The following is a 126,944-nucleotide window of genomic DNA, read 5'->3' on the forward strand; positions in this document are numbered from 1 at the left end:
AAGAGACCCCAGGAGGACGGTGGGGACTAAGGGGAGATGGTGGGGACTTAGAGGGTGCTTTTTCTCAGAGTTGTTCCTCATGTGAGACCGAGAAATCTCAGCAGCAATTCTCTGATGAGATGATAGAACCACTGATCACTTATGATCACTAAAAATCTACAGCCAGCTTTCAGAAGACTGCAGCTGGCAAAGAGATTTAGGATTTCAGTATAGTTAAGTACATTCTACCTGCTTAGATCACACTGCATTTTCAGTATTTTTGAGCATTATATTTCTGTAATTTACTGGGCATTAATTTTAGGAACAATATGGAGAGCTACGCAGTGACAGATGACCATCAGTTGTCCCTTGCAAGTCACAGATAATGTTTGTACCTACAGCTGGGCAAATACTGCAGGATATATTAAAAATTATATTTTGATTGACCATTGTAGGAGCAATTGTCAGTTCTTAGACAGAAAGAAAGAAACAAATATATATTTGTTCAGATATATGTTAGATGGCTGCTCATATTGTTCTTTTGAAACTCACAAAAGTTTTCATTGTCCAATCAGGCAAATTAAGTGCCCTGTTGCACAATGGAAAAAAAGACAACACCAAACCCTTAGATGTAGTTTTAAATATAGAATTTGCTGACAAGTAGATGAATAAAAAAAAAGATCTCAGTGTATTTATTGAACAATTATGAGCAAAAAAGAGAACCATAAGTCGCCACAAGATTTGCAAACTTCTTTCCAAGCATGATCTTGCTCTGCTTGTACAGACTGTAGGGATCCTATGGGATCAAAAATATTACGTAAGTCTGAGGATTTGAATTAGAATTAAAATCCTATGTCTTTTTGCTTCAAGTGCTGTAATGTCTCAGTGACAGCACTAAGTAGAAAATCCGCCTCACACAAAGACTCCAAGGGCCCTCCCACAACAATGTCACATAGAAACACAGCATTATTTCTCACCCCTGTGTTTGCTGTCTGGAATCTTGCCACAGGGAACTGGGTAGACTTGTCATTGCCTTAGTTGTGACCTTGGTAACGAAAGTCGTTGCTATCACATATATGCTCAGTCCTACCAATCAATCAACTGAACTGGCAGCATGCAGGCTACTAGACCAGTTTGGAGTTCCAAGCCTACACAGCTGCTTCACTGGATTTTTTTTCACTCTGTTCATGAAATGATCATAAAATTCACCTCATTCAGAGCTTTCCTGTGCTGGATACTTGGTTAAGCAGTTTAAGCTAAGTCGTGTCATTACATTACACTTTGTGCTCAATGAACCAGGAACAAACGTGAGCAGCTGCGTGTAGGTCTACCTCGGGGCTGATCATTCTCTAGAAGATTTGTAAAGTCAGATGAAGAACTGTGGCATGAACTATTTTCTTCTTTTGTAGACCTCTGGTTTTATGTAATCTACAGTGGAACACCAAGCAAAGTGTCGCCGTTTAGAGCAGGGTGCCTCGTCTGGGATTAGCATGTGGCCAGCGGCTGCCAGGCACCAAAACAAGGACACAAAAATGAGTCCTGGATGGAATCCCTACCAGCAGAAACAGGAAAATGGTGCCTTTGAGCCAAATACAACTTTGCATTCAAAACCTACACATGGGTCAGTGTTTCACTTGGGACTCCTCTGCTTTGGAGAAATGGAAGCAAAGTCCCAAGTCTACATACTCTGGAGTGCTGCCTTTTTCCAACTTACATTATTTTTTAGCTTTGGCTTGTATCTTCAAGGCTGTTATGTACAGCATCATGGACTGTTCCCTCTGGATATTTGAAAGCGAAGTAGTTAACTGTGTACGTAGGTTGGTAGTAGATAGGCAGATAAGTCGACACAGTAATCAAGATGTGCTTGAGAAAATAGGGAAGGAGAAGAATAAAAACAGCCAAGGACACGACTCAGAGACAGGTGAGCAAACCACTCAGTTTCCAGAGAATGTAGATCTCTGCCAAGTGTCTGCTTAAATGCTTGGTCCCATAATCTAGTCCTGCCTTTATAAGAGTTTGCCGTAAGGAAAACTTTCTATCATCCAACTGCCTTATTCCTTCTAGTGTTTTATTTTGCTGCTCCAGTCAAAATCATTATTTATTTAAACGTGGTAAAGCTAACAAGCCTTTTCATGAAATGTTAGAGGTCAAGTACACTCCCCATTTTATTTAGTATAGATTTCTTTATTTCATTTAAAAGAACAATAGCAAAACCGCAAAATGAAACCAAATATTACCAAGCACTGAAAACAAAAGGATGCTTATGGGATTGAAATGCTGGAAAAAAACCCTACATTTTATTTCCCAAAGCATTCAGAAAAGCACATTTGATCTTCTTTCATTCTTTGGTGTCTGATATTTCAGCCATCTGTCCTGGGCGTAATTCTGTGTGGTTCTACCAGCAAATCTGGGGTCTGTTCCTGATTGTACTGCTTACCTACTGTGTGACGTGGATTAAAGCACATATCCTTGTTGTGCTTAAAGACACCTGAATTTAAATGGTAGCAGAGTTGTACTTAAGCATATAGCTTGATGCCAAAAGTCTTACAGATAAGCAGTCTCCTTCTACACATAGTACCCAGATGGGAGATTCAGTCGATCCACTTTGTCCCAGTTGCAATTTTTGGGGGGTGGTGAAAATGCGAGATATGCTCTGGGATTGTCCAATGCAAGTTACTCTGCGACCACTCTTAGATGTTGGAGCAAGAGCTTCCTGGACTATGAGCATCACTTCTGTGGATTCTCCATCAGAGAAGTTCCCACTCCTCCTGTGCATGTAAGGCAGAAGGCAGCCCCAGTGACACCAAGCTCCTTACAGTATCAAAGTTACTCTGAGATATTCTGCTCACTAATTCTTGCTTCCTCCATCCTCAATGCCTAAGCTCAGACCTGCACTTGAAGTGCTTTTTCAGGAGTTGCTTTGCCTTAACCTTCCTCATTTCCAGATTGTAAATATTATTCTTGGGTGTCTCCTTAATATTTCTAATTCCAGATTTATCATCTTACACTTTCAAGGATTTGTTTTAAACAATAATTCTAAATAAAATAAAAAATACAGACCCCATAAGAAGGAAATAAAGAGAAATCCAACCTCTCACACCACTAATTCTTGCCCTTTTCTAGTTTTGTGCTTTGTAAGATCTCTCTCATGTCTGGACTCTGTGTCCTGTCTTGTATTTTGTCCACTCTAAGTCTAAATATGGCATATTTGTTTGCTTGAATTTTGTCATGCTAATATTTTTAGTAATGCTTTTTAATTTAATTTTTATCTTTTTACAGCCCCCAGTTCTGGAATGTCCTTTGGAACTATTTCCATGGGAAGGACTGCTGGACTGTGTTCTCTCGCATCACAAACCTCTAGCAGACATAGCTACTCCATAAATCAATAAAACATATAAACAAGATGAAATATCTTTTGCTATTTACTGTTAATTAGCATGATTTACCTTGTTTGATGTTCTATAGTTTTAATTTGTAATGACTTATATGCATTCCTATACCTGATGTATTCAAGGCAGGGACATTTATCAGTTTTCCATTTTGTAATTTTTAATAAAAAGACAGCAATTCATAAACTTCCATATTTCAAATGTTAAAATACCTTTATTTAGAAAAACATACTTTTATGCTTTTTAACAGAGTATATCTTTAAGAAATAGAAGCATTTTATTTATCCAGCATGTTCCTTTATAGTTAGCCCTAGAGGCAATGGGAACATTAAATGGAAGGTGTTAAATCTAAGTCAATTTCAGTAGTTTGCTGGGTGAACATTTATCTTATATACACAGAATCAAGAATCATCCAAACTTTTTGGAGTTACTAATAAGGTGGAATTATTCAGCATTTTGAGAGTCAGAACTGTGAACTGAACTGTTTCTACATCCTTGCTTGGGTCCTGTTTGGCATGCACCATTGGAGGAAGCAGGTTTAAATTTCCCTTGGAGGGGTAAGCTTAAATAATCAGGAAAGATGAACTGTGTGTGGATAAATCACAGTGGAGAGATACTAGAGAACATCAGGGAGAACAAGCCATAGAGAGAAGAATAATAGAGAAGGGTTTGTCTGGGCCAGTAAAACAAAGACAAAGAGAGATTGTAATTACTGCCTAGAAATATAAGAGGAGGTAGAAGGCCTGTAGGGAGAGAAGAGGTATCTGAGCAAAGGGACAGAAGAATAAATGAAATTTAAGAGGCACTGAGGGTACTGAAACTGTATTGTTAAAGTATGTTTTTAACTATTTAAGCACTTAAGCTTTTAATCCTATTTCCAGTAAAGAAAAGTAGCTATGAAAAGTGAATAATTTTTGGACTGGACCATGGACAATTTACGTAGAGTATTATATGTAACACAGTTGCTCATGATAGCAGAGGACTGGGCTGTTGGGCCAACATTTCTACAGACTCAGTGTCTCAAAAAGCTCATAGATAATGATGAGATTAGATGGGGAGCTGAGTGAAGAAACACCTGAGGAGTCAGATCAGAAGTTAACAGCCTGCTCCTTCTCTCTTGTGTGCAAGAGTTTCCCATTTAGACATTTCTGCGAAAAAAAGGAGGAAAAAGATCTCTCAGTCAGCCTAGTAATCATAAATTTAGACCCAGAGGACAAATAGCTTCACCTTAGTATTCTACTCTAAAAATATCTTAGTGTGCCACTGCTATTTTCCAGTACCCTCAGTGCCACGTTCATGGTCAAACAGTGTTTGTTTAATTTTTGCTTGCCAGTTCTGCTGTGTGTCAACTCTGAGTGTGCATACGGTCAGGACGAGAAAGACCCTAGGGCTGGAGTAGCCAATAGCAAAAGAAAGTCAAAATTATCAAGCAAGGGGGTATCAACTACTGACCTAGGATACTGGCGCACACCAGGAGTTATCTTGTAATAAGTACCGAGTCTGGAAACAAGCTTTCTTATGGGAAAGGAGTTGCCTGCAAAGGAATGTTGACAATAGCGACGGAGGCAGTTGTCAGATTATTTCCAGGAAGAAGGATAAAAGGCACACAAAGATAGCAGGTCCATAGGCAAAGATGAGGAGAAAAAGGACATTAACACATTTTGTTAATGCTCTAAGAAGTTATATTATAATTTTTGATAACCCAATTTCCTAAGGAAAAGAAATGTAATAGTATATGTTAGGAGCTCCTGAATCTGGCAGCCCAGAAAAGGCAAAGCTGTCACAACTCTGTGTCTCCAAGTCCAGGCAGTAATAAGGCTAAGCATGTATTTCCATTAGACACATGTATGCATATATATGCATGATACATATACATGCACATACACACACATACACATGCACACATATACGTGTACACACATATACTGATGGCTGACCACACAGATCAACACAGATGACATCCATGCAAGTATAAACAGCATCAATGGCTTTATGAACTCATCACCTTACCAGAAGTCTGCTGGAAATACAAAGGAGACAAATCAGTCTCTGAGGTTCCTGGAGTGTGTGGAAGATAACTTGCTGACACAGCTGGTGAGTAACTGAACTAGGGAAGATGCCCTGCTGGACCTGCTGCTTGTGAACAGAGAAGGACTTGTCGGTGATGTAACGGTTAGCGGCCGTCTTGGGCAAGGTAGTCATGAAATGATAGAGTTTTCAATTCTCAGAGAAGTAGGGAGCGGGGTTAGCAGAACTGCCACCTCAGACATCTGGAGGGCAGACTTGGACCTGTTTAGGGGCCTGGTTGACATAATCCCTTTAGAGGCAGTCCTGAAGGGCAAAGAAGTCCAGGAAGGCTGGACATTCTTCAAGAAGGAAATCTTAAAGGCACTAGAGGAGTCTGTCCCCATGTGCTGAAAGAAGAGCTGGTGGGGAAGAAGACTGGCCTGGCTGAACAGAGAGTTTTAGCTGGAACTCAGGAAAAAAATGAGAGTTTATGACCTTTGGAAGAAGGGGCAGGCAGCTCAGGAGGGCTACACAGATGTCGTGAGGTTATGCAGGGAGAAAATTGGAAGGGCCAAAATCCGACTAGAACTTAGTCTGGCTACTGTGATAAAATATATTTCTATAAATACGTTAACATTAAAAGGAGGGCTCAGGAGAATCTCAATGCTTTGTCAGATGTGAAGGGAAACATAGTGACAAAAGGTGAGGAAAACTGAGGTACTTAATGCCATCTTTACCTCAGTCTTCAATGGCAAGACCAATTGTTCTTTGGGTACCTACCCCGCTGAGCTGGAAGACAGAAATGGGGAGCAGGATCAAGCACTGGAACACGCTGGTCAGGGAAGTGGTTGAGTCATCATCCCTGGAGAGATTTAGAAGACATGTAGACATGGTGTTTAGGGACATGGTTTAGTGGTGGATTTGGCAGTCTGAGGTTAATGGTTGGACCCAATGATCTTAAAGCTCTCTTCCAGCCTGAATGACTCTATGATTCTATGGTCCTGCTCACTTCTCTGGCTGACCAGGATGAAAGCCTATTAGTGGAAAGTATATACATGTATCCCTATGGTAGCTGGCCCTAGACACCCAGTCTACCCTGTAGCTGGCCCCTGGATCCCCAGCTTTTCCCACTTACTAGCATCTGGGCAAGCAAAGCCCCAAGACCTGCAGCCCCGCTCCAGCTGTTGGTACTCAGACCTAGACACACATATACGCACATGCAGGCACACTACATGCTGCTCCAGTAACTGGCCGCAGATAATCTGTATGTCCAGTAGCTGGCCCTTGGATCCCCGTGTCTTCCAGCTGCATCATGTACAGGCACACACACACACACAACATGTCTCTCTGTGAGCTTATCCAGACCTAGTAGCTGGCCTCCCCTGGAGCCATCTCTCAGACTCTCTGGTCTCTTCAGTACCCTGCCCAGACTTGTGATCACTCCAATACGTGCCCTGACATACACTCACAAAATAGGTACACTCTTCACTTTCTCCAGTTACCAGCACCAGAGACAAATGAGACCCTGTGTCTTGTGGTGTCCTCTCCAGTGGCTGGCACTTAGCCCTCCACACACACATGTGCACACAAAATAGAGAGCCCCTTACTCAGGAAAATAGTCAGGAACAGACTTTACTAAGAAGACAGGACAGAGTGTGGTGACCAGGGACAGGGCACGGCCAGACAAGTGTGTTCACCAGCAACTTGTTTACATGTGACAGCTGCTTTTATAAGCTTTTCTATCAGTCTTCCCACATTAGTGACCAAAGATCCCAAACTACCTTGATCCTTCCTTTTCTAAGACCTTGATTTCTACCCATCCCAAAAATGCTCTTCCTGGCATCTCATGATGAGTCCCATACCGCTCTAATCCCCTCAGTCTATAAGGTGACCAGAAAGAAGATCAACATTTACTCATCTGGTGGGTCCCACCTCCAGATAATGTGGCTGATTGTCCCCCTGCAACAGCTCTGGGAGAAGCTGGGTCAGGGTGCACCACTGGCTCTGCTCAGGTTTTGGGGGTTCTCCACACATTGTTCTTCATCTGTGGCCTGCGTGTCTATGACTCTAAGTCATTCTTTGTTCATCCGCTTTTCCTTTCTGCCCTTTCACCTTCCCCTCCAAACACAAATCTTTTAAACCGAAGATTAAATCTCAACCATATTTTTCAGACGACCAGAGATCTCAAAAGTGCCAAGTGCTGAAACATTTTGTAAAAAAGAGCTGTTGGAGAGCAGGAAGAGACCTTGTTAGTTCTTCACTCAGGGGAAGGGTGGAGCATGAGTCCAGACTTTGTTAGCTACAAGAAAATCCACAGCAGGGATCAACCTTCAGATACAAACTGATGGGAAAGTGGACTGGGTTAATGTCACTAAAAATAGAGTGATTTTGAGCAACAGTTAGAGGATACTTGACAGACTGGAACATTGCGTGCTGTATGTATCAAGTTAGGAGCTCTGGAGTCAATATTGCCACAGTAAGAAGCTTTTTTCCTTACAACTAGAAATAAGAAACATGAACATATATAATGTGATGAATAGCTCAGTGACTGGGAGTCTCATTGGTTGGGAAGCCCGTGATTGCAGCAAGAAAAGCAAAAAAAGCTGTAACTATAAATGAGATAAACAAATTTTTTTGTGTGTGTAATAATATTAAAGTCAACCTAGGTAGATCTGATAAAAATATTGGACCCTGAAAGCAAACTAGTAACTTAGTCTGACAACACGTTGCATGTGGGCTTCAATATCACATGATAAGAGACCCAACAGCATAGCTTTTACTTTATTTGAATCCGTATAAAACAAGTATTGCTTTTAGATCTTAAATTATGAAATAGTCAGTCTAGTACTTCAGTCTCCCTTTCACTTTGTGTAAAATTATACCTATGTGTATTTCTGTATTAATTGATAAGTATTAAAATGTACTCTTTTAACTTATGTACCATCTATGCACTTCCTTATTTGTTCCATTCACACTTGTTTGGAAAGTTTGATGGGCCTAGTACAGAATGGTAAGGTATTGGGTTCTTGTTATGCTGTGATTCTTCCTGCAGAAGCAAGATTTGCACAGCAAGAAGGATTACAGTTAACAGAGGCATTTAAAATTGAATTCAGGAAGGGTGTGTACAGGTATGCTTTTATGAATTTGATTTCAACGGGACAAGTTTATGTGCAGGATTATATAGGATTCAAAGCAGTACTTGTATATCCCCGTATTTCAGTGTTACAAAACTCCCGCAGATCACTTCCTACCACTCAGCTCTGATAAAAACAGCAAAATATGGTTGGAATGTAGCAGAAGAGAAGAGTTCTTTTTAAAAGCTGCTTGCTATAGGTTAAGTGGTAGAACAGTGGCTTTTCATTTATTTCTTTGTAGATCTGCAGTGAAGAAATCCAGAGAAGGATATAGATATAGCAACAAACAGAATAAATAGATGAGACTTCTTGGTCTAATGATACTTTGCATTAATTAAAAAAAAAAATACGGAGTAGTTTGTCCAGATCCTTATCCAAAAATTTTTTTGTTTAAGTAGTTTCCACAGTAATTGGCTATTGCAAACACCCTGAGTCTTATAGGGCTGGCATGATGGGCCTGCCCTTAATTTATAAAAATAAATCACAACTTAGATGTTGTTTTGCAGTTCCGTGTAGGGAACTGATAACCAGCTGGAGAATGTTAACACTATGGTAGTTTACTCTTTTTTCTCATACAGTGTCAATGAAATCTGTTTTCAAGGTTGACCAAAACCCCAAGACAACATCACAACATCAAGACTGGTTAGCACAAGCTAATACTTTAGGCCTTCATTGTTTCCAGTGTGGAAAACGGCTTTTGGTGAATGGTACATCACAGAACTCATCAGATTACATACACACACAGATGCCATATAGTTGGATATCTTTCCAATGTAAGGTTCTTCCCTGCGGTTTATTTTCTGAAGCTGTATGAGCATCTTTGCCAAAACCGGCAACAGGCACCAACTAGAGCTGCCTGGAAGACAGGAATTTTCATTTTTATTAGCATCTTAGAGGCTTCAGCATTTGTTTGCGAGAAAAAGTACATTGGAACAAAGTTTGTACTGGAATAAAATCTTCCTTTCTTAGGAGAAATAAGAAAGAACAACCCTACCATTGCAATCTGTATTGAGAGACAGATAGCACAGCTGTGCCGTTGAGCGACCCTAAGGTTCAGACCTCTGTTTTGTGTCCTTTGACGACCTGGATGACTGCTGTGGCCTCTGGCCTACAAAATCAGCCTGTTGCTCTCATTAATAGACTTTAAATGATTTACATTCCAGGGAAACCAATGCCAACAAAAGCAAACAGCCTTTCTTGAAGTAGTAATTTCCAAACCTACTGAAATACCTCCACAACCACAATAATTAGTAGTTACTCACAATAGAACCACAGGATCCATGAACTATATATTTGTGCATGTAAAACAAGACAAACTTTATCCAATGCACTAGAAGCTAGCTAAAAAAGTAAACAACTCTTTTGCACCAGGACAAACTGTTCAACAGATAAAGGATGGGAACATCCAGTATTGACAGATCCTTTTTCACTAAATAATAGTTCTATTTCTGAGCTGACAGAGAAGGTTTTGTAGGGAAGCACATCTTAAAATGTACATCTGGATAACTGACATTTGTTATTCTATTAGATACTAAACCACTGATCTGATGCAGATACTAGTTTTGTAGCTCATTACAATCTTGTCGCTCACATGCTGACATATTTGTGTCAGAGACATAGCAAAATAAAACCTCCTACTCCAAAAAATTTAACTACTCTTTTTTATCTCAATTCAGCTAAATTATCAGTACAAATGGAATAATTTAAGACCTTTTAAAACCTGTATTTAGCATAAAGTTTAATGCTTTGACAGACCAAATTGTATGAATTTTTTTTCAATAATTTGTTTCTCTTTTCCACCTATGCCTGCTGGGCTAAGAAGGTACTATATTTCCCGGTTTCTCCTCAGAGTATTAGTTACAACTTGGCTACTCTTAGGTTGTAATCTTCAAGTTTCAATTCAATTTCTGATTGTTAGCAACAAAGGTGAAATCTAGAGTTTGAAGCAGGTTATGCTGTATCACCCTCCTGGAAGAGTCTCGCAAAGCTTTTCCGTCACTGTTAGCAGTTGCTGTCATGTTTAAGATACCAGAAGATGCCACGTAACTGTTTTCTGTGTAATTGTTGTGTATATGGCTAAGTAAAATGGTCCAAAAAATCAAATTAAAGCCATCTGCTGATTCTGCTTCTGCTGAAAAGATGCTATTCTCAGCTGTATCTCCTCCTCTTGCTGCATGTGACATGCTATTGCTCAGAAGGCACCCAGTCAACACCCTATTTTGACACTTACTAAAACAAAGGGCAATCTGCAAGACAGACTGGAAATGGTCTGTGGATTTTAGAGAGGTGAATGAGAAGGGATGCACCAGAAAGGACTGGCAAAAGGAATGCAAACCATGCAGTTTTTCTTGACCTATAATTCAGGAGCAGAGGGAAAGAAGTAGAATTAGAAGTCAGTAAATTGAAAACTGATAAAAGGGAAGGGATATTTCAGCCAAAGTCCAATGCAGCTTTTATCTGTATCTATTTTGCACAGCTAGAAAGAGTAAAAATCAATAACAGAATACAACATTTGTTTAATGTTATAAAGTATAACTGAATATACCCCGGAAATAGTTATCTTGAGTGAAATGTATCAGACTTAGAAAGCTACTTTAAAGCTTACTAAAGCTTGCTATGTCAGTTATTAATAGAATCATTCCTTTTTTAAGATACTAATGAATACGTATATAAAGATATATATTGCACAGTTTATAGTTACTATGAAGGGAGAACTCTAAGTGTAATGCAACATTTAAAGTCACTTTTTTCTGGACATAAAACATTCAGAATAATGAACAGTCAAGATAATGATGGTTTGCATGCACTGATGTGCGTGTAAGTGTGAATAGTGTGCGTGAGGAAACAGGATTAGACCCCATTCACTTTAAAAATGTTTTAAAATATTAAAAATTGTGATTTTAAATAATGGTAAAAAAAAATCACTTGCTCTCTGGTGTAACTGAGATGAAAAAATATCAGCTGCCATAGACTTGAAGAGATCATCCAGTCCATTCTCCTACCCTAGTCAGGGTTACATACGAGCAAACTGCAGTCTCATAACTAACTCACCTGGCAAATGTTTGTCTCAGTTGCTCTTTAAATTTCCAGTGAAAGACTCCACAGCTTCCTGAAGCAAGCTAATCCAGCACTTCACTATCTTGTCATTAAATACCTTTTTTGGCTAATGCCCACCCTAAATGTGTTGAGGCAATTCAAACACATCATGTCTTTTCCTGTTCATAGTGGTTATCACCATGTCTCTCCACATTCTTCCCTTCCCTAGACTAAACAAACCCAACTCTTTTGGTCTTTTCTTACAAGACATGTTTTCTGGACCTCTAATAATTCTTGTTGTTCACCTCTGGATTCTTGCCAATAGGTACAGACGTTTCTTGAACTGTTATCTGCCCTAAGCTGGACATAATATCTCAGACAAGGCTTTATTCATACGGAGAAGAAGCATTACTTCCCCCACCTTACATAGCGCACCCCCATTTGTAAAGCCTGTAAGAGGATTCAGGTTTTGCAGCAAGATGAATCTGCTGACTCATATTCAAATTTCCTTTTGTAGGTTCGCCGCCTGCTCAATTGTTCCACACCTTGTATTTGTCCCCTTGTCCTATCAAGGAATCCCAATATTTTTCTTGTCTTTGGGGCATTTCTTGGAACTCTTGAGCTAAAAACATAAAGCAATTTCTAAGTTCAAAAGATGAGATGCTCCAATCCAAAAGAGAAATTACAATTTATGATGGTGGAAAGACAGGGAAAAAAAAATGTTGCCGTATAAAACTAGATACAGTTTCACTACTCCACTGTTATCATTAACACAGTGTCTAATCTCTTATTATAAATGGTGACAGTAAGGTGACCTCTGGTACAAATGACTTCATTCTGGCAACATTTGAATTTAGATTTAATCAAAGGAATCCGTAACTTCTTACTTCTCATTGATAATTAAAAAAAAGTATGTGATAATTAAGCAAATTAATCGATCAAAGGACATCGGAGAAAGGTGAATGAATGTGTGGGATTTCCAGTCTTGTCTAGAAAATTTAGGAAAAGAACTGCATTTTCTTCACTTCCTGTTAAGCTTTTAGAGTATAAGTTTTCATTCTCTTCAAATGAAATAATGAGAAAAAAATCCATTTTCTCTCAGTAAAGACTGCTTTGGATCTTCTACTGGCCCAGCTACCAATTTTTTGAAATTTGCAGTCCAGTGTCTCTGAAAACTGAAGTTATCTGTCAGATCTAGCTGAAATTGGGAAGGCGTTTCGAGATTATGAATACAGACAATAACTGACATCAAAACTGGTTGTTAACATCAATCTTATTTCCATAGGAAATCCAGCCAGAAAGCCTGCTGCTGTCTATGTACTATCACATATCTTCCTACAAAATACAAACTGCTTCGCTCAGGCATTCTAGAAATAAATGGAACCAAAAAGAAGGTCTTGCTCTAAAAGAAACTTTTTGAGGATGTGGGTGGGAGACGAAACCAAAGAAAAAGCTCTTGTTGGCCAGTGAGACTTTCGGTAAAACTTGTATGAACTTTGAGACAAGTTGTAAAATGAAAACTGAAATTTCATGCTTAATTGCAGCTGGCATCAGCGAAATCCCCTCTCCTAATTCACTCTGCAGCAACAGAAGAGACATTACAATGACACTATCATTTAAATAGCAATGATAATAACACAAAAGAACGGACACAGAATTTGAGCTGGTCAAAGCTTTTAGGTTTTCCATTACAAATAAGTCACACATTTCTCTTATTTTCCCCTCTTCCTTTAGAGCTATTGGGAAATCTCAGGTGTGAAAAGCAAATTGTGGAAAAACTGTGGAAAACACCAGGAAAATTTCTGAGATCTCAGCCTAGTTGTTTTCTATGGTTCTGTATCTGAAAAGGAAAGCAATAGCCTGCTTGTCAGTTTCCAGTTCTGATTTTTTTCTTTTACAAACAGTAAAAAGAATCCATTCCTCCTCTCTTCCCTTCCAAACCCAAGAACTGACAAGGTCGTCATTACATATACTTCCACTGAAACAATTATTTCTGCAGAAAAGGGTTTTAAAAAAAGAGAGAAGAAATAAACTAGTAAAAGTATCTCTGATATGTTTTGAACTTGATCATTAAACTGGTATTTTTTCCTACCTTCTTGCTTTTCCAAGGTCCTCTCTGTCTTTCCTTTGGAAATTCCTTGCATTGTTTTAACAGCAGTTCCTAGTTCATTAATTCAGGCTTAGGCTTCCAGTTCTTTTAAAATGGGCTTCCCTCAATCATTTTCTGGTCATGCAAGTAACGTTCTTCTCAAGTAGTATTTTTTTTCTCTCAAAAGCAAATCCATCAGTATTATATTTCCCTATCAGAGAACAAATACACGAATTACAAATTCTTCCCTCTTCCCCCCTACAACAGCCCATTGATTTCATGCACTCCTTCCCAGAAAATCCAGCAGCTTCACATTCTCCCTGCCCCCAAATCCATCAGGTTTCCCATTCCCACAGTCTGCTCCGGCCCCTCTGAACACACCATGCTTCTTATTCCCAAGGACTCAATAAACAGCCCAGAAGCGAGGTGTCTTCTCTGGCAGCTCTTCCGTGTGACAGCACCAGCATGACAGTGGCAGCAGATGGGCTGCCTTGCAAGCCTCTGCTAACAGCTCGACGTGTCGAACAGGTCTTCCCGTGGGGCTCTAATTTTTGGCTCATTGGCAGGCTAGGAAGTGGGAGAATCAGACCTCCCTCGATTCTGCACATTAGACAGGAAACAAAAGCCATCCCCTCCCTCGCTGATTTCGGAGGGAGATAGGTTTAAGACCTTCACATTGTATAGATAACACTGACTGCCCAATCCTCCTTTAATGAGCTGGAAAAGTTAAATGCTTCCCACTGCTGCATCATGTGCCTTCCCATGGTGTGTCAGAGAGAAGATTCTTACCACATATACCTGCCTCGCTTGCTTCCAAGCCACAGAAAAAGGACAGATTTCTATTCCCTTACCTCAGTGATGAGCAAAGTAGTGTGTGTGTGTGGAGGGGGTGGGGTAAATCTCGTCAAGCCTTTTGGAGATGCTCTGCTTGAAAATAGTAGTCATTTCTGTAATGATACCTTGACTGGAAGTAATTTGTGAATTTCCAGGTGTTCTATTTCTTTAAGTTGCTTGCTTGTTGGATTTACTAGGTTCAGCCCTCTGAACCTCTATGAATGTTCTTATGTTAATAATGTTATTATAGGGAAATCAGTTCAGGCAAGTTCACACAAGTCAAAGAGAACAGGTGTTAGGAAATTTGACGGCACAAATCAAGGTTATTATAATGAAAGTGCAGCTCTTTAATATCAGAAACAAAATTAAGATAATTTTTTCCAATGTTGTTTTGGGGAACAACTCCCAAAAGCTGCTCTTTCAAAGCAATTAATTCACACATTATTTGATCATCCATACATAACATATGGGGCTTCATAATAAACTCAGGCTGCTACATTCTGTTAATAAATATAGCTTAATTATCATTTACATCACAGTAACACTAAATACTTCAATATGAAAAATTATTTTACTTAGAGTAACACCCTAAAATAAAAATAACTGATTTGTCACAATAGCTGATTTATTACAAATACCAATTAACTCTCTTCTTTCTCTGCTTTGGGAATATAGTCCAGTTCTGATAAGCTGACAAACCATAAAATAGTTACCAGCTAATCCTTGTGGACTAAAAGTTCCCAAGATTTCTTGTTCTCCTCTTCCTTTGCAAGAATTAGACTTCCTCTTTCACATGGCAAATCTCTGTTTCCACATATTTTTAGTCAGAACTGTTTCAACAGGCCTTTAACCTTACAAATCCAAATTCTTTCTGTTCTTTTTTTTTGACTAAAATTCTTATGTACAGGCAATAGGAGTAGTAAGAATAGACGTACTTTTCCTCCTCCTGTCCTACTCTTTCAAGGCACCTAGTTCTCCAATGTCCAAAGGTCGTTGATTCCTTTCCTTGCATCCAGTACCATACAGAAGAGAACTAAAAGCCTTATGTTTCTAAGTTTCTACATACCTTGCATGTTTATAGGAAAAATGCATCGATTCCTGTCAGATTGCTCATCCATGTCACCTCTTCCTCCACGGACCATTTTAGCTCTGTGCACATTGGAGTTGCTTGCTTGCTGCTATCCCAAGGGAGAACAAACAGCAAAGAGATAAGTTGCGGAGGCAGCACAGATGTGGAAAAATGTGGGGTGGGGGGTGTTCTGCTTCAATGGAGGAAGTACATGAAAATCAGCATTAACCCTAGTTTTACATTACTTCGTAGCTGCTGGAAACCACCTTGGTTCCTCGGTCGACACCTCCTTGCGTCAGTGAGGCTTAAAACTGTAACAGTCCACCTTCTACATGAAATCCATCTGCAGACACTAGTGTTTCTCCATGAACATAGCTCAACAGTTTACTTACAATAGTTCCCATCCTTTTCCTTTGGAAAAATACACTCATGTGTCACCAGTTCCACAGCACATTCATAATTCTCCAATTACAACCTTTAAGAATCTGATTAAGTACAGATCTATATACTGCATTATACATGGATTCAAAACTCCCCTCTAAAAGTGATCACAGTGTTATAATGGGCTTGCAAAAGTTTCTGTCAAATTAGTCATATCCTGACTTTTATGGCGTGAAACGTACAGTAATTATTTGTGCCAATATCCATCTCTGTTTTCTTTGGTGATATGAAGCCAGATGGAAGTTGAAAGCTTGCACCTTCTGTAGCTAAGAATCCTTCCAAAGCAGCTTTCTGAAAGGGAGTCAGTAGACAGGTTAGAAGCGGTATCAAAGGTGACCTCTCAGGTAGATGTTACCCTAGCTGGTTCTAAATCCCAGTCCTGATGTGGAACCAGCCTTGCCTTGATGCTTTTTTTTCCAGGCTGCCACTCACCTCTTCAGTAACACTTTTGAAGAGGCTTGATGTGGTGTTGAGACCATCCTTCATTCAGGATGGGTTGTCCTGTCCAAGTCGACAATGGATTTTGCTATAAGAAATTGCCTTGTGTCCCGCCTTCTGCATTAAGAGCCTCACAGCCAGCAACTTTAGGGCACCGCAAACCTCCACCTGGCTGCTCTTCCACACCAGAGCTGCTATATGGATGTGTCCTACTACGTGCAAAACATGCTCTACAAACTGTGAGTTAACTCACTCGCTGTGACACAAAGATGTTGTCAGGGAAAATCTCCAGTTGCTCTTTTTAAAGTGCTGTGGCTGTGCCAGAGCAGGAGCCTTGAGATGGACGACAGTTTAATCTGTCTTTGAAATGTTTTCTTTTAGCCTAGTTGTTTCTTCTTAGAAAGTACTTTCCTTTCTTATCGTTCATCAGCAATTTTGTTTGAATTCAGTGTTTAGTAGTACACTATGACAACTTAAACATCAGCTTTCCCTCTATTAAAAAAAAACTCCTTCTGTGTTGAAATAGTGTGATGTCTGAATCTTGAGAATACATTTTTAAAAGAAACATTTTGTTCTATGCATTTTTATATGCCAAAAATGCATGCACTCTGATTTACAACATATATATTTATACATTTGTATAAGTAAACATACTCAAACATTAACTCACAAATCTCTACAGTGAGTGTTTAATGGTAAGTGTACTCCTCAGCAGGCTTTCGGCGCAGGCCAGCTATCCCTGGTGTGGTTCAGGGAAGGTCATAGCCCCAAAAATGTGCCTGATAGGCACTTCAGATGCAGCCACCCTGTTTCAGGGAGGAAGAAAGTTTAGGCACATGGACACTGTGCCAGGCCATGGCACTTGGCCTGTGAGCCATGTCTGGGGCACCAGTGTCTGAATGTTTTGTTTAGTAGCACAGATGAAATCTACATCTTGTGCAATGCATATTTTGTATTTCTCCTCCAAAAAATAGCATATTGGAAGAGGTAACTTTGATTAAAAGACCAATTTAAATCATGTAAATTATTCATGCTTTCCTGCTCTGTTCTTCTGGCAAACCGGACATTAGAAAGGAGCAAGAAATTATGAAAATAGCATTTTTCCATTTTTGAGTGGGCAGCTGGCAAGGGAAACCCTCGCTAAAATCAAAAACAGAAAAGTTTTTTTTTAACATTAGTACTATAAAACAAAAATGGTCTAAATCAAAATATAAATCTAAAAGTAATCTAAATCTAATTATTCAAATATTATTTTTTCCAATTAAAAAAAATCCCTTAATAACAGCATTCAAATCGGAATCAGAACAGATCCCCATGTTAATTATTGATGATATTTTCCCCATTACTTTTTTGACTCCAGTTATTCCAGTACTGAAAGGAATCCAGGATTGTGCAGTTAATGTTCAATTGGCTACATTTTTTCTCTGCTGTCTTTCAGAGAATTCTTTTTGCAAAAGGGCTTAGCAATGTCATCAAACCACTGCCTTTTGGGAGAATGGGGACCAAATTCTGCGCTGATTTGCACACTGCAGAACATGCAGTCCATTGGTATCGGTCAGGTTACGCAAGACTGCATGGAACAGAATTTAGAACCAGTGTATTTTTATTGCACTTTATCTATTAGTCTGCTTAATGTCCAGAGAAACATATTTTTTTGCTCTAGAACAGTTTTATCTAACTGGATAAGTAGGTTTAATGTTCCTTTTTTTTTTATAATGATTTTTTTCTCTTGTATACTGTATAAATATGCTAGAGAATCAATAGTAGTACTGAATAATTTTTTTTAAAGCACTTCATACAAAACCTTTTGAACACAAGGCATGACCATATGTGCAGCATCTTCTGCTAGAAAGAACTTTGGAGAAAGAATGCACCTGAGTCAAATTGCTTGGGTGGCAGGAAAGTCCTCTGGAAATGTGGTCATGACAACTTATGAGTACCAAGCTTTCTTGTTTCTCCAGATTTGTTGCTTGGTCTAATAAAAATACTATCTGTCCCTGCAAGGTTTGCATCACTTTGGGTACTGATGTTACTATAAAAGCAGAGCCAATACACACTGCATACTTTAGTTACAGACTGTCATTGGCGAATAGATGTGAAGGCTGAGATAAGAATAATTTTGACTTAACTGTACAGTGTCTAAGATTTTGAACCACTAATGGCTTTTAAGTAAAAGATTCAGCTAGTTCTACAAATATGTCTGGCATTGGCCAGAATCCGGCACCATTCGAGGGGATGCAGAATGCAGCTTAATCATCAATAGAAACCAGGTATTCAAGTGATAATGAAATAACCATAAACACATCAAGAAAGCATTAAGGACTGAGACAGCTTTTGATGTTCCTGTGTATGCTTTTCTGGCTTTGCTTGAATGTTTCTGATGATACCTAATTATACATTAAGATGTATGCCGAGTTTAAGTGAAGGAGCTTTACCTTTGGGCTTCATCTGGAAAGCCAACTTAAAAAGAACAACATTCTAGGATGTCAGATAAAATTCTCTAGTGACACTGATGTTTTGAACTCCTCTGAGCGTGGTTTGTGTGTCATCAAAACTTGTATCAACCTAAATCAGTGCATCAGTGTATAAATATAGGCACATCTGGGGACCTCTTGGTGTCACTAGAACCAAGAAAAAGCTTTCAGATTTTTATCCCCTGCTGCATAAAGAGGAATATATGTGCTTTCTAGATTGAAGTGTTACTTATTTATTACTCAGTTTAACTAACACTCCAGGTAAAAGCACTTTGCTAAATGATTTATCAATTAGCCAGGATGCTTATTGCCTCAGAAAACCCCACAGTATTAGGACAAAGCAAGTAGTTCAAGACTTTTGACCAGATAGGTGGGGCCTGATGAAATAAGCTTGAATTTCAGTAGGCATGTTTCTGGGATAACAATGTTTGGGTGTTCTTCAGATTCTGCTTCTCATTTAGTTTTGGACGTTTCCCCTTTTTTAAAGAAAGGTGGAGCATACCCCGGCCTGTTCTTATCCCTCTGCTAGATCTTTTTTCCTTCACAGACACACACATTGCAGCATAGGAGTTCTCAGATCAGTTGTTATATCTGCATTCACTGTGTCTTTGTCCTCAACCTGTCTCAGTGCTTCATATGTAAATCAAAGTGTCATCTTCACATACAATGACGGCTACCTTCTGCTGGCTGGTCCGTAGGCGATCAGAGCACTGACTCTATCACATTTCCCTCTCTTCTTTTCCAATACAAATTCAAAGAGAAATAAAGCAAATAGTGCATGCGCTCCTATAACTTACCACTTGGACTTTTATTTGGGCTGCCTGTTCTGTGGGATCTCCTCACTCACTGCACATCCGCATGAAAACCAAGAAACATTTAGCACAGTGAAAGCAAACTTTTTGGCTGCTGCTGTCTCTCCTTCATCATTTCCCTACCTCCTGCTTGCCTGTGCACAGGTCTTCCATTTACTGTTTTGTTGGGATTATACTTTCTCAACCATGTATCTCAAGCATCAGTTTCACACACTATATCCGTAAAGGTGCTGGATCAGATAGTGTCTATCCAATTCATGCATTGCTCTACAAGAAATACACATCTCCACTAATTCAGGTCTCAAAAGTGAATCAGGAATCTGATAGAAATACAGGCCTTATTCCAACAGTTGTCAAATTAGTAAGGATTTATGTGGGTGAGGATCAGGGCACTTTTGCAAACTGGTACACAGATTGAGAAGATTATAATCTAAAGATACAATTCATAAAAGATTTAAAGCTGTGCTTCATTTTATGTGAGTAGGCAGTCTCAAGGAAATCAATGGGATTATTCATGTACATAAAGTTAAAAGCACCTGTAAATCTCTGTGAAGCTATGACCCAAGGGTCCAGTCTTACATTTATCTTCAATATGGATTTTAGTACTGGAGGCAATTTCATTGATGACTTTGATATGCTCATACATAGTAGTATCTCATATTCATAGCTGCATGTACCTGGTCAATCTGGTCCTTAAATAACATGTGGAGTGACACAAAAGAGAGAATTTTTTTTCAGTCTACTAATTTTTAGTGTTATAACCCCAACCATCTTTAAATACTTCTCTTTCCTTGCATTTTAACTCTGCAAAGACAGAAAATATTCCTTGATATTAAGTTAATCCATTCCTTTGGTCTTTCATCAGGAGTCCTGATTCCACCACCCATGGTTCTTAACTTCATTTTATAATAGATTATTCATGATCAATTGCTCTCTCCCTTACCTATATTTGGACTAGATCATATTTGATTCTTTTATTATATCTGCTTTAGTGTTCCTTTCCCTGCAGGAATTTTCCTTTACCTTGGCATATATGATCTACTCTCACATAACTGCTTTATTTTTGACCCATTGACACTCACTGATGTATATGCAAGCATGTTCAATTAAATATAACTGGGTTAAACAGAGGGCTGACCTCATATTTTTACAGCTGTGTCACAATTTCTTCTCCCCAAGGATTTCAAATTGTATTTGTTACTATTCCTCACTTCTCATTAAAGATATATCAGAAAAAAATTTTATACTTATTGAGGGTGTCCAGAATTTTACACTCATGTTCCCTAAAATTCTAAAATTTCCACTATGTTTACTTTACCTATCATCAAAGAATTAACTGATTTTGATCATCCTCCTTTCAAGGACTCGTCTGAACATTTTCTGTCAACACGCTAATTCTGTAAACCTGAAAGATAATTCTTCCTAATGAGCTTCTTCATTAATATTTATTCTCCACTCTGCCATTGAGTCTTAAAACAGTATAGTTCTACAGACTTCAGTAAAATAGCACTGTTACAGAAACATCATAAAAGTAGAGGATGAGAGTGCATCAGTTTGAATCTTATGGTGTGGAATTGTGATTCTGGATTTCCTTCTTCAGTTTCACAAAAAATGACATTTATTAACTAACAGCAGTAGGATTATATAGGTCCAATACTTGTATAAGAACAAAATCAATTCTTACCTAATATGGTCAGACAGATAGAAGTTGGAAAAATTGCAGTTCAAATTTGCAATTATCCACCAATCACTGTATATTTCTTTGAAAAACAAGTAGCAGCTGTAACCTGAATTTAATCAACTAACAGACCCCCGTATGTGTTTGGGCATATGGTGTCCACAATGCTTTAGTACAATGACATGTTCTCTTCGAAGTTAGCTAAGTTTGACTTTGGTAAAATTATTTAACACTTCTAGCTAATTCTTCCACCCACCAGATTTACTCCAGCAAGAAGGCTGCTAGCTATTGTCTCCTGGGAAGGCTATTGCTTGCAGTGCATATACTGTGTTGCAGCAACTTGGGGTTGTTGCACTTTCAGGTTGGTTTAATGTGGTTTAACATCTGCCCATAGGCTTGAGTTTTCCTGATACCTCCTATCTATATGCATGTAGATGAAAACTGGGCTACCCAGCAATGGTTTCCTGAGGCACAGACTCCAATATAAACCAAAAACTCTCCCGATGGTCTACTGCCTTCCCTGCTGCTTGTTTGGGCTCACCTGGGGCTCAGCCAAGGATCCTTGTCATGCCTGGTCTGTTTCAGCTCTTCAGCATTCATTTCAGTTAACTATGCAGTCCACATCATTCAGGAGAAGCCGTGATAAAAAGTTTGCTAAAGGGCAACTTTGGATGATAAATGTCCAGAATAAACAGGCTAGTAACAACACTTACAGCAAGTCTGTGTGAGGGTGTTCCCAGAGAGACCGCTGTCTTGGTATTGGGATGGCTCCAGGTTCACTGGCTGTGGGCCATAATCAAAATCCTCAGAGTGAACATACCACATGGAGAAGTGACCTACACCCACCGTGGAATTTATGCAGACTCATTGCTAGAGGTTTTGCCTTTAGACTCTAAACCTGTATGGACAATGAGTGACCCCAACCACCTTGCTCTGCAGGACAGCAAGACCCCCTCCCTGTGCAGTCAGTGACAGCAACGGTCACAGCACCTGGGTTAGGAAGGGGCTGTGGGCTTCATCAACGACCTGGATGAAGAGTTAGAATGTACCCTCAGCAAGTTTGCTGACGACACCAAACTGGGAGGTGTGGTAGATACACCAGAAGGCTGTGCTGCCATTCAGCGTGACCTGGATAGGCTGGAAAGCTGGGCAGAGAGGAACCTGATGAGGTTCAACAAGGGCAAGTGCAGGGTCCTGCACCTGGGGAGGAACAACTTCATGCACCAGTACAGGCTTGGGGTGGACCTGCTGGAGAGCAGCTCTGCGGAGAGGGACCTGGGTGTCCTGGTGGACGACAGTTTAACCATGAGCCAGCAGTGTGCCCTGGCTGCCAAGAAAACCAATGGGATCCTGGGGTGCATCAAGAAGAGTGTGGCCAGCAGGAAAAGGGAGGTTCTCCTTCCCCTCTACACTGCCCTGGTGAGGCCTCATCTGGAGTACTGTGTCCAGTTCTGGGCTCCCCAGTTCAAGAAGGATGAAGAGCTACTGGAGAGAGTCCAGCGGAGGGCTACAAGGATGGTGAGGGGACTGGAGCATCTCCACTACGAGGAGAGGTTGAGGGAACTGGGCTTGTTCAGCCTGAAGAAGAGAAGGCTGCGAGGGGACCTTATAAATGCCTACAAATATCTGAAGGGTGGGTGTCAGGAGGATGGGGCCAAGCTCTTTTCAGTGGTGCCCAGTGACAGGACAAGGGGCAATGGGCACAAACTGAAGCAGAGGAAGTTCCATCTTAACATGAGGAAGAACTTCTTCCCTCTGAGGGTAACGGAGCACTGGAACAGGCTGCCCAGGGAGGTTGTGGAGTCTCCTTCTCTGGAGATATTCAAGACCCGCCTGGACAAGATCCTGTGCAGCCTGGTGTAGGTGACCCTGCTTGGGCAGGGGGGTTGGACTAGATGACCCACAGAGGTCCCTTCCAACCCCTACTATTCTGTGATTCTGTGATTCTGTGGGCAAGCAGGACGCAGTGCCTATGTATTTTCACTGGTGATACCCAGACATGAGCTAGTTCATGGCCTCCTTCCACACAGGCCACCCCTGCAACACCCCAGTACAGAAACCCTGACAGTGCAGGACATGATGCCCACCTAATACACATTTCAGGGTGGCTTTGTTTCAGTGAGCTCTAGCCTGCTCCCAGGAGCTGAACTGGTGGCTGGCATGTATTAGGCGCGCTCCTAGACTTCTTCCAAGCTAATTTCACCAAAGGGAATGCACTTCATGTGCTCGGAGAAAACCCTGTGATACAAACCTCAGCATGGCATTAAACTTACTGAGAAGAAGATTCTCTGGAACTACTGGCCATTATATGACGAAGAGAGGGAAAAGGCAGGTGCACCTAGAAATCAGAAAATGCTCATCTTCTTAATGAACGTTTCAGATGCCCAAATTATTGCTAGAAGTTTTATACTTTCAGATTTAAAGAAAAAAAAAAAAGAAAAATAAAGAGAGAGACAGAGAAAAATTAAAGAAATTCATCAGTGACAAAACCCCCAACCCTTTATAAATGCACAATTAAGTCTGTTTGGCAGTTCAAATCACATAGTTCAGCAAAATTCAATCTCACAAAGCCTAGGATACTAAGACTGATGGTACATAGCTGCAATTTTGCTGTTTCTAGATAATCTCCTAAAATGCCCCAAATGCATGTAGTCTCTTTCACTCTAAGTATTGCCCAGACAGCTGGGCATACAAATAGTATGCAGCACCTTCACCATGCTAAAGCAAAGGTGGTATTTGAAAGCAATGCAAAAAGCTGCATTTGCTGTACAATTTGAGCATATGCTCAAATAAAAGCTCCTTACCTACTCCATTTTAACACACTTTCATGCAGGCTTCCATCTTTACTTGTTCTTTAGATCCTGCTACCTCACTGCCGACAGTCTCCCTGGTAAAATAACCCCAGGCATCATTTCTGAAACGGACACCAACACAACATCAAAATGCAGTAAGCTGAACCTCTTGAAGTACTCATGCACCTGTTTCTTTTCATTCAGCAGCAGTAAACGGCTGCTAGACATGACCCCAAATAACCTTCCATCACAGTCCAAGCACTGTTAAGGTTTTGCAACCAATGCCTCCCTTTGCCATCACTCCATTTACGCTTAGCTCAGTGAATGCAGCTGGGTTATAGTAGGAAGATTTGAGTAGGAATTGATAGCTTCTAGGTTAGAAGAACAGTGTTATGGTTCATGGAATGCTTCATGGATATAATATTGCACTAGCCTGTATTGAGAAACCTAATTTGAATTACTTTAGCTGTCAAGTCCTTAAATTAGTACAAAAGGAAGGAGGGAGAGAAGGAGTTTATTTACTTCTTAGGAGAAAGGAAGAGTGTGGATAAGAAATTAGAATTTAGGAGAAGACACCATGTTTTAGGAGAAGTTAGTTTAATGCTTGGTTTTTCTGTAGTTTTTTTGTAGCTTGCATCCTTTACCTTCATCAAACCACCCAGACCTTCAGGGTCACCATGATCTATCTTCTACCTGTTTGTTATGCTTGCTGCTGGCAAGAAAGTGTAATTTCCCTCCCTCACAGTTAGTTCATGGTTCAAAATTTGTTTTAGAATCTCAGTTTTAATCTCACCAAACAAAAATTCTGAAAACTGTCAAGTAAGAAACAGTCCAATGTTTCACCTGGTTAATGTCAAATGCTCGTTTCCAAAATAATCAGTAAAATCACATTAAGAGCTGTGTTCATCTTACATAATTTCAGACATATAGGTATGGCATTTAAGGCACACTGGCTGCCAGGACTTGTTCTGCAGATGATGGAACGAATACCTGAAGAGGCAGCTCATACCATTTTCTTGGGATGAATGAGTGCATTCCTGGAGGTGCTGCTTCTTTAACCATAAGAGGTGTTTAGACATCTAGTATTGGATGGATATCTGTAAGACATTAATGTGAAATAACATCCAATCTACACCAAAAGACCTTAAAAAAACTCATGAAATGAAACATGACTAGAAAATGAAACCCCCAAATTTTGATGTTATGTAAAAGAACAGGAAAAATTGAAGAGTATTATCTAGGTTTGAAATGCCATGGACGTGCTTAGTTTCTGAGAAATAAATGCTTCTTCCTCTTCAGTCAGGCTACCAGAAAAGGGTTTCACAGCATTTTCTGGCCAGTTCTAGTTATAGCCATGTGCGCTGGTTTGGCAAAGGTCTCTGGTCTTTTCATACTCAGTGTTTGAAGACTGCCTAGTCCCAGGAGGGCTGGTGTTCAATACGGTTTGTAGGGCACTGATCAGCCAGACAATGCCAACTAATTTACAAGCTGTGAACTTTAAAATTTTGTAAGTTCCATGAGAACAAGGTTTACAGCATGGAGAAGCTTACAAGCCCTGAAGAAACCACTTTCTATGCTCTGTACAGACTCCATGTGATTTTTTTTTACCGCTAAAATGTTAAGCACTTAAGGACACACATAATTATATCCATATTGTTTTCACCTCCTCTTTCTCTCCAAGTGTCTAACAATATTTAGTGTTCCATAGTGGGATGCAAATTTTACTTTTAAATTTTTAATAAATTTCAGAAAATGTCTTCCATTTGTCAGAGACAATTTCTGTAGTTTTAAAATAATCCTAAAGTTCGATGTCATTGCTTCTTTAAGCCATTTTTGGATGCAGTAATGAGCCAAGGAGGCAGGGACAGGACCTGGAGTACCTGTGGACTTTATTCAGCTACTGATTCTGTAGTGACGTGATCCTGCCAGAAGCACAGACAATAAAAACTCTATAGATCACCACTTTTCACGGATACTTCTTTACAGCTTCAAAACATGAGCAATAATGTGAGTAAATCTCCATGCAGCACAGTGGAACAAAACTGGGAGAGGGGCATAACAGGAACAGAGGAGTCTGTGGCCATATAGGAAATGATCCACTGAATGACTGAATTACTGGTTCTGAGGTGGCCACATTTGTGTTTTACGGATACTTAGGCTGCCAGCCATGAGTGGTGGCTATGCATGAACCGAACGTAGAGTAAGCTATGACTGTGGGCTTTTCGTGTAAAACTTTGTCCAATGGCTGAAGATACAGCCATAGCAGATAGCTGCTATTGTGTTTTGGCCTCCATTGTTTGTGCTGTCTTTTGCCTGAATCATACCATCCTTTCATTTTACCCTACCGACTGGATTGAAACAAAACACCCATCTTCAACAAGCCCGGTAAAGGCTGAGTGCTCCCATTCTTAAACCCTGAAGAAACATTCTGACATTGAAGGGAAGCAATGATGAGAAGAGAAATTAGATATGGCAAGTAAGGCAAACTGTGTTGAGGTCACAGCAATTCTATATTTTTGAAATGCTAGCATGTCTTAACAGAGCACAAAGGATAACATAATGGCAGGTAGCTTAAAGCAATGCTGGAGCTTTGCAATAATTTTCCAGGCATTTCTTCAGTTTAAAAATTGAAAGGGATCCCTTTCCAAAGCAATAATAATAAAAAAAGACATAAAATTGTAGAAAGAAAATTATGAATTTAAAATATTTCTAAAAGTCTCTTAAAACTTCTACACAGAAAGGTCTGTGTCTGTCAAAACTTTGATTTGAGATGCACTTTTCAGTCAGGCACATTTGTATTCATATAAATTCTGTGTGTCCTATGCTGAGTTATATGTAACCTGAAGGACAGGGTGTCAGGTTTAGCTTTAACATTCAAACAAACTCTGTGTAATGTAATATAGCTTGCCCAGGCTCCTTCTTATAGATATAATCCAGAAAGAATAATAACTGTAAAAAACAAAAATTCAGATAAACCTGTAGGAAGGAATGAATTCTTTAACTTATGTTAAGATTTAGCATTGATCATTCTCTCTAGGCTAGGATAGGCATTGGATTAACTTCAGCAGCACTACTTTTAATTTAAAACAGTGGGAAAACAGTCAGGTCTCTGTGTGCAATGATTCACCACAGGTATTATAATGAACTATCCTGATATCTGCCTGTTAGGTCAACAGAATGGTTATTGACTTCAGTTGAACAACAGTCAAAGAGGTCCTTACTGAGTTAAAAGTTGTTGAATGCTTTTAAGAAAAATGTGTGATATTATTTAATATTACGGGATACATCATGTTAATAAGAGAGATGAAGAAGCACCCAAAACTTGTCACATTACAAGTTTCTTTCACTCATTCATTCATTTGTTCATTTTTCTTTTAATAAAGTCCTCCTGGTTCTAGTTATTACTTGGTTTAAAGGCAACAAAACCAGAATAATCTGCATCTGAAGACTACTATATTTAGTAGCTACGTTTAACCTGGAAATTTGTGTGAATTTGGTCATGAAGCATAATTTAGTATTATTTAACTGTCTTTGCAAATCACCAACTATAACCAATGAGATTACTGTCCTTTCACTAACTAACTTGTGGTATGACTATAATCTGATTCTACTGTGAATGTCCTGTGGCTTTGCCCTGAAATAAATTTTGTTCACTGCCATAGACAGCAAGCCAGAGTCTTCCTGATTCTTTTTTCCCCAAGAAAATTAGAAAAAAATAGAACCTGTTGGTGTTTTTTTTTTTTTTATTTCTCTGGAGTTTCTTATGGCTTGCAGTTAGATTTGCTGTCAATATTTGAACAGGGGAAAATTGTACTTTAAAACCTAGCGCTGAAACTTTTGTGCACTTGAGTAGACTAATGATCATGCAAAAACGAGCCCTGAGCCTGGCTTAGTCTGAATATTGGGCAGGAGGTAGTTAAATGGAGAGAATGTGATACTGACTGTACGCATACAGAAACATCTTCAATAAACCTCATTTACCTGGTGAAGGGCAGAAGGAGCACTTACATGAGTATACACTGCAGTACATAGACTATAAATTATTTACAATACATAGGAAAGAAAATAAGAAGAACCTGTTAGACAGTAAGACCTGAAAAACTGGGTTTTTAATCTATGCAGAGACCCCACTTGGATATTTCTTCTAACTCTTCTAAAACCAGCTTCAAGCACGAAAAAAGCTACGTGAAGACATGTGTGAGTAAAGGAAGCTCTGCTTCTCTGTGAAGACAAATGTGTCCAGGACGACGATAAAGCAGGGACTGAGTCAGCTCGCAGTGCGCAGCAGCAAGAAAGGGGACTGCTTTGCAGGATTCCCAGACGTATCACGGGATGGTGTCCTCAGCCTCCAGGCATCTAGACTGGCCTCAGCGGATTGTAGTCTACATATAGGATCACTGCACTGTTAGCTTGAATACTTTAACGTAATATTATGAGATTAAAATGTTTCCTTGACTACAAGGTGTATGCTTCAATTTGCACAATTGCCCAGATTAAAATTCTTTTGTTACAAACTCTGGTTTTCATGTTTTCACTTCTTCCTGGGGGAAACCTCTTTAGGATTAACTCTTCTTGGAAAATCTCTGTATGTAGCTTAAGCGTAACCAATTTTGAGTTTATTGTGTGAAAAGAAATACTTTGGCTGCAATACTGTATGTAGCCTGACAGATTTCTACTCTGATTACTACAGGCACATTGAATGTGGAAATATGGAAATGAGCTTGTTTGTAGTTCTCAGAGGGGTGGTCTGTATTCATAATGAAACTGGAAAAAACACTGGCTAGGGATTATAAAATCCTGACTGTTTAAGAGCTAGGTAGTTTAAGCAGGAAATGTGAAGTTTGAGGAATTGCATTGGGAAGGCCATTAAGAAGAGGCATTTCCATTCATCTGTGCGAAGGATGTGGGGATGTTCTGAGGAGGACCTTCTTGAGAATGCATATATGAGGATCTAGGAGCTGAAGGCAGAGTTTGGGGGCCGGAGTGTTTATCCAGAGAATAAAACATGACACTCATAAAGCAGCACACACATTATAACCAACAAAAAACAAGACTATTTCCCGTGGCAGAATAATGTAATGGGGGGCAGGGAGGGGAGAGAGGAGGAAACCAGATGCTCACTGAAAGATCCCAAAGAAGAGTTTTTCAATCTTGAAAGCTTGTATTGCTCCAGAAATCACCCAAGGCACCAGAGAAGGAAAACAGTTTCTTGATCCACTTTGGGAGGTGAAACTGGGCATTCAACAAAGGATGAGGCCTAAGCTGCCAGAGCTTTGAGATAAAGGACATACTAGTCTGAAGTGTCGAAGTGTAGGTTGTGAGCTGGCATACTCCACAACAGGTTGACTGGTCCATTCTTTCTTGTCCAGCCAGGCTGGAACCCCTTGGTGTTTCCCCTGGCTGCTCCAGTGCTTGTTCATGTTCAGAATGACCCTGAGGACACGCCAAGGTCAGGCAATCTGGAGAGGGTGCTTCTGTGAACCAGTACCCTTGTCTTTCTGTAAAAGTAGCTACAACCTTTGCTTGCACCTGAAATCCAACTGCCAGCATATAAGCAAGGGCAAAAGCCAATTACACACCATAAAAGTATAAAGTACAGCAGCGTCACATTACTTCTGAATTAGAACCACTTAGAGCTGCTAGTAGAGTAGCCCTTTTCCATGTTCCCTAGGCACAGTGATGTTGGAGCTGCTTTTTGAACTTTTAGGTAAATGTTTTCTTTCTTTTGTTGGTCAAAATAAAACAGGGCAAGAGTGCAGCCAAAGCTGACAACAAGGTCTTTGTGAGCTCAGTTTACCCTGTACTTGCTTTTCACAATTGAGAAGAGCTGTAAACCTTACCTAAAAAGCCTGCCTAGGAAAAACCTTTCTAAGAATACTGTTCCCTCACAGCTTCCTCAGACAAGGCTGGCTGCAGTTTTCCCTGTGGGATGTAAAATAAGATTAGGCATTGCCAAACAAACAGGACTAACAGTGTTGTGCGTTGCATCGTGCGTCTAGTAAAATTGCTTTTCTGCAAAGTTCAGAGACTGTATTCCGATTCAGAAGTTAATGGAAAAATGCAGTTGATGTCCACAAATGAATGCATATTCTATCCGAAGAGAAAGTGAGTTGCGCTAGTTGTGCAAGAAAAATTCCAGTCAGCAATATCACAGAATCATAGAATCACAGAATATTCGGGGTTGGAAGGGACCTCTGTGGGTCACCTAGTCCAACCCCCCTGCCAAAGCAGGGTCACCTACAGCAGGCTGAACAGGACGTTGTCCAGGCGGGTCTTGAATATCTCCAGAGAAGGAGACTCCACAGCCTCCCTGGGCAGCCTGTTCCAGTGCTCCGTTACCCTCAGAGGGAAGAAGTTCTTCCTCATGTTCAGATGGAACTTCCTCTGCTTCAGTCTGTGCCCGTTGCCCCTTGTCCTGTCGCTGGGCATCACTGAAAAGAGTTTGGCCCCATCCTCCTGACACCCACCCTTGAGATATTTATAAGCATTTATGAGGTCCCCTCGCAGCCTTCTCTTCTTCAGGCTGAACAAGCCCAGCTCCCTCAGCCTCTCCTCGTAGGAGTGATGTTCCAGTCCCCTCATCATCCTTGCAGCCCTCCACTGGACTCTCTCCAGTAGCTCCTCATCTTTCTTGAACTGGGGAGCCCAGAACTGGACACAGTGCTCCAGGTGGGGCCTCACCAGGACAGAGTAGAGGGGAAGGAGAACCTCCCTCGACCTGCTGACCACACTCTTCTTAATGCACCCCAGAATACCATTGGCCTTCTTGGCAACCAGGGCACACTGCTGCCTCAGTGCTTTAATATGCTTTAATCACTTCTCTCATTCTTTATTTTGTCATTTCAATTTTGATTGGGTGTATAAGTAAAGTTTCTAGTATTGACGGCTTTATAAACTCACTTGATATAAATCAGCATGGTCTTACTAATTTCCGAGCAACAGACTTGATTTACATGAACCAAGGTGCCAGCCTAGACTTTTTTAATGCATTCCCATAACTTTATTCCTGTACATCTCCAATTTTTGACTGCCTGTTTGTGTTACATACACAATAGCTTTCAAGTTCCCAAATAAAGGTTTATGGAGAGTACCATGGAAAGGTTATTAACTTAGAGCATGAATTTGAAAACGCTAACCACAGACTACCCAAACAAAATCAATGGAACTACGTCAATGTAGAGCAGTGAAAAATCTGGCAAGCAGTGATCTCTTTCTTAAAAGTGTTCCAAATCTTTTTCCATTGAGAGATCTCTTTGGTTTCTGTTTCTACTTCTTCCTTTATATATAAACTCTCTGAGGACTGCACAGTAGAGAACACCGTTATGTTACAGAGATTGAACTGCTTTTTCTTTTCTTCTTTTTTTTTTTTTTATTCAGAGTACAAAGGCTGAAATGCTAAACTTTACAAGGCCTGTAATAGGTCCTTGGCCTGAAAAATAGTAAGGAATAAAAATAATTAATAATCATCTAATACCAAGCACTTATGTCATGCCTTTCATCTGAGGAAGTCGAACCACTTTATAAACAGCAATGAATTAATAAAGGAATGTTTTGCCACAGGCAAAAAAGCGAAAAAAGAAACCATCCCTCTACTCTCTGCCGCCTCCTGAACTCCACAAAGGCAATAATTCTGCGAGTAAAAATTACACTGCTTTTTATTGCTTATTGCTTAGCACTTCTGGAAACTTGGGTTGTGCTGTTCCTCTGCACAAAGTCTCTCAGTATGCAAGGAGCCACACGGCGGGACAGGTTCAAGTAAATGTCCAGCCTTGTAATTTTCTTTCCCTAGTTTTTCTGCTGTGCCATCAAATAACAGGGAAGGAGATACATACAAATCACTGATACATTGATTTGTTACTGGTTTGGTCTTTTTATGCTCTTAGTTGCACATATGTAAAAATTATCATTTCACGTTAATGAAAGAATGGGGGCAATTGGAGAAAGCTCAGAGCAGAGCAGTGAGAACAACTGGATGCCTAAAAGACATGACCTGTGAGCAAAGATGAAACACCTGGGGGTGTTCATCCGAGTGAGGAGTAAGGGCAATCATGGCAGCAGCCTTCAGGTGTAAAAAGGTTACTGTGAAGAAGAAAGACGTAACCTGTTCTCCCTGAGTGTTGTAACTAGAATGAAAAATAATGGACTTGAAATACAGCAAAGGTGGACAAAAAAATGCTATCGAAACTATGATGAGCTGTACGGAAGCTCAGCCCTGGAATGGACTGTATTTGCTGTGGAGTCTCCTTTATGGGACGTTCTTCAAATTTGACAAATATGTCTTGTGTGGTATTACTGGCATTGCTGATCTGGCCTGTGAGTAGGGGAATAGCTCGGGCGGCCTCTTCAAGATTCATCCAGGCCCTGCTTTCCTTGAATTGGCTTTTAGGACAACAGTGAGTTTTTCTTCCAAGCTCAGATTCAACACAAGAACTTTAGAGGATGTAACCCTCCAGTTTCACAGTGCTGTAGTAGAGTGGATGAGAATTAGATGCGAAGTTATTAGGCAGGCGTTTGGGGAGACCCGCACATTTTTCTTATGAAAGTGCTTAAAACCACCAGAACACTTTTTAAAATGTTGAACAAGGTTATGTTTCATTATAAAGCAGAACAGTGCTGAAATTTTTTGACACAAAGTTTTTGATTAATAGTTTAACAGATAGGCTCTGAACATATTGTGTCTATGCACTTTCCAAGAAGCAGTCAGTCAATAGAGTATTCAGCAGATTTTTGTCCAGTATCCTGGCAAAGACAAATGAATCAAACAAAGGGAGATGTACCAGTCTCTTGTAACGATACTACCTTCTTGCAGTCATGAAAACTAATCCACCAGTTTCACAGAAGTGTGACCATATTGCACTTCATTCAGTGAAAATCAAGTGAGTTTTGCGTACTTACACCCTTTATATCTAGTGAGGCTCAGTAGACAATGATAATCTTGGTAATGTTGGATAGTGACATTTTAGATGTAGTTTTTTCTTGATGCAATATACACCTAAAGTATTGCAAGCAGCTAATCACACTGTTAAGAGTTTTCTCAGGTGGTTCTCTTGAAAATAAATATCTAAATTATTCCTAATAAGCAATTCAAACTCTTCTGAAGCTGGGGGGTGAAGGATATACTGTCTCCTCATTGTATCTGATCTGTGTTAGATGAGACACACAATTTAGAGAAGAACAAAGGAAACAGTACAGGGAAGGAGAATAGGGAGAGAGATGCTGGACACAGCAAAAAAGCTGTTATTGTTTAGCTAAATGGGAAAGAATTAGGACATGATATTATGCTACTTGGGTAGGATTCAATCTCCTGACGTACTCCAGCTATTTTCCTCCAGCCTACTTACAGAAGGGCAATGTGGCAAGAGTTTAACTGAAATTTTTCCTTGCAGAGTTTGTGTATGCTTAACCTGTCAGAGACCAAGGAGTCAAATGCCTTGTGTTCCCTGCATCGAGTGAGGTGTTTATTTAAGTACCACTGATTTCCCCCTAAGCTCTCTGCCTAACTAGGAGACAGAATAACACTTTTCCAAAGAACAGTTTGGAGAATGTAAGACAGACAGTTGATCATCCTATGGGGGAGTCTTTTTCTTTTTAGTAATTAGTAAATAATTTTGTACATTTAGTAATGACAGAAGAAGTTTGAGGTGGCTAGCTTCCTATTTTAAACACCTGAATGAGGGAAATGCCTTAAGTATAAAAACTTCATCTTTGGGCTGTAAGCATGAGATATCACAAAAAAACTTTTTACCATATGGTTAAAAGAATTAGCTAGGTAGAAACACGAGTTTTTGCTCCCAGATCTGATGAGAAACTTTTTGCCTCCACAAGCTTGGGACACCAAATTGCTCGCAATGCGTGGAACATGGACTACAATAATGTGCTTGTGTTGTAGGGGTTTTCCAGTCCTTAAATCAGACCTGCTCCTTTTGGAGCCTTTTATCAGCTCGTAAAAGCAAGAGGAAATTAAAGTTGCATTTTCAAATATTTTACCCTGTTCAGAAACCTAAATGTGCTTTCTTATTGGAACTTTGTGCTATGCTGCTTGCCATACACAGACATTTTGGAAGCTCTAGATGCAAACCTCAGTGGTATAGAACTTTTTCTGCTCTTATATGAGGAGTAAGGCCCTGATCCTCTCACTCAAGTACTCTAACTCCTGACATATCAGCTAAAGAAGAACCTGTTTAGACACTGACAGCCCATAGACTGCAAAATGCTAATGAAATATTCCCTTTCCATAACAGATTGCACATATTTTACCTAAATAATTTCCATCTTACATAGTTTCTCAGCACAGAAATTAATTAATGCTGGGTGGGGGGAAGTTTAGGCACTTCTTTGAACGTAAAACTCAATGCAATTGTATTTGTTCAAAAGCCAGGATGGAGAATTAGTTTGCTTTATGAGTAATATCGGCTATTTCCAAAGGATGGAGTGTGCAGAGCTGGATATTTTGTCTCTGTTTGTGGTGAGAAAGGATCCTGAGAAGGGCAGTGAAAAAACCCTCAGACTTAATGGGAACTAAATGGAACTAAACAAGTCAACACAGGATTATAGCCATGTGTCTGAAACGTCACCCACTACCCAAAGGTCGACACACCTGAACAAGACCTGTCCATCAGTACTGTAAATAGCCTGTATCAAAGTTTTTCCTGGTGCTGTTTTCTTCCAGATGAGCAGAACGATGTTTGTTCTGTTCAACATTCAGCTACATGGGGGCCCATCTTTCACTGACATTAAAGCAGTTCTCCGCAAAGTATGGGAGTGGAGTTCTCTGCTTTCAATTTGTACTTCTCACAAGTGCTTCTCAGTCATCAGTTTAAAGGGGCATTCTGTCCCATTTTCAGAATTATCTTTGTCTTTTACTAAATGTGTGTTCAGTGTGGATAGAAACCATCCATTAGCCAGACACATGCATGGCCAGGAATCTCTAGATCTTGTTCCCTCCTGTAGGTGCGTATCCCAAACCCTATAAATCTCTGTACATTTACAGAGCTTTAAAAGAACAGGAAGAACACGTTCCTGCCATTGCTTATAAGCTAAATGACGCCCTTTTCTGAGCTTGTGCGGGTTTAAATCTCTTCTGCTGAGACAGATCTTGAAGAAAAGTCCTTGACTTCCTGGGTCAATGTGCTACGCACTCGTCCATAAGAAGTGAACCCCATACCATTGCCTTTGGCTGACATAACATTTTCAGAAGGGGACATTCACAACTGTCAATGTTTGGAAATGTGGGGTGTTGGATCCACACCACATGTTAATCTGACCTTATCAGTGCTCTGATAGGGGCCCACTTCAAGTTGTGGCAACTCCAGCTCCGTGCAGACCAGCCACATGTTTTGGGTGTGTTCGGGAGATTCACACAGTTTGGCGTCTGGGCACCTGCACCCTCAGCTTAGGGTAGTTGTGTTTCACCACAGACAGATGAGGTTAGACAAGCACACAAAGGTATAACTGTTGATTTCACTTTTGTAAGCACAGAATATTTGGCATTTTCTAGCAGTTTTGTTTCTCCTTCTGGTTCATGTCATAGAAAGATAATTTTATTCTGCCATCTTTCTGTGTTTTTGGTTTTTTTTCTTCTAAGAGTACCAAAGCCTACTGTTCAAGAATCTTTGTTGATCTATCACTCAAGCAGTGAACAGAGGTCAGATTTGAAGTAGAACATGTTGAGCACAAGATACCTGTCATGGAAAGACAGCCTTAACATCACCCAGATAGCCAGGATCTTGAATTGACTGAAGATAAAAAGACATTTTACCTCCCCTCTAAATCTCTAAGGCTCTTACTCAGCAAAGCACTGAAGCACACCAGCAAACAGGGTTATGCTTTGTCCCATTGACTTCACTGGGATTACTGAGGTGTTTAATGTTATGCACATGATTAAGTACTTTGCTGGATTGACAATTCCTCTTAAGCGTTTCAGGATCTTGCAAAATGGTTTTCTGAACTGGTGGGGAATAGAGTTTACCAATATCTTCTTTTCCATGATAGCAAAAGTAAAAACTACATAAATAAATCATCATACCTGAATAATTTCTCCAGGTTAGGTTCATGAGTTATGAATGGTCCCATACAACTAGCTGACTTCCAGGTTTTGTGCTGAGGAAAAAAAAAAAAATTAAATTTTATTTTCCTTAACCTCAAACTTTTTTTTATTATTAGTATTTTATCCCTCCTCCCTGAAAGCTCTGAAATTATTTTACTTTAGTTAACCTAAGCTGGTCTATTAATCCTGAAATAAATGATTTGGCTTCCAGTTTCAGTATTTAACCATTTTAAACACTCACTTAAATTCAAATTTGAATGAAAAAGCCTCTCAGAAAGCCAAAATATTTTCTTTAAAAAAAAAAGTCAACAACAAGCATTTTTAAAAATGTATTTAATTTTCTTCACTGGAAACTAATTATTACATATTATATTGTTTATGTGTTGCTATGTACAATATTTCAAGAAAAAAAATAACTTCTTTGCCCTCTTTTTGTGTGTAGTCCTCATTCTAAGAACTAATAATTACTTTAATGTTTTTTAAATTCTGTATAAACAAATATTTTTCCCCATATGTGTAGATGTTTACAGACACAGAGGCTGTCTTTTTACAATTTTCCTTTTGTGACTATTTGGATGGCTTTTAATATTCTATCTGCCACTTCAATCTCTGCAATAGAATTAAAACCTTTTCTTGTTTATTATAAGGTTATTACTTGTCATTCATGGACATTGATTAGAATTGTTTTCTTATGAATCTACAATGACCTTTTTGAAAACTATAGAATTACTCAGTCTGTAAATTGCCATTAGGATATAGGACGTGTTCTATCAGTTTTTTGCTCACTCAGGTGATCTTATCAAAGGTAGAAGGTACTGCTCATACAAGTAAAATTTCACAGCACCTGGCTTTTATGTGCAAGACCCGTATAAAATGGTATATTAATGCAAAGACCTAAGGAGATTGTTGGGGAAGGAAGGGGATGACTAGTAATAAGAGTTATATTACTATTTATTACTATTAGAGTTTTAGGCAATGCCTAGCCATGCAATGGTGAGCATGGCTTTCACAGTTTTCCTCTAGTGGCACTGAATTAGACCACTTCAATGAAATGAACAGATACAGAATTTCTTGTACAGTTACCTTGATAGGAGAAGGGGTTAAAGAAGGTCTAAAAGATAAAGAATTGTTCAATGTCTTGACCATATTTGCTAGAGTTTTTAAAACCACTGGCTTTCATTTTAAGTTGAACAAATACTAGTACATGCTTTAGGAAGTCTAATTTGTCCAGTGTTTAAGTACATTTTGATCTTTGATATTTAAAATGCAGTTTTCTTTTAGAGAGATGAAAAAACAAAGCTTGTGAAAATTTCTTAAAATTTTGGCTGGCTCTGTTTTTCTAGTTCTGTCATATTCACTGAAAACAAAGTTCTGAATAAAATAGACTTATAGAACCATAGAATCCTTTGAGTTGGAGGGGACCTTTAAAGATCTGCCGTGGGCAGGGACACCTTCCACTAGACCAGGTTGCTCAAAGCCCCATCCAGCCTGGCCTTGAACACTTCCAGTGATGGGGCATACAAAAGTTCTCTGGGTAACCTATTCCAGCGTCTCACCACCCTCATTGTAAAAAATTTCTTCCTTATGTCCAATCTAAATCTAGCCTCTTTCAGTGTAAAATTTTTGCCCCTGGTCCTGTCTTTCTTACAAGCCCCATTTAAGGACTAAAAAGCTGTAATAAGGCCTCCCCAAGAGCCTACTCTTCTCTGGGCTGAAAAAGTCCAACTCTATCAGCTGTTCTTCTAGAAGAGGTGTTCCACCTCTCTGATCATTTTTATGGCCCTCCTCTGCACCCACTCTAACAGGTCTGCATCTTTCCTGCACTGAGGACCCCAGAACTGGACACAGTACTCCATGTGGGTTCTCACAAGAGCAGAGCAGACCAGGAGAATCACCTCCTTGACCTGCTGACCACACTTCTGTTGATGTAGCCCAGGATACGGTTGGCTTTCTGGGCTGCAAGTTTACGTTGCCAACTCTTGTCCATTTTTTCATTCACCAGTGTCCCCAAGTCCTTCTTGGCAGGGCTGCTCTCAATCGCTTCACCCCCCAGCCTGTATTGATATTAGGGATTGCCCTGATCAAGGTTCAGGACCTTGTACTTGGCCTTGTCAAATTTTATGAGGTTCACATGGGCCCACTCCTCAAGCCTGTCTAGGAGCCTCTGCATGATATCTCTTCCCTCAAGTTTATCAACTGCACCGTTCAGCTTGGTGTCATCTGTAAACTTGCTGAGGGTTCACTTGATTCCACTGTCTCTGTCAATGATGAAGATATTGAATGTATGCATTGTTTTCCTTCAGATCATTCCCCATAGTCAAAGAGTTACACGAATCCTTACTGTATTGTATAAACCTTCTGTCTTTATCTTGTTCTGTCTCATGTGCATGCGTACACGCACGCATGCGCACACAGATGCAATAAACAGGGGAATATGCGGAGAGATAAATAGAAACACACTCTGTTTGTCAGACAGTTTTTAGATTTTATATCAAGTCCTGTAGATGCATTGCATACTTCAACAGCATGTAATGTCTTACAGACCTTTTATAGTTTCATTAAAGAGTCAAGAGGCATGTGGGTACAGGAAGTTATCAGCAAGGTCCCTAACAGCTGTGTTGTGCCATAGATTCACAAATGATCCAGAAGTGAGAAGGCTGACTAGAAGAAAAGTTGAAATGAAATTTTGATAAATGCAAAACTATCTACATTGGAAAAATTATATTTAGGATTCATAAATCCAGGTAGGTTCTTACTCAGTGTGACCGGTATCCCCTCCACCTGACCCGTGGTAAGACACCTGGGTGACACTGAGGGCATTATCTTGAAAGCATCAGGGAGCACTGAGAAGGAAAGAGAAATCTTTATTATGCCACTGTGTTCTTATCTGATATACTGTGCACAGTTCAGGTCACTGCACCTCAGGTGGAACGACACAAGGACTAGGACAGAACTGGAGAAGGCTGACAAGGGTGGTCAGAGAAATGAAATGGCATCCATATGTCTAAAGACTGAACAGACTACAACTCTTCAGCTTCGAAAATAGAGGGTAACAGTGACTGAGATCTATAAAGTTACATATGACGTGAATAAGGTGACTTGGGAATGATCACTCATTATTTCTTATAGAACAAGAACTCGGGAATACCAGAGGTAGGATTCAAATGAAAAATAAGAAATACTTTTGTACACAATACACAATCAAATCACAGAATTCATTATTGCAGAAAATTATGTACACAAAATATTGAGACACACTTAGAAAGGTACAAGAGAAATTCCTGGAGGCTAGCCAGATCTTAAACACCATCTGATAGATACAACCTCCAAAACTGGAAGTTTTTGTTTATGATTGTAAAATAATACAGTATTTAAGAGTACAGATTACTGTACACATCCCTGTACTTAAACAGTTTTCCTGTATATTGGGCCAGATGGACCTTTGCTTTCCCCTAGCACATCATATCTCATGTTTCTTTAATATCTATCATTGAATGTCCATTAGCCAAAATACAATTTCTGGGTTTAACTGATACTTGAAAAGTAATTATCTAGTCTAGGAGACAGTATATTTAATTTATACAGAAATAATCTATATATTTTTATAAATTTAATTTAATATTTTATAAATTCTAGGAAACCTTGTATGAAAATATCTTATCAGATAAATCCTCCTTTCTGATCATGTGTCTGTCATCAGAGGATTTTTAAAGTATGTTAAATCATCATGCAATAGAAGGACCACTAATATACTTTTATTACAAGAGAAAGTTGTGATTCAGGAAATTGCTTCCTCAGTAGATAAAGTTAATATTAAGAGCGATACTCAAGAAACTAGGTCTACCATATTATGGGCTATACCTCAAACAGTTAGCAAAATAAAAGTAATTGCCATGGCAAATCATTAAAAAAAATGAAAATAGCCAGGAATATCTCAAACAATTAGATTGCAAACTGAAGGACCTGAAGGCAGTTCAGAAGAAATTGCCTAGTATTATCATCTGAAAAAAAACTCAAAATAATCATGTCCCAGACTGAACAGTAACTTGATTTTCTGCATGATTGTACTTCAATAAGTGACGTGGCTGATTCTCAGCATCACTTTCATTTAAAAGACCCAAGATAGGTGTAAAAGTAAGGAATCTAGTAAGAGTATTGCAACTTCTGATCTCAAGGTACATGAGCTGATATTTTCTGTAGCATTGTACAGAAACAGGGCCACCACACAGTTGAAGATAATAAATCTGTCTGGGAAAACAAACAGTTTGGGCTAGCCTAAACAGAGCTAGAACTAGGTTTCCTGACAAATGGGGATCTAAGGAAGATCTTCAGCAGGTTCATTATGTGTCTGCAAAAATGATGCTCTAAACAGCTGCAGGTACAAAACTGCATGTACAAAAATGAAAGAAGCATTTAAAAATAAAGATGCTGAGACTAGCTCAGTTCTTTTGATGTTCCTAGCATTGTACAAATCATTTTGAACAAGACCTATATTAATACTGTGAACCTTTGCTGGTATAAAACCAATATCTTGCAGCTATGCCAGAAAGAAAAGAGATGTTTGAGGGAGAGGACAGGCATAGGAAGAATTTGGTTGTATGTCACTTTCTAGGCTATATAACACGGTGTGGCAAATATTCCCCAGATAACCTCTGAAGTCAGGGCGAGTTACAGCTGGCCAAATGCGTTAGGAATAAGAAATAAGGCAACAGAAGAAGCTTACGTAAAAACGGATTCAGATTTCAAGCCAAGCCAAGCCCCTTTATAAAGCACTCAAAATATGATTGGAAGTCACAAGAAAATAAAAAAAGCCCAAGAAGCAATACACAAAAAGAAAAAGGAATTTAAAATTTTTTAATTATTTGAATATAATTAGTGCTGTAAACTATTTCCCAGGCTACAGTAATTATTCAGGGAATATCATCTTCCTTAACATTTATTCCTTTAGTTTGTGAAAGACACGTCAAAAGATAGTATGTCAGATCTAACAGATATTTTCATTTCACGCATGCAAAATGTACAAAGCCTTGTGAGTACTTGACAATGATTTATCTTTACTCATACAAGTAATCCTAAGGAGTTTGAGGCAATTACTTTAGGCAGTAAAGTTAAGCCCTGTGTGTTTGGATGGGAGAGGAAAGTTCTAAACTTCCTGCACATAAGGTAACATACCACTGCTTATAGCAATCCTTAGGAAAATTCGTCATTTCAACCTTTTTTCTTAATGTATTCCAGCTGCACAGCATTTAGATATATTTACAAAACTTCAGTTAGGTTTCTTTGTTGGTTGCTGGAATCTCAGTATACAAATGTACTGGAGACAAACTGGATGGATTTCAGAGGGAAAAAATTATGATGATCAAGGGTCTGGAAGAACTGACACATAGTGAAGACATAAATAGTTAAGTAAAAGCTGGCTAAGGGAGGGGGAATGGCTGTCTGAAAACACAAAACTTATCAAACAGAGAATGAAGCATAATTTAGGATGTTACAGTGGGGGGACTGTTTCACAGAAACAGAAGTCAGTTAGGTTTTCCATTGCTTTGACTGTATAACAGCAGGTTATCCAGAGATATCCAAGGTCTTCCAGAGGTACGTGTTGGATAAATGCTTCTTTCCCAGTTTTTGGTGAAATTTCCTTACAAAAAGTTTTGCAATGATATATCATTTAATTGAGAATCAAAGTCTGTTATTTTCTTTGTGACTATTGAAAATCCTGTTTTAACAACTGACGTTCAGAAATTTAATGTTTTTTCTCTCAGTTTTACATTTTTCCACTTTCAGTCTGCATCAAAAAATTGCATTTGGGGAGACAAAAATTAAAACAAGTAGAACATTCAAACTGTTGTTTCTTCAAGTTAAACAGAAATTAGCAAAAATGTCACACACAAAACTCGGAAGAAATGTATAGAAAAGCACCAGAAATTGTATAACAAAATCAATTTTGTACTCCTTTCAGTATAATACTGTTGATTACAATGAGATTTGCTCTTCCCAGTTTTTGTGGATCCAAATTTTTGCCTTGCCTCTGAGCTGATACACAGAATTTCATAGCTGTGATGCTACTGGAGCAGACTGAGAGCAGATTCTGGTTTTCTAGTCGTAATCTGCTCTCAGGTCTTCATTAGCTGAGATGGGAAACGGACTCAGCACATCGTTGATTATCCTGCATGCTGAGCTATATATAACTCCTTCCCAACATGTTAGGGAAAGAGAAGCAAAGCTTTGCTTGTACCACTTTCCACATGATGTTCAATATCAAGGAAGGGATAAGATAGCTCAGCTGGATCCATTTTCCTTCCCACACCACACTGTCCAGCAAGTAGTGAAGAAAGAAAAAAATACAAGAAGACTGTAGTTATCTCATCCAGTGAGTGTCTGGTATCAATATCTGACCTCATTTTTTCAGACCAGTGCTGTATCTGCAGCAGAAGCTGCAACAACAGCAAGCAGAGGTACTCGAATTGCCACAGGAAACCATGACTTGGTTCTGTCACAAGGCATAGGCCATAAGATCAATTCACTGACCAATATTTTTGAAAAAGGGTTTGTTTCCTGAAAAACATGTGGTCCAGTAATAACTCAGGCAACAGCAAGCCCAGCAAAATTAAAAGCAGAAAAGGCAAATTAAGTCTAAAAGGCAAAAACATTTTATTAACAGAGATGCCTTTTGTTTAGAATGGGGGTTTTCAAGCAATGATTTTTATTGTTTTGAAGCACGCAAAGCCTCTTCCCTAAAATGCAGTTTATAGGGAGTATCCCAGTGTATTCCAACACAGTTTTCTCAGCCTCTCTCCCACCTCAACCCTCCCTCCCCATGGCTAAGTGGATCTTTACAGCTCTAGAAGAACTTTGGCTGTTATGTGGTAAGTGATAAGGTTAATGGAAAAATCAGAGCCTAACACATGCCCAGAGGGTACAGTAGTGACGCCGGCCAGAAGGTTCCTCCAGGTGCGGACAAGCCGTTCAAGCCAGTAGGAATTCCTCCCTGTGACTGAACATCAGGGTTGAACTCTTCCCTGGGTAGCACTTTACACAAGCCACTAGCTCGATGGTATGGCAATTTCATTATGGCTTTGCAGCGTTTATGGAGTATTTCATTACTTTCCTACACCCTGTCCCTGTTTAAGACTTGTTTAATCATTTGTATCTGTATTTCTAATGGGGATTTTGGTTTCAAAATGGGCTTGAAGCCAGAGATGTAAATGGAGGGCACAATATATTACTTCCTGAAGGATGACATGGGGTAGAGGGGAGAAGAAGAGGAGAGCGCAGAAGGAGAAAGGAGGAGGGGTAGCATGTAGGAAAAAATGTATTCCTAAGATTCAGGCTAATTGAGCACATGAACAGAAGAAGACAGATGATCCTTCTGGGCAATTAGCAAACTAAGCAATATTAATAAAAGAGTCTTTTAGAGGAGACCTTCAACAGAGATAAAATGGCTCAAATGGAGGAGCTCAAAAGAAGAGCTCTGGAGAGTGATGGGAGAGGCGAGATGCACAGAGCGGCCATTAAATCAAAACAGCTAGATTTGCAACATTAAAGCCAAGTAAAGAGTAAGGTGATATTTGACAGGCAGGGTGGCCCTTCTGAGCATTACCAGGATGCAGTTCAGAAGGGCTCAGCCTTCCTACAGATGAACAGTTTCCAACATGCTGCGCCAAGATATGGTGGTAAAGGTAGATTCAGAGTCAGCAAGGTACTTGGGTCTCTTTACTAAGCAGTTCTTCAGCAGCACGTATGCCTGCCTGCAGCCCATCAGCTACTGGCACATATGACCCATATTACAAGAAAAAAGAGGTCAGAGCTTGACAGCTAACTTCTGGACTAGTTTTTTTTCTGGTCTTTTTTTAAAAAAAAAACTCTGAATTCCTTCTCTTTAGAACCATAGGACAGAGGATTGGATTTTCCAAGGTCATTGTACCATAACTACTGCAGTTCCAGGGAACATCGTACAGTCTTAGTAACAAACCCATGGAATTCTACCTTAAGAACAGCTTGAATTATTGCCTCACTTCCCCTTTGCTCCTGCTGAACGACTGTTGCAAGAACCTCCGTCCTCGAAAACTTAGGAATGCTTATCAAATTTCCAGCCTAGATGTATTCCTGTCTAGGTTATATCCATTTGTTCTTGTGCCAATGTTTTCCTTTAGTATAATCACTCTTCTTATTTCCTGGTGTTTACCTAATTGCTTTTATCTGCTTGATTTAAGAGCTTGTTATGAAGTGGTTTTAACTGTCTTTTAGTTTGTTTCTAACTAGACTGTACAATGCCCCAAGGGGTTTGGCAGGGGCTTTCTGTTATAGTTCTGTGATTATTCTTAATCCCATGAGCCACTCCTCTATCAGGGATGGTTTTGAGGAGATTAGAAATGGCACTTTCATGGTATCACTGCTTGGACCAGGATAATAAACCCAGAATATTCTGTTCATCAAAACCCAGTCCCAACTGGAGCTGTGAAAATTCAGAATGCAGACTCATTCGGGTCTATGGGGTCCCATCAGAATGATGTTGAGACATTTTTCAGTTTAGAGCAATTGAACTGCTTCTTGCTCCAAGGAAGAGTTGGACACCATTCAAATGGCTAGGGATATTATTTAAATATGACTGGGGTCTAAGTAAAGTGTTAGCTTTCAACAGATACTGTCAGAAATAAAAATAATATTATTGATAATATTCCTGCTACTGTTCAAACACTTACATAAATAAATATACACATAGACTTCTTAGTGTGTACAAGATGTTTCTCTCATTATCTCTCTACAATATATTGCCATTTCTTTACCAAGCAGGCTTTGTACCGGAAGATAAATACCACCCTTCCCATCCACTCACATTTTGAAATGCGATTCCTACAGCTAGATGGAGATGACTATGTATTTTACACTGTGAGTATCTAAACCAAGAGCAGCTCAGTGGAAATGTTTTACATGTGGAAAGCATCATGCCAGTAATGTGTCTGCGAGACTGATGTCTTGCACTGAAGTGTTAGAGCAGTTCCCCCCACACAGTGAGTCCCTGGTTGCCTCCCCTTTGATGGGACCCTGCAGCCCGACTGCGCTCAGCTAGGCAGTGAGAGCAGGCAAGAGAGCTGTAAGCTTTCCATGTACCTGTTCTGCTGCTTCTGAGCCAGAAGACAACATGTGTGTTTGATTTATTTAGTGAATGGATGTCTAATTATAAAGCAGAGGGAATCACCAAAGCATGAATTTATGGGTTCCCTCAGATCACCTCAGATGTCGACAGGAATTTGCTGTGGGAATTAGTGTTATGGCAGCAACAAAGATATAAGGAAGAAGGTGTATACCTGGAAGTTTTCTGTGACTCGTAGGTGGAGGAGGGACAGGGCTGAGGATGTGCCAGCAACAGAAAAGGCTCAGCTGGCAGTGGCTTGCAAGCATCTCTTTCAGTCCAAGATGTTATGACAAGTGAAATACGGAGACTTGGATAAAAAGTCCAGCATGTTCTGACAGCAGCCTGTCCCACTGTTTGGATATAACATGAAAAACGGAGTCATAAAGGACTGAAGCTATACAATGCAGCTTTGTGCCCATTTTTGGCTACATCTTGAATTACAAAAATTACAATGACTTCTTAGAAAGGAAAGCCTTTCCTTTCTACTAATATGCTGTAATATTCCTGGAAGGGAGCCAATGTGACAATTTAAGTACTCTTTCAAAGTGCGAGGGACTGTGATATTTCCAAGTCACAATGTCAGCTCAAGCCCTGATGGAATGTGTGCCAAAGTCTTTCCACCGAGAAGAATGCCTCGCATTAAGCGTGTCATCCCTGGGCTGGCCCTTCACTCCCCTCCCCAGCCCTGGAGTTTCAGCTTTAACCTTCATTCCTGTATCCCGTTTCTCAGTCCCATGGAAAAAATTGCTATGGAAACACCCCCCATCCTCCTTTTACACGTTAAAGCGAAATGAACAATTCTCATGGCTGGCTGTTGAACAAGAACAAAGCAATCCTGCATGGGGAATTTTAATGCCACATTTTTTCCATACCCCGGATGCTGTTAAGTCTATGCAGATTGTACTCATCAGTATAGCTTATAATTTGCAGGTGTCTAAGGACCCAGCCCTGCAGAGGTGTTCATGACTATGCAAAGGTCCGCATTTGAGCTGCACCGATGGAAAGCAGAAGTTTTGCCTGGGTGCAACTTGTTTTGAGCAAGACTTTGCGAGACAGGGTATCTCTGTCCACAAGAGTATCTCCAGACTTGTGTTACTTCCATTGATGTATCAGGTATTCAGAATTCCAGCTAGCCATCCTGTGCTTACAGTTTAATGGAAATAAAAGGACAACCCATTTTAAGCCCTGATTGATTAAAACTCAAGCCCTTAGAAGAACACAATTAGACATATTTTCAAACTGAAATTTTTATCAGGTCAAACTCCCAACAATGGATGATTCCTGATTTGGACATGAGGAAATTTAGTCTGCTTTGTAGGATTTTTTAAATACAGCAGGATACTAGTCTGCGTCTTGACTTCTTTGGACCTCAAATATTTTCAATTTTTTCAAGAAAGTTGGAACCAAGTAGGCGATTGTCAGAATAAAAGGAAAGAAAGCACAATAGAAACATCTCCTTGCAAGTACATAGCAAGGAGATTTTACACTTTTTCTCTAAAAAGGGGAATAGTAATTGCCCTTCCAAATCACAGACAAGTAAAGATGCGAAGGCACAAAGAAAAGAAGCAAAAGCAACAAAATCAAACCCCTGTCACAAGTGATTTTTCTACAGTTTCCCAGTACCTAAGCTGATCCTTGGCCACTGTCATTACAGCCACTACCAACTTTCTTAATTTCAGTTTTAGTTTCCTTGGCATTCTGGATGTCTGTTATAGTAGGAAGGCGATTTCGAAAATGCCTTCATTCACAATAAATTCTAAGTAACTTTCTATAGTACTAGAGTGGGAAAAAATCCAAACCAGTCTAAAGAATTAAAAGACAACTAAAACAAACAAGATCTTAAAATTATACTTTTTAACTCAGTTTACACTTTAGGGAGGAAGATTTTTATTATTTTTCTTTGACAGTGCTGCAAGATCATTAATTATAGAAGGGAAGAAAACCCTAATCGTTTTTTATCTAGATCTTTCTTTTTAAAAGATATTTGGGCAGGAAATTATTTTTCCATCCCTACGCATCAGAGTGAAAAAATAACTAAACAAACAAACAAAAATCTCCAACCCTTATATGGTATTAGGGGTGAAGAAGTTCAGATTTTTCTTGATTAAGGTGAGCTGCATTACCCATTAACTTCAACTTAGCATACTCACCTGAAGAACAGGAGACCTTGATATGAACTCCGTGCATCTCCTACTGTCCAGGAGGGTCCCTTAACTAATGGGCTATGGGCTGTATTGCATATTTTGATTGCATTCCTGTTATAGCCTTAAAGATAGTCACCAATAAACTACTTTTTTTGAACTATAGAAATTGAAATGTTCATCGCGTCTCACCATTGTAGGTTTTGGCAACTGTACTGTAAAGAACTCCTGTCTGAAAGTAGAGTATACAATTGTAGGATCAAGGTTTCTAGTGTGTATAGAGAAATAACAGCTGTTTCGTTAGGCAGTTTCAGCAGTCTTGCTGCCAGAACATCATAGATTTAAAAGAAACACAGGATATCACAACTTAGTAGCAAAGGCAAATTCACAGTAACTTCACGCTGGTGTGAAATTATTAGGTAGGCAGAAATCTTCTAAGAAAAAGGGGCTAATAATCCTAATCTTGTAAAAAGTAACAGTTTAATGACCCATTTCCCCCCCAGGAGGCCCACATACACATTATGACATAGAGTGCTTATTTTCAGCTGGAGTGTATATGTTCTGAGGTCTGAAAGATGAGACCCACCATAGTCAACATTGTGATATTTCACTCCATACTTGGCCATGATTTTAGCATCATTCGCAAGGGATATTATCACTTACATCTGATATGCCCTGTTCATTAGTGGTTTGGGTTTTTTGCTTTTGCTTAAAAAAAATAAAAGTTTGGAAAGAAAGAATTAAATCCCCTGGAGCCACGATACCATTATAAACGGACATCATAAAGGTAGAGTTTATTTAGATAAGATGAGGAAAGATGCAGTTCTTGCTTAGCTCCCAAGTTCCAAACATTGAATCCTGGTCAGTCAAGTTCCACCTAAAAATGCTCTGCTACGGACAGGGGTCTTTATAGACTGAATCAATCATTTTTCTCCTCAGCTCTTCTTTCTATAATATGGGGGAAAAATGTATTTCTCCCGTGGGTTTTAAACATACAGCCCAGAAGAAGTGATTTTAGGTGTTACGTAAAAGATTAACGTTTCTAAATCTCATTTAAACACACACCATATACATGCATTCACAGAACACACAGTCACAAAACTCACAGCATTTTTACTACCTCTGTTGAAAGAGCTGTGAAATCCAGACAATTTGCATTGGGTTTTTCTGTTTGGTTTTGTTATTCATTCCATCACTTTTCTTTTACTATTAACTTGGAAATACCAACATTTCCCCCTAGTTAGTTCTTTAGACGTTGCTCTTCATTTGCTTGTTTTTAGTTAAGAGATACAGTAAAGGAGATTCTCCAGCATTGTAAATCAGGACAGTGCCAGTGATTTAAACAGTCTTTTGAGACTGACGTAGGATCTAGTGTTTAGGGTATGCATTCTTTTTTAGCTGGATTAACAGAACTAGATTATTAGGTAGGCAGATAGATAAACAGAACTAGATTTCTGCAATTGCTTAACCTCACAGAAAAATAATGGATTAGGCTGACTAAGACTATGTAGGTATATCTGAGAAAGATTACATATAAATAACTGTATAATTTAAATGTAGTATACATGTAATAAATGTATTTTTAAATAAAATAATAAATAATATAAATGCACTATTAATACTTGTAAGTTGATTAATATGTGATTTTACTTATTAATAATATTTAAGTTCATTAATATGCATATTTAATATGTTTACAACAAGAAAGTTCCTTATTTTCTAGGGTTTTTAGGACAGAAAAAGAACGGAATTTAGGCTGACTTTGTAGCTGGGAGAAGTTAGCCAGAGTAAGACAGATCAAAACTCAGAAAGCCACATGGGCACAGCAGACTGACCATGAACAACCTTGGATTGTCTTTTGTCAAACTTCCTTCAGGCAGAATTTCTGACCTAGTAAAAAAACTGAAAAAAAGGCGTGTGCTGTCAATTAGCAGTCTTTGCTTAGAGAGAAAAAAAAATTCCCTAACGGCTAACTTGGCTTCTGCTTCTTCCTAAGGATAACAGCTCTGAAAAACTGCTGGGGACTCACCTCACAAACATAACGCGGCCTCAGCATTAGGGCCCCTACAGAGGAGGGGCTGGGACAGTCTTTTTTCCTGGCAATTGAGAGGAGCAAGTTGCTTGGAGCACCCATGGAGAAACTCTGAGTTTATTTCTCAAACATTTTCTTTGTTCCTACAATATCATTAACCTTAGGCTGACACAGTCATCTTGTAGTCCCTCCAGAGAGGGTCAAGCTCTCTTCTCAGTTATGCTGATGAAAATCCAGACACTGTTTTGGAAGTATCCTGGGTTTTAATCTTTGTTTGGCTTTGGCTACGATGGGAGCTTATCCTGTAAGACTCTGAGTCCTGCTATTAAAATCGAAGGTCTTGGCTGTGATTTTCTGTATGTTACTTTTTCACTACCACAAACCCATTGGTTCATCTGGGCTTGTTACTGATTTACACCTGTGAGGAACCTCTACCTAGCCAGAGCAGCGGCTGAATGAAGTGACCTCCATGGAGGACTGGGCTGTGGTTTGTTTATGAGAAACTGATAGGGAGCTGAAAAGCTGGAGTGGTGATTACACAAACCACTCGCCTGCTTCAGCTCCTTCCCCTGTGCCAATAACAACAGTATAATGTGCTTTTGGATCAAACCTGCACGTGAAAACTGGGGATGAACGGAGGCAGCAGTCAATGAGCAGGACTCCTGCCAGCTTCCAGCCTGCACAGGCATTTTGTTCCTTTTTAATTCGCTCAGTAGCCAGATTACACTTGTCTCTGGCATTGGGTGCAATCCAGAGGTGCCACAGGAAACCAGCGGGAATGTTTAGAGAGCCTTGGCACTGTCCCCACCAGCAGCAGAAACCATCCACTTGGGTTAACTCCTTCCTTAGTTCGTTTCCATGATGTTTCCTAGCTCCTCCCACCTCCTAATTTTATTTTACCACTGAATTACATACTGCACCTTATTTGACTAAGTCTTCACTTTTAAAATTGGAATGCTTGCATTTGCTTACCTGTATCTATTAATGAACTTGAGACACAGTTACTGTGGGGGGAAGAGTCAGGAAGACTAGTACAGATAGATAGAATTAAGCATAGCTACCTTTACTAACTATATATATTTTCTTTATTAAGGAGAGAGAGATCTATGGATATATAAAGTGTCTATAAGTACTGTCTAGAGAGATGAACATTCTAAAATACATAAATGCTTGTTGAGGACCATAAAACACGTCATTCTTCATCACTGGAAGTAGCGATAGAAATGGAAATGAACCTTTGAAAATCACAGGGTAATTTATATGCTATATTGCTCACTGCTGCAAGAAGACAGAAGTCATTACAGTCACAATGAAAAGGAGTTCAGAGGCCAGCATGTTGGAAAAGCAAAGATGATAAAGTCTGGATCCTCACCTGCAATAGATCAATATGCCTTTGATTGAATCAACAGACCTTTAATTCCATGCTCTTCCTGTGAAGTAATTGTTTCTTTGTAAAAATTTTCCAATGCATTTAGGGAGTGAAAAAGTTAGACAGTGTTTTATTTAGAGAACACAAACAAAAAGGTGTAAATTTTCATGTTATAAATTCTTGTAGCTCCGCTGAGGCAAAAGAAACAGCTGCTTACACCTGCTGTTGATCTAACACAGCTTAGCACCTTTCTAAAGCATCTTCTAATGTCTCCAAGCACTTGCTTGAGCTTTTATTGTTTTGTTTTAATAAGGTAGGGGCAAAAACCCTCCAGAAATATAAAGTGAAAGGCTTAAAGGAGTGGAATGCAAAGATCTATGTGTTAAGAGGAAAAAAAAAATAAGTTAAATTAAGGTTCAGGCAAAGACAAAAAAAGGCAAATTTAACTTGTGAATATATTAAAACTATTCAGAAATTGCCAAATGCTTTAAGTATAAAACTCCCTAAGTTTTGGAAAGGATCCTAAAAAGGGAAAAAAAATATATATGTACAGAGAAATGCAACAGAATTATTAATATTTGTAATATTTTAGTATATGATTTTATAAATGTGTTATTAATAAGATTTGCTTTACATTTTTGCAAAGAGGCAAAACACTACTCATCTCTTACACGTAACCAGAAACTAGAGGCAGATAAATAGCTTTTGTTATGCTTTAAAGACTTTTCAAAACTGAAATTCGTGTGTTAATATTGCAAAAAATGTTTGTCCTACATTGAGATACAAATCCATTTGTCATTTAACTTTCTGACTAAGTAGAAATAGTCCCAAGCTAACCATCTGGGAACATATTTCTTTTCAGCTTTGTCGAATGCAACCTCCTTTCACTCATGATCTCCTTAGGATTCATTGGAACTGTATTTTAAAGTCTTCCTATTGCCATTCTTCTGCAGTTTTGGGTGGAACACTATTTCCTGAGATGCACTTCGATCCTCTGATGTCTGTGACTGACATTCTTCAGACCTGGGGGTTAAATACGACCCATTATGCAAGGAGTTTGGCCTGCATAGGAAACTAGTCTTATGAGATAACCCGAACTGCAGCTCTCAGGAATATTGTAGAAGAAAGGGAGAGCCTGATTAAAGTGAAGCTGTCCCAGAAGGATAATTCTGCTTGAATAATATTTTAGTATAACTAATATCAACCCAAAAAGGAGTTTGTTACATTTTTCCCTCCCCTCCAGTGAACAAACAAAAAGTTTAGGGAAAACTCTTACTTCCTTCTTAAAAAGAAATCCAGTGGTTTTCATAAAAACTCAGACAATTCAGAGTCCGATTTACACTGTGGTCACTTCTATATCACTCTGCTAATGAAAAGGAGATACAACATGAGCAAGAAATTACCCTGGGTTCACTGGTTTTATTAATTTTGTTTTCAGCTGGATGTAAAGCAAGTTTATTCTCCGTGGGTTTTAACACTTTGACACTAACCTTGGAGGATGAAAAGACTTTCTGAACCACCTAGAACCTGATAAAGGGAACGTTTTACCTCTCTGCTGGTCACAAAGTGGTTAAAGGATCAGTATACATACTCAACGCTCACAAAGCTGGAAGACTTTCGTAATCACGTCTAGTGGAAGAAAAAAGCCTTTTTGCTTCATGTCTTTCCTCCAACAGCCCAGACCAAAAGCAAGGACATTTCTCAGCAGAAAAGACACCCACCAGCAAGGGATCACAAGGTTTGTCCGCCTCCCTGGAGGCTGAAGTATGCTTTTCCACTCTTGTTATGTTAACCCCTAATACCAAATGTTAGCCTTGCCTGCTGTGTGTATGACATTAACAGACAGAGGGGAGCTACAAAAAAAAACAAATAAAACAACTATTTTGGATCTTTACGGCGAAAGAACAAAGATGGACCATTTGTGCATTCTTTTAGATGCTGTCCTGTGATAGCTAAATATTTTCTGGCTGTGTTGTCTCTGTCATATCCATCCGTAATACAGGAGGTCAAGTACTTCACCTGTGTTTGCAAAGTTGTGGGCATTCTGTTTGAATCTTAGATGTGGAGTGCCCAGGAGGAGACTTATCATTGCCATTCTGATTGCTTACAAGGAGGCGAGGTCAGAACAATCATTGTATAAGCCAGCAAACCCCAACTCTGCTTTGGTATGAGTTATTAAGAAAATTCCCTGCGTCATTTGTACTGCGCTATGCCAGAACAGAGTCGTCAAAGGGTGTTAACATTTTAATGCAAGCTGGGGTGGGAATCTGTAAATGACAATACATTTTTTTCAATAAATACATTAATATAAGGTAAGTATTTCAGCAACATGTAATTCTCATGTAAATCTTCCAATTCTTTAGCTTAAAATACTCACTGAACATTTTTTTATATCTGATCCAGATTGATCTTGGACAAATGGCCTCAAGTTGCATCAGAGGAGGTTCAGATTGGATATTAGGAAAAATTTCTTTACTGAGAGAGTGGTCAGGCATTAGAACAGGTTGCCCAGGGAAGTGGTGGAGTCACTGTTCCTGGAGGTGTTCAAAAAACGTGTAGATATGGTACTTCAGGATACGATTTAGCAGTCATAGTGGTGTTTGGTTGGTGGTTGGACTTGATGATTTAGAGGTCTTTTCCAACCTTAATGATTCTATGATTTCTTACTGATAACTTGCCTTTTAAGTGGACTTTGAGAGCTGAATCCTTTCAAGTAGAAATATTTCAAAACCAAAATAATCTTTTAAGTAGAGATTTCGGTGAGGTTTTTTTAATCAGACCTAAAACTGCATTTTTTCCTCAGATAAAACATTAATAAAATGGTTTGGGTCTTTTTTTCACACAAACAAAACTGTTCTATTTTTTTGTTAAAGTACAGTGACAACTGAACATCTCATTCGAGATCTGTGAAACATTTGGTATCAGCACCAACTATTCATAATAATCTGGGACTGGTGGCAAAGGACTATGTTTTCATGTCAGAGCTGGACTCTGGATGCATTTTTTAGTATAGAGGATGACTATTCAATTGTAGCTTTTAAGAACTGGCCTGAGTAGGCAGTAGTGTGAAATAACTGCAAAAGTGATGGCGACTCAGGCCGTAGTAGAAGAAAGGAAGTCATGTCTTACCACCTTCCTCTACCTGTTGACGTGATTTTTTAGCCTCAATGTGAACAAAGTGTTATCTTTATTTCTCTAAATTCCTCTAACTGCAGTCATTCTTGTACTTTTCAGTACTATTTGCTTCTCCAACTAGCTAGTCCATTCACTCCTCTTCTTCTTTGCCTCCTGTGTCCTACACACTGTCACTGTACTTCAGTCTTATCCACACAAAACTCAGAATTGGTCTTATGAAAGGGTAGGTGATGTGTTGAGCACTTGATTTGGACCACAGAATATGTGTTATACACACAATCCTACGTGTGCAGAGCACAAGGAGTTGAAATTGTCAATAAATAAGGGTTGGTGATAGCAGCCTGCACACTGAACAGCAGTTGCAATGATAGACCAGCCCTTTGGAAAGAAGTCACCGTATATCACACAGTATTGGCATATCCAGCTCATCTCTGCTGGGAGATGAGAAAGAGCTGTGAACTAAAAAACAGCCAGAAGATTTTAGCCCAAGGCACTAATTATGTGCAAGCTGAAATTCATAAGCATAGAGTGCACCACACAGACACCGTAAAAACACAAACTATACAACCCCACTAGGTATCTGGGCAGTGAGGGCCTCTCTGTTGGCATGCAGTAATACAACTTCTTAATAAATTCACTCTTAAGTGCAAAGCCCAGTATTTGAATGGGTTTTCTATTTTCCTTTCACTGGGGCAGCATGATTATCCCCTCTTTTCTTGCCCCCCCTCATAAATCTGTGCATCCCACACAGCTATACATGAGACTGTGACACAACCATTAATTGCTAACAAAGGTCCGCAACAGTAGCGGATATTTTAACAGTGCAAGCCATTTATGTGTGAGAAGGGACATGTCTACTGCCTTTTAATAAGTAACTCAAGGATCATTCCACAGAAGTTTTGAATGTTCTTCATTTTATTAAACTGATTCAAAATACCAACCCTGGGAAAAACACAGTGAAGCATGGAAATTGCCTTAAAGAACTTGAGACGGGACTGCAACAGAAATGACATGTGGCATTTCTCTCAGTGTGGAATACGGCACATTGCATGGTTATTTTTTTCCAAGTGAAACAATTACAACTTGCTGTAGGTATCGCATCACAGGACAAAAGCCTGTGTGAGGGGCTAGGATTTAGAACTGCATTGCATGCTAGGAAATGTGTTGGTTCTAGCTGGGCATTTTTAGGAGGATTTTCTGAAATTTACTCACTTTCTCAGTCAGAACCCAGATCTGTTACCTTTTTAGACACAGTACAACATCCATGCCTTTCCTGAGATATTTTGAAAAATAGAAGTCTTGTGTGGAAGAAGGGAGAAGGTTGCAAAAAGTTAAGGGAAAATACAGGGAAGTTGTCAAGGTATGATGAAGAAAGTGAGCTAAACACTGAGGATGTGGAGTTTGGTATGAACAAATTTAAACACGTATTTATTTGTTTAATGTTCTGGGCCTAGCCTAGTACACTCATGTTACCATCAAGAAATCAGAGATTCCTGGGGTTTTGCTTTATTTAGGGTTGATGGGAGTAAAAATATTTGTTAGCTGCATTCTGACTGCAACACTAGCTAGTGCCTTGCTGCAAGAATAATCTCTCATTTCAGAATAACTAGTTGTGCAAAATTTTTATTTGCTCTCCGGATAAAAATTTCATCTTACTCACTTCATTATATTTAGGCAGAGACCATGACAATTAAGAGAATGCCAAGATGCATATTTAGACTGTAAATAGTATCATGAAAACTGTCCTAATACATTCAGCTTGCAACTACTTACAGACATTTCAAGCCATTATACAACATAATGAGGTCTTGCTTTACATTAAAAGCAAAGCCTGCAGGCACAGAGCCTGTCTTAAACAAACATCGCTGGCTACTGAGAGCAGCCATCCATACTGGGGAATTACCTTCAGAAGGAACTTCTCAGCAAGGAGAAAACACTGACTTAAATACTAAAGCAAAGACGAAAATCAAAGACAGCATGTGTATTAGAACTTACGTGCAACAACCTTGTAAGCGTTGTAAAGCTCCATAAAGTTTCCTGTTGTTACTTGTGTGACCAAGCTTGCATGACTCATGCATTAGGCCTTGCCAGTCGTGGACAATTGTATGACCATGCTCATCATGCTGTAGCAAACACTTTCTGTTGTCCTCTGCTCAACACGTGGTTTCTTCATTTTCCTTCCTTGCAGGACGTTAACCTCAGTTGCTATTCTGGTCCTCGTGGTGCTTGATAAAGAAATGGCTCAGCTACAGAACTGGAATGAGACACATGACAGGCAACAAAACATGTGAGCAGGAGCCTTTTATACAGTCACAGGCGTGGATTAAACACTGATGATATTTAGGAAGAGAGATTTGCCACGACCATGTAGCAAGGCATGAGCTGCCTTAGAGAGCAGAGAGAAGAGCCAGTTATAAACCTAACTTCAAGCATGGGCAGCCTGAAGCAAAATCAGCCTCAACTGTCAGTAGTACTATTCAACCCAAAGAACACACTGGATTTCTCCATTCAGCCACTTCTCCCCCCCCCTCCTCCTATGGTGACAGCTGGGGTCAAATCTCTAGCAATGCCATGCCATAAAATCTTCAGACTGAGAAGATATTGTAATTCTAAAATACTCTATGCCTTTGCTTCTTTCCTCATTCCCTCTGATTCCTTACAGGCTGAATTCTTCCTTCCTTTTTGTCCAAATAAAAGTGTAGAAGGATTGGTTCTGGGTGAAAAACTTTTGACCATTTACTTGGCTAAAAATAGAGACACATGGCAACGAAAAAAAGGTATTCTCTGTCTTTGAGTTGGGATCAAAAAAGGCTCTGACCAGGCAAAAAGACTGCTGCCTGTTCACAGTTTCTGAGGAGTGGTCTCGACTGTAATTGCAGTGCGTCCTTGATCAACTGTCTTCATGGATGCCTCTCTCACTACATGCAGACCACCAGCACATACCTTGCCTGAGCTCAACAGTGCATGATGCCTCCAATCTCTGGTCCTCAGAGCCCCACGTGCTCCAGGGGCAACCTGTGGCTGTGCCAGAAGCTGCCTTTGCAAGCTTGCTTTCCACACAGAGAGCCAATCTGAGCTTGAGAACAGGCTCTGGACTTGTGTGTTTCCACTTAAGCCCGTGCCACTTGCTCAGTCAGAACTCTTCCAATAGTGCACCTTAATGAATTCACTTTGGGGTGCTGCTCCTAAGTTCATGGAACACCCTCTTGAAATCACTGCTTGCATTTAATACTAATAAGTGTTCCTGGGCACTGAGGCCAACGGGCATGGAGCAGCCCACATCCCTGCTAATGACCTGCCTACATGAGGGTGAGGGCACACAGACTGACTGCTGGGGGTGCGCCTGGAGAGGTCTAGCTGCCAGATCTGCCTGGCAGCTGCCGTGGAGACCATCATTGGAAATAGGCCCCATTCATCCAAGGACTTCCTGACAGTTCACTAGCTGACAGACAATCACAGTCAGCTTAGACTTCATGCTATAGACAGATGCATCAGAGGTTTTGTCTACAGACCCTGAAAGAGTGCTTAGGCAGCTAGATGAGCGTACTGCATAAGTTTGGAAAATATCCTCTTTTTAAAAAAAGGTAGGCCAGGATTTACAGAGAGTATAGTTTGGCCCAAACTGTTTAAACCACCCCTGCCTGTACATCTGCATTAGCTCAAACAGGACTTTCAGTTTTAGGCTGCCTGAAAGTCGATCCATGCCGTGTTTGCTGCCCTGCCCCTCCTCCAGCAGATGTGATTTCACACTAAGCTTTTAGAGAATTAAAATGTAGAAGCTCAGCCAAATGGGCATCCACATCCATCAGATAAAAATTTGAATAAAAATTGCTTTAATTCAAATAAAAGTGCCTTGTAAGGTCAGAACATACAAATACTAACTACAGGGTACACAAGCTAGTGCTGAAAAATCTCCTCTTATTTCAAAAGCTTACTTCTGCTATTAAAAATAATTTGTCAGCTGCACTTTGAATCAAGACTTTTTCTGGTCTAGCAAGCATCATCTCAGAACAAAAAGCAGAATCTTAACTGAAACAGTTTAAGAAAAATGTCATTGTCCAATTGTACTTCCATCATTACAGTAACTTTTGTTGCTGCTTGCAAGCAGGTGAGCAAGTCTAGGGAGCATCTCTTTTTGCAGAGTGTTTTACCATTTTACCTTCCTTTTTTGCTTTATCTTATTTTCTTTTTCTTCCAGTAGGGGAAACTGATGAATGAGAATAATACCTATTTTTGACAATAAGATCAGGAATGTAAACGCAAAAGTCAGGACACATTTCCTTGTGGTTGGAGTATTAGTAAATGTATTGCGTGGAACTGTGCCTTTCATTTCGGTGATGGGTTACCTCGTTGAATTTAACAGGCACAGTTGATGCCATGTTGGGTACCACCAATGCTCTGAGGCCCTTCACTTTGGAACTATTTGACTTAATGGTGTATATATATTTTTTTTTTCATAATTCTGAAAAAATATGTTTGTCTTCTCCTTTTCCTTCATTCACTTTCAACTTGCTTTAGATATTGTAGTTCCACTGGACCTCACAGACACAGAAGCATCGGTCAAAGGTGAAAAAAACCTGAGGTTTACCTCCCTGCTGGAGAAATTTTAGTGTGAACTAATGTTCTGGTAAGCAGCTCTGCTGTGTGTACCAGGCAATTTCCGAGTGATAAAGTCCCTTAGTGTCCCAAATCAAGGTACACAGATATGTAAAAGAAATATCCTGAGGGATATCACTAGGGAATTTTCTTCAAAAGCTAGGTCAGAGCAGTAGGTACATGATGTTCCAGAAAGTGTTTGCTTTCAAGGATGATGTAAGTCGCAGTCATGGGAAAAATGGGCTGAGAGAGACTACTTAGACCTTCCCCTGCTCCAGTGCATGATCAGTTGCAGCCCCGTGGGTCCTGACGGGTTTCTTCACACTGTTGGTGAGGACCTTCAGTTAGGCAGGTATCACAGCAGCGCAAGGCAACCAGTTGTTGAGTTTGGGCCATCCAGTTATCCCTCATGTTTCACTTGAACCTGTCTTAGAATCATAGAATCACAGAATCATTAAGGTTGGAAAACACCTCTAAGATCACCTACTCCAACTGTCAACCCATCACCACCATGCCTGCTAAACCATGTCCTCAAGTGCCATACTGCAACTTACAAATTTTTGTCCCAGTCATTCAGGATGTGAGCTGACCTCTTCTGCTATGCAGAAGCTTTTTGTGAGCTTGAAATATTCAACCATAACAGCTCCTAAGTTCTCTCTTCTTTGGTAAGCAATTCCAGTTTTTCATTTTTCATTATATGTTATATCTTGAACTATATTACACGTTTAATCATTGCTTCTGTCTTTTTTGAGGTCTTCTCTGACTTGAACTTGATCGGTACTGGATCCTATATCCCTGGTGATGTCTTAACAGGGTACTTTCAGTATCTTGCAGGTTAAGCACCTCTTCATATGTCTCACTGTGGAATTGATCTTCCTTGCAAAAGAATGGTGCTGTGATTTGAAATATCTTCTTCCTCATCTAGGATCATTAAAAACAGAAGGTACCTCTTCCCAGTTTCAGTACAGTAATCAGACTTCTTCGTGTAGCTCTAACTTGACTTCTTTCCTTAGTATTTATGTAAGAAGTGACTTTTTTACAGATAGTCATGCAAGTTCTATTGAACGAATTTGGTAATCATAACAAATGAGTAGTGACTAAAAGTATGCCTATTGTTACAAGGAAGATTTTTTTGTTTTGTTTCCTGAAATGATGCCTATCATCAACTAACCTTGCTCTGCTGCAATAATTCTTAATTATTCCTGCAATAAAGACTGTCTCTGGAAAAATCAGATACCATCAGAAAAAGACAAATATTACATAAGTCCAAAATATGTGCTAAACTGGTAAGTGTTGTAACACTTCACTATAGTAGAGACATTTGTAATGATCCATAACTCTATTTCCAAAACATAGCTATACACTAGCAAGTGTAAGTCCTGTCTTGTATATTACTTAATATATAGTTTTATTTTGATGTATGAGTACAGATACCTACATTTCATTAAACAGGGAAAATTTGACATGAAAAATATTTGTAAAATTAAATTTTTCGCTGAATAGTACTTTGTGGTGTGTATGTAAAATATTTCACACAAGAAAGTGCTAGAAGTTGTACATAGGTACAAAATAGTCTGTTACTTATTGTTTTAATTAATAACGTATTTATAATCCCATTTAATCTCACTTTGCTAATCTCAGTCAAGAAAATAGGTTTACAGATGAACTACATAAAAGCTAACTCTTTAAAGTGCATTGATTTTAGAAATAGATCTGAAGAGAACGGCTTTCAGGCTGTGACCTTAATTCACGGTTATAGCCCTGCATTTTTTCGGTGCTACCTTTTGACACGCCTACAGCTCTGGGTACATGTTTTTCCTGTGTCATCTTTGATCTACCATGTTAACTGTTATGAGCTGTTGTAATTATTTAAAGAATTTATCAGCTTATTTTTAATGCAGAAGACAACTTTCCAAAAAATGTGTGTCAGAACCAAATTTGACCTTGCTTGTGAATCTTGCTTGGAATTTAGTACTTCTCATTTCTCTAACCTGGGTTCAGGAGTGTAAGGAAAACTCAAATGTAAGCATACATGATAGCTCAAATTCAGCACTAATGCAAGTGTATGGAAGGCCAATATCAGTGAGGTTTCAGCAATTCTTTCAGCTCTGAAATGGTATCATTGGTATTCTTAACATAATATTTACATGATATTTAAATAAATATTTTCTGAAATAACCTATTCTTTCCCACCACCATTTCCAGCAACTAACGAAAGCCATGCTTGGATTTTTACTTTCAACAAAACATTTACAACACATGCCACGGAAGAATCTTTTCTAGAGATACTGTCAGACCCTTTATTAAATTCTGGAAACTCAGACAAAAGTGAGTTTGATGTTCGAAAGGCAAACAGCCTCCTGAATTTAAGTTCTTATTTAGGCAAAGTGTTCAGAGCTAATCTTCTGCTTCCACTCCTTTGTCTTTACTTCATAATTATCACCTCATAAATGGAGGATGATATGGTTGGAATGTATTTCCATGGCTGTAAGTGTGTTTGTCGATGTACATCAAAACCACCATGCAAATAGCGCAAACTGGCTGCAGTGCGTGTGGTGTCCCTGCAGATCTTCCCTTTCAATATCTGTTTGGAGCTTCCACCACAAAGTGGTGCTGTTGCAAAAGCTAACGGTGAATGGGGAAAACCGGCTCCCTGCTTCTATAATGACCCAAGGCGTGCATGAAATCGAGTAATATCGGCACCCATTTACATATTCGCATGCATATCTTCTCTAGAAATATTCAAATTTTAAACATCAAAAGCAATCAGAGTGGTATCTGTTAATATGTAGAGAAAAATACACATCTTCAAAGCATATAAAATATTACACATTTTGAAGTCTGATAAAGTGCCTAATTAATCAGGTCAATGCCTGGTAATTATTCCAGTTAAAATCCCCAGAACTTAAAGATGACTTTCTACAGCACACTTTGAGCAATATTTCAAATTCTTCAAGAGAGAACAGAGACTTGTTCAAAGTAACATTTTTTTTTTGCCATGTCAGAACCCCAGATCTAAGGGCTACACGTTAATTAAGGTGACCATTTGGGAGCTTGTTTCTCATCGAAAATTCAGAAACATGTTTAAAGTGTAAGAAAAATCCACTTGTATTAGGAGTTAGCATTAAAAAAACCCCACACCCAGAATAACAGATGAAGATGTAAAAATACCTAGGAAGAAAAAAGCTTCAGAGCAGCAGAAACGTTTTTAGAGGTAAGGCTGGAAAACTGCTAGGACCAAAGGCCTCCATTTTTCTATAGCTGTGAAAACACCCCGTCTACAATGCTTTTTACAGTGCACACATATTTGGCAAGATGAAGGTGTCTCTTCTCAAATTACAAGGCGTCTGATTGCCCACAGACCCAGACACAAGGACAGGGCAAAACCCCTCAAAGTGTGCAAACTGCCTGGCTCTGGTGGGTTTGCCTCCCACCAGAGGCAGGCAGCGCCTCTGCCTAGGACATTCACTTGTAGCCTTCTTCTCATTTACTTCTTTCCTTCTTTTTTTTTTTGCTGGGCTAGCTGCAAACGCGAAGTTCCCGGGCTAGCTCTGCCTTCAGACTCTTAACCCTTTGCCTGCCTCTGGGGTGCGTTCACCAGCCACAGGACAATATTCTACTCCTAGCACTGTTTGTCTGCTTTGTGCGATTAAAAGCTGAGTCACATCTTAGGCATTGCTTGGGTCTGACTACAGTGCTGGGGCTGGGATGGACAGGATTTAATTGTGATTCCCTCCTTTTAGCTGAACATGCTCTAAAAAGGATAGAAACTGCATTCAGCCAATTAGGGAAGACAAAAAGGCTCTAGTTATTCAAGGTTTGAGTGGGTTTTTGATTGGCAAAGCAGCAAGTTTTCATAGAAAACTCTTAGCAGGCAACAATGGAAGATGACTCTCTCTGCATCTGGGCAGTTAGAGGGAATAAGCGACTCAGGCAGAATTTGGGAGACAGATACAATTTGCAGAGTGCAGAGTTCCCTAAGTAGGATTATTTTATGATTGAAAAAGTCAGATAAAGGACAACCACAACAATCAACACCAACCGTGTTTCAATCCACAGGGGAAAATACTTCAGTAAAACTGTGACACCTATATGGGTAGATTCAAAAGTCTTAAAGACAATGGTACCATGCTTTGACAGCATGAGAGGGTGAATCGTCCTTACACAGAGAGGTGAAAGAGGAAAAATTCCTTAGTTAAATAACAAAAGAAAAAACTTCATGAGCTAGTAAAGGAGCTATTCTTTAAGGAGACAATCTGGTGACTCTAAAGATTTGAAGTGTTGTATTGTATCTTATATGACCACATTCTTGTAGTTGTTACTTAGTCAATTATGCTTGAATCAAATAGAAAAGAAAGATGACTTAAGCATGTAAATTTAGAGGGAGACTTAGAGGCATGCAGCTAAATTTACCAGCCATCTCTGTGAGCGATCACTCTAAATAAAAAGTTTGGAAACCATTTGCTGCTGGTTGCTGATGAACTTTCCATGTTTTTGGCACTCACCATCCTATACTTAATGGACTAATCTGCAAATGAAAACAGGAGGAATATCTTGACACAAATCCTTCCTAAGGTCTGTTCTTCACAGTGGATGTTTCTCCCAACACTTATTTTTGTGTCATGGGGGGTGACTTGGTTGACAGAAATGCTGACCAAAGAAACAAATTTGTCTAAGATTTGGAAGTAATAAAAAAAATAAAATAAAAAGAGGAGCCAGAGGCAGAGAACAGAGCCTTATGACATTCTAGTTCTGTGTCTCTGTTTCACCTGTTTTACATGTCCTATAATGACTTCTGAATACGGGTAAGAATAGCAACACATGCTGGCATCTTGACCAACGGGTGTGCATGTGCATGTGTGTGAGTATGCATGTGGGAGACAGAGAGGGGGGGGAAGAGAGAGGAGGAGGGGAGAGTGGATGGACCATTAGAGTGCAAACACAGAGACATTCCTGCAATAAAATCCTTGTCTTCTGAGAATCCCAGTCCGGAAGAGATGGTTATGAGTTAACAAAAGAATCCTCTAAAATGTTCCCTGGTGCTAATACTGTTCTTAATAATATGAAAAGATTTTGCCAGGAAGAGGAATAAAACCGTCAATTGGATTAAAAAAATAAAATAGGCACATGATGTTTTTTTTAGCGCACATAGGGGAAAAAATGACCTTTATGACGGTTTTGTCATTTTAAAAAAAATGCCTCATTCTCTGAAATTCCCCAGCCAGGCAAGGTTATTATAAATGGTAGGTAGGGAAAGCAGAGCGTGGCAATAAAGGGGTTAATCTGCAGAGCACAGAGCCATCTGGCTGAGCTGGTTTGTTATAATCGAGCAGATTATGTTCACGGGACTCAGAGTTTAAGGCTCCTCTCCCATAGAGCAACTCTGCACAACCCAAGCAGACCAACTTTGGGACTTTGAATGAACATATTTACATCCACCTTTCTCTTCATGTCGACTTTTCTGGAAACATTCACACGGATGCCATGGTTACTCCTACCACGGTAAGGGAAATTTGACGTTTTCTAATAGGGTCCTAAGAGGGCGGGGAGGGGAGGGGGGGGAGAGGGGTCCTTTAAAGAACTATAATGGGGAGGAGGGGGGGGTCTTGTAAGCAGTAGATCTGTCCCAAATGTTGTTGCCTTTCCCATTGTGCCTCCTCCTTCCCCCACCCCTACTTGCCCTGTAGCTTACTTTAGTTCTGAGGTTCCTCTCTCCTCCTCTGCATGCTGTTATTCAGGTCCCTGGCAAGAAAACAGTGGAGGAGAAATATGAGGTGCTAAAGGAATCTGATTTAAGAGGCAAAAGCAAAGGAGACTCTTGGTTTTATTTTAAGAGGGAAACCAGCAACTTCGTTTATAACAAAAGGGGTTGCAAATCTTGAGCGTGGATTGCAAGAACCAGCCTCAGCATACGTAGCATGCTTGCCCTCAGGGAAAGTTAGAGCCTATGACAAGCAAAGTCAAAAATCTGAATTTCGAGACCTCGCCTGTCTCAGATAACTAACTTCACTGGAGCTTTCTTTTTTTTGTGTGTGCCAGACACGGGAAACCCTATTCATGACCTTTGAATCAATCCCCATTCTCCTCAAACCCAAACACTAAAATCTCTGGGTGGAACTGGAGATCAAAGGATTCCCTGCACATCTGTGTCTAGGTGAAAAAGATACACTCACTTTGTGCTAGGAGGGCAGGAAAAGTATTCTTACGCTGCAATTTCCAGCGTTTGGTAAGTGCCTTCTAGGAATGCAGCACACAACTAATCAACACAGACGCATGTATAGAGAGCAAAATAGAAAGCTGTTTCTCATCTAAACAGCTGAAATGCAGCTTAAAGCGTCAGTTACTGGCGAGTCCTTATGGAGACACTAGACTGCCATTAGCCAAGAGGGGTAAAAATCCTTGAATCGTTTAGATAGTTTTCTGATCAGTTCTTAATCCTTCATTAAAATAAACGGGAAAGCTCTGTGTTGGTCCTTTCTCTTGAACTATAAATATGCAGTATTTGGAGAGATGGATATTTTGGATTGAATAGGGCTGCTATGCACACATTCTCTGGTTCCTACATTGCAAAACCAGTTATTTAGAGACGAGTGTGCGTGTGAGGGAGGTTGCTTTTTTTTTTTTTCCCCTTTTTAAATAGACAGGGATGTGTGCTGTATGGTCCTGTCAATTGTTATGAGCTACAACCTTTCAGAAAGCACTCTTTGCTCTTAGGCTCATGTGATTTGTTGCATGAGGAGTGCAAATGCAAATGCTAAAGTTTGCCTTTACATTGTGCTTTCAGGAAAATACTCAAACAAATAGAAGAGATGTTCTCAGGCACAGAAATACCTGATCTGTGCAAGCCTCCAACTGGAGGAGTGGTGCAAGAAACACCTATAAATAAGATATAAGAAAAAGGAAAAACGAATAATAATAAAAAATAAAATGTCTTTTTGTGGCAAGGCAGACAAAAGCAGTAGAGAATGGAAGAGTGTTCGGCATGGTTCCAGCTGCTTGTAGTAAAAAGACTGGTCTTAGATACACGTGTCAGTACCAAAAGCTCTGTGCATGAGCACGGCGGGGGGAGGAAATCTAGATATGATTGCAGGTGGTGGACCCAAAATATGGAAAGAAGAGGATGTACCAGCAGAGCCAAGAAGGGATTGCTTTGTGTGGAAGGGTGCTATACGTAGAGGTATGCACTACATGTAGGTTTAGGATTTGTAGGGTTTTTTTTCCTGGGAAAGAAGAACTAAATAATATATAGAAAGATAGATATAAGGAACATGGAGGAATACTGCTATGTATTTTGTTATGTGTTGGGGTAATAAGGGCAGGTGAGGCATGCAAAGGTGGTCAGTTTAAAACGGGAACTGCTGCAGCTCAACTGGAAAAAGAGGTTCTTTGTGGGTGGAGAAAAGTTTAGGAGGTCAGAAGGGGAAGTAACACTTGAGAGGGATGGGAAAAGGTGTAGACTGGAGGCTGGGTGAGGATATGAAAGGGACGTACAAGGATGCTAGGATCTGCCAGGGGGAGGTAAGGTATGCAGTGGGAGCAGAGGGAGAAAGGTGAAAGCACAGGGCATGAAGGATGTTTGGAGGAGGAAGAAAAATGTGAAGTATTGGCTATTTGGAGAAAGGTATGGAAAATAATCAGCTACATGATGCTTGCAGGGGGCGTCAAAAGGAGACGCATTTGATTCTGTCAAGAAATAGATATGAGGATGTATTTGCGAGGAAGGTGTTCGAGTATGAAAGGAAAGGTTTGCATGGTGATGGAAACAAATGCTGAGGAGAGGAATGCAGAGGAAAAAGTGAGCTGGATGGAGACAGGGTGTGGTGATGGGAAAAGGGTACAGGGACCCATAAAGTTGTGTGAGGGGTAGCTGCTTAGAGGAATTTCAGACATGGTTGGAAGCCTGCTGGAGCAGTACTATAGGCATGTGCTGCCTGGTTGCAAGGGAGAGGCAGAACTGAGGAAAAAGCCATGTGAAGGTGCTGTGAGGAAATACAAGATAATGGAAAACATGGGGGCATGGTGAACTATAACAGGAACATAAAGATGTGGCAGGTCTTGAGAAGAATGAGAACAGGTTAAAACAAGGAATGCAGGGGGCACGGAGATGAAATTAAGAACTGGGTTTTCTGTAAAAATGCCCAGGCAAAATGTGGTTAAGAAGAAGTATAGGGCAAGAGAGCACAGGGTGAGAGGAAATTTAGTTTTGTATCACTTGGTAGGCAAACAGAGAAAGTAGTGCAAAGGTGCAGGAGTGGCTTGGTCAGCAGAAACAGTGGATGCCTCGTTATTGGGCAGTTCTGATAAAACAGGGGAAGAACAGGCAATATATTACAGGTGAAGCAATTGGGGAAAATAATGGAAAGTAAGGAATAGTGTGAGGAAGAGAACACATATTCAAAAAAAAAGCAGTGATTTTCTGTTAAGAGAGATGTAACAAATGTGCTTATAGCTCTGTGGTAGCGACTAGCTAGTACCTACCTACTCCTAAGTGAAGCAGCAAGAGGCAATGGAACAAATGTGCTAGTGGAGAAATGACTAAAGATATAAAGGGATGGGAGGGTTAACTACCTGGAGGGCTATGCAAGCCACATGGCTGTACTAAGGTCAAAAGTAAAGTGTGAAGTGTGTGGGGAGTCGAGTGGAGTTAGGAGCTGTAGGGCACGAAGTGGAAGTGAGTGGGAATGACAGTTCATGTTAGGAGGGGTGAGAAGCTTAGCCTAAGTTGACACATGATGGTGTGTAAACAAGGAAAGTACCTGCCAGTTTGTGCCTGCTTGTAATGGCTGTGGAAGGGAAGGTGAAAGGAGTGAAAAGTTGTGCCTGATAAGAGAGAGTTGTGCACACAGCACCCTCAAAGTAAATGAGGGAAGTACAGGTAAGGATTGCAGACCTCAGCGTGGGGCCTGGGAGAAAGAAAACAGCTTGTGGGGCAGGAAAGAGTGATGAGGAGTGGGAAAAAATTTATGAAGGCTTAAGTCATCTGTAGTTACCTGCCTCCTAGTTTAAGAGAGGCTGTCGAAGTATGCAAGGAGTCGTACAAGCATGCATAGCAGCGTGCGAGCAGGTTGGGAGTTAAGTGCAAGGGGAGAGCAAGCAGGAGGCACGTGTAAATGCATAGAGTCAGTGACGATAGGTGTGCAGACATACGACATGCTGGGTTTGTGTGGGGGTCAGGGACATACGTGTTCAGTGAGTGTTGTGCTTACACGGAGAATTGCGTGTCCACTGCATTTGTGGCACAACTCTCTGTGTTGAAAGAAGTTGTGTAAGACACAGCAGAGGTGAGTTTCAGCAGTGTTAAGAAGCAATGTTTGCATTGAGAAGGAGGGTAGGGAAAAATGACTAACTGAGAAAATGGTTTGGTGCGTGGGTAGTGATAGGACTGAACGTGCGCTCGATGTGCTTGCCTTCTGCATGAAGTGCACAGCAGGCAGGCTCTCCTTTAGAGATTTTGCAGGTTTTTTCTAAAGAACTACTGAATAATCCTGGGAAAAACCCAGGATGTCTAACTAAAATATTTACACCAGCTTCATTTGGAGGCGTATCAAAGCACCTTATATTCATGCCTTAAAACTTCAGTATACTACTGCTGGCACACAACGGCAGAGAGATTTCTCCAGAACTGGTTAACAGGGCTACTAGGTAGTTAACAGGGCTGTTGGATGAACAACCTTTGAGTTGAAGTGCACTTAGGGAGTACAGATGTCAGTCAAAGGAAAGAAGAAAGTATCAGCTTTCTCCACAGCTTGAAGCAGTACTGGAGTAATGTGCAGCTGGTTGAAAGTTGAAAACATCTTGGCGGTGAGAAAGAAACACTAAGGATGTCTTTCACTTCAAAACAATCTCGTATATTGACAACAACTATTCTTCAAATCTCTTCTACAGACATCTTCAAATCATCCGCCTTGTCCAGGGCTTCAGTGTCTTTTTAAGCACTGTCCTACACTGGGTAGGAAAGTGCTCATTTCCATTAATAGCTGATCAGAAGATTGAGAGCAATCCTGTCAGACTTGCACTGGGAGAAGACAGTCTGATCACACTGAACCGCTAGGCTTGAAGGCTGAAGACTTTGGGCCCAGACCTTACATAGCATCAGTCACATGAAAGTCCATGGATCCCTTTCTGGCTTATTCCAGGGATCAATTCCCACCAAAAAAAAACAGGTAGCTCATAAAATACTTACCTAACAGGCAGTTAGTGCTTGTGCAGCCATGAACTGTGTTGGGAACCTGTTGTTCTACTTTATGCACTGGTTTCCCACTGTGGAGTCTAGTTCAAGCTCTCTAGTTGGATAATTTTTCCTGGCAGTGCTTGGAGCTTGTTGTAGTCAGCAGAAAGCCCCTTTCTCCTCTGCTGACGACCATGACAGGTTGCTGGGGTGGGGACAGTGAAGCTGTTGTCCATGATGGGGAGATGCATGACCTCAGACAGCTGTCCCAGCCACTGGGATTCAGCTGGGCTGAAACCACAGACCCCAGCCTGCTCAGCCCACTGCAGCCAGCGTGGCAGAGGGTAATGGCCTGGCCTCCAACCACTCCACTTCCTCCCCGTCTAACTGCTGAGAAAAAGAAAAGCCAAAAGTGGCATCACCCTGCCAGCTGGCCAGCAAAAGAGAAAGGGATTGATGGGTAGAATTAGTTTTGGACTGTTGCAGGAAAGGGATCAAAGCATGAGCGACCCAGCTCTGCCCAAATGTGAAGAACATAGGGTATCTGTGCCCATCTGAATTCCTTTGTAGCCACAACACAGCCAGAGAAATGTGTTTGCAAGGGCTGGAACATCTGGACATCCCTGTGGATGTTTGCTGGTGCGGGGCCATGTGTGTGTCTCCTCGTGGTGGACTAGGAGCGGACAGTGGAAAGAAGCAGAGTGTGGGTAGGGATGACAGAGGTGGATGGCAGCTGTTTCTGTGTGGGAGACAGGCATCCCTATTTGTACATCTGTCGGTGGGGATAAGCCACTTTCTGAGGGACAGATGGGATGTGCATGTGAAGAGAAAAGTGGTAAAGGCGGATATGGAGTAGTTTCAAGGTTGTGAAATGAGTGAAATGGGCTCCCCAATTCAAGAAAGATGAAGAGCTACTGGAGAGAGTCCAGCGGAGGGCTGCAAGGATGATGAGGGGACTGGAGCATCTCTCCTACGAGGAGAGGCTGAGGGAGCTGGGCTTGTTCAGCCTGAAGAAGAGAAGGCTGCGAGGGGACCTCATAAATGCTTATAAATATCTGCAGGGTGGGTGTCAGGAGGATTGGGCCAAGCTCTTTTCAGTGGTGTCCAGTGACAGGACAAGGGGCAATGGGCACAAACTGAAGCACAGGAAGTTCTGTCTGAATATAAGGAAGAATTTCTTCCCTCTGAGGGTGACGGAGCCCTGGAACAGGCTGCCCAGGGAGGTTGTGGAGTCTCCTTCTCTGGAGATATTCAAGACCCTCCTGGATGAGGTCCTCTACAGCCTACTGTAGGCAACCCTGCTTCGGTAGGAGGGTTGGACTAGATGACCCACAGAGGTCCCTTCCAACCCCTACCATTCTGTGATTCTGTGATTCTGTGAGTGCTAGAGGGAATATATAGAGCTATGTTCCCGATTGTATCATAAGCCTTAAGTCCATAGGGGAAGGGGACTCCTGTGCAGAAAGCCTCAAGGAAGGTTATACTTCTGAGGAATTAAAAGAAAAACACACCCAGGCATCCATTTCAGTTAAGACTTACCTTCTCTCCTTTGGACTGTACAAGCATCTTGCTGTGTGAGCAAACTAAGCCAGGTGACCCTTCAGTACAGCAAGCCTTTGGAATGATCAGAACAAGACCATATACTCCTCTCTCTCCTATCTTTTTTGACCTCTCACTCCTCTCCACTTCTTCACACGCACGCAAAAGGATCTTTCCCAGTTCGGCTTCTAAGCTTGTGTTTGAAATTTCCCCCTGCAGAAATGTGTGAAGAAGGTATGTGTGAATGAGGACACTGGTGTGTTGGGGAAGATTGTGTGTCTGTACGTGTTGAAACAAAGCTCATTGGTAGTCATCTGGAGCTCAGAGAAGTAACCTATTGGTTACATATCAATGCACATGGAAAGGACAGCAGGTAATTCCGCTTTTCCATCAGGCAGTGCTGGCAAAATGGCGTGCATGACTCATTGCCACTCTGCCTGTACTTTAGAGGAAGTCACCGCCCACCTAGCCATGCAAACACACAGATTGCATAGAACAAGCTCCATTTGTGTTATCTATTACAAACCTGTACCGGAGGTGATGAAAACATTCTTGAAGGATTGCATCCTACAGGGTGAGATTTGCAGCACTCCAGCATTTTCTGTGCTCCAGCCGCACGTGTTGCCCATAACAGAATCACTGCAATAAATGTGACTCTCCTCTGTTGCTCTTTCGCATCTTCCAGCAACAAATTCCTTTATTCTGGGTTTTTTCCTGCTGCAGATTTTACATGTTTTATCTTACATTAGCTGAGTTAGCACGTGAAAAAGCATTGATCTAGTTAGCTCAGAAATACGTATTTCTAGGCTATGCCCTATAAATATTCACCCACTTTTGCGGGAAGTCTAAATCGATATTGTCAGAGGTAACGGACACTTAACTGGGGAGTTACAGAAGGAAGAAGTACATTGTACTCCACATGAATGCTTAAAGGCTCATCTACACCGAGAAGTACATTCAGGTTGTGAGTGTGAAATTTAAGCCCAACAGCTGCTTCTGAATACCTCTGTGGTTAGACAAGTTCAAAGATAGCATCCTTTTCTGTGGTTTCTGCCTTAGCAAGGAGGTGAGCACACTCACAGGACGAAAGCAGCTTTTGTCCTCTTGAGATATGGGATTTGGACTGTATTTGGTTTCTGCTCCAAACCAAGATCAGATGTGATGGCTTTTAGCTATCAAATACAGACCTCATAAATGCAATGCAGACATTTAACCAGTTTTCCCAGTATGCTGTATTCGAGGTAAACCTGTAGTACCACTAGATGCTGAGATTTGTGATGATCTTCGTTTCAGAAACACTGAAGATAATGATAAAACTGATTCCTTAGGGGAGTGAAATAGATAATGTATGTTCAGCTGAGTCAAAGAAATGCTCTGTTGCAAAGGCTATAGTGGAAGTATCTTGGAAATGCTTTAGAAGAATGTGGAAATATGTCGGTGTGTCCTCTCTCTACCATTCCCCACACTTTCCTACCCACTCCTAGCACATAAGCGGTATAGACAAAACCATACTGCAAGGCAGTGGCAAAAAGAAAATCCAGTGGCACCATCTTAGCAAAAGAGAAACTTAAACCTGCTCTGGATTAGGTAACAAAAACATGGTCTTTAAGAGCGACATGCCATTTCTTGTGCTGGGGATCTTTCCCGGATTTGTACTTTCGAAAGTCAGAAAATATTTATTAATTGTGATAAGTACAAAACTATTTCCTCCACTAGTTTCTCAAACAATTCGCACAGTCTTATTTCAGATGACTGACTCGCTAAATTGATGACACAGATAACTACATTGGATAGATTTTCTTCGCTATTTATTGATATTTGCATGTTCTCTTACTTAGATCCCCCAACATCTTGAGCAACTTTCCTTCCTTTTTGCTCTTTACTAAATATACTCCTCAAATACTTCTATTCTACTTTGTTTAATGGCATTCTTTGTCTTACAGAGTGCATATGAATTCTTCTTCTTTAAGCCGTTTCTGCTCTTTTTTTTTTTTAAATCATGCTTTTTTTCGGTTTTCTGTCTTCCCTCAGTTTCATCCACATCTTTGTGGAAATAGAATGTCCAGGAGTAAAGGTGAAGTTCCAAAACCAGGAAGACCTCTTTCATCTCTTTGTCTGATACCACCTTGCATTTGTATGTTCCTTCTGTAATTATACTGATTTTTTTGCACTCTCTAGTTCTCCCTTCTCTTTCTGTCTTCTGCTATAAAAGAACCCCTGTGTAATAAATCCAACACTAATTTATTGTTTAAATCATGGCTAGCTAATGTTCAATATTATGCCTTTCCAACTTCCTCCTTGACATTTAATACAGGTGCTTTGAATTGATTTTCCCTAGATCTATTATCTTGGGCTTTTCCACTCTGAGTCTCTTATTTTCTGCCCATTTTTCTAACCACTTTCTGTCCTTCTATGTAACAATTTTTTTTCTACCCTTTCCATCCTTTCTATCCATTTGCAGTCTCTTCCATCTCTACTGTTTTATTTTTCTGCTGCTGTAGCTCTTAATGCTTTCAGACTGCTCAATGACACAACTAAAAAGAGTGGTAGGTCTCCAGACACAACCTCAGCCTTGATAGCAGTTTGCCAGCATCCTGGTTTATGGCTTACATCCAGCTTTCAGGACAGGTTTGTTTTGCAGAGTAGACAGGAGACCCATATAAGCCGAACGTACATATGTGCGTGGATGGTGGCCTTCCTAGCACTGTCCTTGCCCTGCCTTTAGGCCACGTAAGACAGCCATATAAGTGCTCTTTGTTGCATTGATCAACACATTGCCCCTCTTGGAATATTTCTACTAACTTCTGCCCATTTTTCTGTCAGGGAGTCAGGCATCTTGTCATCACATCGGTGTGCTGAGTAACTCATTCTCCACCTCAGCTCTGCCACTCACACAAACAGTATCTGTTCGTGGGCCGGGCTCCCTCCTGGTACTCCCACCTCATCCTTCCTGACCTCCATGGACCCCACCCACTTTCCCTCTACTTCCAGCTCTCTTTTAAGCACCAATCTCTTTTGTAACACAGGGAAAACAGTTGAGTTAGATGGGAAGAAGTGAGATCCCTCAAGACTTTGGACAAAATATACTTCTTTTTAAAAGAAAATAAGAAAAATAAATCTTCACATGATGAAGAATGCATGTTATTAAAACCTCACCTGTTCACAGGGACTATCTAGCAGCTGCTTCAGACATATACAAAGTCAAAAGCAGCTGTAGTTAGAAACTCCTTGACATCAGTACTAATGAGGGCTATCACATTTTTGAACCTGATGGTCCTAAGCCTCAGAAAGCAGAATTTTCAAAAACAGAGTTGACACTTCAGAGGTGCACAGAAGTTTTAGCATCGATAATAATAGAAGTACAACCCAGTACTACGAGGATCTAAAAGTCCCACAAACTCAAACTGTTTTAAACATTCTTGGCCTTGTAAATAAGAATACGAATACTTATACTTTACAAGTCTGTGTGTTGAGTCACCCTTTCTGCTCGAGCGTGTGTGGTGAGTACCACCATCTGCCAAACATCCCTCAGTTCTTCTGTGTGGCACCTGCACATAAAGCAGCCTACATGAAGCAGGCTTCGCATGCCAGTGCTTGACACTATATCTTGGCCCTGCTTTATTTATTGGTATAGATGCCACCTGAAAGTCAGCCCTGGTGAGACTGTGTACTGGTGGCACAGAGTGGCTGGTATAGTCTGTCTGCTTCTGTTAGCAGGAGTGATTTACAACAGACAATTTTATAGGGTAAAATTCTTTCTGAGAGAGATGACAAACATCTCACCACATCGGAACACCTTTAGGAAGTATTGCTTAGTATGTCTTTCCACCTTGATGGGCTTTATATGTGCTTAGAAAAAATGTTGAATCAATTTATTAATACAAAAGCTATTCATAAAGCAAATTACTCAGAAACTATTTTTTTCTGCTGAGAGGCTGCATTTGCTGTGTTCAAACTGCCTTTATAAGTCTGAAACACTCAAGAACAATGTTTAGCTTTTGTATGTAAAGAGTAAAAATTACAGACTCTGAGAAAGCAAAATGATCTAAATACTACTACAAGATGAGCTTGGGGGTGTTGGGGTTTTTTTGTGGTTTTTTTTAACAAAGCAAAATAAAACCAAACAAAAGCTTCATGGAATTAAATCTTGTCCTAGGAAGATAAAGCTGCTTTTCACATCTGCTAGGATAGGGAGTGGTCTCATTTGGAAGAGTTTGCATTTTGGGGAAACAGATACATTTTTAAACTCCAACAAAATTTTCTAGTCTTTCTCATTTTTTTCTGTCTTTCCTCTGCTAGGATATCTTCCTATTCATTTTACTTTTTTCTCATAGTTTGTTCTCATTTGCCTCATTTCTCTGAAATAGAAGCTGGTGACTTTTCAATGTTTGCTGTCCATTAAGCAAATCTGATTGTTTTAGTTGTTCTTTGGTGAGTTCATTTGTTTACTTTAATCTTTTTCTGTGTCTCTGGTTCAGACTGTGCCTTTACTGACTCAGCCTCTGACGACAGGTTTGACACCAGCACCTTCACTGTACTCAATGCAATTATTTCTGATTTACTCAGAAGCAGGAGCCCCCAGTTGAGCAAATGTGGAAATCCATCTGATTGCAGGCCGAATTCTGACCTCAGTTGCACCCAGGCAATCCTACTAAAATTAATGAGAATGTAACCAAACCTTAAATTTGAGTCTTGGTGTTTGTTGTTTTTAAAACCATAGATGCACACCCAAAGCATTTTCTTATGTTGAATCATACATATCAGAGAGAGGAAAATAATATGCCCGTATCGGATGACTGGTATACGTGATTGGAAAAATGGCAGCAAATCCATTTCTTTGCTAGAATTTACCAGTTCCTTAGAAACAAACAACTTCCATGTTTGTTCTACTAAATCTTAACTAAGTCCCTCTGGACACCAAAGTTTAAAAACCTGGCAGGCTTCCCCCTTGCTCAAAACCCTGTCTTCTTGTTGACCCATCTGTTGGCTGCTAGAGACACCAGACATCCACAGATCAGGGAACTGGTACTTGCAGCTACAAGGACAAAGCCAACGAAGCCTGTTGACATGGAGCATCCCGGGGCATCATTCTGTCCCCTCACAGGGGACTCTGAAAGCTGCTGGGCTTGGGATGTCAAGTGCAATTCCTCAGAAATGGAGAATTAAAACCAACAAAATCCATCTCCCAGTACGGTCTAATATCTCCTAATATGGCCTGTGGTCCTAATATCCAAGCCAGCCAGATAGCATATTCTTCAAAGCCCTGTCATGTCTAATTTAAAATTCATCAAGTGACTGGGCTTCCAACACTCCACTTAAAATCTTCATACCATCCCCCATCCAACTTGAGTGCCACTCATTACTACAGTATTGAGTGCTTTTCCATGTAAAAGTTCTTAGCAGCAACACAGTCCTGGGTGACAGTAGGATGGCTAGCAAGAGAAGATTTTAGAGTACAGGTTTGGCTTCAGTCTTAGTTTTTCACTGTTTAACTTTTAGTAGTCATTTTATGTGAAGGTATTCTTTGAGGAAGAAGTGAAAGTAAAGATTATCATTGTTGCAAATAAGAGAAATAATTTAATAAATAATCTGCTCTTGGACAACAACTCTTTTTCAAGAGAAGGGCTTAGCAGCGTCTCCCAAAGAGAACAGAGGTATGTCTATAGCCTGGCAGCAACATGGACAGAGATCCGGAAAGTAACTTTACACAATTTGGCATGCTTACACAACACAGCACCTTGCTCGAGAAGGGTCTCCTGATACTCCAATCAATTAGCAAAACTGCACCAGGATAACCAGCCTTATTTCTGCTTGGGTGGCATTGCAAAGCTCCCCAGAAACAAATTGCCCAAAGACACTCTGTAGGTTGGTGTTAAGTCATCCCCATGTGTAAAGAGGCTCTGGTGGAGCAGAAAAGACAGCATCCTGCATTTTATGAGCCAGCATCCTGCAGTGCCTGCAGTGTGAGCACAGGCTGCGCCATGCAGAAGACAACCACTTGGTCTGCCATGTCCCTGCAGACACACAGAGGCTCCTCTCAGGTACTGTTTGGTGGGGCACATGAACACACAGCCTTTTTCCAGTTCCCTCAGTACAACATGCTCTCGTAAGATGACTGGAGTCGGAAATCTTCTTGGTCCTCTAAGGGAACTGTGCAAAATTGTTGGCAAGAGAAAGGTACAGACAGCTTCTTGCTATTTGAGATATTCAAAACTGTGCACACGTGGGTACCACAGCATTCCTTCAGCCATGTCCATAAATTTGATTATCTTAATTTTTATTCATAGATATCCCTAGAGACTTGTTTATTCTAATTGCTTTCTGAATTTTGTCCAGATTAGCTGATATTTTTTAGTAACACATGGAAACTTACAGACAACAAAGTAGCATCCAAAATTATTTCCTGGTCACCTGGCAGACTTTCCACTCATGAATTTCACCTTGTTTTTTTCTGTCTTTTCCCATCCATCGGCTTCTATCATCCTTCTGCTGAATTTTCTTGAGCAGTCAGTTACTAGCTCTGGAGATAACTAGCTTAACAGAGGCCTAATTCTGACCCCACTTACATGGAAGAATCCTAATAGAACCCCAGGGAATAAGTTCATCTTAAGGCAATGAAAATTTAGATCAGAGTCAAGATCTGAGAAATCAACACAGAAACTATTGCAGATAACCAGGGAATTGAGAGTGGTTGTTCCTGTACAGAAAGTTTTCTTAATGTAGAAACAGTTTTCCAAATCTGAACTAGCAAATTTTCATCTGAAATTCTGCTCTGATAAGTCTACTGCTAGATGGCATCAAATGTTATCTAATCACTAGTCTGATACCACTCTTGTTTGTTTGCTTCCTTGCATGTTTTGTTTACTCTTTTTGCAAGTACGTGCTGATGTGATGACTCCAGCTTTTTCAGTTTTTCCAGCCCTGAATTTCATCCAGATGCATTATCTTAGGCAAAACCTGAAAACTGAAGCCCGATATTTTACCTCTGATCTGAGGCAAATAATCATAGGTGCCATCACCAGCCTTCCACAGGAACATGGTCCAGAATAAAGAACTTGAAAAGAATCTCAAACATCTTTCTAAAAGCCGTGAAATGTTTTAGTGATTTCATTTTTTCCTTCTTTTTTTCTTACTGAAAAGGAACAGATGGGAACAGAAGTAAACTCTGCCATCTGGAAAGACTGAAAGATTAGTATGAAAAGGGCCAGGTGCCAAGTTTGTTCAGCACCAGCCCATCCTTGCCAATTATCAACATCAAAACCTAGTCTCAACAAGGACTAAATTATGCCAAAGATAAACGATTTTGGAAAGCCATTTTTTTCAGTATTTTTTTGGCCTAATTGTTCAACAGTCTTGAAAACTACAGAGTTATGCAGAGAAACACAAAAGAAATTAATTTCAAGTTTTATCTCATATCACAGGAAATTCTCTGCTTTGGTCTTTCCTACACTACATTTAACACTGCAGTCTGGATTCCGGTTAAAACCCATTAGCTGTGTCATAATCTTTTAATATTATGCTAAGCTGTGTCATAATCTGTTAATATTATGCTAATTAGAATTTATTTATGGATAATTTGGACCTTGTTCTTATAACAAATTGAAATGGAACTATAGCACCTGCAAATCTTCTTTGGGTGGGAAATCAGAAGCCTAAAATCCATCATAGCTGTGTTCAGTCTCTTGATGGTGTCTGATCCACTGACTTGTCTGCTTTAGATATTGGAAATTACATCTGCATATGTAATACAAACATATATGTATATATGTGCATATATACATGTGCACTGACTGCACATAGAACAAGATCAAAGATGTCCTGTTCTCTATCTGAGTAGATATGCTATTTGTTTTTTTTAAATTACAATTATGAGGATTGACAATGCCTTTGGTTTTAATCTTATGACTACATAAATAGGCCTGCTTGCTTTAAATGTACCACTGGGGACATTTGAGCAAATAATACACCTTCTCCATACTATTGAGACTTGTAATACAGACCCCTAAAAATACATTTACCTCCAGAATACACAAATAAACAGCCTGTGTCAACCTTCGACCACGGACCTAGTTTCTGGAAAATCACCGTCATTGGTGGTACGAATTTAATTTTTTAAAGCTTTTTTTCGTTTGTGTTCTGGTCTTCCTACACTCCTTTGAGGTAAACATATTGCATCTCTGTCTCATATTTTCCACTTTAGTGTACCTACTTCTCTTAAAAGAAATAAATACACTACCTCTTAATTAAAATTTAGGGACAACCTTGGAATAAAACACCATCACATAACACCGTAGCACTTCTTGATACTTTCCCATCATTTCAAGTTTCACTTTAACTTGGGCACAAAGCAAAATGAGTAAGTCAGAAAGTTTTAATTTGGGTTCAAGGTAATGATCCAGACAATATATGTAAAAAGATATTGAACAGTTCTAACCAATGCTACTTCTGCTCTTCAGCCGTGCAGAATGCATACACACTGAGTTTCTTGGTAAATATTCTCAGCTCTGTTTTAGCATCTTCTGCAAAACAATTTTGCTTCTTATTTGCAAAACAATTCTTTCCAAAACTGGAGCTGCATAAGCCAGTACTTTTTTTCCATGCATAATGCAACTCTTTCTGCTTCTTTTACAAGTTGGCTCTGATTGCCTTTTGTCAATTTTTGCTTGTAGTCCTCAGTTTTCTCCTATGTCTGCATGTTCCTATGGGTTTGTAGTTTGGTAACTTAGTCAGCTGTGGCCTTCTCTTACTTTCCCTCCAAAACATGTAATTTATTTTGTTTCTGCTGTGCAGCCTGGCAATTTTTCATATCTTTTGTATTTTTTTTCCCTAAACATATATCAGGAGTTCGTAACACTTTTTCTCACTTTGATGTCTTTTGTGCCCCGTCACCATCTGAACAGGTAGGGTCCACAAGCTCCCCGAAATTGCTGGTTTGATTGAAAAAGTCTCATATACGTTGAGAAAAAAATTTTGTCCCCATTTTTTTTTTCTTTATATGATGCTGATACCTTTCAAATTTTCTTTCATTCTTCATCACAGTCTGGTAACTGCCTTGATCTTCCTCTCTTAATGCCATGGTATTAAGCAAATCTAGGGCCTCTAGACATAAAGATATAAAAGACATAATTATTGTTGCTCATGTTTTTTTTCAAGTGTTCCTTATCTTTGTGCAGAGACAATTTCTTGCTTGAATCTCTTCTGCTTGACTTCAGGAAAGGTTGGGCTCTTTGGGGACCTCTGGCATCTCTATTTCTCACTCATCGTCTTCCATCTGCTCTTGTTATTCTGCATATATTCTTCTTTTTTCCTCCTGCTACGATGTACTGTACCTTGATGGTTTTACAGAACTCAGACAGAAAACAGAGTAAAGGGAAAAGGCATCGCTGCATCCCTCCTTCAGAAAGACTGAAACTAGCTTTTGATGGTTATAATCAGTTCTTTCTGAAACAGTTTAGAGGTACTGAAAAAGGATGGCTGCATGAGACTCCCAAACTGCATCTTGAGGGTTGCATCATATAAGCCTACAGTCATGATTCACCACAACAGTTTGTTCTGAGGGATGTTAATAAACCAGTCGTTGAAGTTCTTCATGGGCCTCAGCCCCAAAGGAAGAACCATGTCTGTGAATAAAAGTGCTGCAATAGAATGTTTTACACAGACAATTGCCGCGTAATTTGTTACTGAATTTTGGGAAATAAAATGTGTTGAGTTTGTTAAGAAAGTGTAAAGGAAATATCTCATTTGATGCAAATCACATGGAGTGAAATGTTTGCTGTTAGCATTTAAGATTTAATGGTGAAAATGAGAAAAATATTGCCAAATCATGGATATCTGACAGAGAATATAAATGTTACAGAAAGTATTTTTCACGTGAGCACAATGAGAAATTTTCAGCTTGTTCCATTTCCACTATTGTTGACTGCATCCAGGTCTTAACCCTTAGTGCATAGTTTTGAGTCTGTATTAATCCACAATTTGATTTGAGACAAATAGGGAAAACCACACCACATCATTGCCATGCAGCATGGCTCCAAAGAGTATTTTTGCTCTAGTCACAGGGAAGAGGCAATGAGCTTCTCAAAGTCAGATTCATAAACTCATCTTCTAAGAATGTCTCCTGTGCTATTTGCTTTGGTGATGGGGGGCAGAAAATAGAGGGGGTGAAAAATTGCCCCCCCTCATTGCTCTTGTGTTGAAGAGTGCTGTAGATGATACTGCAATCAGTCATGCCATCTCTGTGCTGTGTCACCGTATTTAGAGCCTGTGGAGACAACCTTGAGGTGAAAACAGCAGTGACTGGCCTAAATTAGTGCTTCCCTCATTTTTGGCCTTTCCCCTCTCCCCTATGTCAGGGCTCTTTAGTGCTTTTCAAGAAAATCAGCTTCTTTCTGAGATTTAACTGTCTCTTAAATCACTGATGCCATTTTAGTATAAAGTGAAAGAACAAAAACAAAGCAAATGTCTGCCAATTTCGACCCATAAAAGTTGCTTTCAGTTAAAATTTAAACAGTTAACAGTAAGGTTATTTTAATTTTTTTCTTTTTTGTTCTTTTCCTTTTTTCTCTTCTCCTGAGGGAAAGGCTGTGAACATTGTCTTGAGATTCATGGTTCATATCAGCAGCACACTGGTGTGACATCACAATTAGTATCAGAAATCCTGAAAGTACAGTTCTAAGAGTGAACGTAAAAAAATGCCTTTCACAATTCCTTTCCAATTGAATGGGTGCTCCCAATTATGATTCTTTCTTTAACTCATTTATGCCTTCCTTTCTTTCTTGGGAGAATCAAATTTTAAAGAGAGTACCTCCTGCATTTATAAGACTGATTGCAGTCATGGTGTTTTAGCAGATGCAGTTCCGTTGGGTACTCCCATCTTGTTTGCTTCTCATCCATTTCCACATTTCATTTATGTCCCTAATTTCATGTTTCATCTAAGAATTCAAGCAGGTGAAAGATTTTATGCATGCAGACACTTCTTCATATAGAAGGGAAAGAGGCTTGCAAGGTTTTAAACTCAGTGTTCCACTACAACTTACATCAGAGAAGTGGAATTTGCAATTATGAAAGCAAGCTGCAAAATTTAGACTATGTCTCAGTGATAAAAACAAAGAAACACACTTTGTAAAATGATTCTAACCAATTACGGGGAAAGACACCTTTCAGGAACATAGGCTTGATACTTTCAGCTGTCTTGAATTAAGATATGTTTAAATCTGTATTCCAAGTACTTGACCTTGATGTTATTGAACAGCTTTCCAAAGGGCAGACATGAAGAACTTTATCAGATGATGATTGAACTGTTTCATTTACTTGCCTTCCCATTCACGAAAGGCTTTTAGTAACTCTGACCCTTAATATGTTGCCTCCTAGATGTCGTCGTTCATACAAATTGAATATAATGGTTATATCTTCACTGCAGAATTAGAATAATTGATCTAAAATCAAAACAGTGTCAACTTTTCTTTAAACTTGTTCTTTGTAATAGCTAATTCCCATAGAGTCAAAGTTCTTGTTCATGCAAAAAAAAAAAAAAAAAAGAAAAAAATTTTAAAAATGCTTTCTTATAAAGCCTAAAGTGTGAATTTAAAACAAGCTATGAATTCACCAGCATGTCCAAGTGTGCGTAATCTGATTCTGGTCTAAGAGTGTCTGGTTTAGAGTTCAACATAAATTATTTTCCAAGTAACAAAGACATAACCAAAACAGTTGCATGAATGAAGCCTGGTTTCTTACGAACTTGTGTCCTGTGCCTGTACTCCTTCCCTGAACTTCATTCTCCTTCTATCTGCAATGCCTCAGCTTTCTCCTACTCTTCTGCTCTCACCTCCCTGTAAGCACTTACACAGCTTTTTATCTCTTTTCCATGTTGTCTGACTACTAGCTTGGCAGGAGTCAGCACGTGCTTTACCTATCTGAGGATGCTGCCTGTGCTCATGCACAGCCTGAAAGCTACCGAGCTTGCAACATTTTGCTCTTTAGGAGTGAGACAGTCACTAACCTGAGTGTCTTCTTCCACCAACTATCATGAAACTTTTAATAACTTAGTATTTTTGAGGATTTTGCACCTCTAGTTGATTAGGTTAAAAGAAACCTGCAAATTTAAAATTAGTGGGAGGGACTAGCAGGCAAGATGATCATGCCAAATTATTCTCATAATAAAACAGGCTAAAAAGGCATGGTAGGAATGCACAGGGGGAGTTGCAGGGTAAAGCAGCACCTACATTGCTAAAGAATATTTCTGTTTCACTAAATATTTTCATGTTTATTTTGTGATCAAACATAATTTTTAACAATCATTTAGGAGCAAGTGGGGGTCATTTCAGACTGTTTCTGTCTTGGAAAATTCTGGAAAAGCAGTCAACTCAATTTTTTTTTTTGTTTTCTGATGGTTAATTGCCACAAAATAATTCAAAGATGGTTTTACCCTTTAGTTCACAAAGAAGGTGAATCTGTTCTCCTGTCTGATTTTATTTATTGTACATCGCAGCACCGGAAGCATGCAGTCACAGCCCACACCAAGGGCTTCAGTACTGACAGCCCTACAGTTGTACAGTTGTCTTCTTTAGTGCCTCTGCAAATCCAATGAATATGAAGGTTTATAGTGGTGCTGGGTAGTGCTCTCGGTCCCTGACCAGTACACTGGTTTAGAGAGATCAGCAGTCCCTGAGAGATGGTAATCTTGGCTATAGGAGAAAACGGAGACCAAAGCTGTCAGGTTTTTTCCCCCACAACAAGTAGGAACTTGCACTAGCACAAGCTTTAACTTGGTAAATTCTTTATATCATATGATTGTAGAAGGGTGTGTATCTAAAAAATGCAACTTCTCACTGAGCATGGGTATGCATTTTTTCCCAATTATATGAATCTGAAAGAAGGTACTACCTGTATCATATTATAGTGTGAGATCTTGTCATAGGAGTTTATCTGTCAAACAAACGCCAGCTCAGTACCCCATGTAACCAGGTAAGAGTCTCCAAGTCACGGGCTGAAGATACCAGTTGATAAATAGTGTTCATTACAGAGGAAGCCCCAGATTCTTTAAAAATAGTTGGATCAAATTGTTCATGTGTCTTTGAATCTCTAAATTCTGCTGGTATCAGCTCACTGGGATATGCATTTTAATGTAGAACTCTTGCATTACAAATATTTTGGGGCAGGAATTTGTCAGGTAGTGGTCTGCCACTGTCATATCCAGACAAATGCATTCACATCCAAACCAGTTTGAACGAATGCTTTAAGGAAGATTTCATGAGTTGTAATTAGTAATGCATTGCTAGAACCTAGGTGCTGCATGTTTTAATATTCTTTTGTTGGCTCTTGTTAGTAATGCATTGCTAAAACCTATCACAGCATTCTGTCTTTCACTCACTCATTCATTCATTCATTCTTGTTTATTTTATTCTTTGGTGCAGGTTGATTACTTTTCTTTATACTTTTCCATTAATTTGTTATATACTCTGTTCTTGGGATATAAGCTTATTCACTCAGATGAACAAAAAACTTTTGAGTGATTTCAATTTGGAACAGACTTCATATTTTGTGTACCACTTGCAAAGTTCTCTTTGGCCTCCGTCTCTAAAACTCTGTGAATAAAATTTTTGTCTCTAAAACTCTATGAATACAATTTTTGTGGACTCAGTGATATGACCCTTCTTGTTTTTTAGATACAAAAATGCCATTTATATTGACCTGTGTACATTCAGGTTATAGATGATGCATCTGCTTAAAAAATCTTAAAAAAAAAAAAAATTAGCCAGTACAGTCTGAGAGAATAGAAAAAATTTTTCTTGAACAGAAAAAAAATTGCTTAGCAAAACTCTTTGCTATTGTTCAGTACCCTTTTTTTTTTTTTACTTTCCATAATAATTCCTTGAAGTTCGTTCATTCTTAAAGGAATTTTGGACTTTGAGCCCAGAGTGGTTATTGCAAATTTGTAAAAATGAGCAACTGCATGGTGACTTCTTGAAAGTGGAGTGCCTGTTGGAGATGATGGGACAAACCCAATCCATACGTCAGTGATGCATCTGGCAGCACAGCCTGGCATTTAAGCAGTCTGTATACAACCAAAGCAAGGGACAGGGTGAGCAGCGCTGTCACTTCAGAGAGGCACCAGAAGGGACACATGCTAGAGCTGTTGGCCTTCTCCAAAAGGAGGACCTGCAGATCTCTAGGGATGCAGGAGTGTTTGCTGAAAGGAGCTGGAAGGAGCCCAAAGAATCACAGAACCACAGAATCACAGAATGTTCGGGGTTGAAAGGGACCTCTGTGGGTCACCCAGTCCAACCCTCCTGCCGAAGCAGGGTCACCTACAGCAGGCTGAACAGGACCTTGTCCAGGCGGGTCTTGAATATCTCCAGAGAAGGAGAATCCACAACCTCCCTGGGCAACCTATTCCAGGGCTCCGTCACCCTCAAACTGAAGAAGTTCTTCCTCATGTTCAGATGGAACTTCCTCTGCTTCGGTTTGTGCCCATTGCCCCTTGTCCTGTCGCTGGGCACCACTGAAAAGAATCTGGCCCCATCCTCCTGACACCCAACCCTGAGATATTTATAAGCATTTAGAAGGTCCCCTTGCAGCCTTCTCTTCTTCAGGCTGAACAAGCTCAGCTCCCTCAGCCTTTCCTCACAGGAGAGATGCTCCAGTCCCCTCGTCATCCTCGTAGCCTTCCTCTGGACTCTCTCCAGTAGCTCCTCATCTTTCTTGAACTGGGGAGCCCAGAACTGGACACAGTACTCCAGATGAGGCCTCACCAGGGCAGTGTAGAGGGGAAGGAGAACCTCCCTCGGCCTGCTGGCCACACTCCTCTTGATGCATCCCAGGATCCTATTGGCCTTCTTGGCAGCCAGGGCACACTGCTGGCTCATGGTCAATTTGTCGTCCACGAAGAAGAGGGAAGGGAGGGCAAAGAGTTGCCAAAACAGGCTCCAAAGTGTCTTGCTGTGACAGTGACCATGTGCTTACAACAAACTGTCCAGGAATGAGTTCCAGCTCAAAAAAGGCCGCCGCTTAGTGGAGGCTATTTGGCATGCCTGCCTGAATAACATATACACTGGGATGGTGGCAGGAGTGTCATAATCCACTTAAACCTGGTTCTTAAAAGCTGAAGCTCACGTCTTACAGAGAGTCAGTCATGTGCAGTTCCACCCCATTGATCCCACTTATGGTCTATTATTCCAAGAGCTTTTCTTAAGCCCAGTGTCCTTACTAGTCTTCTAACAGAGAGAGTTTCAGACAGAAGAAAGACAGGAAATTCATTTAATATATTCACTTTTCAGACATATTCATTCAGTTCTCCACATCTTAATGTTCTGCATTGATCCAGTGATAACTGGACCATGTGTGGGGGTGCCAGCAGTATCCAAATTTGTGCAAATACCCGTGAAACATGCCTTGTTATGCATAGTTTGGCAGTTTGGTTTAGGTAGTTTGCCAAGATGAGACAGGAGCCTTATCAGAAGGAGACAGAAAATTCTCAGGCAAATTTGGGAGTTGACTTTTGAATTAGGAGTGTTGACAGGCACAGATCCCTCTGTCTGGTAATTATCAATTCTTTGACTTATAGCTGCAGAGCAAATCCAAGAGTCTTCAGAATTCGGCTGGGCAGGAGGTGTGTTCAAGACTTGGTTCTCCAGAGCCTGTTCTAGTTCTGCCGTTCTGGTTCTGACTTTGGTCTGAAAGTGCAAGGGTCATTTTCCCATGCTCCTGAAATCTCAGAGCAGCATCTGTCGCTCGTGAAACATTTCCACCCAACACAGGAGAAATTTCAAAGCATATCTGACAAGATTGTGACATTGTCAAACCAGAATATGAATTCAGCACTAGACTACATTTAGTCCAGACCCAAAACACTGCCTAGGAAGTTTTAGAGGTGCTGCTGAGACAGTGGCCTGTTTTCCCTCTCAGGTGTCTGTGGGGTTTTTTGTCTTTTTCTCATCCATGCATCACTTGGCTCTGTCAGATAATGAAGTAGCTGTGATCATCTCCAGTCCTGAGGACACTCATGTCTTTGTGTTAGTATCTTGTATGATTGCTTCAGCACCAGACAATACATTTAGACACTGGTAGGAATATGATCGGACACAAGGTGAATGTCAGTTTTTCTTGAAGTGGAAAACTTACTCAATTTTCTGCTAAATTATTCTGTCCCTATCGGCAGTTTGTTATTTCCACAGACTTGGCTCATAAATATTGGATGTCTGCCTAGCTGGGAAACTGCATTTCCATTTTCAACACCTGCTATGTGCTAGACTTCTGTGAGAGGGCTAGCTAGTTTTCTGCAAGGATGGGATACTTACAGTTGGCATTGTTACCCGTGACTATTGTTAAGAAGTGGTTAATGCTCGTCTCAGTTTTACCATTCCTGCAAGACGACTTCAGTTTGCTATTAATTTTGAAGTATGTTTGGAATTCTTACGTGACTTTTGTTGTTCTTGCGATGTAACCACGTAACCATATCTCGTGCAGACTATAAAAGATTCTACGCTCTTCCTTATAAACCCAGGCTACAATTTGCTCAGCCAATATCTCCCTTCACACCCACTCTTTCACATTGTGTTTGTTAGTGACTGTTTAGCAAGACGTAAGCATTTGCACTTCATGGTGCTGCATCTATAGAAGCTGCAGAGTATTTGGCAGGTCTACTGAGGTATTATGTAAAGAGACGACATTTTTGACAATTGTAATTATATACGGTTGTGCACAATTATTCATGGAAGCTCTGAAACCATCATTATGTATTTTGTTTACCAGATTTCAACAACTATTTTAGTAAGACAGACAGATTCAGGGCTAAATCTATTCTCTGACAGGCTGGCAAACCTGGATTTGTGCCCGTACGCAGCATGGGTACAGAATCAGTAAGATATCTTGGGGTTCTCTTACACAATGATACATAAATATGTAAATGCTGAACTGTTTCCCCCCAGCCTTGCCAGAACACAACGAAATACAGTGTCCTCTTAGTGCTATACACCATGGATGTATCCTTTCCTACCTGCTGTTTACCTTTACCCTAAGTCCGAGACCTGCAAGGGCAACTCAGGGGCATTCCTTCACAGTCTCAGTAGCCTTGACTCAATCAACAGATGCACACAGGCATGTATTATTTCATTAACATGGCAGATCAATGCATACCTTGCAGCCTAGTGCAGCCTAAGATGCTGTTTTCCTTTCCTGTAGTTTAGGAAATCCAGAAAACTTTAACTGGTTGGATTGGCTGTCAGTTATATTTAGAATCTGTTACTTTTTGCTTCCCAGTGAGTTTACAAAGACAATGAATAGACCTTTATGTATAACTTCAAATAACATATCACAGCATCTCTGTGCAAGGGGTGAGCAAGATGTACACTAGCCAAATATGAACACTACTACTGGACTGTAATTTAAACGTGGTTCATTGCTCAAAGGCATTGTTGTGGAGGCTCTGTGTATTGTACATGTAGAGCTCATACATGAGACACACCTCTCTCCCCTTTTGCAGCGGCCCTAGAGTTCTCGAAAAGAAAAAAGATCCAGTCAAGAAAATCACACAAATGGACACGAAGAGATCACCATTCTCTTGCTCACAGACTCTCCCCTGTAAATAAACATCTGTTTATCTATCCTGTTCTGAGTGGCTTCCAGTGGTGAAAACTGTACACGTTTTCTAAGCAATCTGTTGCTGTGCTCTAGCATCCATAGCTGTTAGAAGGACATCCTGTGCTGGCCTGATCCTTCAGCAGCAGTAAATATCTTGCTTCACAGTCATGTAAGAGGGTCAAAAATTGTTCTGGTAATTTGAGTTCATCATCAGTGGAGGAAATCTACATGGCAAGATCTGGAAAACATGAACTATGACTTCTCTCATGCAAAATACCTTGTCAACACCATATACATATGCCATTGAACTATAAAGCAAGATTAGACATAGGCTATTTGTTGCAATCTCACTGGAACAACTTTTCATAGAGAGGCTGGGTCAAATTCACTTTTCTGAATGTCTTAAGAGCCTTTTGAGACACCTGAAACATTCATGCAAAGCTTGGCCTAGTTTATGATATGCCCTTCTAGAGTGGTGTGCCTCATTGGAGGCTATGCAGAATTCCTCTGGGCCTGTTAAACGGAAATAGACACCGGTGGATGAGCACCTGAGTAAAGTGCTTAGCTCCCTATGACAGTTACAAGGCAAATAGTCTTTACTAGACTGTCTCCTGTGTTGAGAGGCTTCTGGAAATATCTGCACTGATCATCATGTTTTCTTGGCTCATATCTTTTTTTTTCCTTCATGAAACAGCCACTTACAAACACAGATATAAACACAGGTCTTAGCCTGTAGCCAGGTTATATTAGTAACAGGATTTGGTGGGAAAGCCAACAGAATTTTGCTGGACAGGTCATTAATATCTTTTTCTGCATCTTGTGATCTCTTATTGTCAATGCAACGTTCAACTTCTTCCTCAGGTTCGCACTTGTGGTTATCCTCCATTTCTTAATGCTTTGATAGTATTAGTACCAACAGCACTGTTCATAGCCCCACTTGCTAATTCTCACGGTTGTATCATGTAGGCAAGGCTCCTCATCCATACGGTACAACTGTGGAAATTAGAATCATGGAGTTAAAACGACTGATGAGCACGGTGGCAGGAGATTCCTGTACTTAATAGATTGGCTGCTACAGCCTTCAAGTACGGGTTTAACTTGCAGCTGGTGGGAGAATAAAGATGAAAATGCAATTTCCTGCTGCCCAGACTTAGTGAAATACACCTGGGAATGAACAGGACTAGGGAACACAATTGTCTGGAGTCCTTGAAACGGAGGCTGAGTGGCACATATGTTTTGCTGCGGAGCTTTCCATAGAAGCACATTCATCTGCTGTGTTCATTCCTCTGGACTATGCTAAAGGTTATCACTGTTCTAGCTTTTATACTAGTTTCGAACATTTACGCATTAATCAGCAGAGATATGGCACTGAACTTTTCCTTGGAACTTCTGCATATTTACTGTCTTGCATGACATATGTATATATCATTACTGGATGTTGATAAGAACAAACGAGAAGGAAATATTTAACAGACGCAAACAAGCACTATACTTAGTGTATGATTTATAAGTTTAAAATGGAGTCCAAATGCTAGTGGTGGGAGCCTTGTAAACTGCATATGCAGTATTATGTTCTGCATCACCACTTAAAAATGAAAAATTAAACATCACTTCCATTTACTTAGGCTGCAATTAATATCTTCAGTGCTTTATGAATTACTGAGAGATGATTTCATGCCAAACTAAAAGCAAAAAAATAAAAAACCCAGACACCTACAAGAAAACTCAAGTCTCTCCACTTTACGAGACTTTTCAAGTCAGAGGACAACATATGCTTCTGCCATCGCAGTGTAGTCCAGCCCAAGACAAGACAAAACAAAGCATTGCAGAGTACATGAAAGCAAATTATCTCACTGGGAAAGTCCTTTACAGGTCACTCCTGAAAGGCAAGGAAATTGATCTTCATTTTCAGCCCTCTCCAAAATAATCACTTAGCAGCATTGCAGAAGGTTGGGTCAAGTAGTCTCAGCAGGAGATGGAACCAATGGAAACACTTTCCAGTGTCAGACTTCTCTCTATGACAGCTACAAATGGGGGTTTTAATGAAAAAGAGCAGTGAAAAAGATGAAAGGTAGTTTTCATATAAAAAGAAAGCATAAAAGGAGAGAACATTCCTTCAGAGAAAGCAAAGCAAAGAAAACGTAATCAATTTTCTCTGCCCACTCTTAAAGTGAAATCATTAGGATCCCACAGACCAATCCAAATGAAATTAATGGAGAGATTCCTGAGGACTTTGGTGGACTTTGGAGTTATACTGAACTTCTGGTGTTTAGTGAACAGGCTGCTGGCATGTGGGTAGGAGCGATCCAGTCCTGTCCACATTATTCCAGAAATAATACAAGCAATTGATCACAGACCTATGGGGTCATGCCCTGCTTGTCCCACAGAAGAAACTAGGTAGGCTTTTGTAGCGGTGACCGTTTTCTTCCTCTCTCCCATTCACACTGATTGTGAACTGAAAAGCAGGCATACAAAGCAAGACAACACTGTTGAGGCAGATGATAGAAAATAAGAGGTAGAAGAAGCTACGCTAGCTGGTGAAGTTATGGTGCTTGGGGAGACATGAAGCATTGCTGAGATGGAGTGTTTACAGAAAAATTCCCACAGCTCATATTTGCGTTATGTATTTATAAATTCCTGGAACTCAATTTTATAGGGTTTTTGATTAATGGCTGTACTGCAGTTCAGCTCCAAGCCAGTTGAACTTACTGTACTGGAACTGAGCAAGATATACACTAGCCAAATATGAACACTACTACTGGACTGTAATTTAAAGGTGGTTCATTGCTCAAAGGCATTGCTGTGGAGGCTCTGTGTATTGTACATGTAGAGCTCAAAGCTGAAGGAGGGCCTCCCAGAAGCCACCTTAAAATCACAGTCAGATATGTGTTTGTCTCCTCCATGGCAGAAGAGGTGACGGACAATGAGAAATGCTGTGATTTCCCCATCATTTTTTCAATAAAGTGGGTGCAGCTCTTGTTGATGTACGGATTCTCCTAATTATATATTTATGTCACTTCAATCACAGTATCTTCCAGGAACATGGCCAAATGCTCAATTTTCTTATGCTGGTGGCGTATGCCAAGTGTTCCCACACTCTGGTATTTAACATTAATGCTGTTTCTCCCACACTTCAAAGAAGACATCTGTGGTTATGGCTGGCAAATGCCTACTTAATTGTTGATTATCATAATGATATAGTAAAAGTAGTCTCATTCTGTTGAGGTGGGAGTCACTTCATTAAATACAGGCCTTATGGCTATTATGATTTGTAAGGTGAAACTTGATGCTTGTAATCTTTTGGTGTGCCAACTGGAGTCAAATGAAGGCAATGTAAAACAAAAACTGGATGAGAAATCTGAAGATTTGCCAGCATTGAGAGAAAGTTCTATGGTCCCTTGGATTGTGGTCTTCCCAGAAAATGCAGCCCTCGGCTGCAAGATGGAATCACTTTAGAAGGCGTAATCTCTGTTCGATCCCAGAGCTGCTATGTGAGAATAGGATCACTGGGATATTTGGCCCACTCTCTTACAACCACTTCTAGTGAATAATAAAGCAGAAGATTGATAATTGTTGTTGATAATACAAATCTTTAGAAAACACAACGAACATTTGTACCTCCTTTGAAAGCACATGAGTTAAGGCAACTAAATCTGTTTCATCTCACTTCTTTAAGAGTATAGCATAAAGATGAAGCTGCATGTGTAATTTGGTAAAAGCTCAGACTCTCTCTGTTAAGAGAATAGTCTCTTCTTCCATACTACGTGTAACAACAAGAGCAAAAAGCAGCCCACCCCTCTACACACAGAGTAAATCCTGGAAAACTGAATTTGTAAGCAAAAATTAATACTGAAGAGTTGTTTCTAAGAAAGATTTTCTCCTTTTGTAGTTTGGCTTTGTGTTTTTAAAAACATGAAACAGTTGCAATGATGCTGGCTTATTAAATAGCCCCAGTCCAAAAAAACTGAAGAAGTATAGAGTTGCTGAAATTCATTTAGTTACTCTTTTGCAGAGTAATGGGATTGACATGAAGACAAGGCTTAGTCTGGTTTTAATGAAAATGTTACTAGTTGTTATGACTGCTTGCATTTGGATGAATGTTCTTTATTGTTAAGTCAAAAACATTATACATAGGTAATAAGCATGATCTATTTATGGCAGAATTACATCTTTTTTTTGTTTTGTTTGTACTGGGTTTCTTCAGTACTCATCTTCAATTAGCTTCATTTTTACTTTGCTCTTATTTTCTTTGAGCTTTCCAAAGCATAGAGACTGTTTCTCCTTACTCAGGGCACTATTTTGAAAGATAACTGTTTGGAGTGACTTATGTGTTTCTTTTTAAAACAAACTTTCATTCATTTCTATTGAAGTCCTTGGTTTCCAGATGGTTCAAACATAAAGCATCATTTTTCTTGCTGTGCCACAATGTCTCTTGCACTGCTGTGATGGTTTAGTCACAACTAAAGGCTGTCAAGCAAATGAGACTGACTTGTTACTTCAGAAGTCCCTGCTGCACGATTTAAGTGTGCGAAGTAGGTCAGCCACCAGGCTGACATTGCAGCAGACGGTCAAGCTCTAATAGGAGTGACAGACAGTCATGAAGTTGCCACTTTAATGAGTGGATACTGGGAAAAAAATTACAGTTGGAGTATGTTAACTCTGGAGAAAAAAAGTGGTGCTTTAAAGACAAAAGGCAAAGACATCAAGAATGTGTTCATATATTTATAGACTGTCAAGGTTTTAGATTCAGGTACATTCCCAGGCTTCCCAGGCTTTCAAAGTAGGGATGATGTGAGGTAGTGTGAGTGTATTTGAAAGTAACAGAAGTTAGAGTTGACCCTAAGGATTTGGATGAATGTGGTATGCAGAAGACCATTCACACTGGATAGTTAACTTCTTCTCCAGCTGGTGATCCGTGCCATCTTGGATGTAGTCATGTCTGGGAGTATCAGGGACCAGAAGGGTGGAGGAGTCATGAGTGACCTCACTCTTTGACTCCCAGAACTAACATCTCTTCGACACAGTACTTATATGAATGACGTAAAGAAAGGGAAGCCCCCACCGTTTGGTATAGCTGGGGGTATCGTGGATTTAGAGGATAAACTCTGGTCTCCAGTATCTGGACATAATGTATTACTGAAAATACGAAGGATTAGGGAATACCAGAGGGATCATGTATTTTCTTTCTGACTAATTAAGTAATTTTGAGCAAGTATTCCCAAAGGTTTCCCCACTGTTTCTCACAGCTTTATCAGTCCGATTCCATCTCAACAAAAGGAGACAGACAGACTCCCACTGACTTCTTTTGGAGCTGGATTGCTCCTGAAACATGCTGCATGCAACATATACATCTGTTTGCTTAGAAGCTCAAAAATAGCTAAAAGCATATTAACAAAGTGCATGGATGCTCACTAATTTGAGTTCTTTTTGCATAATTTATATGTATTTTATGATTCATGTTTCTGGCTGTCAGATCATAAACAAATCACCAATATAAAAGGTGTAAAAAATAAGGAAAAACACAGGATCACAGTCTCTGATTACATCATGTGTCCTGTATGAAAGGAGAACAAGGTCAGTCTGCCTTATGGACCAGTGAAACTATAACCACTTAACAATATTCGTACTCATAATTCACTTCTGTATGCCCATTTTTTAGGGTGATACCTTTTTTATTCACTAACATACTTTAAGTCTAGCAACTAGAAGCCACGTCAGTGCTTTCTTTTGTGAATTTCTTGTGAAAATTTGAGGAAAGGACTTTCTGAAACATATTGCAGTGATTCTATACAATAACCAAGAAACATGCTTGTTTTTTTGCAGACAAACTTGTCAGCAGAAGGTAGTTCTACACAAACTTTTGTGCTAAATCTCATAGAGCTATGGTTTATCTGTGTAGCTAGTATCATACTGGATTCTACTTTTTATCCATTCAGCATTCCATGAAAGCTGCATCTTTGCCAGTCAACACAGTAACAGGACTTGTCCAAATGGTAGATGCAGAGCGTAGAGGCAGAGCGCTCACCTCAGCATGTTACAGATCTCTTTGGTAATCCATTCTGAGATCTGCAAAGGCACCAAAACACTTTTGGCAACGGAAGGAATGGGCACCTTTAGATGAGTTTGAAAATCTGACCCATGATGCTGCTTTTTCCTCTTTGTTTCCAGAGGTGATGACTCACTGAAAGGAATTGAACAAGTTTATGTTCCTTCTTGAACTCACATTTCAGCTAAGTCATCACTGTGAGGTTTCACTGTATGGAGGAGGTGCAGATCTACAAGTAAACTTCACTGATATTATTGTGATCACCACAAACATTTTCTCATTGATAACAAAAAGGAGTCAATACACATTTTTTCTAGTGCTTACACATGATCATGTAAACACTTTCTGAGAATGACGACAGTCACATTTTGATTTAGCTGAAATTGATTCTACATGGCCTTATGTAAAACCAAATAAAGATATGTGATCAAAAAGTAGTGTCTGAATAACTTATTAGCAAAATCAATATCACGTTTACATGAACAACCCAAATATGTTATCTACCATATCATGAGCAAAAGACACTGTTAATATCCTTCCAGAGGTGAGTGGTTTCACACCTTTCCCAAGCACCGTTCAGGCTACCCACAAACCACGTGACCACTGCCTACATCAATCATCAGTCTACCAGGTCTGCATCTAGCAATATCATTTACAGCTGTATTCATGTAAACCATTATTACAGATATTCTGCAGCTAGGAAAATGGTGGCAAGCAATAACCTCGCTTTCCCTAGGTTTTATTTTTAGTTTTTGTGACACAGATGAGTGAAATGCACAGTTGAGACAAATATCTAAATATATTTTTGCCCATACATGAATAAGTCCAGCAAGCCTTGAGTACAAGAGCCGTCTTCATCTCCCACAGCAGCTCCCACAACAAATCTAGTCTCTCATTTTTTGTTGTATCATTGAGATGAAGTTAATTGCTACTATTATTCACATTTCACAGGTAGAAAAGTAGCTTTAGAAAGCTTCAATCTTCTTCTACTTCAGAACCACTAAATGCACTCTGTCTACCCAAGGTCAAAACTGCAACAAAGGCGAAACAAACAAAAAACTTCAACTGTGCTACTCAGAGTCAACTTCAGTAAATATATCTCAAACTAACATGTTTTGTCTTTATTGATATAGCACTGTGGCAGCTACATGTTGATCAGTAATGCTACAGTAAAAAAATTAAGTTAATTTTAGCAGTGTAAACAAGTCCTTAATGTCTTTCCCAAATTTACAAAGGCAATTCCCAGGGTAGTTAGGAACTGAACACAGGTTACTGACCTTAACCACTGGACACTCATTTCTGACTAGCTGAACACTGAGAAGAAATCCTGCAAAATTTCTGGGAACTGTCAGCTTTCAGTCGGCCTCAGCTGTACTGCTAGTCATGAGCATTCAGAAAGCCACCAATGCCGTATGCGTTATGCTGAAAGCCAGTTCTGGTAAGACTGTGGATGTTTCTTTGCAGCATTTCTTCTAAAACTGTATGAAAAGTAAGATTTTAAATTTATTGCATGTTATTCATTTAGTTACGGTGGATTTTTAATTGTTATTGCTATTGCAATAACATCTGGAGGCCTTCACTAGGATCTGGACTCACTGCCCCAAGACTGTGTAAGATGCAACTTTTCTGAGTTACAGTGAATGAGACCCCGCAGACTTCATCATGTAAGGGGAGAGGAAGTGGGGACATGCTTCTGGCATCTGGGGCTGGCAGGCAACCAAGATGCTCTGGGATTGTCCGATGGGCACATGTCCAGTCAGGAGAAGGGCCATAGCACTAGGCTACAGCTGAAAATAAAAGCTTCTCGTAAGGCTGCTTTCACACGCAACACCATGAGGTGAAATACTCAGCTGCAACGCAGGCACAAGACATTTCTCCTGCTCTGTGACCTCAGTTAATCCAGCGTGCAGGTTCACAGAGCAGGAAAGAGGCCGCGGCGTTGATCGATAAAGACAGGAGGTTTGGCTTGCTCGGGGGTGATAGGAGCCTCACACTTAGTGCTCAAGATCTGACAGAGCTCACGTACCGCCATGAAGACGTCTGCCTCCATCCTACAAAGCTCTGAATCCTACAGAAAGGATTTAACATGTGGCTTAAGAAAACCATGCAGGGAAGGGGAAGGCTGACAAGAGACAAGGTTAGATTTATGTACGTAACGGGGTGCTCAATTCACAGACATGCCCTCAGGCAATCCATACCAGAAAACACAGCAGTAAGTTGTACGTGGAAATATATATTTTTTCTTATTGAAACTGTAAACAGTGATGACAGCTGGGAGAAGAAAAAAGATGGGTAGGAGAGAGGAGAGGAGAGATTTTTTCAAAATTTCTTGTGAAGAAAGAAATTTTACAATCTCAGAACTGGTGAAAAAGTGCACTGACATCAAACCATAAAACAGATCCTGCCTGACACATGCTGACAATCGAGGTTTGTCGTGTTTTTTCACTGGATGATATTGTTTCACAAAGCATTGGAATATTTTCAGTTAAGGGCCAGATCCTCACAGTGATGCAAACCAGAGTAATGACAGTAGTCAGTGATGTTGTGCTACAGAAGATCTGGCCCTCTAGGCAAAGTTCAAATGCTGGTATTATTAGACAAAAAGGACTTCCAAGGCTTTTAAATACTTTTCCCTCATGTCTTTTGACAATATTTTTCATTCTTATGATTCCATTATAATGATATTAGCCTTCAGGTCATTGACTTGCTAGTATTTTGCAATCAGACAAGATTCTCACTTTGTAACAACCACACCATCCATCCCAGTCTTCCCATATTCCTAAGAACATGTTGAATCAGAGAAGTCCAATCAATTAAATTCAAACCGTGTGGAAGGAAAGCCTATTCACTTCAAACAATTAAACAATTTGTGTTTCTAAACGTATATTATGTTTGTTTATTTCTATTAAACTTCAAGTCAAGCATGCTGTTTTGATCTGTTGAACCCAAAATATTTTCAGATGGTCAACTTGTAAACTTTTTGATGTTGACTCATGTTTTTTTTTGCAGAATTCATGACTTTTAACTCTTTGAGTCTCCCTTAGATTTTGATTCTTCTCCTCAATTTTAAACCTCAAACTCCATTTAATTTCATCTTTGTAACTGAAATATGTTCCAGTGGTTTAAAGGATTTTTGCCATTTTGCAATGCCAAGACTTAGCTATAAGAAGTTATCACTTACTTTGTTTATTTATGTGTTTAATCTTGTTTCCTTCTCTATGTACAATTCTAGTTTATATAGTTTCTTACGCTCTCCTCATCTGCTGAGCATGTGACTGCACTTTGATTGGTGGGATTTTGTAAAATTTTCTTTTATTTCAAATGCATATTCTACTCTTTTTTACATTAAAGATGACTGTTCCGCGAAGTAAGCTCTTTTCTGGCCTTAAACAGGCTGACAGGGTCCTGCAGCCTACAGAGAAATGTTAGCATTGCAGTAGACTTTTCCTGAGTGTGAAGAGAGGGTTTTTCAGCCCTTCATGAAGGGTTCCGAATCATGTATCCTATAGAAAGAGATCAAGATAATGATATAGAACATAAATACCCCAAAAGCATTTGTGCAGGGCCTGATTGTTACACCATTCAAGCTGGAATGAAAGTGCTAAATCAAAGCACAGGCTCTGGGTACTGTGGCATGTTGAGTTCAAAACTGATATCCTGTCACAAACTTTGGCTTCTTGATCTTTGTTTATGCCAGAAAGCCAATTTGTACTCAAAGGCAAAACACACACTATTTCTGAATACTACAGAACTGTTGCATCTGAAATCATGTTTGAGCGGATGTCAGACTGTCACTCCTCCACTACCAGAAAAAATCTAATACAAGTAACTAAGAACTTAACACGAACTTCTTCTGTACACCTTAAATAACACCATCTCAGCTTTGCAAGCTATACATCAGCTCAAGAACTGCAGTAGAGCTGTCAGCCTCAGTTGTTCTCTGCAATTTTGCTACATTTTCTGCATTCTGGGCTGAGAATGGATTGAGAGCAGCCCTGAGGAGGACTTGGGGGTGTTGGCTGATGAGAAGCTCAGCATGACCCAGCAGCGTGTGCTAGCAGTCCCGAAGGCCAACCGTATCCTGGGCAGCATCAAAACAAGCGCAGGTCAAGGAAGGTCATTCTGCCCCTCTACTTCACTCTGGTGAGACTCCATCCAGAGCCCTGCGTCCAGCTCTGGAGCCCTCAGCACAGGGGAGGGAGTCGATCCAGAGGAGGGCCACAAAAATGATCAGAGGGCTGGAACACCTTGCCTATGAGGAAAGGCTGAGAGCTGGAGTTGTTCAGCCTCGAGAGAAAAGGCTCTGGTGACACCTTATAGCAGCCTTCCAGTACGTGAAGGGGACCTATAAGAAAGATGGAGAGGGATTTTATACAAGGGCATGTAGTGATAGGACAACGGGTAACAGCTTCAAGGTGAAAGAGGGTAGATTTATGTTACACGTAAGAACTAAATTTTTTACTATAAGAGTGGTGAGGCACTGGAAAAGGTTGCCCAGGGAAGTGGTGGATGCCCGAACCTTGAAAGTGTTCAAGGCCAGGCTGGATGGGGCTTTGAACAACCTGGTCTAGTGGAAGGTGTCCTTGCCCATGACAGGAGGGGTGGAACTAGATGATCTATAAGGTCTCTTCCAACCCAAACCATTCTATGATTCCGTGATTCTATGATTTTATGATTCTATCATTCAAAGCCTGGTCTCCTATGCCCACCTGGGCTAAGGTTTTCAGGAACTTCTCTGGAGTCAGAAAGTATCTGCTTAGCTACATAGGAAGAGAGGCCTATGTTTGCAACTGTTATCTATCTGGAAGCTATTCTGCAGACATGGCAGAGAGGAACATTTTCCACCATTGCTCAGGACTATTGATGGAATAAATGTCAGGAGGAACTGGGGCCACGGCAGAGAGAATGAAATAATGGTTGTGCACTACAGAGACCCAGAGGCTACAACAATGACAATGGGGTGAAAATCAGAAGTGTTTCTCTATGTCTTAGCAATACATCGTCCATCTCATCCAATCTGTGTCAATTTCTGTAATACATGAGGCTTATGTGGTGATACAGTCTGTGTGTCTGTTCATACGTCCCTCCCAATAAGTTTTTAACTTGGCCATTGTTAAGGGAGGATCTTAAGGTGGTTGGCTTTTATGAAGGGCATGGAAACGGCCAGAGAGAAAAGATGGGAATGCTATGTTAGATATCCCACTGAGGGAAGACCAAAGAGAAACTTGTAGACTTCAGTACCAGACAATTGACCCAGCATAAAAAGTTAAGTACGTTCAAACTGCAGTAGAAGTTTCAATTTCAGTTCGACTTTTTTGGAGACCAAAGAATCCAACTACAACACCCTAAGCTACAGTAAAACAAACTTCATGATTGGTGCTACTCAAGGAAGTGTACTACTGCAGACTGATTTTAGCCATCAGGAGCTCAATGTGCAATAGCTCAGCAGGTCCAAACCCAGAAGCTTGTCTGGCTACTGCTTACAATGTCTTTTTTCAGTCCGACTCTGTCATACCACAGGCCTCCTGTAGGCCTCAGGCAGGTCAGCATGTCTCTGCCAGTTTTTCACCTGCAAAACAGAAATAATTGGAGTACAGTTCAGCTACATGGGAATATCATGAAAGTAAATACTATAAAGGTTCCAAATTACAAGTTTTATATAGTTAAGGAGAACAGAAGGGGTTGTCTAGAGCTAAAATTCTGCCAGTTGCCTCTGCCAACAAAGCTCTCTAACGGAATGACAGCACATGACAAGAAAAGGGATTTAGCTGGAGACATGCTCTTTCCCAAGCGTAAACTGTACAACACAAGGACTTTGCAGCAGCATATCTGTGTCAGTGCTGTACAGGTAAAGCTTGTTTTACAGAGACTGTTTTTTAAAAAACAAAAGAACTATGCAGGAAAAACTAGTGCAGATCAGCTGAGTGTTTTCCAGGTTGACTCCATGGGCCCAGTACTCCTTGTAAGCAAAAGCCACCAGAGCCATGATCATGCTTTGTGTAGATATAGCTACCTTCCACAAGTAAAGCAGACTAAAGGAGTAAAAATCCATTTTTGCCAGGGCAAATTCAGAGACTCTTCTGCCAATATGATTGTGTTGATGGCAAGGAGAAGTAGTTCAGTCCCTGACTAATTCTAGTATAAAACACTGCATCTCTGACATAAGCTCCATCAGAATTTCATAGCTGAACTGGTGCAACTTTTCTATGTGGTCCACTTCAAAATTGTTTCTTTCATCTTTTTTCTACCTGTAAAACAAGCACAAGATAAACTGATAGCAAGCAGATTAACCCACTGAAAAGATATTGCATCAGGACTGTAGATTGGAATATTTGAAGAATGTGAATATTGGGAGAATAGAATGACAACGAGAGGGGCCCCTCTCTTGCCACTTTTACTTGATTTGCGTAAGTTTAATTGCATCAGCTGCAGTGGAGTTTCCCCCAGTCTAAACTGGTGTTAGAGGGAGAGTTGAGGCATAGGGAACACTGAGAGTCTACAACAAGAATTTTTTAATTATCTAGTAAACTGAACAGTCTGGGCAATTTTTAAGAACATACACTTCTTACACAGAAGCCTGATGGGAAGGCATCAAGAAAATAATGCTTGTGGAGATCCAATTTATTCCAAGAAAAAAGTATCAAATGGAATATTTGCCCAGGAAGAAATTTGTGTTGTATGCAAGGCATAGAAAAATACTTGGGAAACCAGTGCTAACAAAAAAAGTCCTCTTTGTCATCTTTTCCAGAGAATAACAACCAAGAAAAAAGAAGATAATAAGCTTCTGTGTTGCATTACTTCAAAAATTCACTTGAATGAAAGCAAGTAGTATAATAATGAACTACGTCAGAGAGCACTGTTCAATTAGAGGTAGAATTTAAGGGAGTTTATAATAGCAACACTTACAAAGAAAGACTTGGTTAAGCTTATTTTTACGGGAAGGGGAAAAAAGTTGTGGTGAGTTAAATGACATTTATAAAATAGGAAGGTCTGATCAAACTGATCCAGATTAGTCCTCCACAGCAGTAAGACCTTAAAATTAGGTCATGGGGATGAAAGGGGAATTTAGTCTAAACTATTTCATACAAAGGCTATGTGACATATGGAACATGTTACTCTAAAGAGTAACTAAAGCAAGGAGCATGAATGTTTTCAAGGAAGAAAATGGCAGAGAACTGCATAAGGAAATTTCCGACCACGGAAGCTTCAAAAGGAATACAATTCCTATTTATTTATGTATTTATTTAGGGTAGTCAACCATTATCTACATTCTGAAGGGAAATTATGATGAGCATTATTTCTTCTTCTTTCCCTCTTCCTAACTGTGGTGTTTGTGGGATTTTGTTTGTTTTGTTTTCATTAGAAAGGCTGCAATTTTTACCTTCCCAGAACACACAGGACAAACACTAATAAAATGCTAATGGCTATGTACTTTCTTTCAATATGCAATGGTTTAAAATCTTCATTCTTTTTATTTATTTTTTTTTTTTTGCTTTCACTCACATTTTTATGAGTGTGAAGAATTTTTAGTACAAAATCAGCACTTTACTTCTTTTTACATATCTGGAAAAACTCCATGTCCTGAAAATGTTCTCATAGCTTAGTCTGTCTAGAATTAGACACAAACAGGCAATCACCAGAACAAGTCATGGGACAGTTTGTGATAGTACTGCTGGTCCTATGCTGTTGTACACGAGTTCCTTGAACAAGTTCTTACTCATCCTCCCTGCTAGGTATCTCAGGTACTGTCTCCTGCATTACATAATGGCCTGAAGAGGTATAGGGCTTTTGTGATCACTGTATATTGAGTGTTAACCTGTAATGTAATATTTTAAGGCAAATGCAAGGACTAAACTAAGTAGAAAAAGCAAAAAGCCGAAAACAGGCTGAAACTGCAGCCTCTCATCTGAACACTTTCAGCCTGTAGGAGAAACCAGATTTCAATCACAGCCCCAGAATGGCTAATTCACAGTGGTGCAGATTTACCTCACCTGACACAAAGCACACCACTTGGACAACTTGGCAGAGATAGGCAGGATGGATATTTGCCTTCAGTGTGCACATTGGAAAGGATTTGAAGTTAACTCTCAGTGATGCAAGGGGTTTAAATCCCTCAACACAACTGTGGGGTTTTGGAACTGCAATTGAGGGAAAATATTGAAAATTAATCCAGACTTTAATTTCAAATCTTGAACCTAAGACGTTATTGTAGTATGACAATTTCTTTTCAGTTAGAAACAAAGGAAAGAAAATTGAGAGCCTATTGTCTTCATACTGTGAATAAAACTCTCTTTTCCACTGACAAAACCTGCAGGTTAGGAAGAAGGCAGTGAAATTGCAAGACATTTTTGTGGAACGACATTTGCATTTTAAGGTATTTCTTTCACTAGAGTGTAGACAGAGTAGACCCCTTTCCTGCAGTATTGTTATTTTCTTCCTTTCACATAGCTGTAGACCATCCGAGTCAGCAAAACAAATGACTCCAAGTTTCACAGCATAGATTCATGTTTTCCCCAAATTTAAGGGAAAGGAAAGAATTAGGAGAAATGATGACCTTAGTTTCAGCTTGTACATTGAACACAGAAAAGAGGACAAGAAGACAGCTTGGTTTTACCAACTTGCTGTTTCAAAATTTCCATATGCTTCCTTCATTCACTTTTGTTAGAGATCTGACATGGAAAGATCTTTTGAACGCAGAGTCACATTTTCTTCTAACTTGTACCAATGTAAATCTGAAGTAGCAGCACTCAAGCCAATAGAGTAATTTTAGGTCTAAACAAGCAACTTAATCATAAGCCACTGCATTGTTTTTTTTTAAATTCCTCGAATTTACTTGGAAACATGTTGATTGTGAGCATTAACACCTGACCCATTCCCTACTAGATTTCCTCATAACAGCGTACCAGTACCGACACTAGCTTAATAGAAGACTGAGTCAGCTCAGACACTATGCCAGATTATGACCTAAACTATATGTAACTCAGTCTACATTCGCCTGTTATCTGCGTGACCGAAAGCAGAATTTGGCCTCGAGCTTTAATTTTTAAGAGTTGCATATACACAATTGTCTCCAAGTATAACACCATTTAATAATTTAAAATGGAAATAAATGCTCTTTGCAATTTTCCTTAATTTCTAGCAGTCCCAAAATACGTGTCTTCTCTTGTCTAAATAACTACAGCACAGTATTTTGCTTGTAAATCCAACCTCTGCACATGCACTTGAGTCCCATAGTCCAGATGATCTGAATCCCCCAGTCTTGACCTGCCAGGTTCTTTTCTGCTTTCCACTCACCTATATCTTAATCAAAGCTATACCAAAAGTTTGAAATCACAAACAGTACCCCTATATGTATGCTAACAAGAAAGAGGTCTTCATAAAATGGTCAAGGAAGACATTTCTGAGGCTTGATGCGCTTTCAGCCCAGAGGTGCATGTTTAGGGTGAGACGATGGGAGCATAGGACAGAAAAGAGGTATCTATGTGCTTTTGCCTTTTTCTGGGAGGGCACAGGAGATACTTCCTGAGTATTTGTAGGCTTCCCATCAGTGCCAGCCACAGGAAAAATTGCCTTCCATTGAAAAAGCCCTTTACTCCTGCTTGTAGCTCAGCAAAGCTCTTTGTGTTCCCATTGTCAGAAAGGCCTGAGAACTTATTATCCCCTTTACATCCAGTTATCCCAAGATGTTGACTGACCTCTCACCTTTAGTAAAGAGTTTCCCCATATGTTTGCCTCCCAAAAGTTCCTAAGGATGTGATTGCTTTGTTTTGTTTTTGCAATGGGCTCCTTTCCATATTTTCTATTAACAGACTGAGATCAGGTTAGGAAGATGCTGGTCTTCCACAGGTTTCAGTGAACATGCTCCCCCAGTTTCTAGCACTGGTGATATCCTGTACTATTTTCTCACGGGCCTTTAACTTGGAATCTGTACAGAATACACTTGGTAGGTTAAACTTACCACACATTGCCAGGGCCAGTACCTAGTCAGACAAGAATATGAGGGAGATGTCCCCCTCCCTCTCCCCCCACCCCAGCTTTGCTCTCATCAGTGTTCAGGTTCAGCTTCCTCAGTGCAACTCTGCCTGCAGCAAGGAGAGCAGGGACTGCTCACCCAATACTCCCTGCTGAGAGAAAGTGGGTGGAGAGGGAGTTTTAAGATGACAGAAGTACAGAGAGCCCAAGCTTCACCCCACTCCCCTTCCTTGCTAGCCAAAGTAGCTGGCTGGGAGCATGGGAGAGTAAACTGCTTCATGAAAAGGAAAAAAAAAAGGAAGGATGAAGTAATTGACTCTTGCAGCAGAGCAAAGGGAGTGTGTGTGGTGGTGGAGGGACGATAGGGAGGAACCGTGACTCTGACTCACAATATATTCCGTACTCTGCTCCTGGGGAGATGCAGCTGTGCATCTCCCCTCGTATAGGCTGCGCTGTAAAGTTACACCATTGTCCAAAGTAAGCATCCCTAATTCTCCCACTTCCTGAAGCACAACAGCCTTTGGCTCCTTTTTAATCAGGGATTTCTACTGTGCAAATCGGAGTCTAGGACCAGGCTTTTCCTATGTGAAGAATTAAAAATCTCTGCCTCGATTATTTTGTTGGTTCCTGGGGAAAACTACTGAACTGTTACAGTCGATTTACATTGGCCTGCTCCTTTTTATAAGGCTGATTCCAAGTTAATTTTAATTCCTCAAGGCACCTGAGATCTTCCGCTTAAGCCAGCTATGGACACCTTTGGCAATGTTTTCCACATCCTTTCCCCTCCCTCTGCTTACTTCCTTGTTACTTCTGACTTCACTAGAGTAAGGACTGTTTCCCTTTTCTACTACTCCAATAGGAAGAAATCTGGCATGGAAGTACTTCTGATATTGGCCAGCTGACTCAATGGACTTTGGTTGGGACCAGCAGAGTGTTGGGAAGAACCTGAAGGAAGAGGCTGGTCCAGTGGGTAGAACCAACCACAGCCTAGATCTCACAAGAGGAAGGTCTGAATGCCCACTCTCCCATTCTTTTCTCACATGACCCTGGGCTTGCATAACCTTGAAAAAGTCGCATAACCTTGAAAAATTCACATGACCTGTCTGGGATTTAGTTTCCAAACTGCGAAACAACAGCAAAGGTACTTGCTCACCAAAGCCACTCTTAATTATGAAAAAAACACTTCATGCTGCAGCATTGCCATGCCTGCAGCAAAAGTGCCAGCAGCCTTCTCTTACCCTCTGTTAGCTCTCCTGCACTCACAGCGCCCACTCTTGCAGTGAGGGTTGCACATCCAAGTGTGATTTCTTGCCTCTAACAGCAGTGAACACCCGATGCCTCACAAAAGGACTGAACTCCTGCAGCAGCATCTCTATAGCTCGTATCAAACCCGCAGTCAATTATCCAGTGATGTAACTAACCTTTGCTGTGATCTGAGGTCAGTAGGATTCTTTCACGAAATGTATGAAGTGTGCATACTACACGAGGTGAACAAAAGTCTGTCCAAAAAATTGCTGTTTCTATTCCTAGTCCCCACACCCTGACAGTTACTTTATGCTTGTCCTTCTATAGATAAAATTTCTCATAACCTGAATTTCTTCAGTGAGAAGACGTTTTCTAAAAAGACATTCTAGGTATTGACTGTGTAAGAAGAGGTAAGACCCGCTGCTGTACGTCTCTTCTGTCTCCTTCCTATGTCCAATTTAAAACCTTGCTTTTCCATCGAATATCTGGAGATCATATGCCTGGCAAGAGACATCATGTGTTAAAGTACTCCCAGTTCTAAAATTCTTCTTTCAGACATTTTTGGCAAGAAGGAGGGGAGAGGCATTGTGTATGAACAGCAAAATGGCATCTGGATCGAAAGATAAGAAAAGCACGGTGGTTTCCAAAAAACCAAGGTGGTTTTCAGATGAGTTTTGGACCTGGCAGAGGTGCAGAGCCTGCATTAGCGCAGCAGGACACAGAGATCACACTTTGACTTTGGAAGGTAGGGCTCATTTCTGCAAATTAACAGATGCTTCAGATGCAGTTTAGCAGAGCATTCAACCATGAGCTTAACGAGTGAGCAATCTCCATTTCAGTGGGGCAACTCACAAGCTTAAAAAGTATACACTCTGCTAGACTGGGGCCAGAATACTCTCACCGCTCTTGAGCATTAACCAATAAATATAGTCAAACTCACAACAAAGTGTTAACTGAGAGTTAAAACTAGAAAACTTCAGTGTCTCAGGGAGAACTGCATACTGGAAATTTTATCCACATGAATATTGACGAACTAGCAGACTCACAAGCAAAGTTCCACTTCAGGCAGATTTTTATAAGGAAAAAAATGCAGAGTAGCTAGATTTACTGGAACAGTCTTTACCCTCAGGACAGGCCTATATGTAAACAATTTGCTATAAAATAATGCCAATTAGTAAAATTACTTTTTTTTTTTTTCTCTAAATGGGCAATGGCTTTTTTAAAGATTCAGACACAATGGGAAAAAGCACAACAGCCTTTCATGGGCACACATTATTTTTGTGAGTCCTTCACTGTAAGAAGGATTCAGGGGTCCCTCTGTGCAGCTGAGAGCAGTACTAAGAGAGCCATCACAATTTCACAGTGTAATACTGAACAAGGCTGTGGGAAGAGGTGATCTCTCATATTAGATCAGCTTATTTAACCTGTCAGAATAAACTTGTAGGCATACAAGCTCTTTTTATTCTAAAGGCTTACATTTTATGCAAAGAAACAAACTCCTAACCTTACATTTCCCCCAAAAACCCTTCTCTGTATTTTATCAGAAATATAACACTGCTTTTCTCTGAGAATGACTTTAAAAATATAATATTAAGCTGGTTGTGAGCAAACTGTATGATAAAATGTATGATAAAATAAGGATCAAACATCAACTGCCTCTATTCCCTCACACCCCTTACTGTGCAAAAGCTTTGTTCAATTCATGCTGAATTCGGTGAGGACTTACTGGTGATTTTACAGTATTCGGATCAGGCATCCTGTTTGTGAGACCTCTGCATCAGATACTTTGCACCTGCCTGTCTAACAAGACCTTTCTATTGGGAGGTTGGTGAATCTTTGAGGAACAGGGAGAGGCAATTCAGAAAGCGAACTTTGGTTCACAAAGTGGCCGTGGATGCATTTCTGTACGGCTTTAAAGAAACCCGGAGTCACGGGATTTTGCAAAGCAAACACAGGTGCAGCTTTGGCTGAAGTGAAACGGGGCTTCCCCACCAAGGCTCTCGCGCCATGGCTCACCACGGTCCCAGTCCCATGGAGCACACCCAGGGCAGCAGCACACTATTTGCAGAGGCCCAGCAAGGCTCATACCGGGTGCTTGGGTCTGCTGCTCTCACGCAGCAGTGCTGTTCCTTCTAAGCACATGGACCATGAAAAATTTGATTTGGCCTTGTAAGAGGCAGTGTTGCCCTAAGAGAGTTGCTACACTCAGGGCAAAATTCTATATTCAACGGCCATAGTAGAGCTGTCAGAAAACCAAATAAATGCTGGTTTTCCAACAGAAATATCTCAGGTTCTCTTCAGGAATCTTTCTTTTTTTTTTTTAATTCAAAGCAAACTAATGCTCATTTTGTTTCTAACTAGCATTTTCCATTATTGTATTTCTGTTTCTTTATGGGTGTGAGGTCTGTCTGCACCCATAAACTAGGTTTGGGGATGCAAGATTTTTCATACTGAGACTCTAACATTTTTTAAGCTGTAAACTTTGTTTTCTTCTGTTTGCTTGTTTCATTTCATTGTTTTCTTTACTTCATAAAAGAAAAAAGAAAGTGGAAGGTATTAAAACAGATGGGAGGATAAGTTTTCAGTTTCTAAATGAAAACAAGATAGAAACCTTTTTGTTTTCAATGTAAAATCGGGCAAATCGCTATCTTGAATTTCACAGTTTGAAACTGTTTTCCTCTTGAGTTTCTTAACATCACAAAAACTAAAACCCAGCATTTTTTAAATAGCTCATTTTTTTTCTATAAATTTTTTTTCCTACGAAATGAGTTATCCAGTGGGAATGTAAATGTAAAAACACATCAGCCCATGCTACATCACAGGGTCTCTAAGAAGGCTGCTATTTCACAGCTGAACAGGAGAGCGGCAAAATTCTGGTGATCTGAGAGTTGTTTCCCTTTCTCCTGCTGCTACTATGTTAGATAAAACCCACCTCTGGCGTTTAAAAATCGAATGATTAGAGCAATCTGTTATAGATGTAGACAACTTCACCTTAACTTTTTGCATGGCTTCCCCTGTTCTTTCCGGAAACATACACCAAAATACAGTCATGCCTCTGACATATCCAGAGGCCAGGCTTGAACTCCCCAGGATTGAGGGGAGGTGAAAGGAGTGAGTTTCATCTGGAGGACTGCTCTTAACTTTAATTATGGAGAGCTTAAGCCCTCAAAGCATATCTCTGACGAAAATAAGAGGAACTGCAACTATTGCCTGACTTTGGCACAAAACAATTAATCAGCCCTGGTTGAGCCAAAGTAGGTCCAGGTTGACTTGAAAGGTTAATGGATCTTCAAACTGTTTAAAAAAAAGACTTAGATGGAGTTTCAGGGCTGCAACGAAACATGAAACCAGGCCTCTTCGGTGTGGCTTTGGGCTTGTTACAAACATCTTGCAGAGCTTGAAAACTGCTTTTGATGATCAGCCTAAATTCCCTTTCCTTAGTTTAATCCCATTTTTCCTGATTGCACTCCTTGCCCCACCCTAAAGTGAAGGCTCCCTTTCACCAATGCTTACGCTTTCCAGATCTTTGCACTGGGCTGGCTGTCATGCCCTTTCTGTCAGCTCCTAGCAAATGTTTGCACGTTCAAGGCAATTTCCTCAAAGGTCAGTTTTATAGCCTTTCTAATAACTTTTGCTGCGCTTTCCTAATTTTCTTATCATATGACTAGATCTTCCAACTTTCAAGCAGCTTTCCTGATTTTTCTGCTGTGCTACAAAAAGTGGCAATTCCTTCCTAGCTCTGCAACGCTATTCCTTAGTATTTGCATTTATTAAATACTGTACCTCTCAAAAGTTTTAGATCATTTCTGGGTCTGATCAAGTATTGCTGCTTTCTAGATTTCTTTTCCCCTCTGCATATCATTGCTCAAAACCACTATTCCCCCCACACACTAGCTTGTAATTTCTGCTATGACTTTCATTTTGTCATTTTCTGCCAATATTTTATGTCTCCATCTCCCCAGTAGAGATTGTATTTCTCTTTACTCACTGCTGTTTGCACTCCCTCCAAATTCAGCTGCAAATTTAATTTGTTTGCTGCTTGTCCGTGCTGCTATTAACAAACAGTAATGAAAAGATTAACTAAAACACAATCAGTTTATCAGCTTAAATTACCCACTACTACAATTTAGTTTTGGTGCTTTCTATTCTTCTGTTTGCAAATGACTTCTCAAAAAAAAAAAAAAAAAAAAGGTCAAGTGCAAAGCTCTGGGCAAATCTTCTGTTTTTGTAAAATTAGCACAGGTCTAGTGAAGTCATCGGAATTCATTGATTTAGCTAAGGATATGACCTTTAGCTTTCTTGTTACTTTGGACAGTTTTCAGAGCCACACAGCGAATAATGTGTAGGAATACTTCAGCTTTTGCAGAAACTGTTTACCCAACTGTGGCTTTAATTCTTTGTTGTGATTAAGATGTGGCTGGCTGCTCATCTGAGGTGGCATTGTTTTTATTTCCTTACATTTCATGCTTGTCATTGATCATTCAAACTTCCATACAAAATTACAGATGGACTTCCCCGAGCCAGGCAGTGCAACATGAAAACCCAGGGGCTGTTGCCCAGCTTGCAGCATACCTGTATGACCTTGCAAACAACATCTGACACCCGTGTGTTCCAGTTTCTGCTCTTTAAAGTGGGAACAATGGCACTCTTCCTACTTTGTCGGTGTAAATCAAGATAAATACTTCTGGAGTGCTCAAATATCAGTGACGTGAGGATGGCAGAAGAAAACAGAGGATGACTTACACTAAGAGCCTTTATGGAAATGTATGTGTTAAGATGCCTCATTACTCTCAAAACAGACAGGCATCTCCCACGCAGCATGAGGGGCATCATACTGCAGTGCCTTTTGTGGAGAGAGGAAATCTTCACTTCTGCTTCTCTTAGTAGTGCAACAGCTGCCAGCTCTTTGAAAGAGAAGCCAAAGCATATCAGGGTATCTATATAGGGTAATAAAACCCCAAGATCATTCCACAGAGTCCCTTACTTTGCAGATGCAGAAAGTAATGAACAGAGATTTTGACTTGGCCAAACTCCTCCAACAAATTAGAGAAATCCAACTTCCCAAACCCTTGCCTTGACTTTCTCAATTAACAGATTCATTAGTCAACTGGTTAATGCAAAATTACACTATGGCAGTCTGGGCAGACAGACAGGTGTAAATATCATTTCACAAAAATATCAGTGAGAAAAGGCATTAAAATACAGGAAGACCTAGTTGTGACTGAGGAAAACCTGCCTACTTCTGTAGCTGATTATAAACCAGGGGATGTAGCTAGTGCAGTTGATATTGTACCGAACATTATTAATAGTCAAGGTCCTCAGTAGGATTGAAAGAGGATGCTGGGGAGTGTCAAATGCCTCCAGGGGCTTCCTGAGTGCCCTGAACTCCAGACGATGTCGGTGGCGAGGGAGGGAGGTGCAGGGCCAAAACCTAACAGAATTAACTTTGCACAAGGTGTGAGAATCGGCTGCTGTTCCAAGTAGTGAGGTAAGGACAGAGGAACTGCTCCTGACCTTTCTCTTGGAATCTGGCAGGTATGTGTAAGGAAATAACATTTTGATCTCCAAGAAGATATATTTTTTGAAAGATCAAATGTAGACACACATACCGTCGCAATCGGCAGTGTCTGAAATGAACCGATATTGCCACAGTTCTACACAGACCATTTAACTGTTCAGAAAACAGATTTCTCCTTGCAGCAGATGTATTACCACAAAACTGTCCCTCAGGAAGATGTCACCAGTCAGGAAAGCTTTTTTCAATGACTAGTAGAGTCATGGTCACAATAGTAATCATAAACAGTATTGTAGGTTGGTTCAAAGTGCATGTGAGTTTTCCATACTTGAGTGTACAGCTGTTTTGCTGTGCTTTGCTCAGCCAGTCATTTAAAGGGGAAGAGGAAATGTCGGTGAATCCATAGGCTGAACTCCATTTCCATAAGAGATTAAGTATACACTGTCCACTGGAGGCAACTGGGGCTCAACACTCTGATGTGTCTTCCCTTTTGAAAATGGCCATGAGTAATGCATGATTAAAAGCAACTGACCTGCTGCAGAGACTTAAGAAACTTTGGGGGCTCACCCTCGGATACGGTGTGTAGCCTCAATCCCCAGCCCATCTGCAAGTGGAATGCATTTGTTTCAAATTCCTTCACTCCAACTTATGGTTTGGTTGTCCTCAAGGATGGGAGGGTTAACGCCTAGACCTGCCGTAACTCTGTCCCGCTTGATTTTGTCTCTGAATTCTTAGGCTTTTTAGCGGGTCTAGCTCTTGTGAAAGCTTTAGCTTCAGTCCGTATGTGTTGAAATTTCCATATCTTGAGAAGTGGAAATGTTCAAGAGGGTCATAGTGTGTCTAGGAGCATTCAGTTCTCCACAGCAATCTACCTTAATAAATGCTGCTCCAGGCTTGTGTTGTACAAATAGATGATTACTCTTTTGAAATACAGTGCAAATTTTTATGTGCAATTATTTCATACTCCCATCTTTTTGAATATTCAGAATGCAGTGATATTTTTCTTGTTCTGCATCTTTTCAATGTCCCCTTTAGCACAGAGGAGAAGGGCTGCATTTCTTCTCAACATAGTTATTCAGACGAGGGAATCAACAGGGCACTGTGCTACTTGTTGCTTTCTGTAAATTTGTGAAAACAGTGCCTAGCAAGCCACAAGAATAATTACACTGTCATCTTTGGCAAAAGCCTGACAGCTACCACAAATGATCATTAGTTGCTCCGTCTGAAGAAAAAAAGCTGCTCTTAAATTTTTCAGAAAGTGCCAAATAATTCAAGCTGACTTACATAAATCACGTCGGGTATTACAATGCTGAATGTAAAATTCAGCAGTCACTTTTCCTTCTATTCCAGTTCCTCTTTGCAATGACTTCAAAGCAAATACTTAGGCAGCATCTCACAGTACTAGGATTTCATTATTTTCTCAGAACATATTAAATGACACTTCACTTTTCAGCAGAGACTGAGGACTGTTCAGAGACTGATCAAAACAAAGCAATACAGATTTTTTTTTACATAACCACAAGCAAAAAACCCCAAAGTTTTCCAACACTATGTAACCTGTAGTATCTGAAAACAGCAGAAAGTTGTTTGCCAGAGTCTTTTGGGGATTTAATTTATTGATGGAAGCAACAGGTAAGCTTATTTACTTCTCCTAATTTCAGGCCTTCCCTGAGACACCTAGATTAGACAGCGTTAATACTCTGCTTACATCGCAATGACAGGCAAGAATACAAACCATTAAAAATTAAAAATTAGTAAAAATTAATTATTAAATTAATTAAAAATTAGTAAAACTAAGCTACAGTTGAAAGATCAAAAAACTTTGCAGTGCATAAGCTTTTCTTTCCTATGGTGTTTGGTTTTATCTGCTGTGCCACAAATGTCAGCAATCTCTAAGTAATATTTGTTTAGTGCAAATTAACAGCTGGCTCTGCATTACCAGGATATGCTGGTTTTCCTGCCTTGCTGTGATGTGTGCTGCCACAAACCCTTTGGACCATTCATAATGCCTAATTGTCACTTAGTTCTACTCCTTGTCCTCTTAAAGACCTTTGCTTCTGTTGCCATGTTTGCAATCACTTCTGAAAGCCAGAGTGTTATCTCTGAATAAGGGCGCACTACCACTATGTAAAGGGACCGACTTGAAGAGTCTAATATGTCTTCCAACCTCGAAGTCCAGTGCTTTTCCAAATTGCACATATAAGAGTGTTTTCTGAGTACATTTAAAGGCTGATTTGAGAGCCGTGCCTTCCACCTCCTTTTAATTACTTCTAATAGGAGCTCAAAGCATCAAAGGTGCCTCCCAACATCTAGAATGGCACACAGGATGGCAAAGCACAAAAGCAGAGATTGTTCAAAGCTTCTCAGTGGCTCAGGAAAAAACAGCTTTTTTTTTCAGCAGCTCTTGCTGAACTCCCAATGTACGGAATAGAAAAGGAATTGGGTGATACAGGAGGAGAGAGACAGAACACAGGGTGTGTATCTCGGCAGCAAGAGAGTGTTAGGCTTCTAATGCCCACCCTAGGTAGCTGCCTACTGTCTTTGTGGTACAGGCACAAACTGAGATGAGATATCTACCTTTACATCCAGTCACTGAGTCCCCAGTCAAAAGAAGAGTTCACCATAAACAGCTAGGTCAACAAGGGATAACTTTTGATGTGAATACAGAGAAAGTGCTGGATCAATTCTTCTGGGTTCACACTGTCTAAACTGTTCTAGAACTTCATGGCTTCTAGGACAGGTATGTAGTAGGTACTGAACAGTAAGGTGATTATACTGGTTCAAATGTATGTGTTATTTTCTCCAATAGATACTGAAGACCTGTTTAAGTCATATGCCCTCATACACCTTAATGTTGACTAGGTTGTGTGTCACAGCTGACCTGACAGCCCTTGGAAACAGAAACTGAGCTCAGGTACCAGCGTTAACGCTCTAGCACAATCAGGTATGAGGCAGAAATGAAGTGGAAACCATCACCGTTTATGGTCTTCTCTGTTTCTGTCTAAGAACATTACTTCAGCTGATACTGGACTAGGAAGCGTGCTGCTGGGCTGTGCTCTTCTTTTGAGGTCACCGTGAAAATGCTGCCCTATGCCTATTTAGGACCCAGGCCCAGGCCCTAAATATTGTAAACTAGTCTATACTTCTGTAGGAGTGTAAACAGTATTGTGTCCACTTCCAAGACCATTCATCACACTTACTTGACTGCAAACAGTTCAAAAAGACAGCTAAAATGAACATTTAGGGATTTACAAACGAAAAATTTCAAGAACCTTGAAGCAAAAATATCTCACAATCATCAGCTAGATAGAAAAAGTTTGGCTTGAACAAAATCTGCCTTTCTACCTGAAATTAATCATTTTAATTTTAAGAATTTTTAATAAAACAACAGAAAAATTCATGTGAACAGCTAAATTCTTGGGGGATTTTTATACCATTCTCCAAAAGGCTGAAGGAGGAGATTATTGCTACTTGTGCTGGAGTAGCTTCTGCTAAAGTCCATACAAGCCTGTGCCCCAGGACCCTGGAACTTAGGTCAGCCTTTGCTCAGACAGGATACCTCTGTTGAAATCTTGCCTCTGAATGCAAGTGTCCTCTGTAGATAACTTACTCACTATATACTCATTCACTATACTGAGTAAGCATTTTCTTGTGAGCTACATGTTGCGCAACTTTTGAAACCTGTCCAGAAACTTCAGAATTATTTGCTTTGAAAACATGAAAACATACACTTTTTGATGTTTTACATTTTTCTTTCCTTTGTATTGGCTTAACAAAAAAAAAAAAAAAGAAAGAAAAAAGAAAAACAAAAGTAAAAAGTACAAAATGCAAATTCTCCTCAATTTAGACAGGCACAAAGTTCGGTTTTGGGCAAAGAGCCATTTATGAAAAGCCGTATTGCCCAGCCCTGCAAACCAACACACTTTTAAGGTGTCTTCTACTCAAAACAGAGCCAAGGCCTTTAACCAGTTGCAGTTTCCCAGCAATGTCCATTTCTCCTAGCTAGGATAGTTCCTTAGGCAGATTCTCATGTGCTGGACTTCACAGGCAGCCTGACAATTTCAAGTCATGACCAGAATTTTTGAATACACCAGTTATGAAATTCCTAGATGAACAATCTTGGAAGAACTCCCTGAAAACTGTAATCTCATCAAGAGTTTTCATTCTATTTCCAAATTTTGTACCCTAAAACATTCCCCAAAAATATAAAGATTGGTTCTAAAACATTTTGGCTTGTGCAGCATATAATTTTCCAAGTACAAATCGAACTACAAGTCAAATTTCAGAGTACTTTAATATCATTCACACCAAATCCACAAGAAATTTTGTACTAGGTTCAGAAAAATACTTTTAAACACTTTTTTCTATTAACAGTGTTCCTCCATGGACAAGTAAATTAGTTTATTTGAACTGCTCTAATTTGGAGGTCCCTAGCCCTTCCTTTTTGTGTGCAACATGACGGTAGAGAGAGTCTGTAGGAACTCCAGTCTTACTTTTCCCACCTCGTCGCCTGCTTCAACTTGTGTATTTTGCTAGTGCCACTCAGTTTTGAAACTAAGCAGACCAGTGATTACATGCAGCTGCATGTTAGCATGAATAATGCTTGCAGCTTTTGAGCTGAGCGTTGTCAGGGCTTTGCTCACCGTCATATGGACTTGTGTGTCATACTGTGTGTGGGTTAGCCCTTCTGAGTGCTGTAAGAAATCTGCTGAATGACATGTGTTTTAGAATATTTTTACTGTTTTTAAAAGCACATAATTTACTGAGGGAAGACCTAATTACACAGGGCTTTTTATACAGCAAGGTCTGGGCTCTGAGATCCATCTACATTAAGTTAGTATTTGTTTAGGTATGACAGTAATTGTATGGTAACTGAAAATCTCAGATTTTTTTTTTCCAAAGCATAACTTTGCTGCAAGTAACAGTCTAGATTTAGGTGAACTCATACTGTGACAAACTGAGAACGGAGAAAACACATTTCTTGTCCATAAAAGGACAGATCACACATCCACAGAGGGTAGCTCTGATTTTGCTGCAGTTCCAAACTATGAAGTGGGGACCCTGTTGCTAAAAGGAGTTTTGCTTAGAGAGGACAGAAGATTCTCCAGTAAAACTCTTTTATTTTTTTTATTTGCCTACTTAAATAGAAAATGGTTTGTTTGAATGGCTTTCGACACAGTCTCCCATGATATCCTCCTGGGGAAGCTGAGGAAGTGTGGGCTGGATGAGTGGTCGGTGAAGTGGATAGAGAACTGGCTGAATGGCAGAACTCAGAGGGTTGTCATCAGCGGCGCTGAGTCTAGTTGGAGGCTGGTGACAAGTGGTGTCCCTCAGGGGTCAGTACTGGGCCCAGTCTTGTTTAACTTCTTCATCAAAGACCTGGATGAAGAGTTAGAATGTACCCTCAGCAAGTTTGCTGATGACACCAAACTGGGAGGTGTGGTAGATACACCAGAAGGCTGTGCTGCCATTCAGCGTGACCTGGATAGGCTGGAAAGCTGGGCAGAGAGGAACCTGATGAGGTTCAACAAGGGCAAGTGCAGGGTCCTGCACCTGGGGAGGAACAACCTCATGCACCAGTACAGGCTTGGGGTGGACCTGCTGGAGAGCAGCTCTGCGGAGAGGGACCTGGGTGTCCTGGTGGACGACAGGTTGACCATGAGCCAGCAGTGTGCCCTGGCTGCCAAGAAAGCCAATGGGATCCTGGGGTGCATCAAGAAGAGTGTGGCCAGCAGGACAAGGGAGGTTCTCCTTCCCCTCTACACTGCCCTGGTGAGGCCTCATCTAGAGTACTGTGTCCAGTTCTGGGCTCCCCAGTTCAAGAAGGATGAAGAGCTACTGGAGAGAGTCCAGCGGAGGGCTACAAGGATGGTGAGGGGACTGGAGCATCTTCACTACGAGGAGAGGTTGAGGGAACTGGGCTTGTTCAGCCTGAAGAAGAGAAGGCTGCGAGGGGACCTTATAAATGCCTACAAATATCTGCAGGGTGGGTGTCAGGAGGATGGGGCCAAGCTCTTTTCAGTGGTGCCCAGTGACAGGCTGCCCAGGGAGGTTGTGGAGTCTCCTTCTCTGGAGATATTCAAGACCTGCCTGGACAAGATCTTGTGCAGCCTACTGTAGGTGACCCTGCTTCGGCAGGGGGGTTGGACTAGATGACCCACAGAGGTCCCTTTCAACCCCTACTATTCTGTGATTCTGTGATTCTGTGATTCTGTGATTCTGTCTTCTTAAACAGAAAATAGTGATTTGAAGAAGTGGATAATTTGCTGTTTAAGAGGTCTGATTTCTCCTCAAATTCTTCTGGAAAAAACACAGAGTACCCAGAGCATCACCAGGAGGTTGAGGGAAGGGATCATTCCCCTCAACTCAGTACTGGTGAGGCCACATCTGGTGTGCTGTGTCCAATTCTGTGTTCCCCAATACAGGAGAGACACGGACATACAAGAACAAGTCCATGAAGATGATTAAGGGACTGGGGAATCTCTCATATGAGGAGAGGCTGAGAGAGCTGGGGCTGTTCAGTCTGGAGAGAAGAAGGGTCAGGGGGATCTTATCAAAATGTAGAAATACCTGATGGGAGGGAGCAAAAAAGATGGAGCATGTCTCAAGAAAGGAGAAGAGGTAATGGGCACAAATCAAGATATAGGAAATAATGCTGAAACATGAGTTGTTTTGTTTTTTGTACTGTGAGGGTGGTCAAACACTGGAACAGGTTGCATAGAGAGGTTGTGGATTGTCTGTCCATAGAGATATTGAAAACCTGACTGGGCACAGCCCTGTGCAAGCTCGCTTCTTTGAGCAGTGGGACTGGACAAGACAACCTCCTCAGGATCCTTCCAACCCATCTGTTCTGTTTTCTGTGACTCTGTGTCTTCACCCCAGAGTGCTAGTGGTCTGACATGTAGTGGACATGCTTGCAGTGCAGAAGAATCTATTTCAAGACTATTTTGAGTCACTTGAAGCAGTACTATAGTCAGGGCTTCCCACAGGGGAAGAGTGTGCTCTAACATGAGTTTGATATTTTCTCCTTCAATCCACTACTTGTGCAATAATTTCATTAAAATATGTGTGCTTTGAAGTGATGGTTTCCTTCCATGATGTAGTATTTTACATTGAACATTAATTTCATTTGAATAGAAGTGCAAATACAAAATATACAGGTATCCACAAAGAAAAGAACCCACTTCCTTAGATGAATGCTAACAGTTCTCAACTACACAAAAAGGATGACAGAAAAATTTAACCAGAAATGACAAATAAGCTTCTAGAAGATGCTCAGAAGCTAGAATCACAAGGACAGGAGAAGAATCCGTATAGAACAATTCATGGAAAAGTATAGTAGAGAGAAGGAGCACATTTTTAGGTCCAGTTTTCAAAATCTTGACCTTGAGTTGATTTTGATCTTTTTGAACAAGATTCTTCAGTTTCGGGGGTCATCCATCTGTCCTGGAATATTTTTGACTACAAACTGTTTTGTTTCACTTTGTAATAGAATGTATTGAAGGAACCTCATTCAAAACTATAAAAAAAACAGGCCTCAACCCTGCAAACAACCCGAAAATGGTCTGTGGATCCATCTGAACTCCTCACTTGTGTTACAGAAGTCTATATTACTGCTTTCTGAAGTTCCAAATATAAGAAATCCCACTTTGCTGCTTGACTGCATCCTTTTCTTTCACTTATAGCACCAGAGAGAGAAAGAGAGAGAAAGACCTATTGAAACACAATATTTATTTCCCAGTATATTATGATGCTCTTGGGTTAAAGTTAAACACAAGCCTTTTGATGAACAGGAATTTGAGGGATCCGTGAGATGTCAACACACAAAAAATGACACCACTTAGCAAAGTCAGAATTTCTTAAATTTACACCATTAGATAACCTTCCATTCTGATAATCTTGCAATTTTGAAACTAAACTACTCTGTAGAATAGACTCTGTGAAAATAACTTGGCGTCTCTCTGCTGCCAAGACCTGGACATATTATCCTAAGAGTAGTGACCTACCTCTGTAGAGAAAGGACCTAATTGACATATCTACCACTATATGTGCAAAGAGGAAAAGTGAGGTCATCCTGAAAAGTGCATGAAATATAGATGAAACACTGAAAAAAACAGTCAGAAAACAGTTTCATTCATTATAAAATATTATGAAAAATAATCTTAAAAGAAACATACGCCCCATCTCTATCCATAATGTGTGGACGATGTAAGATGTCAAAAACAAATCCAAATTTTCATGTCTACAGCATCTAGTAAACTTTCCTGTTTAATTGTTTTTATGTTGACTTTCTGTTTCTTTGCAGATCTTACAGGTGAACAAGGTGATGTCCATCTTGTTTTATGTGATATTTCTCACTTATCTTCGTGGCATCCAGTCTACCAACATGGATCAAAGGAGTTTGCCAGAAGATTCAATAAATTCGCTTATTATTAAACTCATTCAGGCAGACATTTTGAAAAACAAGTTTTCTAAGCAGATGGTAGATATTAAAGAAAACTATCAAAACACATTGCAGAAAGCAGACACTCAGCAAGACATGGATGGAGCTGAAAATGTGAAATCAGACTTCCAGCCAGTTATCTCAGTGGATACAGACCTCTTAAGGCAGCAGAGACGCTACAACTCTCCCCGAGTCCTCTTGAGTGACAACACACCGCTGGAACCGCCGCCGCTGTACCTCATGGAGGATTATATTGGAAATTCGGTGGTGGTGAACAGAACCTCCCGGCGGAAAAGGTACGCGGAGCATAAGAGCCACAGAGGGGAATATTCCGTTTGTGACAGTGAAAGTTTATGGGTCACGGACAAATCTTCTGCGATCGACATTAGAGGACACCAGGTAACTGTGCTGGGAGAAATTAAAACAGGCAACTCTCCAGTTAAGCAGTATTTCTATGAAACAAGATGTAAAGAATCTAAGCCTGTAAAAAATGGCTGCCGCGGCATTGATGACAAGCACTGGAACTCCCAATGCAAGACATCCCAAACTTACGTTAGAGCACTGACTTCAGAAAACAATAAACTGATAGGCTGGAGATGGATAAGAATAGACACCTCCTGTGTGTGCGCGTTGTCAAGGAAAATAGGAAGAACATAAATCTGCATCTCTTTGCTATATAAATTATTACTTTAAATTATATGATATGCATGTAGCATATAAATGTTTATATTGTTTTATATATTATAAGTTGACCTTATTTATTAAACTTCAGCAAATCTACAGTATATAAGCTTTCTCTGTCAATAAACAAGAGCAAAGGGTGTGTGCCTCTGCTGTGGGCAGCTCCGGGTTATTTTAGACTATGTTTGTGACACTGCTTGTTGGCAGCATACCGTAACCTTACTGTAAAATCTGTGTAAAATCAGTATTTTTCATTCAGTATTGTCAAGCCAGTGACTGTCATTTAGTAAACTTGTTAAAAATCAGATCAATGTCAAGAGTTGTGTACATATTTATATTCCCCACTTTATACAATCACATTTAATTGAATGCAGTGTTGATTCCTCATTGCCAAAACAAAAATGGACCAAAATACTTGTTGTAGCCTGCAGATCATCTCAACGTTACCGGCACCGAGTAACCATAAAACACAATTTTGTGTATTATGCCAGTTTTGCCAGTGAAGTGACCATTTTCCCTCTGTTAGCATTTCAGAATGACTGCTAATAATCCAGCAACATTCTTTTATGTTTTTGAAGCACATTTATTTTGCAACTGTTTCTAATGCTGTCAGTTCATTGTAGAAAAAATATGAAAAAATCTAAAATATATGTAGCAGAAACTTACTGAAACCAGGAACAAATCTAAATTGATCATTAATATAGTACATAGAAGATGATTTCCTCAGAATTTACTATTTATTGTTATCAACTTCTTCCTCCTCACATGAATCAATTATCTGCTGTTTGTGTTGTTGCATCATTCCTCTCTGTCTTTAGTTTTAAAAGTAGAAACAAAGCTGGTGGTATCTTAACATTAAAAGAGCCCTTGGCTTGCAAGTTGTAGTAAAGAAAGATATGATATCCTGACGTGGATATCAAAGCCACACACCCACACGAAGATGTTCTTCTTAGCAATCCATTGTACATTTTTCACAGAGGGAAAAATGTGTAGAACTGCTCAACAAAGATGGTGGCTTTCATAGGGACATGAAATGATACATCTTTTTGGGCAGTATGGTGACTAAAATCCAGGTAGTCCATAGTTCTAATGAGGTTTTTCAGTTATACAGGTGAATTGTTACTTAGGACAGGCAAATGTACTAGCATATATATACCTCAAACTTCTTTGTATTGTCAGGTAGCTCCACTGGGGACAGTAATAATTACGCTACTTGAAGAGACAGTTGATTGTACGTTAGCTGTATAATGCCCTGGATAGGATCGCACTCCCATAAAAGTAAATGAGAATCTTGTAATGGATATCAACAGAATTAAGACTGGACTGCATATGTTATCTGTGTCTAGATAAACCTTAACACACAGTCAGGGCTGAAAAACGCCAGCCATTCAAAAAGCATCACAGCTGTAGTGGTCTTAGGTTTTTATAGTACAGCTTTCACTGTTGTAATGTGCTCAGCATCACAGATGAGAATGAGAACAGAGCACTCAAAACCAAGGCTGCAGGATGCCTTTGTTCTTCCAGTTTTCACTCCTGGAGATCCACCTTCAAATCTGCAACAGGTCATCAAAGACAGCAAATTGTGTGGTGTCCCCTAATACCGTACAGAGAGCATTGCACATCTTAAAGCCGCCCAAGAACTGGACAGGTTGCTCATGAGGGCACGCACTGGAATGGCAGTGACTCTGAAAGACAGGTTGGAGAGTGCAGGTTCTGCACAGGAGGCCATAAATGAAGGTTTTGAGAACCATCTCAATTTTCAACACAAGACCAGGGTATTTACCTCACAGGAAAGGTATTTACCTCACAGGAAATATCATCACCTCAGAGTCCTGTCCCACTGAAAATTTTCGCAAGTCAAAAACCTAATTTTACACCTTGAATTCCTAAATACAGACCATTTGCAGATGCTGCCAGTAATTGAGAGCAGACATTGTCATGGATCATTAACTTTCAAGATCTCCATGCTTCAGTACGCCAGATAGGTCTATCTCCACATGAGAAGAAGTAAGAAAACTAATTGAGCTTGGTTAGTCGTTGTTACTTACAGACCTTATGTCCCATTAATTGCAAACTACCTTGTTCCTACAGTGTGGATGCCATGCTTGTTTACATGCCTGTAAATCCAGAGAAATTATGTTGAAGATGAGCAAGCAAATGTAGGTTTATAGCAATGTAAACAATATCAGAGTTGATTCTAATGCCTTTATTTCTGCTCACTGAAAATCAAGAGACGTTCATTCTTTATAGGTTCCAAGAAAACTATTTGCCATTTTGCACTGTAAATCCAGTAACAGGTCTTTGACTCTTAACTTTACCAATGCACCAAGTATTTTACAAGTGGCCAGCAAAAACATATTGGAGTAAATACAGAGCCTGTCATCTGAAACACATTAAACGAGAAAGAAGCACGGTGCGTAAGGTTATTAGATCAGCTGCCTCTTTCCCACCCCAGTATAACAATGAACGGAAGTGTTACCCTCTGTATCTGATCCAGTTTCCACTAAAATCACGGGAAAATTCTAATCTTCTGCAGTGGAAGCTGCATCAGGCCCTGAGTGAAGAAAAACCTGCAGATCTCAACCAGAGAGCGAAGCAATCGCACACATCAGTCATGCTTTCTTGTAAATCCTGTGTACACATAAGATGCTGTATAATTTTGCAACAAGTTTGTAAACAAAGCCTGTAATAAATTTGTTAAGGCCTAATCCTGTTTTCACTGTAGCTGAGGATGGTTTTATTGTCAGCTTTGGTCATGGCACAATGAATTCAACATTCCTATCCAACTTTTTTGAATGTGTGTTAAGTAAAGTAACTAAGGAAAGTATTCAGCTCAAAACGCTAGTTTAATTCGAGTATTCTAAAACTCACTCCCATTAGGCAGCTCAGATGCTCTGTCAATATTGTTTTGCCAATAGATCATTATAAACACACTTTTTATTTTGCTTTTCTCCCAAACAACCAAATGCTGTTCTGAAATTGCCTGTCTGTGTCAAACTGTATTTTCTCCATTTTTTCCCCTAGTTTTTTTACAGTCCATTTAGTAACAGTAAAAAATGCTCCACTGAGGTTTTGGGAAACCATCTGCATTTATTTTATCACCTTTGAACATGTGTTCAGGAATGAAGTCTGTGCAGCGAGTTTACTGCTACCAAGAGATTTGTGCGGCTGCACCAGGAAGAAACTTCGACTGGACTATACAGAGTGTGTGCTCGAAACCACTCTGCTCATACTCTGTTATTTCAATGCTTTTAGCAATCAGTCTTTCACTCGGCTACACACTGTGTATCTGCAGACAATACCAAACAGGAAATAAGTCTGATTGGGAGTTCCAAAATTAAAAATTTAATGATAATGACCTGCTATTTCTGACCTTTCAGCAAACGCATTTGTGCAGCGAAGTAAAGCACATAACCATTCATCTCATTTAATAGAAACATTGTGGCAAAATCAATGGGATTCTGTGTTCTCCGTGCTTGGTACGCGTATGTAATTCATCATGCATGTGGTGGTGGGGGCCGAGGGAGGAGGAAGAGGAGGAGAGGATAATAAGCACTACAACTTGTGAGAAGTAAATGAAGGGCTGTGCTCCGGGTTGAAGTATTTTAGAGTGTGGAGGGGTTGTTTTCTGAAATGCTTTGCCTGTATTTTGTTACAGCAGATGGCAGAATGACGAAGCAAGCACAGATGTGGTGCAAAAAATTCAAGCAATATGAGGATAACAAAACCTTTCCTGGGAGAGTTAGGCATTTGCTGCCATTGTAGGTCCATGTAGTTCTGTTCAGGTTATTGCAGAGCTCAGCGACATTCCCAGTTCAGTTATTTAATGAACTTTTGTGACAAAAAAATTATTCTTTTCCTGAAATTTACTACATTAATGAACTGAATGAGTTTCTTTTTTTTTGTAATCACTAGCTGCTTTGGTACCTCTGATGAACAGCAAATGGCTATGCTTTCCATGAAGGTCCCCAAATTTAGATTTCTCCTTTGTTTTACTGCTGAGCTTCGAAGTCAGTGGCATCTGAAAGCCATACTTTCACTACGGAACTGGCTTTTTGATGTCATGACCTCATGTTTCCGGACATTTTGGAGCCAGTAACCACACAATTAGGTGAGATCATGACCAGGTTGCTGTAAATCATGCTTGAGAATTGGCCATGTGGAGGGCGGCCAAGCAGCAAAAAGAGAGTGAGGCAACCCTGTGCCATCTTTACATCCACCTTCCCAAATCTCCTGCTCCCCTTTCAGTATTGAGCTGCAAGTTGCATAATAAATCGCTGCATAATCAAGGGTTGCTTCCTGCATGTCCAAGGGCTGAGATGCCAAACAGAACTTTGACAGAAGGACAGTTTGTCCGTTCAGGACTTTTGTCTGTCTGGAAGCGTGCCTTATGCGAATCTGGATGGGCCTTCTGTAAGAGGGTGCTGTGGCTGCAGCAGGTCACTTGTCCCCTCTGTAAAATACAGCGTGTTGTTACCATTTACCTGTGTAACAGGGAGGAGAGAGCATCACTGAAAGACCAGCTCAGTTATCTGTAAATTACATTCAGACCGTCTGACAGAAAACACTAATGTGTCCAGGGCAGGCTGCTAAGGAAGAAGGTAGGATGATCCTTTTCTCTAAGTAAAAGTTTTTCCCTGGAGGATGGGAGAAAAGGAAAGTAAATGCTGAATAAAACAGGGAGTCATAGTTGCTGGGTGGCAAACATCTTACAGAGATTTAGGAAAGGAAGGGAGAGAGATTGCTCAAATGTAACTTCAGAGGAAAGGCTCTTTCCTGCTATGATAAGGGTTAAAGAAATGCCATTCGATCATCTGAAACATGAATTAAAAGGAAAATGAACCTCTATTAATCGGGGTCAATTCCACTGCATTGATTAGGAATGAACTATGCCCACTGAGAACAGATGATGAAGCCTTGTTCTTGTTAGACCTATGCAGCCCCTGTTGTCAGCGCTTAGGGCTATGAAACTGTTAAGTGAGGGCAGAATTTGGCACAGAAGGTATTAAATCCAAATTGAATGCACAAGGGGGAGCCTAAGTTGAAAGCATTATCCGCCACACAAAACAAGACAAGGTTTTAACATTGGTGTCATAAAAATTGTTCATTACTTTGTCTAGTTCCAGGGATTTAAGTTTTAAAATATCTTTTGAAGAGTCTGATATGACGAGTGCACGTATATTTAACAGCAATTTACAGAAGAAAAAAAACCCTGTAAATGGAAGTATGCTGTAAAATATTATGTCTAGCACTGTAAATAACTTCTGTTGATTTCCATTTATGTTCTCAGTGTCTGAGAAAGGAATTTAATACAAATCTTGTTTTTGTTTTCACACGGTATTTTGTATAATAAGCACCTCAAATTCCTGCTTGTAGATGTTTGCGGTGTGTAATCTTTGTAGATAATGGAGCAGACATATGGCTTTAAAGTTGCTGGGCAATGTGAAAGTTTTAAGTCTCACATTTGTACAGTAGATAGTTCGAGCAAACATGTGGCAGTGACAGAAACTGCTTCTCAGGCTCAGAGATTAAATATGCTTTAAAATATTGAATGGCAGCTTTTGTCAAGTTATTACAAATACCTTGAGTCATATTCTTATGTGCCTACTGCTCAGATGGAGTGCAATTTTTTTTAATCTTTGTTATTGCGCAAAGCTACTAGATGAGATTCCCATTAAGTTCAGAAGATCAAAATTTGTTCATTTCTACACCGCTGACAGAGCATACACCATAACCCCAACATAGAAGCCAAATCACAGGTCAGAGCATGATCCTTGAATTTATGTCCTGAGGAAAAAACTTCCAGGAAGGAAATTTTTCCTTTCTGCAGAGAGTGAGATCTCAGCTGCCACAGCCACAGTGTCTATGCCACGATATCACAAGGGACTACGTTTGAAGTCTCGAGGAGGTAGAAACTGGCCAACCAGAGGGCTGAAGGGTAGAAGAAGAGGGATGGGTGGGGCAATAGTTATTACATCGATTTCTTGAAAATTAGACCCCTGAAACACATATAAAAGGCTGTACAGCCCTCATGAACCTCCTGATCTCTGGATCTGACTCAGAGGCACATATCTCCTAGGTCAATAATCTTGGCTATTCTTGGATTCCTGAGACTTGGCATCAGGACATGGTGTTTGTCCTAGGCGGGGGTAAAGGTGAAAAAATCCCATTCTCCCACCATAATCAGATAACAGCAATTATGCGAAAAGGAATTCTCATGGGAATAGTTTTTTTCTCACACTCTCATGTTTTTTTGTTGTTTGTTTTCCTCAGAAATGGAAGACATGAGTTCCTGACAAAGGCTTGTTGCATGTAGTTTTCTCAAAGGCATATGAACACATTGGAGAATAGAATTTAGACATAAAGAGAAAAATTCTGTTGTTTTGCTAGATTCATTCAGCGATCTATCTTCCCTTCTGGTTTCCTCTTATCATGTTGGTGGTTCACTATAAAAATACGTGGTGAAGTCTTCCGTTGTAGATCCTGCTGCAGGGAGCATTTATATGTGAGTGGGAAAGAGAAGCACCACAGTACCGTGACTGGCTTGAAGAGAGGGACTCAGCAGTCTCTGCGGCTCCTTCCTCTCTTTTTCTAAATGCCATGGAGAATACGGTGTGTCACAAACATGGAGAGCAATAACAACATAGCTGCACAACACACTTCCCTATTTAGAACAGCTGTGCAAAGAGAGCAGGAGCTCAGCTCCATCATCTCACAGGTTGATCCTGGGACAGGTCCTTCATCTCCTACCACAGAATCTTTGAGGAGAAGAATCCATGCTGCCATTTTGTAAGTCACATTTAAGAAACATCAAGGCAATCCTGCAGTGGCTTGGACTTGGGTCACACAAAGTGAAAGACCAAAGAGGAAGGCAAAAGTGGGTGGTTTTTTCAGCAATATTTACTCATGAACAGTTTCAGCTGTATGCAGAAAACACAGAAAAAGTCAGCCAGGATAGTGGAAAGTGTTTAAGTCACACATATAGTTTTAGGGGGAATCACTACAGACACAACTAATAAGTACGTAACTATGATCTCACGCAGGTTTACTGTCTGACTTCAGTAGGATTAGTCCCAGTTTTTACTAACACAGTAAAGTCTGGAATTGTGCCTGTGACATTTTAAAGTAGGT

General features: G+C 40.1%; 1 protein-coding gene across 1 annotated transcript; it reads left to right on the forward strand.

Moving 5' to 3' along the window:
• Positions 1-63,995: 63,995 nt before the first annotated feature.
• NTF3 (neurotrophin 3) lies at positions 63,996-120,651 on the forward strand. Its single transcript, XM_009938476.2, has 2 exons — positions 63,996-64,129; positions 118,995-120,651. Exons 1-2 carry the CDS (start codon positions 64,112-64,114, stop codon positions 119,787-119,789), a joined length of 813 nt encoding a protein of 270 aa, XP_009936778.2. The 5' UTR covers positions 63,996-64,111; the 3' UTR covers positions 119,790-120,651.
• Positions 120,652-126,944: the final 6,293 nt, after the last annotated feature.

This window comes from Opisthocomus hoazin, chromosome 1 (assembly GCF_030867145.1).
Source record: "Opisthocomus hoazin isolate bOpiHoa1 chromosome 1, bOpiHoa1.hap1, whole genome shotgun sequence".
In the NCBI taxonomy this organism is placed as follows: domain Eukaryota; kingdom Metazoa; phylum Chordata; class Aves; order Opisthocomiformes; family Opisthocomidae; genus Opisthocomus; species Opisthocomus hoazin.